We start from the raw sequence: 121896 nt of genomic DNA, 5'->3' as shown, positions 1-121896 counted from the left end.
ATAGCGTTAGTGTTAGGAAACTTAACCTAACATTATGTTACAACTAAATAGCGTTAGTGTTAGGAAACTTAACCTACCATTATGATAAACGTAAATAACATTAGTGTTAGGAAACTTAACCTACCATTATGATTCAACTAAATAACGCTAGTGTTAGGAAACTTAACCTAACATACAACTAAATAGCTTTAGTGTTAGGAAACTCAACCTACCATTATGATAAACGTAAATAACGTTCGTGTTAGGAAACTTAACCTACCATTATGATACAACTAAATAACGTTAGTGTTAGGAAACTTAACCTAACATTATGTTACAACTAAATAGCGTTAGTGTTAGGAAACTTAACCTACCATTATGATACAACTAAATAATGTTAGTGTTAAGAAACGTAACCTAACATTCAACTAAATAGCTTTAGTGTTAGGAAACTCAACCTACCATTATGATAAAAGTAAATAACGTTAGTGTTAGGAAACTTAACCTGACATTATGATATAACTAAATAACGTTAGTGTTAGGAAACTTAACCTGACGTTATGATTCAACTAAATAGCGTTGTGTTAGGAAACTTAACCTACCATTATGATACAACTAAATAATGTTAGTGTTAGGAAACTTAACCTAACATTCAACTAAATAGCTTTAGTGTTAGGAAACTCAACCCACCGTTATGATAAAAGTAAATAACGTCAGTGTTAGGAAACTTAACCTACCATTATGATTCAACTAAATAACGCTAGTGTTAGGACCTAACATACAACTAAATAGCTTTAGTGTTAAGAAACTTAACCTACCTTTATGGTTCAACTAAATAACGCTAGTGTTAGGAAATTTAACCTAACATACAACTAAATAGCTTTAGTGTTAGGAAACTCAACCTACCATTATGATAAATGTAAATAACATTAGTGTTGGGAAACTTAACCTACCATTATGATACAACTAAATAACGTTAGTGTTAGGAAACTTAACCTAACATTATGTTACAACTAAATAGCGTTAGTGTTAGGAAACTTAACCTACCATTATGATTAAAGTAAATAACGTTAGTGTTAGGAAACTTAACCTACCATTATGATAAAAGTAAATAACGTTGATGTTAGGAATCTTAACCTACCATTATGATACAACTAAATAATGTTAGTGTTAGGAAACTTAACCTACTATTATGATAAATATAAAATGCAGTTAGTCAAGTAAATTCTTTATGACACACTACAAGTCTGTTTCATGCCATCTTGCTTATGGCATAAAACAGGCTTGTACTGTCTCATAAAGAATTTACTTGAATCACTGCATTATTTTGCTCCTTATTTGTTGAGGACTTTCCCTACCGTTGAATGTTTCTTTAAACAAAGTTATATATTTATATAGGCAGATGTAGGAAAAAAACTTCAATTCATAGCAGTACAAGCCTGTTTCATGCGTCAGGCACTCATCATCTGCCAAGTTGGGTATACCACAAAGGAAAAAAAAACAGCGAATAAATGCAGTGTTGCCTCGCACCACGCCCCTAGTTATGGTGCACAACAACCAATGGGAGCGTAGGAAACATTTGAAAAGTAACACCAGGAACATTACAACCAATGAGGGAGGGGCTGGGGTTCATTTTGAAAAAGTAAGGGCTTAAAGGGCTGGGACACTGTTGGAATAGCATAGACTTAAAATATAACAAAATAAAATAACATCCAATGGGGTACTTTACGTACGTCATCTGGTGGAGTGGGTCTGGTGCACAGCCGCAAGAGCAGACAGGCAAAACATAAAAATACAATATCCAGTAATGGTCACCACATATATATCATCCATGGAAGGGGGTGGGGGGGGTGAAAAAATAACGGTCACCACATGTATATCATCCAGTGGGGGATGGGGGGGAATAATAAAGACAATGACTTATTTGTAATTGCAAAGCAGATGTTTTTTTTGTGTCTACAGATAGTGGCCAATTCATTTCTACTGTTCAAGGTGGACATATCAGGCTTGTAAATAACAAAATATTTCTCCACTAAGCATAGGTTATATATATATATTAATTATGATAGATGTAGGAAAAAAACTTTTATACATAGCAATACAATCTTGTTTTGTGCGTCGCGCACTCATCAGCTGACAATGTGATTCAACCAAGAACGTCCGAGTGGTAGGAGTTTGGTGTTTGAAACGTAGGATAACTCCTCAGAAGTTCTCCTTGTAGAAGTTGAAGCCAAAGTGCTCACACTGTGCTTTTATGATTTTAGCCAGAGCAGGAGAGCCACAGTAAAACACATGGACCTTTCCTTTCTTCTCTTCAGATACTTTCTGGAACACCTGGTATTGAAGACATTTTAAATTAGATTGCAGCCATGTGAAAGAAATGCACCAAGAGTATATCTAAATATATTTTGATGATAATTTCACCTACATGTGTGTAAAGAAGTGGAAACCAGAGGGTCAATACATGACTGGCCCTTGTAGCCATGACTCCTGTAAATGCTTCATTATGTAGTATCTATGCACCAAAGCAAGCTGTACATACTACTTTCTTTTAGATTTTTATGTTAAGAGATTTTCTTTCTTTTCATTGCCAGAATAACACAATGTCCAATCCTTAATCCAAACACATTTAATAATGCCCCCAGGAAAAGTAGTATTGAAAGCAACTTTGGTTTTTGAAAATATTCTATTTTAAATTGATTTTTATGGCTGTCAATATAAGAAACAAGAAAACACCTCAACTAAAAAAACTATATGTAGCTTTTGCATATTTGTAGTGAAATAATTACACCTACAATTCAACAATACAAGTGGACAAGCGAAGGACATTCAAAATTCTGCCCTGTGCTATCTTCTCACCTTGGCCCACTCTGGCCGCCCAGGCTGGGTTCGGGTCCGCAGGCCAGTAATAGAATCTCTCTTCTCCTTCTTAGCTAGCAGGTCCAGAGCCATTTGTAGGCCAATGGCCTTCATGTCATTCTTACTGAGAGCTGAGGTCATGTACATGTGCATCTCAAGGAACCGACCTAAGGAGAAAAATCAGGAGAACACAAGGAAGGTCCACAAACTTTCTCACCGTAGTTAGATTTCCTTCAAAATGTGCAAATTTTAAGGACATTGTGAAAAGTTGACAAAATAAAATGGGAATCAGTGTATTTCCCTCAACTGGTGTTATGTGCTCTAACAGCTTCCCTGTGTGCAGGAGTATTATTAAAGAGTAACCAAACCCTAGACCGTTTTACTGAGTTTGCTGACATCTACAGGTTAAAAACCATGTAAAGGTTAAAAACATGCTACACCGGTCTTGGCAGTCTGTGATGTTAGCTTAACAGGACGAATATAGCTCTAGCCAATAACTTGGCTCTGTTTGTTTTAGGTGTACCAAAGAACCAGCATTGACAGTACTATTGACAGTTATTATTAATTATCTATCTATAGTCTATCAATGCTGATAAGTGAACTGGCACAGCTCAATCAAATGGACCCATCATATATTTGTATTTTATTAACTGATGCAACAACGTTGGCAGCTACTGGGCATGAAAGCCAACATCCAAATCAGCCAGCACCTTCTGTACTCTTAGCCCCCCCCCCCCCCCCCAGTGATGGTCGTTCCCTGGCCAAGAGGATGGCACAAACAGAAGAGCTAATGCGTCAGGCCAGGACCTCACAGTTTACACCCATCTACAGGCCAGTGGCCACTCTTTCAAGGATGAGGATGCACACATCCTTGATAGTGAGGAATGCTGGTTTGAACGGGGAGTCAAAGAGGCCATCTATGTGAAGAGGGAGCGACTATCCCTGAACTGAGGGTGGGGTGTGGGGGGGGGTTAAGAGTACATATGTCGCCATCTTATGTATATATGCAGATCATAAATCAGATTTCCATACCAGATTGGTTGAGGCCCGGGGTTACCAACGACTGCCAACATTACTGTTGGCCAGCAGGGTGCCGATGGAAACTATGCTACTGTTGGGTGAAGGAGAAGGAGAGAGGGAAGGCATGTCCAGAGGCGGCAGGAGAGGAGGAAGGGTCGGAGTGTGGAGGAGTCAAAACTTTGAATGTTGACACTATGACTGGTAGAGGGAGAGAGGTGGCTGATATGATAGAGAGAAGGAAGGTATATATACTGTGTGTTCAAGAGACCAGGTGGAAGGAGAGTAAGGCCAGGAGTATCGGAGGTGGGTTCAAACTCTTCTACCATGGTGAGGATGAGTGGAGAAATGGGGTAGGGGTAATTCTGAAGGAAGAGTATGTCAAATGTGTGTTGGAGTTGAGGTGTTGGAGGTGAAGTATTGGACAGAGTGAGGAGTATGAAGCTGGCAATCGAAGGTGTGATGATGAATGTTATCAGCACATATGCCTGCAAGTTGGGTGTGAGATGGACGAAAAAGAAGAATTCTGGAGTGAGTTAGATGAAGTGGTGGAGAGTAACCAAGGAGGAGAGAGTGGTGATTGTAGCGGACTTCAGTGGGCATGTTGGTGAAGGGAACAGAGGTGATGAGGAGGTGATGGGTAGGTATGGTGTCAAGGAGAGAAATGTGGAAGGACAGATGGTGATGGATTTTGCGAAAAGGATGGAAATGTCTGTGGTGAATACATATTTCAAGAAGAGGGAGGAACACAGGGTGACGTACAAGAGTGGAGGATGATGTACACAGGTGGACTATATCTTATGCAGGAGGCTTGAACTGAAAGGGATTGGAGACTGCAAGGTGGTGACAGGGAAGAATGTAGCTAGGCAGCGTCGGATGGTGGTCTGTAGAATGACTTTTGGAGCAGACTTGATGGTGGAATGAGGAAGTACAGCAAAGTATACAGAAGAAGTTGGCAAAGAAGAAGTGAGATAGGGAGATGAAGAAAGTAGACAGGGGTACAAGGAGATGTGGTGTAAAGCAAAGAGAAAGATGGTGAAGGCAAAGGAAAAGGCGTATATTGAGTTTTTTGAGAGGTTAGACACTAAGGAAGGAGAAAGGGACTTGCACTGATTGGCTAGACAGAGGGACCGAGCTGTGAAGGATGTGCAGCAAGTTAGGGCGATCAAGGATAGAGATGGAAATGTGCTGACAAAGGGGGAGAGTGTTGAGAAGGTGGAAGGAGTACTTTGAGGGGCTGATGAGTGAAGAAAATGAGAGACAGAGAGAAGGCTGGGTAATGTAGGGATAGTGAATCAGGAAGTGTGGTGGATTAGCAAGGAGGAAGTGAGGGCAGCTATGAAGAGGATGAAAAATAGAAAAGCAGTTGGCCCAGATGACATACCTGTTGAGGCATGGAGATGTTTAGGAGAGATGCCAGTAGGGTTTTTAACTAGCTTGTTTAACACAATCTTGGACAGTGAGGGGATGCCTGACAAGTGGAGAAGAGGTACACTGGTACCTATTTTCAAGAATAAGGGTGATGTGCAGAGCTGTAGCAACTACAGAGGTGCACAGAGCTAGAGGTTGATCAGCCACAGCATGAAGATATGGGAAAGAGCAATAGAAGCTAGGTCAAGAGGAGATGTGATGATTAGCGAGCAGCAGTATGGTTTCATGCCACAAAAGAGAACTACAGATGCGATGTTTGTGTTGAGAATGTTGATGGAGAAGTATAGAGAAGGCCATCCAAAGGAGTTGAATCAAGGGCAACTGGACTGGGTATATATCTGTGAAGACGTTTCGCCTCTCATCCAAGAGGCTTCCTCAGTTCGTGCCTTTCTGACTAGACCAAGCTAGTCTGACGGGCTGGTGATGAGACTCAGTATTTATCCTCTAGGAGTCGTTGTCAGAGCTATAGATGTGCGTGGCTCTTTGTGATCAGATGTTTACCAACGCCCGTCGCTAACAGAGCCATAGATATGCGTGGCTCTTTTGTGTACCGATGTTATGGCCGCGCCCGTCGTTATCGGAGCTATTGATTTGCAGTTGTTTAGCCGCGACGGTCGTCGGGGGTGTTGATTTCGACTTCATTGTTCAGTGGTCATGAGAGTCGTAGCTCTGACAACGACTCCTATGGGATAAATATCTGAGTCTCATCAGCAGCCAGTCAGACTAGCTTGGTCTAGTCAGAAAGGCACGAACTGATGAAGCCTGTTGGATGAGAGGCGAAATGTCTTCACGGATATATACCAAGTCCAGTTGCACTTGATTCAACTCCTTTGGATAACCATGACCTGGATGAATGAGACCATTCACAGACATATAGAGAAGGTCAGACGCCATCATTTGGTGCCGCAGATGGTGGCCTTGGTTCCGCATTCTTGTACTTTTTCTGTTTTTATTTGTTTAGTTTCCAGAGCCCACTCACTGATCACATACAGCAGGGAAGAACTTTTAAGCTTCCAAGTATCCACTGGACAAACTGATCAGACTTTTTTTTTTACCAACTTTAATTACATTTTTTTAACTTTATTGCCAGTCATGTAAGTTAACAGGCAATTAACAATGCAGAACATAATCACCTATAAATTGGGCTTCACTTGACATACATGCACATATATATGACATAACACCATACATGGATAGAACACACACATACACATACCTACATAAATTATATCTCAAAACAATACTGTACAGTACAATACAAGTTTCCTAGCTAAGGTAGCTAATAACTGGTGTCCATCTCCTTACTAAAAAAGGCAGTTTAAGTTGTAGCTGGGCAGTCATGCATTCCATCATGTAGACATGTTTGACTTTTTGCAACCATTGTGGTTTTTGCAACCATTAAGTCATTGTGGGGGGGGGTTAGGCTTCATCCAATTTATCATAATTATTTTTTTATTTTTTTATTTTTTTTTGCAGCCATCAACAAAATATGCAGTATATAGCACTGGCCTGTGGTAAACAAGTGCTTATGTGATATGTCCAATAGAAACAATAGTGGGTCTAGGGGAACGTCCGTTTCCATGATTTTCTCCATTTCTTCTTTGACATTTTCCCAGAATGTCTGTATTTTTTGGCAGTCCCAGAATATGTGAGTATGGTCTCCGACCATACCACAGTCTCTCCAGCATTTGTTGGTAGGGCTCTGTCAGACCATAATCTCATCCAGTTCACTATTCCATCCCCAACTCCTCGGCCACACTTCCTCAGAGAAATAACATTCCGCAATACTAAGTCTATTGACCCCCTCCAACTCTCTGATCTCTCCACTGCTCTCCCCCTGGAACCAGCCTCTACCTCACATGATGATCTCACTAATCACCTCAACGCCACTCTGTCTGCCTCCCTCAACACACTGGCCCCTCTCAAAACAAAAACAGTCTCCTTCAACACCTCTGCACCCTGGTTTGCACCTGAGCTCCGCACAATGAAACAGACTGCCCGCCAACTGGAACAACTCATCAAGAACACATCTCTCACTGTACATCAAGAAGCTCACAACCTCCACCTCTCTGCCTACAAAGATGCCCTCACCGCCGCCAAGTCTGCCTATTTTTCCACCCTCATGAATGATTCCAACCGTAACCTCCGCGCCCTCACCTCCACTGGAAACAACCTCCTCAAGCCCCGTGCCGATGCCCTCTCCAACTCTACTCCTGAACAATGCAACTCATTTCTCCATTTTTTTGCAGACAAAATCGCTGCTATCAACAAATCACTGTCCCCTGCATCTGACTTGGCAGCACCTACTCCGGCCCCTCTTCCCCCCATTCCTCTTGACCTCCCTACCCCTCCCCCGATCGCCGCCTCTCCTGGTTTGTTCCAGTTGCCCCTACCACTATCTCTGAACTTATCAGCTCATCAAAATCTACATCCTGCTCCCTTGATCCCCTCCCCACCCCCCCTCCTGAAGAAATGCCTTCCTGCCCTATGCCCCTACCTCACCAACCTTTTCAGTTCTTCACTGTCCCATGGAATTGTCCCCTCTGCCTACAAAACTGCCGCTGTCACCCCAATTCTCAAGAAACCTGGTCTTGATCCATCCTGCCTCAACCAATACCGGCCAATTTCCATCCTCCCCTTCCTCTCAAAAATCCTGGAATGCATTGTCACCACACAACTCCAAACCTACCTACACTCCAACAACCTACTCGAACCCCTCCAGTCCAGTTTTTGCCCACTCCACAGCACTGAAACTGCACTCCTTAAAGTACTTAATGACCTCCTCACCTCTGCTGATACTGGAGCCCTTAACATCCTCATCCTCCTCAACCTGAGTGCAGCCTTTGATACTGTGAGCCACAACATCCTGCTCACCAGATTGAAAGACCCTAACCCTAGATAATTGAAAGATGTATTGAAGGCACCATACTTAGCTGGCTCCAGTCCTACCTCCAACAGGTCACACTTCATCTCACTTCACAACCACTCCTCTGTTCCATCCACAGTCACACAAAGTGTTCCTCAAGGTTCTGTACTCAGCCCACTCCTTTTCATCATCTCCCTCTTGGTCAGATTCTCCGCCATTTCAACTTGGACTTCCACTATTATGCTGATGACACCCAGATATATCTCAGCACCAAATCCCCTCACAATCCACCCCTCTCTCACATCGACTCCTGTCTGTCTGCAATTAAGTCTGGATGCAGCAAAACCTTCTTAAACTCAACAGTGACTAAACTGCACTCCTCTCATTGGCTCCAAGTCCACTCTCAGCCAAATCAACAACCTTGCACTCACCGTCAATGGCACTATTGTCTCTCCTTCCTCCCAGGCACGCAATCTTAGTGTGATCCTTGATCCCACCCTCTCCCTTGAGCCACATATCCGCCAAATGGTCAAATCCTCCTTCTACCACCTTCGCAACATTGCGAAAATAAGATCCTCTCTCACACGCCCTGCTGCTGAGATACTGATCCATTCCTTCATCTCCTCCTGCCTTGATTACTGCAACTCACTGCTCTATGGCATCAGTGCCAGCTCTATCAAGAGACTCCAATAGGTTCAGAACGCATCCTCCCGACTTTTAACTTTCACCAAATCCTGACACCACATCACCCCAGTCCTATAAGACTTCTACTGGCTACCCATCTCCCACCAGATCAATTACAAAATCCTGGTTCTTACTTATAAAGCCCTTCACAAACTGGCTCCCCCATACCTCACCAACCTCCTGTCCCGCTACCAACCCTCTCTGTCCCTCAGATCCACCTCAGCCTCCCTTCTCTCTACCCCCAGGTCCAACCTCCGCGGCTTTGGTGACCGAGCCTTCTCCAGAGCAGCTCCCAGGCTCTGGAACTCACTTTCCCAAATCATTAGAGACTCAGAATCCCTCCCACTCTTCCAGTCCCGTCCCAAGATACACCTTTACTCCATTGCCTTCTTGTGCCCCCTGTCCTCTCGTCCACCGCTGGTCTGGGGTTAGACTGGGAACTGAGCGCTCAATCTGCCCCCTCCCTCAACTCCCTCCCCAAGCGCATCGGACACTGCTGTGGGCTTCCCACATTCAGGTAATTGGTCGGGACTCACCTCTTCAGACTTCATCTGTGATTTATGTGATTTATGATGTTTTTTCTTCTTTCCCTTTTGTATCTGTCCAAGTCAGAGAGTACTGCTGGTGGCGTGTGTGGCTGCCACTTCTCCCTCTCATAGCTCCCCTCCCCATCCACCCTTGTATGTTTGTGTTATGTTTATCTGTCGTCTTGTTTCACCCTGTTTATTGTAAGGTGACTTTGAGTATTAGAAAAGCGCTATATAAATTTAATTTATTATTATTAATTGTTTTTAAAAACACAAGCGGTCAGTGGGGTCCTAAAGAATCATATTTTAACCTTCCAGTCAAATTCTTTTCATAATTGGCTCCCAATCCCCTTATGACAACTTGAGCATATGTCTTCCCAATTGTCATCGTCCACTATTGTATTCAACTCCAGTTCCCATTGTCCTTTGATATGTACAGTGGTATCTGATGTGTCTAACAGTAGTTTTTTTGTATATATGGAATATATGTATTTTTTTTGTTTTTTGTTAATACAGGGTGTTCAAACAACTGTATGAAGTGGGTTTCTATATTCATTGGTTCTCTTTTAATAACATCCAGGTCTGTATTTCTGTATTTTCTGTGATATAGTGTCTAATTTGTAAATATCTATATAGGTCACTTGAGGGTAGAGCAAACTTGTCTTGGAGTTATGGAAAAGATTTAAATGTATTCCCATCAAACAGTTGATTAATTGCCTTCAACCCACTTTCAGCCCATCTTTTATAAGCATTATCCTACATAGATGGGAGAAACTCTATATTTCCTATTACGGGCATGGCCCTTGACAAAGCTGCAGCTCCCTTTAGTTGCTTTTGGATTGAAGTCCAGACCTTCAGTGTATGTTTAATCCATACGTAATTTATTTTGATCTTTTTCTGAGACTGTTGGCTAAGGAATGGAAGAGTAGATAATGATGCTCCTGGTAATGAGTTTTGTTCAGTAGAAACCCATCCAGTCTCTAGATCCTTGAAGTGATAGTGACATCAAAATCTGAAAATTCCTATTTATAGGCTATGTTCCGAGTTGGAATGTGACCACGGAGAAATTCAGTGGCCAAAACAGCACGTCTGTGGCCACTCGAGAGAGATCTGTGATTGATTGTAGATGGTGTCCAATGACAAATTGTGCTGGTGGATACATAGACATCAGTCAATTTTCATATAGGGTTACACAGCCCTCTTTTCTATGTATGAGAGCTGTGCAACTGGATCCATGTTAAATGTCACTGCACTACCGCTCATGTTTAAAACCCTAAAGTAAAAACTTTATATCCACGTACCTGTGTGTTATTGTTGTTTGTAACAGATTTTGAGTTATGAAGTCAAAATACTCACCGAATTGGGATATTAATCGACGTTTATTGGTCAGTTACCATGTCAGCAGACATGAGCGGTATTAGCGGTAGTGGGTGACATTTGATATGGAGTAGCCAATAGCTTTGAATTCATAAAACCACACCTATTTCTGGTTATGATTCAAACTCCCAATGTTAAAAAATGTGTTCAGAAAGGGCATGTCAGTCTCTCTTTAACAACCCCAGGCCACTACTGCTCTGAGCTGGGCTGCCCAATAGTAAAGTTTTAGGTTGTGTAAACCCAGACCTCCTTTCTCTTTTGTTGACATCAGTATTTTTAATCTGACTCTTGGTTTTGCCAAATTTTGATATTCGCTTTTTCTAACAGCTTAAATGTGGATTCTGGTACTAATACAGGGAGGGATTGAAATAAGAAAAGTAATATTGGTAGAATATTAATTCTCACTGATTCTATCCTTCCAAAAACATGACAGAGGCAGTATATCCCATCTATTTAAGTCTTTATTAATTTCTTTAATCAGTTTGTCATAGTTTGAGGAGAATAATTGTGCAATTTTAGGTGTGATAACTACACCAAGATATCTGAATCCCTATTTCGATCTTCTGAAAGAGACCAGGTCATCTAATTGGGAAGGCCATTCCCCAGCTATCATCATGGCTTCGGATTTGTTCGTATTGACCTTATACCTTGACACTGCACTATGCTCATTAAGGCTATGTAAGAGGGCGGGAACAGAGGTAACGGGGTTTTCTACGAATAATGATATATCATCTGAGAATAGTGCTACTTTGTGTTGATCATTTCCTTCATCAGATAGTCGCTGTATGTGGGGATTAGTTCTTATTAATTCAGCCAGTGGTTCGAAGCTGAGTGCAAACAAGGACGGAGATAGAGCGTCCCCCTGGCGGGTGCTACGTCCCAGAGGAAAAAATTCAGAGCAATGTGCATTTAACCTAACTCTAGATCTAGGGTTTTTATAAAATATTTTAATCCACTTAACAACTGTATCATTAAAGCCCATATAGCTAAGAGTCTGTTCTAGGAAGGTCCAGTCAACCCTATCAAATCCTTTCTCAGCATCTAAGCTGAGAAGCATTGACGGGGTGTTCGTCTTGGCTGCAGCTGATTGTAAGTTCAAGGCTCTTCTGACATTATTAATTCCCTGTTGGTTATTAATAAAACCTGTCTGATCTGGCTTTACATGTTTATTGATGTGTTTTTGTATTCCATTTGCTATAATGGAAGTTAAAACTTTTAAATCCACACAGAGGAGGCTGATTGGCCTGTACGACATGCATTGAGTCGGGTCTTTATTGTCCTTATGAATGACACCGTGTCTGACTATGACCCAGGCGGATTCCCCTCTGTTAGGGCATAGTTATAGACTCTACATAGAACTGGGGTTAACTCGTTTACAAATGTTTTGTAGTATTCTCCAGGAAAGTCGTCTACCCCTGGAGTTTTATTATTTCTAAGTTTGAGAATACTCTCTTTGATTTCTTCTTCTTTAATAGGAGATGTCATCATATTGGCTTCATCTGCTCTTAATCTAGTCAGGTTGATTGAATTAAAAAAGGATTCAATCTTTTCTCTTTTATGAGGCTCATCTTCTTTATACAACTTTCTGTAGTAAGTAGTGAATGCCTCGGCAATATCTTTTGGTTGGGTTAGCATCTGGTCACTGTTTGGGCATTTTACCTTGTGCACTACTCTGTTGGATTGGGCTTTACGTAACTGGAAAGCCAGTAGGTGGCTTGCTCTGTTACCCATTTCATAGTATTTCCTATTTATGAATCGTAGTGCCCCCTCTGCTTTATAGGTTAACAGATTGTTCAGTTTTTGTCTATTTTCTTTTAATAAGTCCGGTATTTTCTGGTTCTTTGATAGTTGATGCTCTGTCACTAGTTTCTTAATTTCCTTCTCCAACTCAACTTGTTGGGCTAGCCTTTGCTTTTTTAATCTTGAAGAAATAGCAATCATATTACCCTCATCACTACTTTGGCCCCTTCCCAGAGAATAGAGGGAGAGACAGTGTCATTATCATTAGAGGTAAGATATTCTGTGAAGTCTTTACATATTTCTTCTTGAATTGCTTCATCATTTAATAATGAGACATAAAGTCTCCAGTCTCTAAATTGTTTATTTGGTCCCATCTTTATTTTTAAGGTGACAGGGACATGGTCTTATATGGTAATTGGTTCTATATAAAAGTCACTAGTCCTGTAGATGTCTGTTCCAGATATCAACAACATATCTAGCCTAGAGTAACTGCCATGCTGTTAGGGTTTGTGGAAGACCCCAAGCGCACGACACCAGACAGAGATGGGGTTAGCCGAAAACTGGCGTACTTTATTCCTTACGCGTACAACTAGTCAAACATAGGAAGGCAATGAGCGGCAAGGAAAAAAAACTGAAAGTCCAAGGGGAAAAAGGCTCGTGGGTAATCCAAACGGGAACACTGCAGGATACTTCCACGGGGAAACTTTGCAAGGGAAAAACATGAACCAAGGGCTGGGATGAGTTCATAGAGAAAAGGACCGTGAGAGGAGAGTGGCCGCTACTGCGGGTGCGGGGAGGTTACAACACGAACTGACAACGGGCACGTGGGAGGCCACCAAACTTAAGCCCAGCCCTGATGACTAAGCCTGGCCCTGACGAGCCGATTGGCTGCCGGCGCGGGGTGGGCGGGCCACGGCGCGGGGTGAGCGAGCCATAACACATGCACCTGTGACATGACGGTGAATTCTTTTTCTCTGGGGTGTAAGTGGCACCAGATATCCACCAAGCCCAGTTCACCCATCATTGCTAACAGAGTAGTAGATTTTTTGGACAATGAGCCTACTTCTGCTGGGAGCCTATCCATAGTTTGTCTCAGAATGCAGTTGAAGTCTCCACCTATCAAAATAGTACCGTGTGATTTGTCTGCTAATAAAGATGCTATGTTTTTAAAGAAATCCATACAGTCATCATTTGGGGCATATACATTGGGCATTGTTATTTTAGTACCTCCAATAATCCCTATTACCATCACATTTCTACCCTCTTTGTCATTAATTGTTTGTTCATGGTTGAAGTAGACTGATTTATTGAATAGGATGGTGACTCCCCCTTTCCTCCCATTTTTAAAAGAAGCACTATATAATTGATCCACCCATTCTCTTTTTAGTTTGAAATGTTCCTTTTCTGACAAATGGGTCTCCTGGATCATTGCTATAGAGCAATGTAGTTTTTTAAGTTGACTGAATATTTTTTTCTCTTAATTGGACTGCTTATACCGTTAACATTATAGCTAATACAATTCAGACTATCCATGTATTGTTGGTTTACATTTGTTAGAATACTCCCCTCTTAGTTTTATCCAAAGGCATAAAGTCAAGTAAGGTAGAAGTGTGACAACATGACAGTGGCCCAATGTAAATCTCAAGGTAGAATAAACAGAACAAATAATATCGAGTAATATAAGTAAAGTAAAACAAACAAAGTAAAGTGAACTTCCACAAACCCAACTGGTTTTTCAGTATTACTTTTTGTTGTTCAATTGCATTATAACTTAAGCACAAACCAGTTCCCGGTGTAGCCTGGGCAGAGGAGTGTGACTGTTCCTCCGTGGGGATCACACACAGTGACGGTGCTGCTGTCGTCTGGCTCGTGGAGCGGTCGCTGCTCAAAATGTGGGTATTATACTCGCGGCTCATATTTAAGTTCCGTCCGTTGCATTAAGACTTGGAGTTGTCGTCCCGGTCCTATCGTTGGCTGTTTTGAGTTCCACAAGTAAAACTGGGCGTGCGCTGAGATCACTCAGCTCCGTTGAAGAAAGCCTTGACATCCGTGGCCGGTAGTACCGCTGGGTCTTTCCCTCGTCTCCCTCCTGTGTTGCTCCACTTGCAGCGGGATAGCTCCGTCTCCATCTGTTCCCGTTCGTCCACCCGGACCTGGATATTGAACTCCTGAAGTTTCTGGAGAGCATCGTTAGCGTCGGGTAGGTCTTCTCACCAGACTCTGTGAACATTTTGAGCTGTGCCGGATACATGCGTTTGGCTTTGATGTTTTGCTGCTTTAGTTGTTTGATTACGTCCCGTACCTTTGCTCTCTTCTTTTGTAACTCTGGGGAGTAGTCGTGGTCAAAATATATCAGTTTAGCTTTGTAGAGGATCTACTTTTGACTCCATGCTTGTCTTAGGATCGCGTCTTTCACCGAATAGTCCACAAACTAAACAATTATGGACCTCGGGGGAGCTGTGTGGTTTCTTGGTTTGGTTGTTAGAGAGAATGCACTTCGGGCATTCCTTGAACCAATGCCCGATTACTCGATTCTAGATGCTGGGTCATCTAGAATAGAGTAAGTGTATGTGTGTGTTTGTGTGTGTGTGTGTGTGTGTGTGTGTTTGTGCGCGTGGCCGTCCGTCTCACGGTCATCCATGCATATGCATTCCATACGCTTCTTCTTCTTCTTCTTCTTCTTCTTCTTCTTCTTCTTCTTCTTCTTCTTCTTCTTATTATTATTATTATTATTATTGGTCACTCTTATTATTCTAATAAACATGTTGAAACAGATACAGTGATGTTCGTAATCTGGTTTATTTAAAATAAAAATCTCTGGCTAGAGAAAATTCTGATTGACTTGTAGCTTTAAAATTTAGTAGCCATATTGGCCACTGATCCAAAAAGTTCATGTCAAGCCCTGTACATACGTGTTTAGTTTTCCTACTTTGTAAAGTATATAAACCGAAGGTGTAACCCTTATTATTATTATTATTATTATTATTATTATTGTTGTTGTTGTTGTTGTTGTTCCTCTTTTACATCCTGTAGAGCCGGGTCCAAACTATGGACCTGAGGCACTATAGGGCAGATGTCACTTGATTGACAGTACTCGTAATATGTGGGCTGTTCTGAGGAGGCCGATCTTGTGGACTGCACTGATGTTGATGTTGCCTGGGATACAGTTGGTGAACTTTTCCATTCCCTTCTTCATGAGTCCTAGAGCTCCAATGACCACTGGTGTTGTTACGGTCTTCATTCCCCACATCCTATTGATTTCAATCTCCAGGTCTTTGTACTTGGTCAGCTTCTCTGTGACTTTCACTGGGGTGGATTTTTTTTATTATTGTTATTATTATTATTATTATTGTCTTTATTATTATTAGGCTGTTTTCCCCTGCTTCATTCATCACATAAGTATTGTACATCTGATGTGGTGCTGGTTCTATGTGCATTCAGGTGGATATGTATGCTGGGGATATAATATGTTAGCAGAAAAATAAAGTCCTGCGTTAATTACTCATAAAATCTGATCTTCATCTAAATCACAACAGACAAAAACGATTTACTTAAACTAATGATTACATTTTGCTGATATAGCGAACATATCATCTAAACATTAGAACAAGTTGAAAAAAGCAAGTGAACCATTTTCAGTTCCTTGATATTTTTTGCATGAACAGCCGTCTTCAGGTAATGACACAGCATTTCATTTAGCTGAGGTCTGGACTCTGCCAGTCCAGGTCTGCTCATGGCATTCTGTTGCTGATCTACTCCTGTGTTTCAGGTCATGGTCTTGTTGCACCACCACATTTCTGTTGGGCTTCAGGTGTCTGACTGCTACTGTCCTGTTATTCTTCTCTAAAATGTCTTGATACAACTTTGAATTCATTGTTCCCTCCATGACTGCAAACTGTCCAGGCCCTAGGGCAGAACCATGATGCTCCCTCCATGTTTCACAGTTTGGATGAGATTTTTGGTGTTGGTATGCAGTGCTCTTTTACCTCAGACTATTAATTTGTGTGGGCGGCACGGTGGCACAGGGGTTAGCGCGGTCGCCTGTGGCGGAGCCAGAGCAGGGGCATGGGGGCGGTCGCCCCAGGGCCCACAAGGTCGGGGGGCCCCGTTTGGTGCTCTGTTGCCGAGTTTACGAGCGTCCGTGAACGCACCAGGTCTCGGGACTCTGACGCATTCAGTGACACACTCGTAAAGTCAGCTAATGATAAAAAATACAGTGCAGTACGGGGCCCCTATACATAGATATTAACGGCCCCTATAAAGGCTATAGCCTTTTTTACGACTATTCATGAATGCATCGGAGCTGTGATCCAGCTGTGATTGGTTGTGAGGTATAACTGCATCACACTGCCAGAAGGGGGAGTGAGTAAGCATTTTTACACTTGACAGAACTGGACAGTTTTATGAATGAATTTGAAGGAACTTCAAAATGGAGAAGAAAAAACATGAATCAGGCTCATTCAAACGCAAGAAGCAAGAAAGTAAGAAGAAGCTAATTGCATCGTGTTGTCCTCTTACAAATTATTTTTCATCTCAGTCAGCCGCGACCTGTCAGGACAACTGCGAAGATCGGGGGGATCTGACAACTGACGACGAGGCTAGCAACAGCAGTAATGTTAGCATTAGCAGCACTGTCATGAAAGACCAGAGGACCAGCAACGACCCCGCCCAAACACAACACCAACGTTGTCGTTACAGCCCGGAGAGCCGCCAGCATCAGAGGACAGTAACGTTAGTGCTTCCAGTAGCAGCGATGGCAGCAATAGTTGATACATACAATCCAATTTGGATTGTAGGTATCAACTATTTTACAGCTGTGAATTTTAAAATGACGTCATCAGAAGGGCCCCTCGAGAATGCTCGGCACCCTCCGTGCTGAGAGTCTAGCTCCGCCCCTGGCGGTCGCCTCACAGCAAGAAGGCCCTGGGTTCGAACCCCGTGGTAGTCCAACCTTGGGGCCCATCCCATGTCATCCTCTATGTGGTGTTTGCATGTTCTCCCCGTGTCTGTGTGGGTTTCCTTCGGGTGCCCCGGTTTCCTCCCACAGTCCAAAGACATGTAAGTCAGATGACTCGGCCGTACTAAAATGGACTGGTGGCTTGTCCAGGGTGTCGCCCCGCCTGCTTCCGAGTGACTGCTAGGATAGGCTCCAGCACCCCTGTGACTCGACTTCAGATAAGCGGCTTGAATAATTGATGGATGGATGGATTGCTTGGTGTGTTTCTGACAAAAAGGTCAACTTTTGTGTCATTTGACCACTGACCACTGCCCAAGAAGGATTGCAGAACATCTAAACTTGAGATGTGCAGCAATATTATTTTGAGAGCACTGGTTTCCTCCTTGGTGTCCTCCCATGAAGACCATTCTTGAACCGTTTTTTTTTAATTTATTTTTTTATAGTACACACATAAGTCCCCTTTCATATACACATGAACAGCAACTTTGGCAAGATCAAGAGATTTTTGGAGGTCTACTGGTGTTGCCCTAGGCTTCTTTCACCTTCTCTCAAGTCCTTCAACATTGCACGCTGTGCTCTTGCCGTGCTCTTTGCAGGACGTCCTCTCCTAGGGAGAGTAGCAACAGTACTTCATGTTCTCCATTTTAGACAATTAGTCTCACTGTTGATTGATGAACACCCAGGCCTTTAGGCAAGCCAAGGCAAGTTGATTTATATAGCACATTTCATATAGAAAGGGAGTTCAAAGTGCTTTATGAACTGAATAAAAGTAGAAGGTAAAGAGTTAAAAAAATTATAGAATGATAAAAATATAGCAGAGTTAAAGTGATTATTTAGTGAAATGCAGAGGTGCAAATGAAAGCTTTTAACCTGGATTTAAATGAACTCACGTTTGGGGCAAATGTAATCCCTTCAGGTAGTTCGTTCCAAATGTGAGCTGCATTATGACTGAATGCTGCCTCACCATGTTTGGTTTTTACTCTGGGAACTACAAGAAGATCAGCCTCAGAGGACCTGAGAGGTCTAGAAGGTTCATATTCTAAAAGTGATGAGCCATCCCAAGATTTATAAGCAACAGCAGTATTTTGAAATGGATTCTCTGATTCACTGGAAGCCAGTGTGAAGGGATCTGGGAACTGAAGTTCGGTCTTCTTAGTCCTTGTCATAACTCCAGCAGCAGCGTTCTGTATGAGTTGTGAGCATTTCATAGCTTTTTGGGAGACCAAAACAAGACCATTACAATAGTCTAATATACTAGAAACAAAGGCATTGATCATTTTTTTCTTTTCAGATATGTTTCCTCTTGTTATTATTATTGCTTTGTTTTTAAGAAGGTGATAAGCAGACATTTTTACTGTCTCTATATGGTTGTTAAAATTTTGTTCCAAGTCTATAACTGCAACCAGATTTCTGGCTTGTAATCTTGATTGACAAGGATTTGGGGTGAGCAATAACTTTCAACCTCCCTTTCTTAGGGCCAAAGGACAATGGTCTTTAGAAATGCTTTTCTAGCCTTTCCAGCTTGTTGCATCTCTACAATTCTTCTATGGTCCTCTTTTGTTTTGTTTTTTTAATTTTCCCCCTTTTGCTCCCCAATTGTATCTGGCCAATTACCCCACTCTTCCGAGCTGTCCTGGTCACTGCTCCACCCCCTCTGCTGATCCGGGGAGGGCTGCAGACTAGCACATGTCTCCTCTGATACATGTGGAGTCACCAGCCGCTTCTTTTCACCTGACAGTGAGGAGTTTCACCAGGGGGATGTACCGCATGGGAGGATCACACTATTCTCCCCAGTTCCCCCGAACAGGTGCTCCAATCAACCAGAGGAGGCGCTAGTGCAGTGACCAGGACACATACCCACCATCCGGCTTCCCGCCCGCAGATATGGCCATTTATGTCAGTAGGGATGCCCGACCAAGCCAGAGGTAACACAGGGATTTGAACTGGCGATCCCCATGTTGGTAGGCAACAGAATAGACCGCCACGCTACATGGATGCCCCCTCTTGATTCTCTTTTGATTGGGGCATGGTTCACATGAACAGATTTTTCTTGAAAAGGGAAAACTGACAGTAATCACACTTTGTGTTCCTGTTTTACAGGGCGGGGATCCTCCAGCCCACACCTCCAGTCCCATCCCACTGGCTGGAGTAACTGACTCCAGTTAGCTTGTGGAAGTCATTCACCTAGACATTCACCTACCTTTTGCGTCCTGTGTTTAAATGATGTATTCAGTATTGACAAGAAGAGGTACCAATTGTTGTTTTGTATTATTCCACACAGATTGTGATATTGTGATAAGAGCACACCACATTTTATGAATATCTAATGCAGAAACCAAGGTAACTCCAAACGGTTCACACACATCTTCTTGCAAATGTATGTGACTAAATACGGGTAAATGGGTAAATGCACTTAATAAGAAATGTGTATGCAAGCAAAATGTAAACAAAAACTTGATCACAGAAAACATTTTGTGATATATAGGATTTTATATTTAAATGTGACATTTCTGTTCAGTGTCTCTTAATTGCAGTTCAGGAATATGCATATGCACTTATTGATGGAGATATAGCTTGTGTCACTCTCTTACCCTCTGGCTCTTCATCAGCCTGGTCCATTTCCAGTTTGGTTAGAAGACTGACAAACCATTCAAAGGACTTCTGGTCTCTATTGATCCAGATGAAGTCCACCTGCAGAATCCAACACAGCATCAAAGTAGGACAGCATAGTGTTCACAGAAAAAAAAATCCTGTGATCTCCCATTTTTTAGAGAAAACCAGATTTTTAGCAACACCCTACTTTTAACCCCACTTAAACCATCTCAGTGCCATTAGTATATCGGAATTAATTTCTGGTGTCATGCAACTGAAAACAAGGTGTGTATTCTTACTTTACGTAACTTCATCTCACTGTCTTTAATGTTTTCACACCAGGAGTAGTGGCAGTTGGGGCAATTTTGCTTCCTTCTGCGATACCTGTGCAAGAAGGAAGAGTCATCACAGTTTTACACTTTCTCAGAAAAGCTGACTGATTGTTTTTGCTGGGGTCTGTATGTTATTGTATCCTACCGGTACATGATGCTCTGAAGAATGGAGGCAAACGGTGTGATCCCAATGCCTGCCCCTATCAGCACAGCATGCTCGGAAGCAAAGATCTGTCTTGTTGGGGTGCCATATGGTCCATCTACATAGCACTGACATAACACAAATTCTCATTTATCATTACTGTCCTTCCACAACATGGGAGGACAACAACCCTAACCTTACCATAACCCTACTGAAGGACAACAACCCTAACCTTACCATAACCTTACTGAAGGACAACAACCCTAACCTTACCATAACCCTACTGAAGGACAACAGCCCTAAACTTACCATAACCCTACTGAAGGACAACAGCCCTAACCTTATCATAACCTTACTGAAGGACAACAGCCTTAACCTTACCATAACCCTACTGAAGGACAACAGTCCTAACCTTACCATAACCCTACTGAAGGACAACAGCCCTAACCTTACCATAACCTTACTGAAGGACAACAGCCTTAACCTTACCATAACCCTACTGAAGGACAACAGCCTTAACCTTACCATAACCCTACTGAAGGACAACAGTCCTAACCTTACCATAACCCTACTGAAGGACAACATCCCTAACTGTACCATAACCTTACTGAAGGACAACAACCCTAACCTCACTGTAACCTTACTGAAGGACAACAACCCTACCCTTACCATAACCTTACTGAAGGACAACCCTAACCTTACCATAACCATACCGAAGAACAACAACCCTAACCATACCATAACTTTACTGAAGGACAACAACCCTAACCTTACCATAACCTTACTGAAGGAAAACAACCCTGACCTTACCGAAGGACAATAACCCTAACCTTACCATAAACTTACTGAAGGACAACAACCCTACACTTACCACAACCTTACTATAATGTTACTGAAGGAAAACAACCCTAACCTTACCATAACCTTACTGAAGGAAAACAACCCTAAACTTACCATAACCTTACCGAAGGACAATAACCCTAACCTTACCATAACCTTACCGAAGGACAGCAACCCTAACCTTACCATAAACTTACTGAAGGACAACAACCCTACACTTACCACAACGTTACTGAAGGAAAACAACCCTAACCTTACCATAACCTTACTGAAGGAAAACAACCCTAACCTTACCATAACCTGACTGAAGGACAACAACCCTACCCTTACCATAAATTTACTGAAGGACAACAACCCTAACCTTACCATAAACTTATTGAACGACAACAACCGTACGGAGCGTGTCACGCTTGATAGGCTTAAACCAGCGCACAGGGTGGCAGGCGAAGTTGTGTTTCCAGCCCAGGTTCCCCATCGGGGTCGCCCTCCTTCCAGGACCCTGGCAGTGTCTTTTACAGGTTCAGCATTCTGCTTCTCAGCCGGCATTGGACTGTGTTTCACCTACTGTTTCTGCTGAGGGACGGTGCAGCCATTATGGCACGCTGCTTAAGCCTCCAGTGAGACACTGATTTTCTTTCCAGGAGGCCCTTCTGGGTGTTCGGGGGGGGGGGGGGCTGTGTGGCAGACACTAGAGGCTATGCCTCTCAGCCAGCAGGGCTGTGAGCTGGGGGCGTGGTTTACATTCCCGGGCTCTCTGGTTCAAGGTTGTTCCTGTTGTAGTTTGGTTTTTGGAGCTGAGGAATAAAGTTCAAACTCGCCTTCGTCTCCTGTGTTTTTCCTCATCCTGCCATAACCTTACTGAACGACAACAACCCTAACTTTACCATAACCTTACTGAAGGAAAACAACCCTAACCTTACCGAAGGACAATAACCCTAACCTTACCATAACCTTACTGAAGGACAACAACCCTAACATTACCATATCCTTACTGAAGGACAACAACCCTAACCATACCATAACCTTACTAAAGGACAACAACCCTAACCTTACCATAACCTTACCGAAGGACAGCAACCCTAACCTTTCCATAACCTTACTGAAGGACAACAACCCTAACCTTACTATAACCTTACCGAAGGACAGCAACCCTAACCTTACCATAACCTTACCGAAGGACAGCTACCCTAACCTTACCATAACCTTACTGAAGGACAACAACCCTAACCTTAACAAAGCCTTACTGAAGGACAACAACCCTAACTGTACCATAACCTTACTGAAGGACAACAACCCTAACCATACCATAACCTTACTGAAGGACCATAACCTTACCATAACCTTACTGACGGAGAACAGCCTTACTGAAGGAGAACAACCCTAACCTTACCATAACCTTACTGAAGGAGAAAAACCCTAACCTTACCATAACCTTACTGAAGGACAACAACCCTAACCTAACCATAACCTTACCGAAGGAAAAAAACCTAGCCCTAAACAAACGCACAGTCCAGATGTCTTAATCATTACACTTTGTTTTTCCTACTTGTAATCAACCTGTGTTGTGATTAATATATTTTTCTGAAAAAAACAAGCAAACATCAACTTACCTTAATGTTACAGAACTTGGGGTTCTCACCCAACCTGGTGGAAATCTGCGATTTAAAAAGGCATCAGTTCAAAAAGACAGTAAGAGCTGTGGAGTAGTTGCATTTTGTTTTATCTATTTAGTAGAGTCAAGATACATTTGGCTGAAAGGTTAATGTACTGAATATGTACTGTATATGTATATGTACTGTATATGTATAGGTACTGTATATGTATATTTACTGTATATGTAGTGTATATGTACTGTATGCGTACTATATATGCACTGTATATGTACAGTATATGTACGGTGTATGTAAACTTGGCACAAAAAGTAAGGAAATTTGTGTTTGGTAGATTATTTCCTTGTTGTAACAATGCTTCTTGGCAATAAATCTTACATCAGGCACCTGATTGTCAGCACCTGGGGTACCAGAAGCTGAAAACAAGAGTCAATAGCAACAGCAAAATAAGCTGTTTGGCATTGGCAGAGAAGATTTGGCAAATTTTTCATGGGCACAACCCACATACTCAGCTCTGCTGCTCATCCCACAAATGCATGTTCCTTACAAATGTGGCACCATTTAAAAGGGAAATAAACAGGCTTTCCAATGGTATATGATTTATCTCAAAGAAGCATTGTTACAACAAAGAAATAATCTACCAAACAAAAATGTCCTTACTTTTTGTGCTAAGTATATATGGATAAGTACTGTATATGTATATGTACTTTAATTGAGGGGCCGATGAATGAAGAAAACGAGAGAGAGAGAGAGAGAGAGAGAGAGAGAGAGAGAGAGAGAGAGAGAGAGAGAGAGAGAGAGAGAGAGAGAGAGAGAAGGTTGGATGATGTGGGGATAGTGAATCAGGAAGTGCAGTGGATTAGCAAGGAGGAAGTGAGGGCAGCTATGAAGAGGATGAAGAGTGGAAAGGCAGTTGGTCCTGATGACATACCTGTGGAGGCATGGAGATGTTTAGGAGAGATGGCAGTGGGGTTTTTAACTAGATTGTTTAACATAATCTTGGAAAGTGAGAGGATGCCTGAGGAGTGAAGAAGAAGCATACTGATACCGGTTTTCAAGAATAAGGGTGATGTGCAGAACTGTAGCAACTCACTCACTCACTCACTCACTCACTCATCCAGCGTCGTCCTTGTGGGCGTTAGCTGCTCACGCTGCCTGCCTGATGATGTTGCCCCAGCTGTCCCTGTCTCTTGTGCTGAAAGTTTCAGCCATAGGGTGTCCTGTCCATTCTTTTAGATTGTCCATATACTTCATCCTGGGGCGGCCACGTCCTTGTTTACTCTCCATTTTCCCTTGTATGATGTCTCTTGTGAGAGAGCATTTTTTGTTACGGCTAGAATGCCCAAAGAAGCTCATCTTTCTTTTAACAATGGCACCATATAGTTCTCGTTTGACACCAAGCTTTTGTAGGATGCTTGGTTCTTTTCTCTCGCCAGTTGATGTTTAAGAGTCTTTGGTAGAACCACGTTTCAGCAGATTGTATTCTATCTTTATCTTTTTGTCTCAATGTCCAGTCTTCTGCCCCATATGTCACAGTAGGCCATATTATTGCCTTTAGAGATTTTATTTTTAGTTGGATAGGTCTTTGTCTTTCCAGATATTTTTCAGTTCGATCATTTTTGTTTTTGCAATGGCAATACGTGTTTGGATACCTGAACAGTAGTCATCATGAGATTTTAAGGAACCAGGTATTTGAAGTGTTCAACTCTTTCAAGTTCTTCGCCTTCTATTTTGATGGGTTGGTATGTGCCTTTCCCAATGTGCATTACTTTGGTGTTTTTTGCATTTAATTTCATATTCTTTAGCTTGCCTTTGTTGTTTATGTTGTCGAGGAGGTTTGTTATTTCTTGATGGTTGTTTCCACAGAGAGCTGTGTCGTCTGCGTGTCTCGGGCTTGATATTTTCCTGCCTCCAACTTTGATTCCTGAATTCTCAGCTTCTGCTTCTCTCATGATCTATTCAGTGTCGATACTGAAGAGATGAGGAGAGAGGATGCATCCTTGATGAACGCCTTTTTGAATTTTGAAGGGGCTTGTGTGGTTGTTGTTCCAACGGATAACAGTTTCTTGGTCTTTGTATAGCGATGCTATGAGTGATATGAGGTGAGGTGGAAAGCCCATATTCTCCACTGTGTCAAAGAGTTTTGCATGACTTACATTATCAAAAGTCTTACTGTAGTCTATGAAAACTATGTACCCCTCTTTTTCATTGTATTTGTTAATCTTCTCAATGAGGACTTGTAATGCACATATCATGTCAGCTGTTCCTCTTCCGGCTCTGAAACCAGCTTGTTCTTCTGCAATTTCAGTCTCTATTTTGCTCTTCAGTCTGTTTAAAATGGTGTAAAGCAAAATTTTGCATGTGTGGCTAATAAGAGCTATGGTCCGGTAATTAGAGCATTCCTTTGGGTCGCCGGATTTGTAGAGCATGATAAATTCTTGCTTTTTCCATTCTTGTGGCCACTCTGGTTTTTGCCAAATCTTGGTGCATAGCAGGTGGATGGCCTGTTTTCCTAAGTTTCCAGAATGTATAATTAGTTCAGCAGGTATGTTGTCTAAACCTGGTGATTTGCCTGCTTTAAGGTGTTTTATAGCATCCTCAATTTCATTCATAAGTGGCGGAGGTTCAAGATCTATTTTTACTTCTGCTATGATTGGGCTAACTTCATTTTGCAGGAGGCAAAAAGCTCTTCTCCATATTCTTTCCATTTATTCATGACTTTTTCATTTTCATTTATAGTGTAGCAACTACAGAGGTATAAAGTTGATCAGCCACAGCATGAAGATATGGGAAAGAGAAGTAGAAGCTAGGTTCAGAGGAGAGGTGATGATCAGCGAGCAGCAGTATGGTTTCATGCCATGAAAGAGCACCACAGATGTGATGTTTGCTTTGAGAATGTTGATGGAGAAGTATAGAGAAGGCCAGAAGGAGTTACATTGTGTCTTTGTAGATTTAGAGAAAGCATATGACAGGGTGCCAAGAGAGGAGGTGTGGTATTGTATGAGGAAGTCGGGAGTTATAGAGAAGTACATAGGAGTGGTGCAGGATATGTATGAGGGAAGTGTGAAATGATGAGGTGTGTGGTTGGAATGACAGATGGGTTCAAGGTGGAGGTGGGATTACATCAAGGATCGGCTCTGAGCCCTTTCTTGTTTGCAATGGTGATGGACAGGTTGACAGACAAGATCAGGCAGGAGTCTCCATGGACGATGATGTTTGCGGATGACATTGTGTTTTGTAGCGAGAGTAGGGTGCAGGTTGAGGAGAGCCTGGAGAGGTGGAGGTATGCACTGGAGAGAAGAGGAATGAAAGTCAGTAGGAGCAAGACAGAATACCTATGCATGAGTGAGAGGGAGGACAGTGGAATGGTGAGGATGCAAGAGTAGAGGTGACGAAGGCATATGAGTTTAAATACTTGGGGTTAACTGTCCAAAGTAATGGGGAGTGCAGAAGAGAAGTGAAGAAGAGAGTGCAGGCAGGATGGAGTGGGTGAAGAAGAGAGTCTGGAGTGATTTGTGACAGAAGGGTACCAGCAAGAGTTAAAGGGAAGGATTACAAGATGGTTGTGAGATCAGCTATGTTATATGGTTTGGAGACAGTGGCACTGATGAAAAGACAGGAGGTGGAGCTGGAGGTGGCAGAGATGAAGATGCTAAGATTTTCAATGGGAGTGATGAAGAAGGACATGATTAGGAACGAGTATATTAGAGGGACCGCTCAGGTTGGACAGTTTGGAGACAAAGCAAGAGAGACAAGATGGAGATGGCTTGGACATGTGTGGAGGAGAGATGCTGGGTATATTGGGAGAAGAATGCTGAATATGGAGGTGCCAGGGAAGAGGAGAAGAGGAAGGTTTATGGATGTGGTGAGGGAGGACATGCAGATGGCTGGTGTGACAGAGGAAGATGCAGAGGACAGGAAGAAATAGAAATGGATGATCCGCTGTGGCGCCCCCTAACAGGAGCAGCCAAAAGTAGTAGTAGTAGATGTATATGTAGTGTATATGTAGTGTATGTGTAGCATATATATACTGTATATTTACTTTATATGTATATGTACTGTATATACACCATGTGTACTGTACATGCACTGTATAGTCACTGTATGTATACGTACTGTATATGTACTGTACATGGAGATTGCAGTGAAATAGCTAGGAAAACAAAACAAAACAAATCATAATATTAATTTGACTGCAGCATCCCATGAGTTACCTCTCGGATGGGAGGCCCGTCTCCTCTCTCTGCTTGTCCCAGTGGGTCTGGGAGGGGCTCCTGGGCTTCTACTCCTAAGGAAGGAGGAGGTCTGGAGCCATTGTGGCGGTACATTGTTAGTTCAATGGCCTTGTCTTCATTGGATGCCACTGTTCCGTTACAGTTTGTTGACCTAAACAAGTCCTCCTGACAGAAATGTACATAGATGACTTATTAGGCAGATATAAAATTATACAGTATTGATATTTACAATTTTACTTTCTCATAGCACATACTTTTATCCACAGCACCTTACAAGAGAGTCAGCACATACAGTGGGGAGAACAAGTATTTGATACACTGCCAATTCTGCAGGTTTTCCCACTTACAAAGCATGTAGAGGCCTGTAATTTTTATCATAGGTACACTTCAACTGTGAGAGACGGAATCTAAAACAAAAATCCAGAAAATCACATTGTATGATTTTTAAGTAATTACTTTGCTTTTTATTGCATGACATAAGTATTTGATACATCAGAAAAACAGAACTTAATATTTGGTAAAGAAACCTTTGTTTGCAATTACAGAGATCAGACATTTCCTGTAGTTCTTGACCAGGATTGCACACACTGCAGCAGGGATTTTGGCCCACTCCTCCATACAGATCTTCTCCAGATCCTTCAGATTTCGGGGCTGGCGCTGGGCAACACGGACTTTCATCTCCCTCCAAAGATTTTCTATTGGGTTCAGGTCTGGAGACTGGCTAGGCCACTCCAGGACCTTGAGATGCTTCTTACGGAGCCACTCCTTAGTTGCCCTGGCTGTGTGTTTCGGGTCGTTGTCATGCTGGAAGACCCAGCCACGACCCATCTTCAATGCTCTTATTGAGGGAAGGAGGTTGTTGGCCAAGATCTTGCGATATATGGCCCCATCCATCCTCCCCTCAATACGGTGCAGTCGACCTGTCCCCTTTGCAGAAAAGCATCCCCAAAGAATGATGTTGCCACCTCCATGCTTCACGGTTGGGATAGTGTTCTTGGGGTTGTACTCATCCTTCTTCTTCCTCCAAACACGGCGAGTGGAGTTTATACCAAAAAGCTCTATTTTGGTCTCATCAGACCACATGACCTTCTCTCATTCCTCCTCTGGGTTTTGGATTTTAATCCATGACGGCGTCATGTGTTACTAATGGTTTTCTTTGAGACTGTGGTCCCAGCTCTCTTCAGGTCATTGACCAGGTCCTGCTGTGTAGTTCTGGGCTGATCCCTCACCTTTCTCATGATCATTGATGCCCCACGAGGTGAGATCTTGCATGGAGCCCCAGACCGAGGGAGATTGGCCGTCATCTTGAACTTCTTCCATTTTCTAATAATTGCGCCAACAGTTGTTGCCTTCTCACCAAGCTGCTTGCCTATTGTCCTGTAGCCCATCCCAGCCTTGAGCAGGTCTACAATTTTGTCCCTGATGTCCTTAGACAGCTCTCTGGTCTTGGCCATTGTGGAGAGGTTGGAGTCTGATTGATTGAGTGTGTGGACAGGTGTCTTTTATACAGGTAACGAGTTAAAACAGGTGCAGTTAATACAGGTAATGAGTGGAGAACAGGAGGGCTTCTTAAAGAAAAACTTACAGGTCTGTGAGAGCCGGAATTCTTACTGGTTGGTAGGTGATCAAATACTTATTTCATGCAATAAAATGCAAATTAAATATTTAAAAATCATACAATGTGATTTTCTGGATTTTTGTTTTAGATTCTGTCTCTCACAGTTGAACTGTACCTATGATAAAAATTACAGACCTCTACATGCTTTGTAAGTGGGAAAACCTGCAAAATTGTCAGTGTATCAAATACTTGTTCTCCCCACTGTAGCAGACAGCTCAGAGCACTAAATACTCGTCATATCAGAGCCAAGACTACATTTCATGTCAACTGCATTAGTGTAAGTGTGTAACAGCTAGATCATGCACAGTGATGAAATAACAGGGATTCCAGTTACACATTAGCTGGACAATGCCATACATCAATGTCATAGTCACATATTCAACAGCGCATGTTATGTCTGTGCTCGTAGCTATGATACCTAACTTTGTTTCACTCATGAACTCAAGGCACTTTCTGTCAAACCTCACCTTCTCTTGCTACTGTACAACAGTATAACTCCACCCATACTACTTTACTGCTCCACCTTCTCTTGATACTGTACAACAGTATAACTCCGCCCATGCTACTTTACTGCTCCACCTTCTCATGATACTGTACAACAGTATAACTCCGCCCATACTACTTTACTGCTCCACCTTCTCTTGCTACTGTACAACAGTATAACTCCGCCCATACTACTTTACTGCTCCACCTTCTCTTGATACTGTACAATAGTATAATTCCGCCCATGCTACTTTACTGCTCCACCTTCTCTTGATACTGTACAACAGTATAACTCCACCCATGCTACTTTACTGCTCCACCTTCTCTTGCTACTGTACAACAGTATAACTCCACCCATGCTACTTTACTACTCCACCTGTTTCTTCACCATTTTAACATTCACCAATAGGAACCGGCTCATCCACATCTTGCACAGTGCATCCAAAATCCTTGGTTTTCCCACCCCCCCAACCTATGTAGCAGACCTCAGTAGCAAAGCCATGATACACAGAGCACTAACCATACCTCAGGATCCCACTCACCCCCCAACCTACGTAACAGACCTCAGTAGCAAAGCCATGATACACAGAGCACTAACCATACCTCAGGATCCCACTCACCCCCCAACCTACGTAGCAGACCTCAGTAGCAAAGCCATGATACACAGAGCACTAACCATACCTCAGGATCCCACTCACCCCTCAACCTACGTAGCAGACCTCAGTAGCAAAGCCATGATACGCAGAGCACTAACCATACCTCGGGATCCCACTCACTCCACAATCTACGTAGCAGACCTCAGTAGCAAAGCCATGATATGCAGAGCACTAAGTAATATGTTTGAAGGATCACACCTTGACACAGTATCAGCATCAACGCCACGTCTGTTTACCCTGCATTTCAAAAAACTCTTACATTAGACTCAACCAATCAATTCAAGAACAACCATATAGGCATCACATAACGACTGCAGCACAATAGAACAGTGCTAACCCAAATGCAGCACTGATGACCCAATGTGCAGACATAACACTAACCATACCTCAGGATCCCACTCACCCACCCCCACCCCCAACCTACGTAGCAGACCTCAGTAGCAAAGCTATGATAGGTAGAGCACTAACCATACCTCAGGATCCCACTCACCCCCAAACCCATTCTTCACATAGCTTCCATGTGGTGGCAGTTACAGGTCCCTCACCTGGAGATGGGCCCACTTTAAATGGAGCCTTGTTCCTTTTGCCATGGAAGTTCTAAACTCACTGGACTTCTAAACTCTTGTATTAATGTCTTGTTGTCTCCCTGTTTCTATGTATGTTGTGTATGTCTGTGTTCATGATGATACAATATGTAGTACAATGAGCAAACACAGTATTAACTACATGTTACTAATGTGCTACAAACCATGTTGTGTATGTCTGTGTTCATGATGATACAATATGTAGTACAATGAGCAAACACAATATTAACTACATGTTACTAATGTACTATATACCATGTTGTGTATGTCTGTGTTCATGATGATACAATATGTAATACAATGAGCAAACACAATATTAACTACATGTTACTAATGTGCTATATACCATGTTGCGTATGTCTGTGTACATGATGATACAATATGTAGTACAATGAGCAAACAGTATTAACTACATGTTACTAATGTGGTATATACCATGTTGTGTATGTCTGTGTTCATGATGATACAATATGTAGTACAATGAGCAAACACAGTATAAACTACATGTTACTAATGTGCTATATACCATGTTGTGTATGTCTGTGTTCATGATGATACAATATGTAGTACAATGAGCAAACACAGTATAAACTACATGTTACTAATGTGCTATATACCATGTTGTGTATGTCTGTGTTCATGATGATACAATATGCAGTACAATGAGCAAACACAGTATTAACTACATGTTACTAATGTACTATATACCATGTTGTGTATGTCTGTGTTCATGATGATACAATATGTAGTACAATGAGCAAACACAGTATTAACTACATGTTACTAATGTACTATATACCATGTTGTGTATGTCTGTGTTCATGATGATACAATATGCAGTACAATGAGCAAACACAGTATTAACTACATGTTACTAACGTACTATATACCATGTTGTGTATGTCTGTGTTCATGATGATACAATATGTAGTACAATGAGCAAACACAGTATTAACTACATGTTACTAATGTACTATATACCATGTTGTGTATGTCTGTGTTCATGATGATACAATATGTAGTACAATGAGCAAACACAGTATTAACTACATGTTACTAATGTACTATATACCATGTTGTGTATGTCTGTGTTCATGATGATACAATATGTAGTACAATGAGCAAACACAGTATTAACTACATGTTACTAATGTACTATATACCATGTTGTGTATGTCTGTGTTCATGATGATACAATATGTAGTACAATGAGCAAACACAGTATTAACTACATGTTACTAATGTACTATATACCATGTTGTGTATGTCTGTGTTCATGATGATACAATATGTAGTACAATGAGCAAACACAGTATTAACTACATGTTACTAATGTACTATATACCATGTTGTGTATGTCTGTGTTCATGATGATACAATATGTAGTACAATGAGCAAACACAGTATTAACTACATGTTACTAATGTACTATATACCATGTTGTGTATGTCTGTGTTCATGATGATACAATATGTAGTACAATGAGCAAACACAGTATTAACTACATGTTACTAATGTACTATATACCATGTTGTGTATGTCTGTGTTCATGATGATACAATATGTAGTACAATGAGCAAACACAGTATTAACTACATGTTACTAATGTACTATGTACCATGTTGTGTATGTCTGTGTTCATGATGATACAATATGTAGTACAATGAGCAAACACAGTATTAACTACATGTTACTAATGTACTATATACCATGTTGTGTATGTCTGTGTTCATGATGATACAATATGTAGTACAATGAGCAAACACAGTATTAACTACATGTTACTAACGTACTATATACCATGTTGTGTATGTCTGTGTTCATGATGATACAATATGTAGTACAATGAGCAAACACAGTATTAACTACATGTTACTAACGTACTGTATACCATGTTGTGTATGTCTGTGTTCATGATGATACAATATGTAGTACAATGAGCAAACACAGTATTAACTACATGTTACTAACGTACTATATACCATGTTGTGTATGTCTGTGTTCATGATGATACAATATGTAGTACAATGAGCAAACACAGTATTAACTACATGTTACTAACGTACTATATACCATGTTGTGTATGTCTGTGTTCATGATGATACAATATGTAGTACAATGAGCAAACACAGTATTAACTACATGTTACTAATGTACTATATACCATGTTGTGTATGTCTGTGTTCATGATGATACAATATGTAGTACAATGAGCAAACACAGTATTAACTACATGTTACTAATGTACTATATACCATGTTGTGTATGTCTGTGTTCATGATGATACAATATGTAGTACAATGAGCAAACACAGTATTAACTACATGTTACTAATGTACTATATACCATGTTGTGTATGTCTGTGTTCATGATGATACAATATGTAGTACAATGAGCAAACACAGTATTAACTACATGTTACTAATGTACTATATACCATGTTGTGTATGTCTGTGTTCATGATGATACAATATGTAGTACAATGAGCAAACACAGTATTAACTACATGTTACTAATGTACTATATACCATGATGTGTATGTCTGTGTTCATGATGGTACAATATGTAGTACAATGAGCAAACACAGTATTAACTACATGTTACTAATGTACTATATACCATGTTGTGTATGTCTGTGTTCATGATGATACAATATGTAGTACAATGAGCAAACACAGTATTAACTACATGTTACTAATGTACTATATACCATGTTGTGTATGTCTGTGTTCATGATGGTACAATATGTAGTACAATGAGCAAACACAGTATTAACTACATGTTACTAATGTACTATATACCATGTTGTGTATGTCTGTGTTCATGATGATACAATATGTAGTACAATGAGCAAACACAGTATTAACTACATGTTACTAATGTACTATATACCATGTTGTGTATGTCTGTGTTCATGATGATACAATATGTAGTACAATGAGCAAACACAGTATTAACTACATGTTACTAATGTACTATATACCATGTTGTGTATGTCTGTGTTCATGATGATACAATATGTAGTACAATGAGCAAACACAGTATTAACTACATGTTACTAATGTACTATATACCATGTTGTGTATGTCTGTGTTCATGATGATACAATATGTAGTACAATGAGCAAACACAGTATTAACTACATGTTACTAACGTACTATATACCATGTTGTGTATGTCTGTGTTCATGATGATACAATATGTAGTACAATGAGCAAACACAGTATTAACTACATGTTACTAATGTACTATATACCATGTTGTGTATGTCTGTGTTCATGATGATACAATATGTAGTACAATGAGCAAACACAGTATTAACTACATGTTACTAATGTACTATATACCATGTTGTGTATGTCTGTGTTCATGATGATACAATATGTAGTACAATGAGCAAACACAGTATTAACTACATGTTACTAATGTACTATATACCATGTTGTGTATGTCTGTGTTCATGATGATACAATATGTAGTACAATGAGCAAACACAGTATTAACTACATGCAGCTGGTTTATATGGCTGGGAAGTGGCTAGCAGGACGTGTGTGTTTGTTGACCTGGGCTTTCATCAGTTGTCTTCTGGCCCTGAGGCTGGTGGCCAGTCTCTTTGGGCTTGTTGCCCGGCTCTCCGGCTGTCTGAAGTACTCATAGAGGCGATTAGTCCACTGGCCCATGGAGCGGATGTGTAGCCACAGAGTGTCTGGAGAGGAAAGCAGAACTGGGTTGAGAGGTGGATCCGTTTGGTCGGAACCCGTACTGGCTGTCGGTCAGCAGATTGCACTTTTCATTGAACCTGTCTAGTAGCAAATAGTTTTCCAGTATTTTGGAGAATTGTGACAATAATGAAATGGGTCTGCAGTTTTTAAATCGGTGTCTTTCTACGGGTTTACATGAGAGTCTGACTTCTGGGATTTTCACATTGCCTGGAACCTTTCCAGACTGAAGGGACGTGTTGTAGATGTGGGTTAGCGGTTTTGCAATACTTTCGATTTCTTTAATTTCACCCCCTTTTCTCCTCAATTGTACTTGGCCAATTACCCCACTCTGCCGAACCATCCCGGTCTCTACTCCACCCCCTCTGCCGATCCGGGGAGGGCTGCAGACTACCACATGTCTCCTCTGATACATGTAGCGTCGCCAGCCGCTTCTTTTCACCTGACTGAGGAGTTTCGCCAGGGCGACATAGTGCGTGGGAGGATCACGCTATTCCCCCAGTTCCCCCTCCGCCCCGAGCAGGCGACCAGAGGAGGCGCTAGTGCAGTGACCAGGACATATACCCTCATCCAGCTTCTCACCTGCAGACACAGTCAATTATGTCTGTAGGGACGCCCAACCAAGCCAGAGGTAACACGGGGATTTGAACCAGCGATCCCTGTGTTGGTAGCATTGGCTGCGCCAGCGGATTTTTATTTGGGGTGGTCAGTCGGAGTTTGACTGTTAATTGGGGGAGGGGGGGCTATGGAACTGTGGATATACCAGAATATGCACACATGTCCAAACGCAATCACACGTGTTAAGAGTGGCTAATACACACACAGCAATACAGAAGTACAACACAATCAGACTCGAGCTCAAAACAGCGAATGTGCAAACACACACACACACACACACACACACACACACACACACACACACACACACACACACACACACACACACACACACACCCAGAGCGGATCAGCGACAGAAATACCATGCACCACTGTTGGTCTAAAAACAGCGTATCAGACCTCAATCCAGATCAAAACCAAAACTGCACAAACGTGATATGACAACAATATAACACAACGATATGACACAATGATAAAAACGCATTTTTAGGTCTTTTTGGATATGTCTAAGTTTCAATAAAGACATTTTTAATTACTCGGAGTGCCTTGGTCAGAGAGATTTGTTCTCTTTTTCTCATCTGAAACTACTAACGAGGTCACGTCATAGGATACCATGGTTTCATCTGGTTCCAGTTTTATGCCTTGGACCTTGTCCACAAAGTCAATGGAGTTTTGGATATGGTGAGGTGTTTCGCCCACTAAAGGGGTCAAGATGTTGGCTATATGTTTGGCAATGTTGTACGTGACCGAGTTTATGCTGCTGACGATGGGCCTGAGGGGGGTTCCATCTTTATGGATCATAGGGAGTCCATATATGCATGGAATGTTATCTTGATGGTAGAGACGGTGGTATTGTATCCGATCAATGGTTCCTCCTTTCTGTAGTTTCTGTAGGTACTCTATTATTCTCCTCTTGTAACCACTAGTAGGATCGCGTCTCAGAGGTTCATAGGTGTCGGTGTCGCTGAGTAATGACGTGATCTTGGCGTGGTAGTCTGTGGTGTTGAGGATCACCGTGCATCTCCCCTTATCTGCTGGAAGGATAGTGATGTTTTCGTCCTTGCTCAGGGCTGTCATGGCTTTCCTTTCCTCCATGGTTAGGTTGGAAGGAGGGAGTTTCGCATTGGACAGAGCTGCTGATACCTTTAACCTAAGCTGTTCCGCCTCGGTTTCCGTTAGCTTGTTTTTCCTTATGGCTGATTCTGTAGATGTGATGAGGTCAACTATAGGTAGTTGTTTGGGTGTCATGGCGAAGTTCAGTCCTTTGGCTAAGACCTCCTTCTCTGATTGGGTAAGTACCTTGTCCGACAGATTTTTGATCCATCTGTTCGACTGCCGTTGCTAAACATCGGAACACAAAAGAGCCATTGACATCAATAGCTCTGATAACGACTCCAAAGAGGCTAAATATCTGAGTTTCATCACCAGCCAGTCAGACTAGCTTGGTCTAGTCAGAAAGGCACGAACTGAGGAAGCCTCTTGGATGAGAGGTGAAACGTCTTCATGGATATATAACCAAGTCCAGTTGCACTTGATTCAATTCCTTTGGATAACTATGACCTGGATGAATGAGAACATTCACAGACATTTCTTTGAATCTTCATCAATGTGAAAATGGTCAGGATGCACGATGGAATTACTGTCCCCTTTTCAGATCCAGTCTACCTCAAAGCAGATGTCTTGGATCCAGCCTTTTCTCTGTCTTGTGAGGACAAGGTGGAGGTGGCACAAAGAGTGAAAAGTAAATATTATTGAGTTTAGTGTAACTTCTTCTTTTCTCATAATTTGAACTAATTGACTACAACAATAATATTTTCAGTTTAACCCACTGCATCACCAACACTCTAATAGTAATAAGGGCCCTTTTGTTTTTGCTATACTTTTACATGTTTTGCCAGAACTGATCCTGCAAGATGCTGCAGAGACTGAGCAACCTGTACCTCTTGTTGATGAGGAAGAGCGAGAGGACTCTACCTTTGGGCAAGAGAGAAAGGGCTGTTTGCCGCATACCATAAGAGGCAAAAGAAGGATGTTGGGACCACTCCAGCACTACAGCTAAGTCACTACCTTGACATATCTGAAGGACAAAATGCCCTCTTGTTCTGGGCAATGAACATGAGGGCTCTTCCGTCACTGTTCCGAGTGGCCATCAGGGTCTTGGCAGTGCCTGCCTCCAGTGCTCCGGTGGAGTGGGTTTTCAGCCATGGTGGCATCATAATGCAGCCCCATCGTGCACAAATGACTGACAGACTTTTGGCCAATTTTGTCCTTTGCAAGTGCAATGCATCATAGGGCCCTGAGATAACAGAGAAAGCACAAACCTGTCGATAAATTAAACTGTTTATGCATTTCACATGTTCTATCTCTCACTCACTCACTCACTCACTCACTCACTCACTCACACATACATACACAATACACCATCGTCATCATCGGTAGTCACTCGGGGTCGAGTATGACTGTCCTCCTTCTTGGTCCTTGTGGGTCTTCAGGTGGGTGACTAGGCCGATCCTGGAGCCGCATATTTTGGTGCAGTGTGGGCAGGGGTGGGCAGTGGTAGTCGTAGGATTGGTTTGGGCCTTTTTGGTGGAAACTCCCTCCTTTCTGAGTCTGTGCTTGTCTTCTGCAGCACGTTGGAGATCATTATTATATAGTGCACCTCCTTCCCAGACAACTTTTCTCCAGGTTGCCCTGTTGGTTGCTGTGTCCTCCCAGGTCTTAGGGTCTATGTGGCATTTTGTGATGTTCGCTTGAATGTTATCCTTATACCTTTTCTTTTGACCTCCCAGGGCGCGTTATCCAGTGAGAAGCTGGGAGTATAGGACTTGTTTTGGAAGGCGAGAGTCAGGCATACGGATGACATAGCCAGTCCATCTGAGCTGGTGTTGGGCAATGGTGGCAGTGATAGCGGGAATGTTAGCCTCCTCCACGATGCTGGTGTTGGTGCATCTATCTTCCCAGGTGATCTTGAGGATTTTTTGGAGGCACCTCTGATGATGTGCCTCTAGTGCCTTCAGGTGCCTGCTGTATGTGCTCCAGGATTCTGATCCATACAGTAGGGTGGGCAACACTACTGTTCTGTAGACCAGAATTTTCGTCCTGGGCTGGAGGTCACGGTTTTCAAAGACCGTTTTCCTCAGTCTTGAGAAAACCCCACTGGCACAACTGAAGCGGTGATTTATTTCCTCATCAATATTAGCTTTAGAGGATAGGAGGCTTCTGGGGTATGTAAAGTGGTCCACATTTTCCAGTCTGGTTTTGTCAACATAGATAGTTGGGGGTGGAGCAGGGTTATTTGTGTTGGGTGGTGGCTGGTAGAGGATCTGGGTCTTTCTTATGTTAACCAAGCTGCTTGTATGCCTTGGCAAAAGCATCCAGAATGCACTGTAGGTCCTTTTCTGAGTGGGCCACAATCACATTGTCATCGGCATACTGCAGCTCCGTGATGGATATGGTGGTGGTTCTGCTTTTAGCCCTGAATCTGTTGATGTTCAGGAGTTGTCCGTCAGTTCTGTACATGATTCTGACTCCTTGTTGCAGGTGTTTACCCATAAGATGGAGGATAGCAGAAATGAAAATGGAGAATAGGGTAGGAGCAATGTCATTTCTCCTGCACACACACACACTCTCTCTCTCTCTCTCTCTCTCTCTCTCTCTCTCTCTCTCTCTCTCTCTCTCTCTCTCTCTCTCTCTCTCTCTCTCTCTCTCTCTCTCTCTCTCTCTCTCTCTCTCTCTCTCTCTCTCTCTCTCTCTCTCTCTCTCTCTCTCTCTCTCTCTCTCTCTCTCTCTCTCTCTCTCTCTCTCTCTCTCTCTCTCTCTCTCTCTCTCCATGAATCAGGTTTTGTCTCCCATCTTTGGGATCTGCATGGTATTCCTCAGACATTCAGGCCAGTGTGCAAATTGTAGGCTTACTCGAAGGTCAGTAGCAGTTGTTTTGATGTGCCTTATAATGAACGATTATAACTTTAAGGAAGGATTTTTTTTTTAGGTATCTAGAGTGTATCAGTAGAGAGAGAAGGACAGAGAAAATATGAATTGGTTAGTGGGGAGGGATGCATTGTTTGCACTACTTTTTTATTATTAAGTTCAGTCGCACTTGTTTAACATGCTTTTGACATGTCTTTTGAAGGGTCTCGGCAGTGCCTGCCTCTCGCACTCTGTCTCAGTCAGTCTTACACTCTCTATGAATCAGATTTTGTCTCCCATCTCTGGGATTTTCATGGTTTTTCTCCGACGTTCAGGCCAGTTATGCATTTACAAACTACGTGAATCATTCTGTAATCGTTATCGCTCTCTCTCTCTCTCTTTCTGTTTCTCGCTCTCTGTCAAATTCAAATTCAAATTTGCTTTATTGGCATTACAAGCATTCTCATATTGCCAAAGCATTAATAACATATGATACTACTACTACTACTTTCGGCTGCTCCCGTTAGGGGTCGCCACAGCGGATCATCCATTTCCATTTCTTCCTGTCTTCTGCGTCTTCCTTTGTCACACCAGCCGTCTGCATGTCCTCCCTCACCACATCCATAAACCTCCTCTTTGGCCTTCCTCTTCCCCTCTTCCCTGCCAGCTCCATATTCAGCATCCTTCTCCCAATATACCCAGCATCTCTCCTACACACATGTCCAAACCATCTCAATCTTGCCTCTCTTGCTTTGTTTTCAAACTCTCCAACCTGAGCGGTCCCTCTAATATAATTGTTCTTAATCCTGTCCTTCTTCATCACTCCCAGTGAAAATCTTAGCATCTTCAACTCTGCCACCTCCAGCTCCGCCTCCTGTCTTTTCGTCAGTGCCACTGTCTCCAAACCATATAACATAGCTGGTCTTACAACCATCTTGTAAACCTTCCCTTTAACTCTTGCTGGTACCCTTCTGTCACAAATCACGCCTGACACTCTTCTCCACCCACTCCACCTGCCTACACTCTCTTCTTCACCTCTCTACTGCACTCCCCGTTACTTTGGACAGTTGACCCCAAGTATTTAAACTCATATGCCTTCGTCACCTCCACTCCTTGCATCCTGACCATTCCACTGTCCTCCCTCTCATTCACGCATAGGTATTCCGTCTTGCTCCTACTGCCTTTCATTCCTCTTCTCTCCAGTGCATACCTCCACCTCTCCAGGCTCTCCTCAACCTGCACCCTACTCTTGCTACAGATCACATGTCATCTGTGAACATCATCGTCTGCCTGATCTTGTCCGTCAACCTGTTCATCACCATTTTAAACAAGAAAGGGCTCAGAGCCGATCCTTGATGTAATCCCACCTCCACCTTGAGCCCCTCTGTCATTCCAACTGCATACCTCACCACTGTCACACTGCCCTCATACATCCTCATACAATACCACACCTCCTCTCTCGGCACCCTGTCGTATGCTTTCTCTAAATCTACAAAGACACAACGTAACTCCTTCTGACCTCTTCTATACTTCTCAATCAACATTCTCAAAGCAAACATCACATCTGTGGTGCTCTTTCATGGCATGAACCCATACTGCTGCTGCTGATCATCACCTCTCCTCTTAACCTAGCTTCTATTACTCTTTCCCATATCTTCATGCTGTGGCTGATCAACTTTGTACCTCTGTAGTTGCTACAGTTCTGCACATCACCCTTGTTCTTGAAAATCGGTACCAGTATGCTTCTTCTCCACTCCTCAGGCATCCTCTCACTTTCCAAGATTGTGTTAAACAATCTAGTTAATTCCGGTATGGCGACCGAGTGAAGCAGACGTACAGAGAACAGCTCCTGAGCGATTTCGTAAATCCTTACTATTCACATCAACAGTAAATCTCGAATTTATTCAGTGTTGCAGGAACGGGCTACAATATAAATTTTAACAATGTCTGGCAAAAATAAGACCTGCGCCCAGAGAGGAAAAACTACGACCACAGGCCCTACCGTACCTCCAGAGCCTAAGCTAACAATGGCTACCGCAGGAGTAGCTAACTCCACTCTCACTATCACCGACCTGATAGTTGAACTGGAGAAGAATAGAGCAGTGATTTCTGCCCAAATACAAGCTTCACTGTCTCCTATTCAAGCGACCTTAAATGCGGTTCGAATCAAGATGGAGGATTTGGGCTCTCATATGATTACAATGGATACTGCCTCTCCGACCATAGCGACAGGCTAGCCAGCATTGAAACACAGCTGAAACAACTCCAAACTGAAAACCTTCATCTTAAGCACAAGACAGAAGACCTCGAAAATTGCTCTCGTCAGAACCACGTCAGAGTAGTTGGACTACCTGAAGGTTACGAGGGATGTTCGGCCACAGATTTTTTTGTCTACATTTTTCGTTGACATATTGCAAGACGAGTCGTTCAGCTGACCACCGGAGCTTGAAATGGCACACCGCACGTTGAGAGTGAAACCAGGGGAAGGAGAATGGTCCCGACCCATGATCATTCGCTTTCTACGCTACCAACAGAGGGACCAGGTACTAGCCATGGCGAGAAAACGAGGGCAACTTGTATATCAGGGTCAAAGGATCTTTATTTTTCCAGACATGAGCAGCGAGCGGGCCAAGAAGCACACCACATTTCTCACTATTAAGTTCACACTCCGCCATCCAGCTGTACTTACACTAGCACACCAGGGCGTGGCGCACAAGTTTCACACCGCAGAAGAGGCTGAAATGTTCTACAACCAACACCTGGCGAACTGATCTGAGTAAACAAGCTGGCAACGTACACGGCTCCTGAAATACTGCTGAGGCTTTGCTATTCGGTCCGGGCCAGGCTCAGTTATATAAACAATTAAATAATTCAAGGGGTCATGGTGGGCGGCTGATATGGCTACCGTGCACCTCGGCCCTTTTTTGAAATGTGATTATTTCAACCAGACGAAAGTTCCTCGTTGTAACACTAACGTTTGATTTTGGATTGTGGACCTTGTCGAGTTTGTAAAGAAGATATGCACGTAAGACAAACCGTATCTGAATCTGCAACTCTCTTTATTGCTTCTCCAGCTCTCTCCAACATGTCCAACAATCCCCTCATGCACCCAGCAGCGCCCCCACTACTAAGTCCTCCCACCAGTCAAAGACATGTCAATCAATCATCTTATGAACTAACATACAATAACACCACATCTCCCCTTTCTACAGAACAAAGGGTAGACTGCCTTTGTCTCATCAGACTTCAGAGGATTATTCTGCCTCTTTTGTTGAAAGGTCCGTTCCTATCTAAAACCTGTGTGGAAGAACAGTGTTAACATAGGCACTTTAGTGATTATTCAATCTAATGTAGTTTAGCAATAGCTGTCTCTTAAATTCTCACAGTGTTACTTAAAGTGCTCAAAACTACACCCCATAAACCTTAACATAGTCTTACCATAACATAACATAACACATGGTTTCTTTTTTTTTTCAGTCGAAGGTTAAGCCTACTAGGTTTAATGATGGCTCTCCCAGACCTGGTTCTGGGAGCAGGAGTCTCTGCAGGTGAGACTTGGGGCACCACAGCATGTGACATGGGCACCTGCATAGGAGTTAGCTCTGGTGTTTGTTGCTGTGGTGGAGAACCTCTGTCTTGTGCAGACGTGTGTAGAGGTATCAAGTGCTAGCGGCTGCGTCTCACCACCCTCTGAGGTAGATCCATCAAGTAAGACCTCAGAGTGGGGTGGTTCTGGAACATAGTTTCAGACATCTTTGCGTTGGTTTCCCATATCTGTTCTCCTGGTGACAAGTCACTGAGAGCTTTGGCCCAGTGTTGCCTGTTGTAGTTTTCAGCATCTGACATCCTCTTCTCCTTTTCTAACTGCGCCAAAGTGATGCTGTCAGGCAGAGCAGGGTCCAGCTGAGATGGAAGAGTCGGCACCGTGGTGCGAAGACGTCGGCCCATGAGGAGCTGAGCTGGGCTGTAACCACTCTGGAGAGGTGTAGCTCTATAGGCGAGTAGAGCCAGGTAGGGGTCTCCTGCCTTTTTCAGGAGGTTTTTCATGGTCTGGACTGCCCGTTTTGCTTCACCGTTACTCTGTGGAAACCTCAGGCTGCTGGTGATGTGTTTAAACCCATACGAAGCCGCAAAGGAAGTGAAGGCTTGTCCAGAAAACTGTGGCCCATTATCCGACATCAGGACCTCCGGGATGCCATGGCGGGCAAAAATCGACTTTAAATGCACAATGACGTCAGTGGACCTGGTGTGAGATAATTGTGCAATCTCAACATACCTGGAGAAGTAATCAACAACAAGCAGCTAAGTTTTACTTCCCAGGACAAACAGGTCCGCTCCCAACTTTTGCCGTGGTCTTTCAGGGCGTTCTGATGGCACGAGTGGCTCTTTGTGATTGTGTCGCTCTTGTATGCATGTCCTGCAGTTGAGTACCATTTCGTTTACTTGCTGGCTGAGTCCTGGCCACCACACAGACTGACGAGCACGTGCTCTACACTTTACCACACCTAGGTGTCCTTCACGTAGTTTGACTAGCACGTCGTTCCGCATTGCTGAAGGTATTACGAGCCGTGTGTCTTTCAGCAGTAAGCCGTCTTTCACTGTGAGTGTAGCTCGCTCTGGCCAGTAGTTTTTCATCACCGGTTTTTGTCTTGCATGTGCTGGCCATCCTTCTGTGCACAGTGTCATGACGCGTGAGCAGACACTGTCAGCTTTCAGTTGCTCTTTCAGATTTTCCATGTATGAAGGGCTGACAGGTAGGCTTTCCATGACACAGTCCACATAGATGTTGGTGCTCTCCATCAGCTCCTGTTCTGCTGTGGACATGCGTGATCTCACAGGTGAGCGTGACAGTGTGTGAAAGTGACTTTCCTGGCACGTGCATGATGGAGTATGAGTAGCGCATCAGCCTCATCCTGAAGTGCTGGATTCTTGGTGGCAAAAGATCCAGTGCTTGGGCTCCAAGTAGGCTGAGAAGGGGTTTATGGTCCGTTTCCAGACAGAAATGTTTTCCAATGAGAAAATCACGGAACCGTTCGCAGGCCCATGTGAGGCCCAGGGCCTCCTTCTCTACCTGCGCGTACCGTTGTTTGGTTGGAGTGAGCGACCGCGATGCATAAGCCACAGGCTTCCATTCTTCCTCCCATCTCTGGAGAAGAATGCCCCCCAAGCCATACGATGATGCATCGGCTGACACTTTGGTGTCTCTGTGTGGGTCGTACATGGCCAGTACAGAAGGAGAAGACAGTGCTTTCTTCAGCGTTTCAAACGCCATCACCTGGACCACGTCCCAGACCCAGCAGTTTTTCTTTGAGAGGAGGTCCCGAAGTGGCTTATCTTTTTCCACCAGCTGGCTGACCATCCCAAGAAAACTCCTCAACTCGCCCACATTTGTAGGCTCCTTCATCTCTGTGATGGCCTCTGTCTTTCTTGGGTCGGGGCAGATGCCCGCGGCTGTGATAATATGGCCCAGGAAGACCACCTCGCTCTTGGAGAATTCACACTTGTCCACATTCAGGGTGATGCCTGCTTTTTCCACTCTTTGTAGCACAGCCTGGAGTCGAGTGTCATGCTCTCCCTGGTCCCACCCCCACACCAACAGGTCATCGATGTGGCAGACCACACCTTCGAGCCCCTCTATGACCTCAGCCATCCTGCACTGGAAATGTTCAGGTGCTGAGGCGATGCCAAATGGAAGATGGTTAAATTGGAGCCGCCCAAAGGGTGTAATGAATGTAGTGTACTTGACCGATTCCTCTGTAAGTGGAATCTGCCAGAACCCCATGTTGCATCCAATTTGCTGAACAGTTTTGCTCCAGAAAGCGTTCCGAGGCTCTGTTCTACTGACGGCAGAATGTATTTTTCACAGCACACATACTCATTCAAGCCGGTCAGATCCACACATAACCGCACGTTTTTACGGTCCTTCTTGGGCACGACCACCATGGGAGCACACCAGTCAGTCGGCTCCTCCACCCTGCTGATGACGCCCAGGGCTTCCATGCGCTGGAGCTCTTCCTTGACTTGGCCCACCAGTGGTAGTGGAATCCTCCTGGGGGTTTTCACAGAATATGGCACGGCCCCTGGTTTAAGCTTGATGGCGTACGGTTGTTGTAACATGCCTAGCCCACTGCACAGCTTGGGGTAACCTGTCTTGACGGTCTCCATGTCCATGCTGTCGACACAGATGAGCAAGCCAAGGGCTTTAATGGCTGGCAACCCGAGCAAGGGCGCGCTCAGGTTTTTGACCACATAAACCTTCTCCATGGTCTGCTTGGCTCCTCTCCTCAGCTGCAGTCTGGCGAACCCCGACACATCCAGAGATATCCGTCCTGGACCCAACACTGGTTTCTCTGCTTTGCGGAGAACAGGCTGCTGTGCATTTGAAAAAATGTTTTTAAACTCAGTCTGTGACACAGCAGTGACATATGCTCCAGTGTCCAGTTTGAAAATGATGTTTTTGTCCATTATGCTTATGTCAGCAGTCCATGTTTCATCATCAAATGTCATAGAGCCGAGAAAGAAGCATTCCTCCTCTTCCTCTACACCATGCACAGCTTTGCCTGCACGGCACACACGCTGGTAGTGGCCCTTTTCCCCACAGGAATGACACGTGGCATCATTGGCAGGGCACTCGTGCGTTGGGTGCGGTGTGCCACCACATTCGTAGCACTGGGAGCCCTTTTCATTTTTGCTCTGACTGCTGTGTGGCTTTGCTCCATTGCTTTTAAATTTGTTGCATTTCGGCTTTTGCTGTCTGCCTTTAAACACCTGTCCACAGAGCTAAGATCCATCTGCTTTACACCACTGGCGTCACTCCTCCGTGTGTTTTGCTGCTGTTTGATCTCCTCTGATTGGCTTGCCATGTTAACAGCTTTGTCCAGGTCTGAGTTTTTTTCCATTTGCATGCGTTCTGAGAGCCGTGTGTCAGCCAGTCCAACCACTATCCTGTCCCTGATAAGTTCGTCTTGCAATGTCCCATAATGGCAGTGCTCTGCTAATGCATACAGAGCAGTGATGAATGTGTCGACAGTCTCGTTTGCTTCCTGTTTGCTTGCGCATATTGAATCGTGCGCGTTCGTAAACAATGTTCTTCTTCACTACAAGGGATGACTGAAAGCCATCCCTTACTTTGGTGTATTGGCGCTGGTCTGCATCGCTGAGCTCCAAGCCTGTCAAAACATCATCAGCTTCGTCTCCCATACAATAAATCAACGTATTTACCTGGTTCTCTTCGGCGCTTGCTGTTAAGTTGCTTGCCTGACGGAATCTCTCAAATCTCCAAATCCATTTTGTCCACTCATGCGGCTTGGAAAAATCAAAGGGCTCCGGTGGCTGAATGCTAAACGTAGCGCTGGGTCTGTTAGCCACCCTGCTAACTCCTTCCCCACCCTGCTCGTCTTCGCTGTTACTCATTTAACTTGCTCACCAATCTCTTCTTTTTCCTTTTCAGGCGGCGCACCTTTTCCGTCCGATTCAGTTTCACGGCACTTCTGACACCATGTCGCGTTTGTAAAGAAGATATGCACGTGAGACAAACCTTATCTGACTTGCTTCTGCAGCTCTCTCCAACATGTCCAACAATCCCCTCACGCACCCAGCAGTGCCCCCACTACTAAGTCCTCCCACCAGTCAAAGACATGTCAATCAATCATCTTATGAACTAACATACAATAACGCCACAGACCTCTGCCATTGGAATATGGACATGTGGACTAAACATTACTTCCGGACACTACAACTGGACTTTTTCCACCACTGCTGCGATCGCCATGATATCGGCTTCCTCAAATCAAGTACACGAAAAACTGAGTCTCTTCGGACAACTACGCCACCCACTGAACATAGAAGTCTATTTCGGACTTTTCTTTTTTCAAACTGCAGTCATCTCAAAATCAGAACCCGCTTCTTTAATGGCTTTGACCCTTCAAGGTAATGTTGTGGAGTTTGTGTGTGTTTGCGTGTGCGATTAAGCATGTGCATACGTGTATATGTGCGTGTGTGTGTATATAGTTGCATGTGCATATGTATGTATGGGTATGTAGATGTGGACGTGCACACATATACATATACTAGGTTATTTTTTCCTGGCATTTTTGTGCTACTCTGCTCTGTTCCTGTTTTATTTCTAAATCTGTTGATGTGTGTTTACAGTACATACATACGTATGCAAGCTCGGTAGTGCTCTCTGTTTTAAGGATAGAGGGATAAGAAGGATAGTGCTTTCATTTAGTTATTCCGGAAGTTAATAAATAGTTTTGCCTGCTGCTCATCACATTTGGGAAGATGAGCATAGGAACAGGGGGGGAGGGCGGGCTGGTATGGGGGGGGGTATGTTTTTGTTTTGCTTAGTCTTTTTTTTGTTTTGTTTTTTTTTGTTTGTTTTGCCCATCACCTGTTTTTTGAATTCGGATTGGCACGTGTCTGTCACTCTTCTTGCTGCAATATCTTACTGGGTTTGTACGTATGCCTGACGACTTTTCAACTGAACCAAGTCACCGTATCCCATTCTCATTTGACTTTCAGAGATTGTTATGACAAATAACCCAAGCAGTTCAGTGAGAGTGAGAGGCTCCATCAAAATTATCTCGTGGAACGTAGGGGGCCTGAATGGACCTGACGCATGCTAGAGTATTTTCTCACTTGAAACATTTCAACACAGACATCACATTCTTACAAGAAACACACTTGTGTACGATAGACCACCAACGACTTAGCAGACCCTTAGCAGACCCCTTAGCAGGATAGGTCATATTTTTCACTCTACATTCAACCTTAAAACGAGAGGCGCAGCCATCTTGATTAATAAAAAAGTACATTTTATTCCCCCTTGAACCCAGCCACTGAGGATGCACAAGCCAGTGCATCCTTAGTGCCGGTCCCAAGCCCGGACAAATGGGGAGGGTTGCGTCAGGAAGGGCATCCGGCGTAAAATCTTTGCCAAATCAAATATGCGGATCATAAATAAGACTTACATACCGGATCGGTCGAGGCCCGGGTTACCAACGACCACCACCGGTACTGTTAACCAGCAGGGTGTCGGTGGAAACTATGCTACTGTTGGGCGAAGGAGAAGGAGAGGGGGAAAGCATGTCCAGAGGCAGCTAGAGAGGAGGAAGGGTAGGCATGTGGAGGTGAGAGTTGGAACTTTGAATGTTGGCACTATGACTGGTAAAGGGAGAGAGCTGGCTGACATGATGGAAAGAAGAAAGGTAGGCATACTGTGTGTGCAAGAGACCAGGTGGAAGGGGAGTAAGGCCAGGAATATCGGAGGTGGGTTCAAACTCTTCTACCATGGTGTGAATGGGAGGAGTAATGGGATAGGGGTAATTCTGAAGGAAGAGTATGTCAAGAGCGTGCTGGAGGTAAAGAGAGTGTCAGACAGAGTGATGAGTATGAAGCTGGAAATTGAAGGTTTATTGCTGAATGTTATCAGCGCATATGCCCCACAAGTTGGGTGTGAGATGGATGAAAATGAAGAATTCTGGAGTGAGTTGGACGACATGGTGGAGAGGGTACCCAAGGAGGAGAGAGTGGTGATTGGAGCCGACTTAAATGGACATGTTGGTGAAGGGAACAGAGGTGATGAGGAGGTGATGGGAAGGTATGGAGTCAAGAAGAGAAATGTGGAAGGACAGATGGTGGTCGATTTTGCGAAAAGGATGGACATGGCTGTGGTGAATACATATTTCAAGAAGAGGGAGGAACACAGGGTGACGTACAAGAGTGGAGGAAAGTGCACACAGGTGGACTATATCTTATGTAGAAGGCGCCATCTAAAAGGGATTGGAGACTGCAAGGTGGTGACAGGGGAGAACGTAGCAAGACAGCATCAGATGGTGGTCTGTAGGATGACTTTGGAGACCAAGAAGAGGAAGCGAGTGAAGACACAGCCGAAGATCAAATGGTGGAAGTTGAAGAAGGAAGACTGTTGTGTGGAGTTCAGGCAGGAGTTAAGACAGGCACTGGGTGGTAGTGAAGAGTTGCCAGATGGCTGGACAACCACTGCAGAAATAGTGAGGGAGACAGCTAGGAAGGTACTTGGTGTGTCATCAGGACAGAGGAAGGAAGACAAGGAGACTTGGTGGTGGAATGAGGAAGTACAGCAAATTATACAGAGGAAAAGGTTGGCAAAGAAGAAGTGGGATAGTAAGAGAGATGAAGAAAGTAGACAGGAGTACAAGGAGATGCAGCGTAAAGCAAAGAGAGAGGTGGCAAAGGCAAAGGAAAAGGCGTATGGTGAGTTGTATGACAGATTAGACACTAAGGAAGGAGAAAAGGACTTGTACCGATTGGCTAGACAGAGGGACCGAGCTGCAAAGGATGTGCAGCAAGTTAGGGCGATCAAGGATAGAGATGGAAATGTGCTGACAAGCGAGGAGAGTGTGCTAAGAAGGTGGAAGGAATACTTTGAGGGGCTGATGAATGAAGAAAATGAGAGAGAGAGAAGGTTGGATTATGTAGGGATAGTGAATCAGGAAGTTCAGCGGATTAGCAAGGAGGAAGTGAGGGCAGCTATGAAGAGGATGAAGAGTGGAAAGGCAGTTGGTCCTGATGACCTACTGTGGAGGCATGGAGATGTTTAGGAGAGATGGCAGTGGAGTTTTTAACTAGATTGTTTAACACAATCCTGGAAAGTGAGAGGATGCCTGAGGAGTGGAGAAGAAGCATACTGGTACCGATTTTCAAGAACAAGGGCGATGTGCAGAACTGTAACAACTACAGAGGTATAAAGTTGATCAGCCACAGCATGAAGATTTGGGAAAGAGTAATAGAAGCTAGGTTAAGAGGAGAGGTGACGATCAGCGAGCAGCAGTATGGTTTCATGCCACGAAAGAGCACCACAGATGCGATGTTTGCTTTGAGAATGTTGATTGAGAAGTATAGAGAAGGCCAGAAAGAGTTGCATTGTGTCTTTTTAGATTTAGAGAAAGCTTATGACAGAGTGCCGAGAGAGGAGGTGTGGTATTGTATGAGGAAGTCAGGAGTTGCAGAGAAGTATGTAGGATTGGTGCAGGATACGTATGAGGGAAGTGTGACAATGGTGAGGTGTGCGGTTGGAATGACAGATGGGTTCAAGGTGGAGGTGGGATTACATCAAGGATCGGCTCTTAGCCCTTTCTTGTTTGCAATGGTGATGGACAGGTTGACGGACAAGATCAGGCAGGAGTCTCCATGGACAATGATGTTCGCGGATGACATTGTGATCTGTAGCGAGAGTAGGGTGCAGGTTGAGGAGAGCCTGGAGAGGTGGAGGTATGCACTGGAGAGAAGAGGAATGAAAGTCAGTAGGAGCAAGACGGAATACCTATGCGTGAATGAGAGAGAGGACAGTGGAATGGTCAGGATGCAAGGAGTGGAGGTGACAAAGGCATTTGAGTTTAAATACTTGGGGTCAACTGTCCAAAGTAACGGGGAGTGCAGTAGAGAGGTGAAGAAGAGAGTGTAGGCAGGTGGAGTGGGTGGAGAAGAGTGTCAGGCGTGATTTGTGACAGAAGGGTACCAGCAAGAGTTAAAGGGAAGGTTTACAAGATGGTTGTAAGACCAGCTATGTGATATGGTTTGGAGACAGTGGCACTGACGAAAAGACAGGAGGTGGAGCTGGAGGTGGCAGAGTTGAAGATGCTAAGATTTTCACTGGGAGTAACGAAGAAGGACAGGATTAGGAACGATTATATGAGAGGGACCGCTCAGGTTGGAGGGTTTGAAAACAAAGCAAGAGAGGCAAGATTGAGATGGCTTGGACATGTGTGGAGGAGAGATGCTGAGTATATTGGGAGAAGGATGCTGAATATGGAGCTGCCAGGGAAGAGGAGAAGAGGAAGGCCAAAGAGGAGGTTTATGGATGTGGTGAGGGAAGTCATGCAGGTGGCTGGTGTGAATGGCTCTTTTTTCAATGTGAATTATTCGAGGGTGTTAGCCTAATTTTACTCTGCATGCATTGTAGGGAGACTTCCTCTGGACCTGGAGGATTTGCTTACAAAATTCTGCATGCAGGCTTTCGATTGGATGTTTTTCCCATTTTCCGAATTCGTGTTTTGTGAGAGGACTCCAAACCTCGCTGCCATATAGTGCATCTGGCTCAATCACTGATTTGAATATTTTGAGCCGGGTCCTAACTGGGATGTCAGCATGTGTTGACTTTTTGATGACATAGAAAGCCCTTCTTGCCTTCTCTTTCAGTTCATTAAGGACAAGTTAAAATGTCAGTGGACCTGATCTTCAACGCTAGGTGTGTGTAGTTAGTCTATTGTTGGATTTTAGTTGTTCCTAGGGTGAAGTTGTACTTTGTTCCCTGACATCTGGACCTTTTATGGAATATAACTATTTTAGTTTTTCAGGGTTAATGGCCAGGGCCCAGGTCTGACAGAACTTTTCCAGCAGAGCCAGGTCTTGCTGTAGACCCTCTTGTGTTGGTAACAGCAGAAGAGGTGTGCCCAGCTGCACTCGGGCCAACGGGAAGAACACAAACACCTGAGGGGAGCTTTAAAAACCTGCGGCTACCCCAGTTGGACCTTTGTGAAAACTGCAACACGTTCCAAAAAGACCAACCAGGTGAGCGATGAGGAGAAAAGGAACAGAAGGAATAGCACAGTCATCCCGTATGTTTCTGGGGTCTCCAAGAAACTCAGGAGAATTTTTAAAAAACACCACATCCCGGTATACTTCAAACCCAGCAACACACTCCAACAAAGACTGGTTCATCCCAAAGACCGTGTACCACACACCCAAAAAAGCAATCTGGTGTATGCTGTACAATGCAATGAGGATTGCACTGACCTATACATAGGAGAAACCAAACAACCACTACACAAACGGATGGCCCAACACAGAAGGCCACACTCCTCAGGACAAGACTCAGCAGTCTATGTACACCTAAAGGAGAAGACACACTCCTTCGAGGACAGCAACGTACACATTTTGGACAGGGAAGATAGGTGGTTAGAAAGAGGGGTGAAGGAAGCCATCTATGTGAAACTGGAAAAATCATCCCTCAACAGAGGAGGAGGTCTGCGACACCACCTATCTCCACTTACAATGCCGTCCTTTCATCTCTACCCAGGAGACTCAAGAAGCCTAGCCTCCAAGAACAACAGTTGGTCACTAACGGCTCCAACCACTCTCATGACCACTGAACAATGAAGTCGAAACCAACACCCCCAACCACCGTCGCTGCTAAACATCAGACCACAAAGAGCCACGCATATCAATACCTCTGATAACAACGGGCGTTGCTAAACATCGGAACACAAAGAGCCATGGACATCGTTAGCTCTGATAACGACTCCAAAGAGGATAAATATCTGAGTTTCATCACCAGCCAGTCAGACTAGCTTGGTCTAGTCAGAAAGGCACGAACTGATGAAGCCTCTTGAATGAGAGGCGAAACGTCCTCACGGATATATACCAAGTCCAGTTGCACTCGATTCAATTCCTTTGGGTAACAGCAGAACCAGGTCATGTGCATAAAGCAGGAACTTGATTTCGGAGTCATGTAAAGTGAGACCAGGAGCAGTAGATTGTTCTAGTACCGTTGCCAGTTCATTAATATAAATGTTGAAGAGGGTTGGGGAGATTGGGTTGCCCTGGGTCACTCCACGCCCTTGAGTGAAGTTTGCAGTTTGTTTGTTTCCAGTTTTAGTAGCACATTTATTGTTTGTATACATTGATTTAATGATGTCGTATGTTTTCCCCCTACACAACTTTCCAGTATATAAAATAGGCCCTCATGCCAAATTGAATCAAAAGCTTTTTTAAAATCAACAAAGCAGGCAAAGAGTTTCTGTTTGTTTTGATTTACATGTTTGTCAGTTAAGGTGTGGAGGGTAAAAATATGGTCTGATGCCCTGTAGTTTGGTAAGAATCCAGTCTGGGCTTTACTCAAGACCTTGTGCTCCATAAGGAAGTCTATGAGCCTTGTGTTCAAAAAACTACAAAACACCTTCCCCAGATGACTGTTCACACAAATGCCTGGGTAGTTATTAGGGTGGAGTTTGTCTCCACTCTTGAATATGGGCGTGATGAGTCCTTCGGTCCACATGTCAGGGACATGTCCCACACTCAGAATCAAGTTGAACAGTTTTACTATGGCCAGTCTTCATTTGGTGTCAGTGTTTTTTAACATTTCATTTAGTGTTCTGTCTGCTCCGCATGCAGAGCGTGTAACTTTTCTTTCAGTTCTTTTTCAGTCATTTGGTAGTCTAATGGGTTTTGATATGTTTTAATAGCTGATCGTAGGTATGCATTTTTTCATATATTTCACTTTGCTCTGGGTTCATTGTTATTTTACTATATAATATCTTGAAATGGTCTTTCTATGCAGCTCCATGGTGTTTTTTTATGTAGTGGATTCCAGTTGTCTCAGAAGTGATTTGTTTTAATTGATACTTCAATTGTTTTTAATCGCTTTTGTGTAAACTATCCTCTCTTCATTCTGAGTGTGTTTTTGTACTGTTTCAATGCTTCACAATAACAAAGGTGTAAGTGCTGCTTCTCTGGCTGTCTGTGTTTCACATTTGATAACTTTCTGAGGTTTTCCTCATGTTTTTGCATTCGAAGTCAAACCATTTTTCTATGTGTAGATTTTTAGATTTTGATCGGGAGCTCTTCAAATTGGATATAGATGCCAGTTGGTCAAATATTTCATTTATATTTTGTACAGCCAGACTTACTCCTTCTTTATTGTGAAGGTAGGTTTGAACAAGATAACTATCTATAAGTGATTGAATTTTAGGTTCTGGAATTGCTTTCTGATATTCTTCTGTACTGTTTTGGGCCCATCTGTATTGTTTGTTGATATTGTACAGCTTACTGGGTTTAGTTTTTGTGTTAGATGTTTCTGCCTTGTTAAGATACGCAGTAATTTGGCTGTGATCTGACAGAGGTGTTATTGGCTTGACTGTAAATGCCCTGAAAGAAAATGGATCCGAGTCTGTGATTACATAATCACAATACTGCAGCCCAGAGATGAACTGTAGGTGTACTGTCCAAGATAGTCCCCTCTCATTTTACGATTAACAATATACAGACCCAGACTCTGACAGAGATCTATTAGAGGTGACCTGTAGCTGTACTGTCCAAGGGAGCCCCCTCTCATTCTACCATTAACAATGTACACACCCAGACTCTGACAGAGATCTATTAGAGGTGAACTGTAGGGTTACTGTCCAAGAGAGTCCCCTCTCATTCTACCATTAACAATGTACACACCCAGACTCTGACAGAGATCTATTAGAGGTGACCTGTAGGTGTACTGTCCAAGAGAGTCCCCTCTCATTCTACCATTAACAATGTACACACCCAGACTCTTGACAGAGCTCTATTAGAGGTGAACTGTAGGTGTACTGTCCAAGGGAGCCCCCTCTCATTCTACCATTAACAATGTACACACCCAGACTCTGACAGAGATCTATTAGAGGTGAACTGTAGGTGTACTGTGCAAGAGAGTCCCCTCTCATTCTACCATTAACAATCTACACATCCAGACTCTGACAGAGATCTATTAGAGGTGAACTGTAGGGTTACTGTCCAAGAGAGTCCCCTCTCATTCTACCATTAACAATGTACACACCCAGACTCTGACAGAGATCTATTAGAGGTGAACTGTAGGGTTACTGTCCAAGAGAGTCCCCTCTCATTCTACCATTAACAATGTACAGACCCAGACTCTGACAGAGATCTATTAGAGGTGACCTGTAGGTGTACTGTCCAAGAGAGTCCCCTCTCATTCTACCATTAACAATGTACACACCCAGACTCTGACAGAGCTCTATTAGGCATTCCCGCTTTCTGTTGACCTGCATGTCAAAGCTTTTTCTTGGGTAGTGAACTATATTCTTGAGATAATTGTGACCAAATATGTGACTATTACCCTTGTCTGTAGTAAAGTCAGGCATATGGCCTATTCTTGCACTTGGGTCTCCACAAATCAACACCTTCCCCTGGGCCTGGAAGTGGTTGATTTCATTGTGGAGACAGGGAAAAATCTCCTCATTGAAGCAGGGAGACTTAGAGGCGGGATGTGTAGGGCACATAGATAGGTATCTTGGCTGGAGTCAGTGGTCTTTTTTAATTTTAAGCCAGATATGGGTAGTTTCTCCTTTTACTTGTAAGATGTAGTTTTCCAAATCAGATTTATACCAAATGGTGATACCCCCTGAGTCTCTTCCCTTGTTAATTGTGGGATTTTTTATAGAAGAAATTATAATTTTATGGTAGCCTGAGGGGCAATGGATGAGTGCATCTGATCTACACCAGGTTTCTTCAAGAATAATTATGTCGATGTTTTTAATGTTTTGTTGGAATTCCAGGGTTTTACTTTTTAAACCAAACAAAAATGAACTCAGGCCCTGGATATTCCACATCGAGACTGTAAGGGACGCCATGTTTAAGAATTTCGACTAATGCAACTGAATTAATAGTACAGATCTTTTCGGTTTTCAACAAGATAAACAAATTGTTTATATAACACTTATATTTTCAGTATATCAAATTACAATTTATAATGTTAAACAATTAAAATAAAGTACTGTTGATGTGTATATATGGATTATTATGTACACATACATATAAACACACACACACATTTATATATACACACACACACACACACACACACACATACATACATACATACATACATACATACATACATACATATACTACATAGTACATGTTATATATAATTTATTATATAATATTATATAACACATAATAATACTATGTATTATTTTTTCTCTCTCATTGTGCCACTTAGCTGAAGAGTTTAGCTGATATGAGGCTGAGAAGATACCTTATCTCCCCGAGGTTAGGATTGCTGCTGGCGGGGCCTTTAAGTGCTGCGGCATAGCTCTGCTGCTGCTGTGGGCTGGGGCTGTACATGTGTTGCGCTGGGCTGTAGGCCTGTGGGGTGGTGTCCAGTCTGTGTTGGCTGGGTCCCAGGTCAGGGTGTTGCGGTGCAGGTCTAGGCTGGTGGTGGGGATAATGTGCTTTGGGTTGTCTCGGTAGTGTAGTGGAGTAGGGTCCGCTGTGGGTCATCTCGGTGGTGGAGAAGGGTAGGGTCCACTGGCATGGTGAGCTGGGGGTCATCTCGGTGGTGGAGAAGGGTAGGGCCTGCTGGCATGGGGTCCATAAGGTCCTCTGCTGTTCCTGGGGGGACTGCTGCTGAGGCTGCGACTGAGGGCCACATCTTTCAGGGTTTTTGCAAATATGCCAACTATTTCCTTGCGAAGGTGGACATGGTCATAAAGCTCATAGACTCCTAGAGTGGGGTGATGAGCCAGGTGGACATTTGGCATGTGATAGCATTGGCGAGAGATTCTCCATTGATCCACTGAATGGTCATGGGGTGGAAGTCTGTCCTCGGCAGGAGGGTTGACAATGTCATTCTGCTGTTAGGGAAGGTGTTCGAGGCTTTTTGGGCCACCCTCCTAACCAACTCGGCCACTCTCTCTTGCTGTGCCTTCAGGTCATTGGTTCCAGTACGTATGATGATGTTACTGGGATCACCTAGACTGGATTCGGTCAGCAGCTGCAGGGCATCGTCTGTCTTAGCACACCAGACCTTAGCAACTCTGTGGCCAGGAAATTGTTTCTGCTCATTAATAAATTTGCCGTTAGAGTCGATGAGGATGACTATGTCAACGTCTGTGCATTTGTCTGTCTTGGCTTTTTGTTTTTTCTGGGGCCTGGGCATGTCAGTCTCTGTGGGCAGTGGTGATGATGGACCAGTGGTATGTGTTTGAGTGCTGGAGGGGCCTGGCATGGAGTGAGGGGTGGGTAGGATTACCTGGGCTGTAGTGGAGGTGGTAGCGGTGGACATGCTTGGCTGTGGGGTCGGGAGTTGGGCGTGGTTGCTGTGTACATCCTCTCTCAGGCTGTGGACAGTCCTTTCACTGAGGAGCAGCTCCTCTCTGACAGTTGCCAGCTCCCTCCTCAAGGTCTCTCTGTCCTCCTGTAGTCCCTGCACCTCTCCTCTCAGCTCCTTCAGGGAGGCACTGAACTCCTCTTTCAGTTGGCCAAGTTGCTCTTTCAGCTGTTGTGTGAGTTCAGGTGTTATGGTGTGGGACCATTCCTTAAGCTCCACAAGCTCTACCTCCTGTGAACACACACTCTGCTTCAATAGGGACACTGCACTCTCCAGCTCATTGATGGGGTCTGTGTTCTCTTCTGTGTCTCTCTGCTCCGTGTGCCCCTTCCCTGTCTCTCTGCCTTTGGCCATTACAGAGTGATGCTGTGGGGCTTTCTCAGTCTGTGCCAGGGCTTTGATAGTGTTAAAGTCCACCTGGACAGATGTGAGGACAGCCTCGCTGCCTTGAAACATTATAATACCAAGGATTGTGTTGTTACTGTCTCCATTCTCATGTATGGTGATCTGCCTGCCACTACAGATACCTCTATTTTTAGAAAATGTGTAATGCTTGCACATTGCTGTGTGCCAGCTATTAGTGCACTCCGTGTACAGCAGCAGGTTGGTCATGACTTACCTGTCTTGGATCTGAACATAGTCTGCTGTTAGAGACTCAGGATTAGTCATTAAAAGTTTATGTTTGTGTGCCTTTTTGGCTGCCGCACTCTTCAGCTCTTTGGGATAGGAGAGGAGGAAGAGGGGGAAGGGCTGCTCCGCCCCCCCCCCCTGCTGCTGTTGCTGGCTCAGAAAATGGATACATTCTGTCAACTGTCACTTTCCCACTGTCACGCTGTCACTCTGCTAGTCAGTTAGCTTAGCAATGGATCTTAGCTCTTGCAGATTAAAAAAAACAGGATTACATTTTTTGTAAAGTAAAATTCAACTTGTTCCTGAGTGGAGTAGGAGCCTACCTTTGTAACCGTTGTTGTTTTGTTGTTGTTGTTGTTGTTGCTGTTTTGTTACATTTCTTTCTGTCTTAGGTTTCCTGCTCTCCTGTTAGCCTGATCCTGATAGTTGCAATAGCTGGCTAGCAGTGGCTCCCAGTTGCTAGCCAGCTGATCTGCCCCTTTCTTTGGAAAAGAAAAAGGCTGTTTTAGCAAAGGAAATATAGTGTAAAAAAATATATATATATATATAAAAACTTCAGGTTCCTCTCTGGGTTTGTTGAGTTGTTTTCAGAAGATTTTGGAAGTCTTTCTCATTTAAAAACAGATAGATTTGACTTTAAATTTCAGGAGCTCAAGTAGTGCATGACTGCTCACGATCAGACATCTTATCTCTCTTAACACCTTAGTATGTCCCCATGTGGACAAGAAACTCTTCAAAAAAACAGCTGGAACACTCGAACAGGAAAACAACAATGTCAAGGAGATGGCAACACATGCAAACTTGCCTGGGCAACAGTAAAATTTACACAAAGATCTTCTCAGCACACCTCTTCTTCTTAGAGTGAGTGATAGCAGTCCAACCAGCATCTCTGATCCTTTTCATTGTGGTCAACTTTAATGAACTCCCAGGTGATTTAGGAAAGGCAGGACTCGACTTATAGACATTCAGTGTGCGCCGTTCAGTAGGGAAACTGGGTTCAGGTGCATCTGCAAAGATTAAGAGATCATTGTGCTTGGAGCTGTCAGATTTGTGATCAAGCTCCAGGGTGTTTTTCTGCCAAGGAACAGACTTCTCAACAGAAAGAGGAGTTCTAACTCTGTAGGTCTTGATCTTTGATGTTGCTCCATTTATGCTTATGCACCAATATAGAGTTTTAGGGTTCCATTGTGAATTCCACTCATTTTTGGAGTTGCTGTTGTTGCAGGAGTGTTGCTGTTCTGTGTTTTGGTATTGGTTTCATCAAATAAGTCCCTCATTGTAGTTATTTCTTTGGGAGGGTCCAAACAAAACACCCCCTTTGAGTTTGTCTTTATGTACCCTGTTTCTGCTTTTTAAAACATGTTCAGAGTTTGAAAATCTTCCTTCAGTCTGTTCAACCCCTGTAAGTTTTCCTTCTTTGTCATCTCTTTGGTCAACTCTTTTCTGAGATGTTCATTTTCATTCTTCTTTTGTGAGAGCTCCAATTCCATAGAAGTTGTTCTACTGAGGGCCGCCTCCTCATTCCTCTTGGTTTCATTAAGCTCTGCATCCTTCTCTTCAATCATCTGGTCATACTGACTCTTGTGTTTTTCCATCAACACAACCATTTTTGCTATCCTGTGTCGACAATTGAGTTTTGCATCTTCCATATTCTTGACAGCCTCTGCAGTTTTAAGTTTCAACTTTTGGACCTCATTTTGAAGCTCTGTAGCAAAGGATGATTTGGCCCTCAGATTTGCAAGCAGTAGTTGATGCTCTTCATCATTCTGTTTTTTAAGCTCATTGGACTCCTCTTTGAGGTTGTTGATCTCCTGTTCAAGTTTACTGGATCGTTCAGTCTCCTTTGCCATTTGTTTCTTAAGCGTTTTATTCTCTTTCAAGCATTCCTCTTGGGCCTTAGATTTAGTACCAAATCTTGTTTTAAGTCTGGACAGCTTTGACTCCACTGTTTTTATCTGCTTTTCTTTTCTTTTCATCTCTTCTTGCAAATGTTCACAATTTCCTGCAATGTTTTTCTGTAAGTTCTCCATTTCTTGACATTGCTCCTGGATTCTGGTGTTTAGGGAATGGGTTTGTTCTCATAAATGTTGGTTTTCCTCTTCAAGTTTCTGAATCTCCCTTGTGATCACAATTATTTCTTCTTTACCTGCCTTCAGGTCTTCCTCAAGTGCTTTCACATTAGAAGAGCCCTTTGCAATCTCGTGAATTGCATTCTTCTCAGATTGCACCTTGCTGAAGCTTGACAGCAATTCTTGGCACTTAACTTCATACTGCTCAATGTCCGTTTTCAGTTGTTCCATCTGAAAATCACATTATTTTTTTCCCCAGCTCGACTGATAACTGGCTCTCGATCTCCTTCACTATAATCTCTGCCATTCCCTCTCTCTCACTCTCTCTCTCTCTCTCTCTCTCTCTCTCTCTCTCTCTCTCTCTCTCTCTCTCTCTCTCTCTCTCTCTCTCTCTCTCTCTCTCTCACACACACACACACACAGACATACACACACAGTCACCATAAATCAGGTTTTGTCTCCCATCTCTGGGATCTATATGTTTTTTTCTCAGACATTCAGACCAGTTTATGCATTATTCTCACTCTCTCGCTCTCTCGCTCTCTCTCTCTCTGTCTCTCTCTGTCTCTCTCTTGGTCTCTCTATCTCTCTCTGGTTTTGTCACCCATCTCTGGGGTCTGCATGATATTTCTCAGACCTTCAGGCCGGTGTTCAAACTGTAGGCCTGCTCGGAGGTCAGTAGCAGTTGTTTTGATGTGCTTGATAATAAATGGGTGTAACTTGTGTAGAGATGACAAAAATATGATTTGGTTAGTGTGGGGAGGGGTGCTGCTTCTTTGTTTGCACTACTTTTTTTAATGAAGTAAAGTCACACTTGTTTTAATGTGCTTTTGACACGTCTTTTTAACGCGTCTATATGACGTGTATTTCCATGGAACTTTATTTTAAAAGTCATAAATACACATTTTAAAAGTGTTCATGGTGTGTAAATGTAACATATGATTATTCAGTTGTTAAGATGGCATTACATTTGGTGAAGAGCGCATTATGACTTGTTTAGGACTTGAAATTCAATGTTTCGGACTTGGGACTTGACTCGGGACTTGCCTGTCTTGACTTGGGACTTGACTCGGGACTTGAGTACCAAGACTTGAACTTACTTGTGACTTGCAAAACAATGACTTGGTCCCACCTCTGCAATGATACAACACAATATGACACAACTATATGACACAATATAACAACAATATGACAAAATGATGTAATACGATGATATGATGCGATATAACACAAGGACATAACAAAACCATATGACACAACGATATGACACAATATAAAACAACAATATAGCACAACGATATGACATCATATAACACAACGATATAACACAAAAATATAACATAACGGTATAACGCAACGTGACTGCCATTTCTCTCCAACATCCCAAAAACCTTAACAAACTGTTAGCATAACACACATCTCCAGGTATATAACTGTTAGACACCTAGCATAACACACATCTCCAGGTATATAACTGTTAGACACCTAGCATAACACACATCTCCAGGTATCTAACTGTTAGACACCTAGCATAACAAAAATCCCCAGGTATATAACTGTTAGACACCTAGCATAACACAACTCTCCAGGTATATAACTGTTACACACCTAGCATAACACACATCTCCAGGTATTTAACTGTTAGACACCTAGCATAACACGCATCTCCAGGTATATACTAACTGTTAGACACCTAGCATAACACACATCTCCAGGTATATAACTGTTAGACACCTAGCATAACACACATCTCCAGGTATATAACTGTTACACACCTAGCATAACACACATCTCCAGGTATATACTAACTGTTAGACACCTAGCGTAACACACATCTCCAGGTATATACTAACTGTTAGACGCCTAGCATAACATACATCTCCAGGTATATAACTGTTAGACACCTAGCATAACACACATCTCCAGGTATATACTAACTGTTAGACACCTAGCATAACACACATCTCCAGGTATATAACTGTTAGACACCTAGCATAACACACATCTCCAGGTATATACTAACTGTTAGACACCTAGCATAACACACATCTCCAGGTATATAACTGTTACACACCTAGCATAACACACATCTCCAGGTATATAACTGTTAGACACCTAGCATAACACAACTCTCCAGGTATATAACTGTTAGACACCTAGCATAACATACATCTCCAGGTATATACTAACTGTTAGACACCTAGCATAACACACATCTCCAGGTATATAACTGTTAGACACCTAGCATAACACACATCTCCAGGTATATACTAACTGTTAGACACCTAGCTTAACACATATCTCCAGGTATATAACTGTTAGACACCTAGCATAACACACTTCACCAGGTATATACTAACTGTTAGACGCCTAGCATAACACACATCTCCAGGTATATACTAACTGTTAGACACCTAGCATAACACACATCTCCAGGTATATAACTGTTAGACACCTAGCATAACATACATCTCCAGGTATATACTAACTGTTAGACACCTAGCATAACACACATCTCCAGGTATATACTAACTGTTAGACACCTAGCATAACACACATCTCCAGGTATATAACTGTTAGATGCCTAGCATAACACACATCTCCAGGTATATAACTGTTACACACCTAGCATAACACACATCTCCAGGTATATAACTGTTAGACACCTAGCATAACACAACTCTCCAGGTATATAACTGTTAGACACCTAGCATAACACACATCTCCAGGTATATACTAACTGTTAGACACCTAGCATAACACACATCTCCAGGTATATAACTGTTAGACGCCTAGCATAACACACATCTCCAGGTATATACTAACTGTTAGACACCTAGCTTAACACACATCTCCAGGTATATAACTGTTAGACACCTAGCATGACACACATCTCCAGGTATATAACTGTTTGACACCTAGCATAACACACATCTCCAGGTATATAACTGTTAGACACGTAGCATAACACACATCTCCAGGTATATAACTGTTAGACACCTAGCATAACACACATCTCCAGGTATATACTAACTGTTAGACACCTAGCATAACACACATCTCCAGGTATATAAACCACAAAACAATACGCTGCATCTTTGGTGATGCTATATTCCAGCCATTCAGCTTCTACTGAAACTCCTTTGCTGAGTCCCAAACGTCTGTGACCGGTATTGTTCTGCCCATGCCAAGGTAGCTTATGTGTTTAAATTGTTTAGCTTGTGTAGTAGCGCCCCCTGTGGTAGTTCATGTACAAGTTCGTTTCTTGCTTGTTTACTTGCTGTGTGAGGCCTCTATGCTATCTGCCTAGATCCTTACCGTAACCTGTTACGTTTATCCGGTTATTATGTTTATCACTTAATACTGTTTCATAATTCTGATACCCTGTCTGTATCATGCTTGCAGTGTCACAAGATTCTCAGTAAACTTCAAGAAAATCAATAGCCTTGCTGTGGAGTTTTTTTGTTGTTTTTGGAGTGTTTATCTGGTTGGACAGTTAGCGTCATCGGCTAACGAGGCCTACACAGTGAAAAGACAGCAACATGGCCAGCGGTGGACACGAAGACAGTCATCCTGTGGAGCTACGCGACTCTTACAGCTAAGTGGCTAGCACAAAGACATTCACACAGCTAGCTTTACTCTCTTGCTGATATTAAAGACACAAAGTCATAATGGATAATTACAACCAGTATATGCTCTGGAATGTTTGCAGATAGTCCCAAATTGCCAAATGTAGTCCTCCTGATGTACAGCAATTCCTCACGGTTGTATTTCCATAGACACGATGCTTTTCTGACATAAACCATAGACAAATGTGCAAGACACAGCAGCAGAGCAGGAACTGGGGCAAGCCTCACGGTGGCCATCTTGAATATTAGATGATGTTGATGAACGAAGAAAATGAGAGAGAGAAGGTTGGATGATGTGGGGATAGTGAATCGGGAAGTGCGGTGGATTAGCAAGGAGGGAGTGAGGTCAGCTGTGAGGAGGATGAATATTGGAAAGGCAGTTGGTCCTGATGAAATACCTATGGAGGCATGGAGATGTTTAGGAGAGATGGCAGTGGAGTTTTTACCTAGATTGTTTAACACAATTTTGGAAAGAGAGAGGATGCCTGAGGAGTGGAGAAGAAGCATACCGGTACCGATTTTCAAGAATAAGGGTGATGTGCAGAACTGCAGCAACTACAGAGGTATAAAGTTGATCAGCCACAGCATGAAGATATGGGAAAGAGTAATAGAAGCTAGGTTAAGAGGAGAGGTGATGATCAGTGAGCAGCAGTATGGTTTCATGCCATGAAAGAGCACCACAGATGTGATGTTTGTTTTGAGAATGTTGATGGAGAAGTATAGAGAAGGCCAGAAAGAGTTACATTGTGTCTTTGTAGATTTAGAGGAAGCATACGATAGGGTGCCGAGAGAGGAGGTGTGGTATTGTGTGAGGAAGTCAGGAGTTGCAGAGAAGTATGTAGGAGTGGTGCAGGATATGTATGAGGGAAGTGTGACAGTGGTGAAGTGTGTGGTTGGAATGACAGATGGGTTCAAGGTGGAGGTGGGATTACATCAAGGATCGGCTCTGAGCCCTTTCTTGTTTGCAATGGTGATGGACAGGTTGACGGACAAGATCAGGCAGGAGTCTCCATGGATGGTGATGTTTGCGGATGACATTGTGATCTGTATCAAAAGTAGTGTGCAGGTTGAGGAGAGCCTGGAGAGGTGGAGGTATGCACTGGAGAGAAGAGGAATGAAATTCAGTAGGAGCAAGATGGAATACCTATGCACGAATGAGAGGGAGGACAGGATGCAAGGAGTAGAGGTGACGAAGGCATTTGAGTTTAAATACTTGGGGTCAACTATACAAAGTAACTGGGAGTGCAGAAGAGAGGTGAAGAAGAGAGTGCAGGCAGGGTGGAGTGGGTGGAGAAGAGTGTCAGGAGTGATTTGTGACAGAAGGGTACCAGCAAGAGTTAAAGGGAAGGTTTATAAGATGGTTGTGAGACCAGCTATGTTGTATGGTTTGGAGACAGTGGCACTGATGAAAAGACAGGAGGTGGAGGTGGCAGAGTTGAAGACGATAAGATTTTCACTGGGAGTGATGAAGAAGGACAGGATTAGGAAGGAGTGTATTAGAGGAGCAGCTCAGGTTGGACGGTTTGGACACAAAGCAAGAGAGACAAGATTGTTATGGTTTGGATGTGTGGAGGAGAGATGCTGGGTATATTGGGTGAAGGATGCTGAGTATGGAGCTGCCAGGGACGAGGAAAAGAGGAAGACCAAAGAGGAGGTTTATGGATGTGGTGAGGGAGGATATGCAGGTCGCTGGTGTGACAGAGGAAGATGCAGAGGACAGGAAGAGATGGGAATGGATAATCCACTGTGGTGACCCCTAACGGGAGCAGTCGAAAGTAGTAGTAGCAGTACCTGTGATGATGCGAAAGGAAAAGTATAATAGAGCAAAGTAGAGAGTAAATTTAAACTCTAACAGAACATTCAAATGTTTATTTTCTTGCAACATTCCAGATAAAACTGTTGATGAGAAAACATTGCTGGTATCACAACTGTGATTTTTCTCCCCCTTTCAGGGTACAACATAGACTAGTCATTCTTGCCAGTTGAATTACGATGTAGCTCAGCGATATCATCCACCATTGATAATATTGGACATTTTGGGTAACTTTTAACTTGAATTTTTGTTTTAAATTCCAAAGAAATGGTATAATTGGGTTAAATTTGACTTGGTGAAACATGTCTGACACTGATGTTCAGTTGTACCATATTTTCTATTGTAAAGCTGAGCCCAGCAATGGCATATGGGTTTTGGCATAAATGGCATATATCCACAAAATCGACATTGAAGCTGGTAAAATGATATAACCAGTAAGTACAATGGCACAAACTATACCGTTAAGCTCCAGGCTGTAAAAAAATGAAATTATCCTTGAAGAAAAAACTGTACCTGACTGCTCTGGGGCACTGCTGATTGTGAAAGGGTGCCACTCATACTTGGCAATGTCTGGGATGTTGATGTAGACATAATCCCCAGGTTTAAAATGAAAGAACTGGGGCCGTTTGATCACCAGATGAGTCACCTGCAAATAGCCAGTCAGACGTTTTTTTAATATATAAAATCAGATATTCATAAACAGCATTGACTGAAAACAAATGTTTTGAATATGAGGAAATCTTATACCGCTACTAGTCTGCCACAGAAAAGACAGCATATTGATATTTGTGGTTCAAAGGATGAATCATTTGAGTTAGAATTTAAATCACAGTGAAGAAAATCCAAAATACTATCTGATCCATAAAAACGTTTGAATCCAATTCAAACAGAAATAACACACATAATTCCATTTTCTGAGTCCAAATTATGTCGAAAGCCAGAGATGCTAGTTAAAAAGCCATTTTATTTGACGTTGTATTCTGACAACAAATTGTATTCTAACAATGAAATTAGTTCTCTGCATTTAACCCATCCTATTGTACAGGAGCAGTGGGCAGCTGCAGCATCCGGGGACCACCTCCAGTTCTTCTTTCCATTGCCTTGCTCAGGGGCACAGACAGGAGTATTAACCTTAACATGCATGTCTTTTTGTCAGTGGGAGGAAACCGGAGCACCCAGAGGAAGCCTACGCAGACACGGGGAGAACATGCAAACTCCACACAGAAAGGACTTGGGACGGGCTGGGGTTCGAACCCAGGACCATGTGGGGCAACAGTGCTAACCACCATGCTGCTCACCGCCTAGTTAGGTTAAATAGAATAGTTGTCAGCGATTTTAGGTTAGGTGCCAGTGAGGGTGAGTTAATTTTGCTTGAACGTACCTTGGATGGCAGTAGGTTGACTTCTACAATATAAAGCCCGCCTATGTGAGAGACAGCAATTCCCACCATCTTCTCCAGGAGGAAGACCAGTCCAGGTACGACAAACCACTTCCAGAAGTTGGCACAGTGCACCACCAGCAGAGACCACACCCACACATAGGACAAATGTGACCAGTAGAAGACCTGGATTCAAGTCATCAATTCATTATATCATCAATTCACTGTACAGATGACTGAGATTGCATTTAATAAAAATGTCAATTGTAGTATGTAATCAAATATTCTTGCTGTGAAAAGAACTTTAAGGTTATAACCCATACAAACTGACAAACAATTTAACAAACAATCTCAGGTTTGGACCCGGGGGAATCTATACAAGTGTGAGGATGACTTAAAGTTGTCTGCCATTGCTGGTTTGGTGTTTGTGTAGCACTGCACATCATCAATCACTGAAAATAATTTATTGCCACGGTCCGCTGATGCTAACAGTACATCACAAACATGAAAAAAAAAAGTTTTATCTCTGGAGTTCCTTGGGTGCCACTACCAAAATATTGAACACAATGAATTAAGGTTTCACCTGGGTGCTTAATGTATTCCTGCTGCACCATTTTCATGGGAGGCATGCTGCTCAAAGGAGACATGTATATATAGGCAGTGGTGCTGCTATACTTGCAGTTTATTTGTATACAATGTCAAGGTAAACCCACAACCACAACTGTCCCTTGCTGCTCATTTTGGGGGAAATGGTGAGTGTGTAACAGCCCTGTGAAGTATGTTTAGTCAACAGCAGTTCACTTCCTTCATGTTGACTGAACTGCGCTCATACCAAATGCTACCTGTACTGCAGTTAATATGAAGAAGACATCAGATTTTTTCTGAACAGACTCAAGACTGCTTTTTGATGTGAGCCCAAGTTTGAAAGTAACTGTCAGGGTAAATGAGCTGAACTCTGCCCGGATTCCAGATGCAGCCAGCCAGCCAGCCCACGTGTGAAAGCCAGTTTAACGTCTTGTCAGTCCACTTTCTTCCCTGCTCTTCTTAAAGTCAGTCTGTGTTTTTTAGGATTATGTCTAGATTAAACGTAGGTTGTATGAATGGTATTGCTAAATAACAACATGCTACTCTGAACAGGTAACAGTAATGAAAAACGTACATCACGTGATCTATGTTAATGGTAAATCTTTGTTGAAGAGGCATCATTCAATAATACAATAAGTACGAGGTCAGTGCTTATTGCCAATATCAATTAGAGGCACAATATTATTGCAGCATGATTCTGTATGATTCTGCATGGTTCTGTATGATGCAGCATGATTCTGTATGATGCAGCATGATTCTGTTATGCAGCATGATTCTTTATGATGCAGCATAATTCTGTATGATGCAGCGTAATTCTTTTATGCAGGATGATTCTGTATGATGCAGTATAGTTCTGTGTGATGCAGCATGATTCTATATTATGTTGCATGATTGCGTATTATGTAGCATGATTCTGTTATGCAGCATGATTCTGTATCATGTAGCATGATTCTGTATTATGTAGCATGATTCTGTATTGTGCAGCATGATTCTGTATGATGCAGCATGATTCTATATGATGCAGCATAATTCTGTTATGCAGCATGATTCTGTATGATGCAGCATGATTCTGTATGATGCAGCATGATTCTGTTATGCAGCATGATTCTGTTATGCAGCATGATTCTATATGATGCAGCATGATTCTGTATGATGCAGCATGATTCTGTATGATGCAGCATGATTCTGTATGATGCAGCATAATTCTGTTATGCAGCATGCTTCTGTATGATGCAGCATGATTCTGTAAGATGCAAAATGAGATTCTGTATTATGCAGCATGATTCTGTATGATGCAGCATGATTCTGTATGATGCAACATGATTCTGTATTATATAGCATTATTCTGTATGATGCAGCATGATTCTTTATTATGTTGCACAATTCTGTATTATGTAGTATGATTCTGTTATGCAACATGGTTCTTTACGCAGCTTGATTCTGTATGAAGCAGCATGATTCTGTATTATGTAGCATGATTCTGTATGATGCAGCATGATTCTGTATTATGTTGCATGATTCTGTATTATGTAGTATGATTCTGTTATGCGGCATGGTTCTTTCACACAGCATGATTCTGTATTATGCAGCATGATTCTGTATTATCTAGCATGATTTTGTTTTATGCAACATGATTCTGTATGATGCAGCATGATTCTGTATTATGTAGCATGACTCTATGATGCAGCATTATTTTGTATAATGCAGCATGATACTGTATGATGCAGCATGATTCTGTATGATACAGCATAATTCTTTTATGCAGCATGATTCTGTATGATGCAGCATGATTCTGTATGATGCTGTATAATTCTTTTATGCAGTATGATTCTGTATGATGCAGTATAATTCTGTATGATGCAGCATGATTCTGCATTATGTTGCATGATTGTATATTATGTAGCTGGATTCTGTTATGCAGCATGATTCTGTATCATGTAGCATGATTCTGTATTGTGCAGCATGATTCTGTATTGTGCAGCATGATTCTGTATGATACAGCTCGATTCTGTATGATGCAGCATAATTCTGTTATGCAGCATGATTCTGTATTACGTTGCACGAATCTGTATGATGCAGCATGATTCTGTATGATGCAGCACAATTCTGTTATGCAGCATGATTCTGTATGATGCAGCATGATTCTGTATTACATAGCATTATTCTGTATGATGCAGCATGATTCTTTATTATGTAGCACGATTCTGTATGATGCAGTATAATTCTGTATGATGTTGCACGGTTGTGTATTATATAGCATGATTGTATGATGTAGCCTGATTCTGTATTGTGCAGCATGATTCTGTATGATGCAGCATGATTCTGTATTATGCAGCATGATTTTGTATTATGCAGCATGCTGCTGTATTATGCAGTATGATTCTGTTATGCAGCATGATTCTGCATTATGTAGCATGATTCTGCTATGCAGCTTGATTCTGTATTATTTAGCATGATTCTGTATTGTGCAGCGTGATTCTGTATTATGTAGCATGATTCTGTATTATGCAGCTTTATTCTGTATTATGTAGCATGATTCTGTAGTATGCAGCATGATTCTGTATTATGCAGCATGATTCTGTTATGCAGCATGATTCTGTGACATTCCACATCTCAAGGACCAATCCGCGATGCCAGAAGTCGGCACGCCCCGTCCCTGCCTTTGCCTGCCGCCCGGCCTGCCTGGCACCCTACCCCAGTGCTCATCCCTGTATGTGGTGGGTCCACGGGGTGCTGGCTCCATGTTATTTTTTTGGGGCTGGGCCCGACCGGGCCCCATGGGCCAAGGTCTGGCCACCAGTTGCTTGCCGGCGAGTTCCATTCTCAGGTCTGGCTCCAGGAAAGAACCCCGGTTTCCCTTTTCCGGGCGAGGTGCTGTAACTCTGCTAGTGTAAATTCAATGGTTTTTTTGGGAATCACTCTTAGTATGGCCCCTCCCCTGGGACCAATTTGCCTTGGGAGACCCTACCAGGGGCTATTGCCCCCGACAACACAGCTCCCAGGATCACCGGGACACACGAACCCCTCCACCATGTTAAGGTGAAGATTCTCGGAGGAGTATGTTTTGGACACTCGGGTGAAGAGAGGAGCAGAGTTGTCAACTGGTCACCACCTGGTGGTGAGTTAGATCAGATGGCGGGAAAGAATGCCAGACAGACCTGGCAAACCCAAATGTGTAGTGAGGGTGAACTGGGAATGTCTGGCGGAGGCCCCTGTCCGTGAGGTCTTCAACTCCCACCTCTGGAAGAAGTTCTCATGTATCCCGAGAGAGGCTGGGGACATGGATTTTGAGTGGGCCATGTTCAATGCCTGTATTGTAGATGTTGCAGGCAAGAGCTGTGGTGAAAAGGTCATCGGTGCCTGTCGACGCAGCAACCCAAGAACCCGCTGGTGGACACCGGTGGTAAGGGAAGCCATCAGGCTGAAAAAGGAGACCTTTTGGACTTGGTTGGTCCAAGGATCTCCTGAAGCAGCAGACAGGTACTGGGAGGCCAGAAGGGCTGCTGCTTTGGTAGTCGCGAAAGCAAAAACTCGGGTGGGGTGGGGGGGGGGGTTTGGCGAGGCTATGGAAGAGGATTTTCGGTTGACTTCAAGGAAGTTCTGGCAAACCATCCGGTGACTCAGGAAGGGGAAGCAGGGCGGGCTTGACTCAGGCTGTGTTCAGCCAGGGAGGGGAACTGTTGACCCAGACTGGGGATGTTGTCGAGCAGTGGAAAAAACACTTTGATAAGCTCCTGAACCCGACTAACATGTCCTCAGGGGAAGTCCCACCCATATCCCTGGCAGAGGTCTCTAATGTAGTAAAAAAGCTCCTCGGTGGCAAGGCGCCGGGTGTGGATGAGATTCGCCCTGAGATGCTGAAGGCTCTGGACATTTTTGGGCTGTCTTGGTCGACATGCCTCTTCAGTGTCGCGCGGAGGTCGGGGACAGTACCTGTGGAGTGGAAAACTGGAGTGGTGGTTCCCATATTCAAAAAAGGGGACCGGAGAGTGTGCTCCAATTATCGGGGCATCACATTGCTCAGCCTCCCTGGGAAAGTCTACTCTAGGGTGCGCGAAAGGAGACTTCAACCGATTGTCAAACCTCAGATCCAGGAGGAACAATGCGGATTCCGTCCTGGCTGTGGAACAACAGACCAACTCTTTACCCTTGCGGAAGTGCTGGGGGGGGGCATGGGAGTTTGATCAGCCAGTCTACATGTGTTTTGTGGACTTGGAGAAGGACTACGACAGTGTACCCCGGGCACTCTGTGGGGGGTACTGCGGGAGTATTGGGTACCGGGGCAGTTGCTACAAGCCATCCGGTCCTTGTATAACCAAAGTGAGAGCTGTGTCCGCATTCTTGGCACAAAGTCAAACATGTTTTCGGTGGGTGTCGGACTCCGCCAAGGTTGTCCCTTGTCTCTGACTCTGTTTGTGATATTCATGGACAGGATCTCAAGGTGCAGCCAAGGGTGAGGAGTGTGTCCGTTTTGGGAACTTCAGAATTGCATCTCTGCTCTTCGCAGATGATGTGGTTTCGTTGGCTTCATCAGAACGTGACCTCGGGCATGCACTGGGGCGGTTTGCAGCTGAGTGTGAAATGGCCGGGATGAGAGTCAGCACCTCCAAGTCTGAGGCCATGGTTCTCTACCAGAAAATGGTGGATTGCTCCCTCCGGGTTGGGGATGAATTGTTGCCTCTGGTGAAGGAGTTCAAGTATCTCGGGGTCTTGTTCACGAGTGAGGGTAGGATGGAGCGGGAGATTGACAGGCGGATTGGTGCAGCATCAGCAGTAATGCGGACGTTGTACTGGACTGTTGTGGTGAAGAAGGAGCTGAGCCGGGAGGCAAAGCTCTCAATTTACCAGTCAGTCTTCGTTCCAGTCCTTACCTATGGTCATGAGCTTTGGGTAGTAACCGAGAGGGTGAGATTGCGGATACAAGAGGCTGAAATGAGTTTCCTCCATAGGGTGTCTGGGCTCAGCTTGGAGATAGGGTGAGGAGCTCGGACATCCGGAGGGACCTTGTAGTAGAGCCGCTGCTCCTTCGCATCGAAAGGAGCCAGTTGAGATGGTTCAGGCATCTGATTAGGATACCTCCTGGGTGCCTTCCTTTGGAGGTTTACCGGGCAGAACGCACTGGAGGGACTACATGTCCAATCTGGCCTGGGAATGCCTTTGGATCCCCCAGGAGGAGCTGGAGGGCATTGCTGGGGAGAGGGACGTCTGGCGTGCCCTACTTAGCTTGCTGCCTCCGTGACCCGACCCCAGAGAAGCGGCTGAAGATGAGATGAGATGAGCATGATTCTGTATGATGCAGCATGATTCTGTATTATGCAGCATTATTCTTAGTAGTTTTTAAAAAAATTTATTTCTGATTTTTCCCTTTTTCTCCCAATTTAGTGGCCAATCGATCCCTATTTTAATTCAAACACCCACCCTCGTATTGCATGCATTCGCCAACTGCATCTCTCCGGCCGGCAGTCTCGAAGGAGACGCCTCGCCACTTTCGTGACAAGGCGACTCCAGGCCGAACCACTGTTTTTTCCGACACACCCAGAGACGCATTCATGTGACGAACACAAGCCGACTCCGCCCCCCTACCGAAGACAGCGTTGCCAATATTGCCGCTTCATCGAGTCCGGCCATAGTCGGATCTGACGAGACCGGGGCGCGAACCCCGGTCCCCAGTGGGCAACTGCATCGACACAAAGCCGATGCTTAGACCGCTACACCACCGCGGACTTATTCTTAGTAGTTTGACAGTAGCAACACATTAGAAACATTGTTAATCAAATACTGATAGAGCTCAGTCTACATAATCACAAGAAAACTCCAACTACTCAACTGCCCTACAAACGCACATGCACCCACACACACACACAAGCAATACATGCAAATACAAACACATACATAATCCCCATGGCCCCTACTTCAAAGTGTCCACTGCGTCGTACAACTGTGCTGGAGCAAAGCACCATCAGCCAAATGATACCCTGCAGGACCACTCCAGTCACTGAAGCTGTGCCCTTCACCCAGCCGATGCCAGGCTGCGTGGTCAGCAAGTAGTCACACAAGCTGTAGTTAGTGTGCTCTGTGAGGTGGACTGGGAGAGAAGCAGAGTCAGCTCACTGAGCTAGAGTACGTGATATCGTTGTTTAAACATGGTTCACTGGCTAGTAGTGATGCATGCGTCAGCTCCGGAGCGACCCGAACCCACTCGCAGCTTTAATGGACCCACCCAGAATTGAACCCGCAATATTAGATTAGATTCACCAGCTTTGGTTCACTCTTTTCCCGGGGCCAGAGTCTCAGAAATAGAGAATAATCTTGGGGTGCTGGCATCACGGAGGGAGAGTCAGGGAACCCAGACACACAGCACCACTGCTTTCAGCAACATTGTTATTCATGTCGGCATCAATAATGCTAGGATGAAGCAATCAGAGATCACAAAAGTCAGCCTAGTCAGAATGCTTGAGTTTACCAGAGAGACGTGTCGGCATCGATTAATTGTCTCTGGTCCCTTACCTGTGAGGAGTAATGATGAGATGTACAGTAGGCTTACCTCAATGAACCGCTGGCTGGCTCGTTACTGTAATGAGCAGGGATTCGGCTTTGTTGATAATTGGCCTTCTTTCTGGGGCCGCCCTTACCGGCTGAAAGCGGGTGGCATTCACCCCACTGGGGACGACGCCGCTCTTTGGTCTAGCAATATAGATAGCTGTTCACGTTTAGTTTGACACAAGGGACTTATCATTCAGCAAGTTGCAGGTGATTAGGGAGCCTGCTAGGTCTAAATCTAGTGCGGATGGGGGGGCTCAACTAGTTTAAACTGCTAACATGTAACATTGTAACATTTTAACATCTATTTCAGCTTCTCTGGTATATCCTCTGCACCATTGCACTTTACTGCCTCTAATTTTGCCTCTATAAGTCAATCCTTGTGAATATATGTGAAGATTGTTGTGTTGTAGTGTTGTTATTCTATGTTAAGTACACAGAGAGCCACAAAACCGGAGTGAAATTCCATGTAGGTGCAAACCTACATGGCCAGTAAACTTGATTGTGAGTCTAATTCTGATTCTGATTAGTAAATAAGTTCAGTCAGGAAATTTCTCATAGTATCAGACTGACAGGTTGGTCTATTACATTGAGACCGTCTCCCTACCCTGCTGTATTGCTCCCTAGATCTCCTCTCCTAAGTGTGTGAATCACAATAATGTAATAATCATTCCTACCACTGGTAGTTGTGAAATGTGCAACGAAGTACCTAATCTACAGAACCAAACATGTTACCTCTATCCTCCCTACGCCTGAATCTTTCTCTCTCCTACCCCCTGACACTGCTACTGATCTTCTTCTCTCTACCCTCTCCTCTTCTCTGGACAATCTCTGTCCCCTCACCTCCAGACCTGCACGCCCAACTTCACCTGCCCCTTGGCTGTCCGACTCAATACGTACTGACAGACGGAGCCTAAAGGCCCAAACATACTCGGGCGGAACATACGCGGAGCGGACTCCGCCGGACTAAAAGCGGACGTCCGCAAGCCCTGTGCGCGCAAAACTCAGATTTTACGACCGCGATGATTCCGCGCCGCGCACAAGTGTCACGCAAAAGACTGCTCGGCATGTATTTTTCACATCGACCTCCAATAAATGTGACACCGATCTGCATTTTGGATTTGCCTCCATCGCGTGGTGGAACAAAGAAAGCTGGAGCGTCTGATGATGGAGGCGAGCTTTGAGGAGAGACTGGCAGACGAGGTGCGAAAGTATCCACACCACCGTCTTTTCAGTTTATTTTCTTGTAGAGCCAGCAGGCAGAGCATCTCTTCCTTGTCGTCAGTGTCGGACGTCATGACAGAAGAGTGTAAACAACGCGCAAGAATTGTGGTTAATGTAGTGTTTCACGGACAGTTTTACAGGAAACTACAACACGGAAGTGCGCTCGACTATGGAAGCCCAAATGACTGCGGACATTCCTCGCGGAGTCCGCTCCGCGTACGTTCCGCCCGAGTATATTTGGGCCTTGAGAGTGGCAGAGCGCAAATGGAGAAAAGGCAAACTCCCAGAGGACCTTCTCAACTTCCGATCTCTTCTTTCCACTTTCTCCTCCTCCCTTTCTGCTGCTAAGGCGGCCTTCTATTGCTCTAAAATCCTGTCCTCTGCCTCTAATCCTAAGAAACTCTTTTGAAACCTTCTCTACACTTCTTCAACCTCCTTCTCCTAATTTCTCCCTGATAACTTCACTAACTTCTTTGATAAGAAGGTAAACGACATCAGATCCTCCTTTTCTCACCACCCGGTTAGCGCTCCTTGCACTAGCCCACCCTCTGCACTCTCTCTCACCTCTCCACGTCCCATCCTATCCCACCTCGCTCCCCTCTCTTCCGATGAGGTCCTGAACCTTATCACATCCAGTCACCCCACTACATGCTCCCTTGACCCGGTCCCCTCCCCTTCTTCAGTCTATAGCACCTGAACTCCTTCCCTTTCTAACCCACCTCATCAACACCTCCCTCCAGGCAGGATGCTTTCCATCTGCCTTCAAGACTGCTAGAGTCACTCCTTTCTCAAGAAACCATCACTTAACCCCTCTGATGTCAAAAACTACAGACCAGTTTCCCTTCTACCCTTTCTATCCAAAACTCTCGAACGTGCTGTCTTTAACCAACTTTCTTTGTACCTCCACCAGAACAACCTCCTGGACCCCAATCAGTCTGGGTTCAAGGTGGATCACTCGACAGCAACGGCCCTCCTTGCAGTGACAGAATCGCTGCACGCTGTGAGAGCAAACTCTTTCTCCTCTGTCCTGATACTCCTGGACCTGTCAGCTGGGTTCGACACAGTGAACCACCAGATCCTCCTCTCTACCCCGGAGGGGCTGGGGGTCACAGGCTCTGCACTCTCAATGTTTGCATCCTACCTGACGGGTCGCTCCTACCAGGTGACATGGAGGGGATCTGTGTAGGAGCCTCGTAGACCGACTACAGGCATTACACAAGGTTCGGTTCTGGGTCCTCTCCTTTTCTCCCTGTACACGACATCTTTGGGTTCTATTATTCGCTTGCATGACTTCTCTTACTATTGTTATGCCGATGACACCCAGCTGATCTTGTCCTTTCCTCTCTCTGACACACAAGTAGAGACAAGCATTGCTGCGTGCTTGACTGACATCTTGGAGTGGATGGTGACACACCACCTGAAGCTCAGTCTGGACAAGAAAGAGCGGATGGTTCCCGGGGAAAGGTTGCCCACACCGAGACTTTGCCATCACCATTTACAACACCGTGGTGATGCCAACCCGGACTGCGAGGAATCTGGGTGTGATCCTGGACGACCAACTGTCGGTTGCTGCAAACGTTGCATCGGTTGCTTGCTCCTGCAGATTTCTCCTCTATAACATCAGGAGGATTCGCCCATTCCTCACCGATGAGATGGCACACGTGCTCATCCAGGCTCTGGTCATCTCCCGGCTGGACTACGGCAACTCCCTCCTTGCTGGCACCCCGGCATTGGCCATCAGACCTCTGGAGCTTGTTCAGAGAGCAGCAGCTTGTCTGGTGTTCAACAGCCCTAAGTTTTCCCACACAAGTCCCCTTCTCATATCCCTACACTGGCTCCCAGTAGCTGCTTGCATCCAGTTTAAGACTCTGGTGCTAGTCTACAGGGCAGTGAAAGGAACAGCTCCTTCCTAACTTCAGGCCATGGTCAAGCCCTACACCCCCACCCGACCACGTCACTCTGCTGCCTCGGGACACCTGGTTGCCTTGTCGCTTAGGGGCCCCTGCTGCTGATCGACCCGGTCACTGCTCTTTTCTGTCCTGGCCCCACAGTGGTGGAATGAACTCCCCATTGATGTCAGGACAGCGGAGTTGCTGCCCATCTTTCGGTGCAGGTTGAAATCTCACCTCTTCCAGAACTACTATCCTGTTACTTGTTCTTAGCATTTATTGTATTCACTCATTAAAAAAAAAACTCTTTCTTGCGCTTTTACTTTAGCACTGGTTTTACTCTTAAATGCTTGTTTAGAGAGAAAATGCACTTATGGCCTGTGATAACTAGTAGGTCTCCTGATTTCCTACGTTAAATGCACTTATGTAAGTCACTTTGGATAAAAACGTCGGCTAAATGACTGTAATGTAATCTAATGTTATCAAAAGTGTGACCACATATCGTCCAAAGCATAGGTCATCAAATTTGTCAACAACGTGTCTAATTCCAATTAATATTTCATTTATTGGTAGCTCTTAAGTTCTGCGCCTACTACTGATCACTTCCACAAGATCCTTAAAATTGGTTTCATAAATATCAGTTCATTGTCTACAAAAGCCTTACTAATAAATGATCTGATTCTTGAACATAGTTTCGATATGATTGGGTTATGTGAAACATGGCTGAAACCAAATGTTTTCCTTCCCTTAAATGAAGCTTCCCCCCCTGACTATACTTATGCCCATGTAGCTCGGGCAAATAAACAAGGTGGGGTGTTGCCTTAATATATAAATCTATTTTCAATCTGGCTTCTAGACTTGAATCTATGTTCCAGTCATTCGAGGATCTTGTTCTGGGTCCATCTCCCTCAGCCATGAAGAGACTCGGCTCAGTCCAAACTGTGATACTTTATCGGCCTCCTGGCTCTTACTTACTATTTCTTGAAGAATTTGGAGAATTTGTCTCAGCCCTTGTTATTCATTCTGATGAAATCCTACTTCTTGGTGATTTTAATATTCATCTGAATAAGGCTGCTGATCTTCTAAGTAAAGCCTTTCTGGCACTAGTTGATACTTTTGAGTTCGATCAGTTTGTTCAAGAGTCGACTCATTGCAGTGGTAACACCCTTGATTTGGTTTTATCTAAAGGAATAGCTGTTTTTGATCTGAATGTCTTGCCAACCACATCTGCCGTGTCAGATCATTTTCTCATCAAATTTGAAGCATTATTGGCCTGTCCAGTTAATGTCAGCACAGCTGCCTGAAGTCTTGGCTCCTTCCACTGTAGTGACTGACTCTGTTGAAAATGTCACTAGTGACTTAAATGTGGCCTTCTCTAGTCTCCTCGATTCAGTCTCACCTCTCACTACCAGAGCTAGGTGACTAAAGAGGCATACACCCTGGTTTAATGATGAGACACTTGCTCTTAAGCAGGCCTGCAGGAGACTGGAACGTAAATGGTGAAACTCAAAATGGGAAGTTTTTTACCTATCGTGGTATGAGTGTCTATTGAAATACAAACGTGCTTTATCTGCTGCAAAAACAGCGTGTCTCTCTCTCACTTAATCAGTATTAATAAACATAACCCCAGACTTCTCTTTGACACTGTATCTAAACTTACTGAAAAGCAGCCATCTATTAGCTGCTCACCATTCACGGCCCATGAATTTCTAGATTTTTTTCTGCAATAAGGATGATGAGATCTTAAACAAAATTAGATCTTCAACTCCAGCTACTCCTGTCACAACCCCTCTCCCTTGACGCCTGCTCACTCCTCCTCCTCCTTCACTCTGGCACACCTGTCCATGGTTTCAATCAACACACCTGCTGGCCATCAAGCAATCACCCTCACCTTTAAGAAGCCTCCACTGTGGACCAGTCTTTGCTGCAACGTAGCCATTCATGGGTTGTTGCCTAAAGGTTATTGCACATCCAGTCCTAGCCTGCATTCTCTGATGTTCATAGTTTTGCATTTTTGCCTGCCTGTCTGATTTTTTGCTCTCTGCTCTCCGGGACTTCAGCCTGCCAGTCTCCCTGCCACTGAGCCAACTCCTTCTCTACTCCTGGGATCTGTCACTTCTATAAAGACTTGATTTCTTCCTTACCTGGTTGTCCCGTCTGCTTTTGGGTCTTTCCAGATACGTGACAACTCCTGCAGATCCTGTCTTACCAAATTCATATCTATACAATGAGTTATTGACAGCCCTAGTTATTACAACTTTTGACACTATCTCTGTTGATACACTGACTAAGTTTGTGTCAGCTTCTAAACCAACTACTTGCCTACTTCACCCCTTACCAGCAAAACTTTATAAAGACCCCTGGCCTTTCCTGGGATCTACAATGCTAGACATTGTTAATTTATCACTTACTACTGGCACTGTCCCCAGCAGTTTTAAGACAGCTGTGGTTAAACCTCTACTTAAAAAACCGCACCTCAATCCAGGGTCTCTTAATAACTATCGGTCAATCTCTAGTCTTCCATTTTTTTCTAAAGTATTTAGAGAGATTTGTGTATCAACAACTTAAGATCCATATAAAAGAAAACCATCTATATGAACCTTTTCAGTCGGCTTTCAGGCCCTGTCACTCCACTGAAACTGTTCTGATCAGAGTGGTGAACGATCTTTTACTATGGACTCTGATTCCACTTCTGTGCTTATACTAATGGACCTCAATGCAGCCTTTGACACCATTGAGCACTGTATGCTATTAGACAGATTAAATTGTAATTTTGATGTCTCTGGTTTAGATCTCTCTTGGCTTACATCCTACTTATCTGGAAGAACACATTGTGCCTGCTATAGTAATATTACATCAAAATTCTCTGACTTTAAATATGTTGTACCTCAGGGCTCAGTTCTTGGCCCTCTACTTTTCTCTCTTTATATTTCATCTCTTATCTTTCACCTCAAATTATACAAGGTTATGGAATAAATTTCCATTGCTATGCTGATGATCCTCAGCTGTATGTGCCTATAAGGGTTGACGATCATGCTACTATTACTACTAATACTTTCGGCTGCTCCCGTTAGGGGTCATCACAGTGGATCATCCGTTTCCATTTCTTCCTGTCCTCTGCATCATCCTCTACTTTGCTGTACTTCTTCATTCCACAACCAAGTCTCCTTGTCTTCCTTCCTCTGTCCTGATGACACACCAAGTACCTTCCTAGCTGTCTCCCTCATTATTTCTGCAGTGGTTGCCCAGCCATCCGGCAACTCTTCACTACCACCCAGTGCCTGTCTTAACTCCTCCCTAAACTCCACAGAGCAGTTTTCCTTCTTCAACTTCCATCATTTGATCCTTGACTTTGCCTTCACTCTCTTCTTCTTGGTCTCCAAAGTCATCCTACAGAGCACCATCTGATGCTGCCTAGCTACAATCTCCCCTGTCACCACCTTGCAGTCACCAATCCCTTTCAGATTGCGCTTTCCACATAAGATACAGTCCACCTGTGTGCACTTTCCTCCACTGTTATATGTCACCCTGTATCCCTTCCTCTTCTTGAAATACATATTTCCCATAGCCATTTCCATCCTTTTCACAGAATCCACCAGCATCTGTCCTTCCACATTTCTCTCCTTGACACCATACCTCTCCATCACCTCTTCATCACCTCTGTTCCCTTCACCAACATGGCCATTGAAGTCCACTCCAATCACCACTCTCTCCTCCTTGGGTACAGTCTCCACCACGTCATCCAACTCACTCCAGAATTCTTCTTTCTCTTACATCTCACACCCAACTTGTGGGGCATATGCACTGATAACATTCAGCAATACACCTTCGATTTCCAGCTTCATACTCAGCATTTTGTCCAGCACTCTTCACCTCCAACACACTTTTGACATACTCTTCCTTCAGAATTACCCCTACCCAATTTCTCCTCCCAGTCAACCCATGGTTGAAGAGTTTGACCCCACCTCTGATGCTCCTGGCCTCACTCCCCTTTCATCTTGTCTCTTGCACACACAGTATATCTACCTTCCTTCTCTCCATCATATCAGCCAGCTCTCTCCCTTTATCTGTTAGTGCCAACAAAGTTTAGACATTCACCTCAACACTCTTACCCGTCCTACTCTCCTGATGCCTCTGGACATGCCTCCTCCTTCACCCAACAGTAGAATAGTTTGCACCGCCACCCTGCTGGCCAACAGTACCAAGGGTGGTAGTTTATAACCCAGGCCTTGACTGATGTGGTATGCCCTTCCTGACGCAACCCTCCCCATTTATCTGGGTTTGGGAACAGCACTAAGAATGCACTGGCTTGTGAATCCTCAGTGGCTGGGGACCACTGCTTCATAACATTGTTGAGAAAAGTGCTATTTAATTACTACATTACCCTTGTCACCTTTTCTTCATCTTATTGTTTTTGTGATAGGTCTAGAACAGGGGCCGCAAAGCTCAGTGTTGCTTGGGGCCCGAAAATAGATAAACCCACCCCTATCAACATGTGATGTGATTTAATTGAAATAAATCATTGTGTCCGATCAGCTCATCTGAAGCATTTGACTCATTTCATCGATTGTAAAGTGTGTCTGAAAGCCTGAACGTATTGTGATACTGTGCATTATTGACTGACTATCCACTGTGCATGTGTTGTGTGTGCATGCTAAAACAGGTATCTACAGGTCAGGATAAATCATCCAAATGATAGCAGCTTAAGTAGTTTAGGGATATTGATTGCAGCTTCTTTTTTGTTGTTGATAGAAATTATCTACAATTTCTATATTTTGTCTTTGCATAAGCTTGACTCGCCTGCAACCGCTTGAACTTCAACAAGATTTTTTTTTTTTTATTTTTATTTTTTTACCCAAACCCATGGATGCCATGGGTAAATCTGCAGGTCCTGGAACCTTTGAGCCAACCCACGCATCACTGCATGGCAATAAATGTACACAACATGTGTGTGGATGTCTGTGTACCAAAGTTGATGACATGAGCCGTGGTGTGCAGCAGTGTGTAGCAGAGGATAGCGTAGCCCACTATCTGATGTAGCAAGATGTTTTGGTCAAGAGGTAAGACCCTCACCACCCAAGTTGCCCTCAGCCATGTTAAACAGCGACGCAGCATTAGGACCTGCACATACACAAACACAAACACACGTTCAACAAATCCAAAAGACTTTTCAGCAGCGTTATAGTGATGTCACAGAAAGTTGAATCAGACCGTCTGGACGCAATGTTTATTGAGCGAGTGTGTTGCCATTAAAGCATTTGATTGTTTTCTCAAATTCCTAATTAAAATAATCCGTTGGTACCTCTTTCTAGTTGAAAATGAGAAGTTGATAATTATTTTAAAGTTTATTAAATTCGTTGTAATATTGTTATTTTTCCATTTGCGGCATTCTGTGACGTCACTTTCGGTTTCGTCACTTCCTGTTAAGCGTCTAGCTGGTCTGCGGAGAGTGAGACAAACGTGCATTCTCTAAAGATAATACAATGCGCTTTGTCATTTGTACTTTTACGGATGTGTTGGGGTCTTTCTTTCCCCTTCCGTTCTGTCTTTTGTGCAGAGCTGATTGGAAACATGAGATGCCACAGCTATGCTTGTTTTGTGTTGTACGCCGTGTGACGCCTGGGAGATTAAAAAAAAAGAAAAGGGAAGAAACTACAAGTCCCAGTGCAGCAGATCTCCTGAGTGTGACGCCACGTCCGGTCCATTCGTTTGGCGGGAAGGGCTGATTGGTCGCCGCCGGCGGGACAAGACAAGACGTTAGGGAACTAACTGTGTGGCACGCGCTCAGCGGAAGCCGCACACCTCTCTCTCTCCACCCAAAGCAAGGGACTGGAACATCATCCACACGAGCAGCACTGCCCGCTCATGGGAGCTGGGATGCATTATTCGGACCACTGAGAGGAGACGTCCTCATCGGGGTCCCGAACCGGCTCACGGCTGCAGTGACGTAAGCATAGCTGCCAGTTTACTTGCCTCTGTTTTCATATCAGCTCTGAGTTTGGGCTTCTCTCTTCTTTCCTCGTCGCGCCACGGCAGTGGCAAGTTCCGGTTGTTGGCTTGTCGCGGCTGGACCAGAACCACAGGGGGCTCGTCCGGGATCTGACAGACAGCGTAGTCAGGCTATACGGAAGCTAACGTGATTAGCATGACTTACTAGCCGACCAGTTAGTTAGCTACTCTTAAGCAGAAGCGTTGTCGGGGCTCAGGTGGGGTTGCCTTTATGTGGGCCTGGCAGGAGGAAGCTTTGGTTTCCACCTGCAACGATAACGCCGTATAACATTCTGCTCGTGTGAATAATTAGCCATAGCGATACATGTTGTGCTTTTCACCCAGATGATCTGTTGCCTGGCTTGTTCGACCCTCACCATGACAAAAGTGCAGTTGAAGTTCAGGCACTGGCCACAGCCTTTGGCCACCATGTACCAGACCCCCCCATGCCGGTGCTGCAGCATGGCTCCGGTGAACAGCAGCAGGCTCAGGCAGGCGTAGGCGCAAAGGAAGAGCAACTTGCGGCTGTTGTTGTGCCAGTAGGCTGGGGTGAGATAGCGGGGTGTCTGTCTTCTCCTCTGCTCCACATCAGGAGGCTTCAACCAGTTAGCAGCACTGCAGATCAGGATGAAGAAAGAGGGTGGATTTTTGAGAGGGGGAGAAAGAGAGAGACGGACAGCAGTGATGAGTAGACCCCAACACGTGATTTAACCAGTGCCAGTGTGGAGCTGTAATGTAGCCCACTAAGTGATTTAACCAGCGCCAGTGTGGAGTTGTAATGTAGCCCACTAAGTGATTTAACCAGTGCCAGTATGGAGCTATAATGTAGCCCAGTAAGTGATTTAACCAGTGCCAGTGTGTGGCGCTATAATGTAGCCCAGTAAGTGATTTAACCAGTGCCAGTGTGTGGCGCTGTAATGTAGCCCAGTGGGTGATTTAACCAGCACCAGTGTGGAGCTGTAATGTAGCCCAGTAGGTGATTTAACCAGCGCCAGTGTGGAGCTGTAATATAGCCCACTAAGTGATTTAACCAGCACCAGTGTGGAGCTGTAATGTAGCCCACTAAGGGATTTAACCAGCACCAGTGTGGAGCTGTAATATAGCCCAACAAGTGATTTAACCAGCACCAGTGTGGAGCTGTAATGTAGCCCATTAAGTGATTTAACCAGCACCAGTGTGGAGCTGTAATGTAGCCCAGTAAGTGATTTAACCAGCGCCAGTGTGGAGCTGTAATGTAGCCCACTAAGTGATTTAACCAGCGCCAGTGTGGAGCTGTAATGTAGTCCAGTAAGTGATTTAACCAGTGCCAGTGTGGAGCTGTAATGTAGCCCAGTAAGTGATTTAACCAGCACCAGTGTGGAGCTGTAATGTAGCCCAGTAAGTGATTTAACCAGTGCCAGTGTGGAGCTGTAATGTAGCCCAGTAAGTGATTTAACCAGCACCAGTGTTGAGCTGTAATGTAGCCCACTAAGTGATTTAACCAGTGCCAGTGTGGAGCTGTAATATAGCCCAGTAAGTGATTTAACCAGTGCTAGTGTGGAGCTGTAATGTAGCCCAGTAAGTGATTTAACCAGTACCAGTGTGGAGCTGTAATGTAGCCCAGTAAGTGATTTAACCAGTGCCAGTGTGGAGCTGTAATGTAGCCCAGTAAGTGATTTAACCAGCACCAGTGTTGAGCTGTAATGTAGCCCACTAAGTGATTTAACCAGTGCCAGTGTGGAGCTGTAATATAGCCCAGTAAGTGATTTAACCAGTGCTAGTGTGGAGCTGTAATGTAGCCCAGTAAGTGATTTAACCAGTACCAGTGTGGAGCTGTAATGTAGCCCAGTAAGTGATTTAACCAGTGCCAGTGTGGAGCTGTAATGTAGCCCAGTAAGTGATTTAACCAGTGCCAGTGTGGAGCTGTAATGTAGCCCACTAAGTGATTTAACCAGCACCAGTGTGGAGCTGTAATGTAGCCCACTAATTGATTTAACCAGCACCAGTGTGGAGCTGTAATGTAGCCCACTAAGTGATTTAACCAGCACCAGTGTGGAGCTGTAATGTAGCCCAGTGGGTGATTTAACCAGGACCAGTGTGGAGCTGTAATGTAGCCCAGTAGGTGATTTAACCAGCGCCAGTGTGGAACTGTAATATAGCCCAACAAGTGATTTAACCAGCACCAGTGTGGAGCTGTAATATAGCCCAACAAGTGATTTAACCAGCACCAGTGTGGAGCTGTAATGTAGCCCAGTAAGTGATTTAACCAGCACCAGTGTGGAGCTGTAATGTAGCCCACTAAGTGATTTAACCAGCGCCAGTGTGGAGCTGTAATGTAGTCCAGTAAGTGATTTAACCAGTGCCAGTGTGGAGCTGTAATGTAGCCCAGTAAGTGATTTAACCAGCACCAGTGTGGAGCTGTAATGTAGCCCACTAAGTGATTTAACCAGCACCAGTGTGGAGCTGTAATGTAGCCCAGTAAGTGATTTAACCAGTGCCAGTGTGGAGCTGTAATGTAGCCCAGTAAGTGATTTAACCAGCACCAGTGTGGAGCTGTAATGTAGCCCACTAAGTGATTTAACCAGCACCAGTGTGGAGCTGTAATGTAGCCCACTAAGTGATTTAACCAGCACCAGTGTGGAGCTGTAATGTAGCCCAGTAAGTGATTTAACCAGTGCCAGTGTGGAGCTGTAATGTAGCCCAGTAAGTGATTTAACCAGTGCTAGTGTGGAGCTGTAATGTAGCCCACTAAGTGATTTAACCAGCACCAGTGTGGAGCTGTAATGTAGCCCAGTAAGTGATTTAACCAGCACCAGTGTGGAGCTGTAATGTAGCCCACTAGGGTCTCTCTCTAGCAACCCTAGTGTTCTCTGCCTTCAGAGCCATATACGACTTTTCAAGCTCTGTGACTCTCCCGTCCACGTTTGTCAGAGAGCTTTCAATGTCCGCCATTTTTCTGACATGTGTAGAGACAGTAGTTTGGAGGACTGATACAGAAGAAGGTAACTCTGCTAATATTTCCTCCTCCACTGCCGCCACGTCAGCTCTGATACCCTCTCTCAAGTCCTTCAGTATCTGTGCCAGGTCTAAGCTAGCCATGTCAGCCGTTAGCCCGCTCGCACATGGTTTAGGTGGTGAGGTCTGTTGGTATTTGTAACCCTGCCGCTTTTGGTAGACACTGTTCCAGGTCAAACAATAATCGTAACGATAATGACACTGATAGTTATGAAACGGTGCAGGTTCAAGTAAAAAAAAAAAAGCGTGTGTTAAAGGAATTAATTATACAGAAGATGGGGAGAACTTTGGAAAGACGTCCTTACTCCGCCATGACCCCAGACATTTACACCTTGTATTCTGCCAGAACTTCTAACCCGCAACCAAGATCCTGCTCTTCAAAAAGTTAGACATTCAATGTGATGGATGAGGTATTTGAAGATGTAAGTATAGTATGTAACAGCTAAAGCCATTGTTATTCTTAAGTATACGACTCCTGTATATTCTCTGGAATACAGTAACATTTCAAAGTAAGAGGTGGCTATTTGCTATAAATAAAAATAACAGACACTGTAATTAGATTTTAGACGTTTATTTATTTGATGATTCTTTCTATGTTTGTAAATTCTAATCACAATCACATTTCCTTTCTCAAAATGAGCAGAGTAGAAAAGCTGAGTTCATTGTTTTACACACACACACACACACACACACACACATTTTAGGCTATTTCATACATACTCTTCATTTCCTAGGCACTACAGATTGACAGAGATTGGTAAGAGCACCACACACAATCACTATATCACCCAAGAGGTTAACTTGTGAAATAGGAATAACAGAATGCAACATTTTGAAACTCTTCCATCTGCTTATAACTCTCTCTCTACGTGTATTCTCACACGAGACAGTTGTCTTGACAAATCTACTTCAGAAGCAGGTAACTGACGCTTTCCTTTAGTGAAACTTGGTATACACAAGGTGGCACCATATGCAGCAAGCTCATCCCTGATCAAAAATCCCCTGTCTGCTAAGACTTCATCTTTTGGTTCTAATAGGTGCAAAAACCCTGATTCAACTGTTATTTGCTTATCTGACACTGCCACCCCAGCCTGGGGACAGGAATGAAACTGCCCCCGCAGGCGTTATTCCCACCAGGTACTTAACTGTGTTATTATGTTTGTAATTGGACCAGGTTTGAGCTCTAGCAGTCAAGTTAGTAGGTTTCACCACGAAAATCTCTGTACAGTCAATTATACACCGGCATCTCTTGAAATGTTGCCTGAAACTTTTTGGCATAATTTTAAGGACAGCACCCCTAGAAGGCCACTTGATAAGAGATTTCAATGCATTTGCCATTACAGGCAACCATGATCTTAGAATGTTTGATATTGTGCCTTCTGAAACTTTGAACCTACATGCTATAGCTCTGTTACTGAGCCCCAATCTCAGTTTCACGAGGACCACTAATAAATGATATTCCAGCATGAGACCTACAGTACACTTCTGCACACTATCTTTTATTTTAGTTATTAACCAAATGAAAATGACTGAAGTTAGCCCAGTGAGAACCCGAAAGTGTGCAGCATTGTTTCTGACCATGGAGAATGAGAAGCGTGATTTCTGAAGCTCCTCTTTCAATCCTGCATTCTCCTCTTTGAGTTTGTTAGTCTTTTCCTCAAGTTGCCATATTCAGTACTAAGTTGGTCATACTTTTGACTGAGACTGTTGTATGCTTCTTGTGGGACCATAGCCTCAGCTTCTTCGTCCTTTTCCTTTCCAGCCTTAGAAAATACAGGGCAAAACAGAGACAAAACGTAGACTATTAGTGAAGAAGCCTGCACACAGGAATTACACAGCCTATGGTAGTATTCACAGCCACAGTTAGAAACCTCAGTTCAACTTAGCTAACGTTATCTCTCCAGCTTCTCCACAGGCCTGCCACACTGTCGTCCATAGGAAAACACAGAGGGGACGAAACCTGGGCTGTGTTTATCCAAAGAAGCCTCTCCTACAAAACAAGATGGAGCTGAAGCTTGCTATCAGAGTGTCAGCCTGATTACAACACGTTACTGGTAGCTTAAGCTAACGCAGAGAGCGTTCACATTGGGAGAGAAATCACCCAGCGTTATTCCTCCTCGTCCCCACTTTCTGATTAATGTGAAATGGGCATGACGAACATGTAGACACATGTCCATACCTACAACAGAGAAAAGTGTAGTTTAACGTTACCTTACTTGGCTGATATGAAGGGTGCGCTACAACACCAGCATTTCTGATGATATCCTCAGTCCAGTCCTTTCGTCTTATGGCGTTTAACCACAGTTGTCGCCGAGCTTGATGACTGGGAGTGGCAGCTGGTATGCGATACAACTTAAAGTGTAGTTTATTACTCCTTCGATTCTGGCCCCCAGAAACACAGCATGGAGCCGTGCTGGCTACCACTCGCTAGATGATGTGCGCTTGCCTGCGGATGTGATTCGTATTTAACGTTACCGCTTCTGGTTTTGTTTTGCCTCCAGCTGGCGCCCTGACGTCATCGTTACCTAGGCTCTAAAGGGTCTATACTTGACGCCTTTAGTCAAGCTTAAGGAATGTCGACCTTCTTCACAGTTTAAAGTATAGTTATGGCAATAAGATAAGCAGGATAACAGATTGGGCAATACTTAAATGGTTGTTATATAACAGTTAAAAATATAAATCGTGACCTAGTAAGACTATTTTTGTACTTGCATTCTTGTTGCTGAGTTATGCACCATATTTACATTTTTATTCTAGTTAAGAGAATAACTAGTTTTCTATTTTGTCTAGTATAGGATTTTGTTCTGTGTTTAAATTTCTTAGTTTTATATGTCTTTGTCTCTATCCGTCAATGCCAGGGGTCTTAAAAATAATGTCAAACGTAAAGCTTTGTTCCTGTTTGCAAAAAAAAACAAAAACAAAACACACAAACATGATTTTTGCTTTTTTTCAAGAATGCCACTAAACTGATAAAGATACTAACTTGGAGATCGCAATGGGCAAATGATGTGTGGTTAGTCCAGGGATCAGGGTATTCAGCTGGGGTATCAGCTATATTAAAGAATAGATTTGCTAGGGATATTTTAGATTGTGAAAAGGACACTTTGGGTCACTTTTACTTAATGGTATTCTCTCTACGCCAGATAACAATCTTCATAATCAACATATATGGATACAACTCATCTAGAGAAAATAACATGTTTTTTGAAAACCTGGAAGAGAAAATTAATGTTTGGTTAAAAAAGTACCCTAGGGCATTACTTATATTAGGAGGGGATTTAAATGGAACTATTGGCAATACGATGGACAGATGGCCACCTAGGAATTCTGGATCTTCTAACTCATATTTAAAATGTTTTATGGAAAAAAATTTCATAGTAGATATTTGAAGAGAAAATTTTCCTCAAAACTGTCAATACACCTGGTGTAATAAAGACCCCTCGCGACAGTCAAGGATAGATTTTTGGCTAATTTCTAGACGCCTGGTTGATTGGGATTTGTCTGTTACTATTAGCTCCACTCCATTAACTGATCACAAAAGATGCCAAAGATGCCAGGGAAGCAGTAATATACACTATTTTTTACTGTTTCCCTTACTTCTAACTCCTTTTCACCTCATATGAAAGCCTTTCTATGGAAACTCAACAACTCTACTCTTATGTTTGATCAGGTGCAGTGTAAAATAAGGGAACTTATTAGTGCTTATTGGAATGAAGCTCGTGGTAAAAACTCCTATGGCTGTTATTGGGAACTGCTTAAATTTGAGATGGGGAAATTTCTCAGAAAATTTGGAAGTGATCTGACTAAGAAGAGAAGGACTGCAGAAGAAAAAGTTATCTACCAGTTGGCATGTTTTTCTCAACAAGAGAATTTATCTGATGATGAGCAAAAAGAATATTTCCATCCATCCATCTATTATCTGAACCGCTTCCTTACTCAGGGTTGCGGGGATGCTGGAGCCTATCCCAGCAGTCACCGGGCAGCAGACGGGGAGACACTCTGGACAGACCGCCAGGCCATCACAGATAAAGAATATTTACAATTGCAAAATAAATTAGATGATTTATTTTGCAATTGATAAGACAGAGCTGATGTTCCTCCTGGGGAAAGGTTGCCCACACCGAGACCTGGCCATCACCATTGACAACACCGTGGTGACACCAACTGGGACTGTGAGGAGTCTGGGTATGATCCTGGACGACTAACTGGCGTTTGCTGCAAACGTTGCATCGGTTGCTTGCTCCTGCAGATTTCTCCTCTATAGCATCAGGAGGATTCGCCCATTCCTCACCGACGAGACGGCACAGGTGCTCATCCAGGCTCTGGTCATCTCCCGGCTGGATTACGTCAACTCCCTCCTTGCTGGTGCCCCGGCGTCGGCCATCAGACCTCTGGAGCTTGTTCAGAGAGCTGCAGCTCGTCTGGTGTTCAACCGCCGTAAGTTCTCCCACACAACTCCCCTTCTCATGTCCCTACACTGGCTCCCAGTAGCTGCTCGCATCCAGTGTAAGACTCTAGTGCTAGCCTACAGGGCAGTGAAAGGAACAGCTCCTTCCTATCACCAGGCCATGGTCAAGCCCTACACCCCTGCCTGACCACTTTGCTCTGCTGCCTCGGGACACCTGGTTGCCCCTTCGCTCAGATGCCCTTGCTGCTGATCAACCCGGTCACGGCTCTTTTCTGTCCTGGCCCCACAGTGGTGGAATGAACTCCCCACTGATGTCAGGACAGCGGAGTCGCTGCCCATCTTTCGCCGCAGGTTGAAAACCAGACATCATGGACTGATCAGTAAATTGAAACTAATGGGGCTCCTGCCATAGTGGTCAGTTATCATTGACTGATCAATAACTTGTAACTGAAGGGGCCCCTGCCATGGAGGCCAGACATCATGGACTGATTAGTAACTGATGGGACTCCTGCCATGGTGGCCAGACATCATGGGCTGATCAGTAACTAGAAACTGATGGGCTTCTGCCATGATGGCCAGATATCATGGACTGATTAGTAACTGATGGGGCTCCTGCCATGGTGGCCAGACATCATGGACTGATCAGTAACTAATGGGGCTTCTGCCATGGTGGCCAGACATCAGGGACTCATTAGTAACTTGAAACTGATGGGGCTTCAGCCATGGTGGCCAGACATCATGAACTGATCAGTAACTTGAAACTGATGGGGCTCCTGCCATGGTGGCCAGACATCATGGACCGATTAGTAACTGATTGGGCTCCTGCCATGGTGGTCAGAAATCATGGACTGATTATTAACTGTTAGGACTCCTGCAATGGTGGCCAGACATGGACTGATCAGTAACTTGAAAGTGATGGGGCTCCTGCCATGGTGGCCAGACATCATGGACTGATCAGTAAATTGAAACTAATGGGGCTCCTGCCATGGTGGCCAGATATCATGGACTAATCAGTAACTTGAAACTGATGGGGCTCCTGCCATGGTGGCCAGATATCATGGACTGATCAGTAACTTGAAACTGATGGGGCTCCTGCCATGGTGGCCAGACATCATGGACTGATCAGTAACTGATGGAGCTCCTGGCACGGTGGACAGACAGCATGGACTGATTAGTAACTTGAAACTGATGGGGCTCCTGCCATGTTGGCCAAACATCATGGACTGATCAGTAAGTTGAACCTGATAGAGCTCCTGGCATGGTGGCCAGACATCATGGACTGATTAGTAACTTGAAACTGATGGGGCTCCTACCTTTGTAGCCAGACATCATGGACTGATTAGTATATTGAAACTGATGGGGCTCCTGCAATGGTGGCCAAACATCATGGACTGATTAGTAACTTGAATTTGATGGGGCTCATGGACTGATTAGGAACTGATGAGGCTCCTGCCATGGTGGCCAGACATCAGGGACTCATCAATAACTTGAAACTGATGGGGCTCCTGCAATGGTGGCCAGCCATCATGGACTAATTAGTAACTGATGGGGCTCCTGCCATGGTGGCCAGACATCATGGGCTGATCAGTAATTGATGGGGTTTTCTGCCATGGTGGCCAGACATCATGGACTGATTAGTAACTGATAGAGCTCCTGGCATGGTGGCCAGACATCATGGACTGATCAGTAACTTGAAACTGATGGGGCTCCTACCATGGTGGCCAGATATCTTGGACTGATCAGTAAATTGAAACTAATGGGGCTCCTGCCATAGTGATCAGACATCATGGACTGATCAGTAATTGAAACTGAAGGGGCTCTTGCCATGGCGGCGAGACATTACTGGCTGATTAGTAACTTGAAACTGATGGGGCTCCTGCCATGGTGGCCAGACATCATGGACTGATCAGTAACTGATGGGGCTCCTGGCATGGTGGCCAGACAGCATGGACTGATTAGTAACTTGAAACTTATGGGGCTCCTGCCATATTGGCCAGACATCATGGACTTATTAGTAACTTGAAACTGATGGGGCTCCTACCTTTGTGGCCAGACATCATGGACTGATTCGTAACTTGAAACTGATGGGGCTCCTACCATGGTGGCCAGACATCATGGACTGATTAGTAACTTGAAACTGATGGGGCTCCTGCCATGGTGGCTAGACACCATGAAGTGATCAGTAACTGATGGGGCTCCTGCCATGGTGGCCGGACATCATGGACTGATCAGTAACTTGAAATTGATGGGGCTCATGGACTGATTGGGAACTGATGGGGCTCCTGCCATGGTGTCCAGACATCGTGGACTGATCAATAACTTGAAACTGATGGGGCTCCTGCCTTGGTGGCCAGCCATCATGGACTGATTAGTAACTGATGGGACTCCTGCCATGGTGTCCAGACATCATGGACTGATCAATAACTTGAAACTTATGGGGCTCCTGCCATGGTGGCCAGCCATCATTGACTAATTAGTAACTGATGGGGCTCCTGGCATGGTGGCCAGACAGCATGGACTGATTAGTAACTTGAAACTGATGGGGCGCCTGCCATGTTGGCCAGCCATCATGGACTGATCAGTAACTTGAACCTGATAGAGCTCCTGGCATGTTGGCCAGACATCACTGACTGATTAGTAACTTGAAACTGATGGGGCTCCTAGCTTTGTGGCCAGCCATCATGGACTGATTAGTATATTGAAACTGATGGGGCTCCTGCAATGGTGGCTAGACATCATGGGCTGATTAGTAACTTGAAACTGATGGGGCTCCTGCCATATTGGCCAGACATCATGGACTTATTAGTAACTTGAAACTGATGGGGCTCCTACCTTTGTGGCCAGACATCATGGACTGATTCGTAACTTGAAACTGATGGGGCTCCTACCATGATGGCCAGACATCATGGACTGATTAGTAACTTGGAACTGATGGGGCTCCTGCCATGGTGGCTAGACACCATGAAGTGATCAGTAACTGATGGGGCTCCTGCCATGGTGGCCGGACATCATGGACTGATCAGTAACTTGAAATTGATGGGGCTCATGGACTGATTGGGAACTGATGGGGCTCCTGCCATGGTGGCCAGACATCATGGACTGATTAGTAACTGATGGGACTCCTGCCATGGTGTCCAGACATCGTGGACTGATCAATAACTTGAAACTGATGGGGCTCCTGCCATGGTGGCCAGCCATCAGGGACTGATTAGTAACTGATGGGACTCCTGCCATGGTGTCCAGACATCATGGACTGATCAATAACTTGAAACTTATGGAGCTCCTGCCATGGTGGCCAGCCATCATTGACTAATTAGTAACTGATGGGGCGCCTGCCATGGTGGCCAGACATCATGGGCTGATCAGTAACTGATGGCGTTGCTGCCATGGTGGCCAGACATCATGGACTAATTAGTAACTGACAGAGCTCCTGGCATGGTGGCCAGATATCATGGACTGATCAGTAACTTGAAACTTATGGGGCTCCTACCATGGTGGCCAGACATCATGGACTGATCAGTAAATTGAAACTAATGGGGCTCCTGCCATAGTGGTCAGACATAATGGACTGATCAGTAACTTGAAACTGAAGGGGCTCCTGCCATGGCGGCGAGACATCACGGGCTGATTAGTAACTGATTGGGCTCTTGCCATGGTGGCCAGGCATCATGGACTGATCAGTAACTTGAAAGTGATGGGGCTCCTGCAATGGTGGCCAGATATCATGGACTAATCAGTAACTTGAAAGTGATGGGGCTCGTACCTTGGTGGCCAGATATCATGGACTGATCAGTAACTTGAAACTGTCGGGGCTCCTGCCATGGTGGTCAGACATCATGGAATGATCAGTAACTTGAAAGAATTTGCCCCTCAAATCAATGGATTGAATGGTCTCATCCATCAGGTTGTGCTTTGTAAAAACATTGTTTTCTCTCTGTCTCACTCTCTCCCTCTTCCCCTCTGTCTCTCGCTCTCTCTCTCTCACTCTCTCTCGCTCTCACACACAAACATACACATGAAGCTGGGTTGTGCACACCGTCAAGGTTCCATCAGCACAAACTAATGTAGACATAAACACTGAAGAATGGCATGGAGAAGCTCAAAAAGAACATCCAGTGTAAATTGAGCAGCTATTTCCTCAACAACTTGGACATCTGCAGTGCATGTGGCTATGAATACAAGTCGTTATAGACAATAAGAACATGAACATTATTACCCCAACCGGTGAGGCCTCCCTCCTGGACAACCTTAACCAATTTTAAACTGGCTTTGGTCTCAAAGCAGAGCCAACTTTCAGTTGCTTTATAATAATGTCCTTACTAACTTCTCTGCATTTCCACTTCAAGTGAGGGTAAAATTTGTGTGATATTTATGTTATCAATCAATTATCCACAAATTCCACCTTTGCTTAAAATAGCCTAATGATAACTCAGCTACAGTTAAGTGCCAGAGGAAGTTGTGTCACCACAGACTGTTGATTGACTTGTGACCCATGTTTCTTTAATTTTGTGCATTGCAATCTTACAGATGCACATTGTACATTGAACAAGGCCCAGTCTGGAATGAACAAGATGCCTTCAGAAAGGTTTGCATGGGGAAAACATCTTATGCATCGCCCATTATATCCCAACTTCTCTGAAGAACCAGTACCTTTCCATCACATACCCATCACTTCAGTGGAAACGTTACAAGATGCTTTTAAAGAATCCTCACAGCATCTTGCACTTGTATCTGCATACATTTAGAAACAGGCTGCTCGGGCACTTAAGTTCCAAGTTGCTCCAGTGGTTGATATGTACTTTGACTGGTTCTATCCCCTCGTGTGAAAGTGTGTGCTTCATGAACAAATGTAAAATGTAGTGTAAAAGGAATATTTTGAACTTCATCTTTCTATTACATCTCAGAAAATAACTGTACTTATATTCTTTTAAACTATTCTGCAGGTAATAGAAGAAAATGCACTGGTTGTGAAAAGTTATAATCAGTGGTCAGACGTAGGGTTATGGTTTGTATCATCAGACCTGATAGTGAGGTTTTCCATGACTTCAGGGAAGTTCTCTAGTTCAGCTTTCAGCTCCTCAAAGGTGATGGATCCACTGCTGTCTTTATCAGCTGACTCAAACAGTGCCAGAGTCAGGTCATCCAGTTTTTCCTCTGGCAGAGAGATGGCGCTCTCACGTAGGCATGACTTGAGAACTGTACGCAGTTCATCTGGATCAATAGAGCCACTTCCTGCAAAACAAAAACAACCTCCTCTGTCCAGTCCAAAACAAGCTTTGAGAGGTGTTTCGTAAAATGTAAGTGCCAAGAATTTGTTAATGTTTAGACTGGATCCTCAACTTCAAGTAGGACTGATCTAGTTCAGTGGTGCTCTATTTTATTATACAGCTGTCCCTGTGTGTGTGTGTGTGTGTGTGTGTGTGTGTGTGTTGGTAGACTAACCATCCACATCATAGACCTGGAAGAGGAACTTGAGCTTGTCTGTCTCACTGCCGTGGATGAGTAGGTCCAGGGCTTTCAGCAGCTCATCCAGACTGATGGAGCTGCTGCCGTCTGAGTCAAACAGCGCAAAGAAGCGCTCGGCAAAGAAGGACTGTACAACACACCGGACATCATTTCTCGTGACACAACATTAGTGAAATGACTGAATACATATCATGGAGCACCATTTTAGATACATCCAGTTTAACAAGGTAAAAGGCTCGGCTTGTACAGAGCTGCTGTTAGTTCACCAGATTATTAAAGCATGTATGGTTGGACAGCATCAACCTTCAGGTGAGTCTCAATAAAAACTGCTACTTCACCAGATTATTAAAGCATGTATGGTTGGACAGCATCAGCCTTCAGGTAAATCTCAAAGTAAAAGCAAGTCTTCTTGGATTAAAAGACTTATTTACAAAATGTAAGAGTGGGTTAAAGCCCACACCAATATACATTGTCCTGAAAGTCTTAAATAGGAAAATTGTAGTTTATCACTCACCTCTTTTACCTTGAGAGCTGTTTTAAACTCTTCCAGGTCGATCTCTTTGTCCTCTCCTGCAATGCTCTCAAACTGCTTGGTAACCCACTCTAGCCAGCGAGCATCCTCATCCAGAGACATGCTGACGTGCACTACAGTTGCCAAAACTGGTTACCATAGAAACTAATTTTGTTTACCTTTGACATTATATTATAATACAATCATAATATTAAGAACACTACTATAATTACACAGTTCAAGTATAATTTGTAAGTATAATTTTTTTTAACTGTGTTCTGTAAGGTGTTCTTGAGTGCTCTGAAAGGCACCGACAAATAAAATGTATTATTATTATAACATGTGAATCTATACCCCGGAGTCCTGTGCTCTACAGACGTCAACTGGTTTTAAGCTTGGACTCTACAAAGAGCATTGGGGGGGTGGGATGTCACAGAAAGCTCTATAATTTAACTGTTTGCATTCCATACTGCTGTGGAGTTCAGTCTCATTAGAATGGCTAGCCTTTATCAGTCTCATTAGAATGGCTAGCCTTCCTCAAGCTCATTAAAATGGCTAGCCTTCCTCAGTTGCATTAGAATGGCTAGTCTTCATCAGTCTCATTACAATGGCCAGCCTTCATCAGTCTCATTAGAATGGCCGGCCTTCATCAATCTCATTAGAATGCCTAGCCTTCATCAGTCTCATCAGAATGACTTGCCTTCATCAGTCTCATTAGAATGGCCAGCCCTCATCATTCTCATCAGAATGGCGAGCCTTCATCAATCTCATTAGAATGGCTAGCCTTCATCAGTCTCATTAGAATGATGGGCCTTCATCAGTCTCATCCGCATGGCGACCCTTCATCAGTCTCATTAGAATGGCCATCCTTCATCAGTCTCATTAGAATGGCTAGCCTTCATCAGTCTCACTAGAATGGCCAGCCTTCATCAGTCTCATTAGAATGGCTAGCCTTCATCAGTCTCGTTAGAATGGCCAGCCTTCATCAGTCTCATTAGAATGGATAGCCTTCATCATTCTCATTAGAATGACCAGCCTTCATCAGTCTCATTAGAATGACCAGCCTTCATAAGTCTCATTAGAATGGCCAGCCTTCGTCAGTCTCATTAGAATGGCCAGCCTTCATCAGTCTCATTAGAATGGCTAGCCTTCATCAGTCTCATTAGAATAGCTAGCCTTCATCAGTCTTAGCAGATTGGCTAGCCTTCGTCAGTCTCATCATAATGGCGAGCCTTTATCAGTCTCATTAGAATGGCCAGCCTTAATCAGTCTCATCAGAAAGGCGAGCCTTCATCAATCTCATTAGAATGGCGAGCCTTCATCAGTCTCATTAGAATAGCAAGCCTTCATCCGTCTCATCTGAATTGTCAGCCTTCATCAGTCTCATTAGAATAGCCAGCCTTCATCAGTCTCATTAGAATGGCCAGCCTACATCAGTCTCATTAGAATGACAAGCCTTCATCAGTCTCATTAGAAGGCCAGCCTTCACCAACAGCTGAAATGTGGTCGACCCCTGCTGAATCACTGCATGACAGGAACTATTGATAGAACCTACAGATGCAGCATCTAGGATGTTGCCATGGAGACGTCAGCTCCAGAGAAATACGTGCATGAACAATAGCTACATATTGTTTGAGACATACTCATGGAAGAAAAAAAACTAACTAACTTTGAGAGAATCCAAAATAGGCCCTTCTCTTTGTTTTTAGAGTGTTAATGATAATACTAATAATTAATGAGGATGTAGAAGCTTGCTGGTTTAAACGGCAGATAAAAGACACTTATTCATTATTCATTATAATAATTATATAGAAAACAAACATTGTTGCATATGTGCTTGATGATACTTCAGATTGTCTATAAACTTTAAATTTTTCAAACAATTTTTCTATTTATGAAAGCATTTATGCCTCTTATTGTAACGTATTGTATTATTGTAACAAAACTCATAGTATCACAACCTAATCCAGTGTCAAAAAGCGTTGAGGGAGAAAATTATTTGTGTAGATATAATAGTTAATACAAACTCTATAGCACAAGTTCACCCAGTCATATACCATGACAAGCCATGTGTATGTGTTTCTGTCCAACCCAACAGTATACCAGAACTGTTCCCTTGTTTGCACACTTTCCCCCACACAGCTAACCCTAACCCTAACCCAACCCAACAGTATACCAGAACCATTCCCTTGTCAGCACACTTTCCCCCACACAGCTAACCCTAACCCAACCCAATGTATACCAGAACTGTTCCCTTGTTAGCACACCATCCTCCACACAGCTAACCCTAACCCAACCCAACAGTATACCAGAACTGTTCCCTTGTTTGCACACTTTGCCCCACACAGCTAACCCAACCCAACAGTACACCAGAGCTGTTCCCTTGTTAGCACACATTCTCCCACACAGCTAGCCCTAACCCTAAATCAACCCAACAGTATACCAGAACTGTTCCCTTGTTTGCACACTTTACCCCACACAGCTAACCCAACCCAACAGTACACCAGAGCTGTTCCCTTGTTAGCACACATTCTCCCACACAGCTAGCCCTAACCCTAAATCAACCCAACAGTATACCAGAACTGTTCTCTTGTTTGCACACTTTACCCCACACAGCTAACCCAACCCAACAGTACACCAGAGCTGTTCCCTTGTTAGCACACCTTCCCCCACACAGCTAGCCCTAACCCTAAATCAACCCAACAGTATACCAGAACTGTTCCCTTGTTAGCACACCTTCCCCCACACAGGTTTCTGTCCAACCCAACAGTATACCAAACGTGTTCCCTTGTTAGCACACCTTCCTCCATACAGCTGACCCTAACCCAACCCAACAGTATACCAGACATGTTCACTTGTTAGCACACCTTCCCCCACACAGGGAAATTATTACTATATAGCCTTACTAGTATTACTATGTAGTGAAATCAGCTGGTGGAGTGTTGGGTTGAAAAGAAGACTTGGGATAACTGAGAAAATAGTGTGCAAATCCAACCTAAGCTGGGCACAGGTGCAGGACAAATAGAACAACTAATTAATCCAAAGGGGAAATGGTGACCGCACACAGATTTAAATGTCCCAATATATAAATGTAGTAATTAGACTTGGGAGCTTTTAAATCGGTGTGGGGATATATTTTCCTTTTTGAAAATAAAAGCCCCACACACGAGTACAAGCCATAGTACATCTATTCTCCTAAGTCAAACGCCTTACCTATAGCTGTGGAATTGGTTCAGTCTTCAGCTGCTGGTTGCTCAGGTCTTTGTAGCTGGAGTTACAATATGTTGTATAATCCTTTATGGCTGTGTCTCTCTTAATCAGTGGCCCTGCCTGTCAGCTGGATCTGACATCTCTCTGCCCTCTCCCAACACATGGAGACTGGTTTTCACACCCAGTATTCAGGGATCCATAAATGACATAATGCAGGTTTCCTATTTTGCCAGGTCGTTAATTACATTTGCCTGTTGTTTTGGGTATTTCAGTCGTCTAATCAAGGGGGTTTTAATCCTACACTAACCTGACAAAATGGAAAAACTGCAGTGCTACAACTCCATGTGAATATGTTTAAAAAGTACTGCATTAGGATAAAATAATGACACGAGGAGTTATATATCAGGTCTTTGCAGGACAGGATATAGGTAAAGCATGAAATAGAACAGATGGATAAATCAACAAAAATTAACATATTCCTAAAAATCAAATTACCAAGAGAAATTAGTTAAAGCTGTGAGCTTTTTTGGCTCCAGCTTCTTATCAAAAAGCAGTCAAAGTAGAAACTGATGAAAGTTGGGTTAATTAGAAAGCTGATATTGTAAAAGTATTTATTTTGTCTACCAGATATGTGGTACATAACTATAAGTGGGTGATACATAATCATCAACGTTTTTGAGAATAAACAGAATAGAATGGAATATTTGTCTAAAATGTATTACGATCACTTTAACATTCAGACATCTAACGTAACTGAACATTTTGAAGTTTAAATTCTTATGCAGAGAATATTTACCATGGTAAGTATTCTTTTATTTTTCTTCTCTTTGGGTTAGGATTAGGAAAGAGAAATTGAGCCCCATCCCCAAATGAATGGGAATAGGGAGGTGCATGGCCCGTCCCTCCCGTCCCTCCATTTTGCCCCCATGTCCTTGGGGGCAAAATGGAGGTTGGTTTGGTGGGAGGAGGCATTGTCGTTAGTCCTGTCTTTTTTTGTAAGTGACCTCGGCCCACTCGAAGAGATTAACCGGTGGGGTCATTTTGAAAAGGCCCGTGTTTGTGGATGGAGACAAAAATTGAAAAAGAAAAAAAAATTGGAAAAAAGAAGAAAAGTTTATATTGTATTAATTGAATACCTGTACCTGTCATGGCGTTTTGAGGATTAATGGATTAAAAGGATTTTTTTTTTTGTCTGCTTTGTGTACATTTGTAGATGTTGACTCTTCGAATGTTGGGAGCAGAGGATATGGTGTGGCTCCTATTTATATGCTCTGAGAAGTTGTTTTTGTAATGTTGTAGCGTTTTCAAGTTAAATTGTGTCATGGCAATTCTATACCAGCTGTCTCATTTGTCTAAACACAGGATTCAGAGACAAAGTTCTTCATAGTATTATCACAATTTAGTAATGCTTAAGCATGGCACACATAAGTCAAGTCAATTTCATTTGTATAGCTCATTATCACAAATTTGCCTCAGTGGGCTTTACAGCAACACAACATCCTGTCCTTAGACCCTCTCATCGGATAAGGAACAACTCCTTAAAAAAAACATTTAATGGAAAAAAAATAGAAAGAAACCTCAGGGAGAGCAACAGAGGAGGGATCTCCCTCCCAAGACGGACAGATGAACAATGGATGTTGTGTTTACACAATTTACAAAATACAAATTGAAAGAGGATAGCAGAATTATAATGGAATTATAACATAAATGAAGAACATAATGAGGAAGATGCCAAGCAGTGTCCAGATGCCATCGGAACAGCCTAGGACCTGAAACAAGTGACCAAACCGAGTGAACTTTGGGTACCCAAAATTAAAACTTAAAAATACCGGTTTTACAAAATGAGGCTAATCCTCAAAATACAGTATGTTGAGAGTGGAGCGCTTGAGATGGAATGTACGGTTTAAGGAGATCAGACAGGTGAGATGGGGCAAGCCCATTTAGGATTTTGTAAGTCAGCAGAAGCACCAAGTCTGATCTAACATGGATAGGAAGCCAATGAAGAGAGTCAAGAATTGGTGTAATATGGTCAAATTTCCTTGCTTTAGTTAGGATTCTAGCAGCAGCATCCTGAACCATCTGAAGACTTTTAGTACTAGCATGTGGCAGACCTGAAAACAGAACATTACAGCAATTAAGTCCAATCGAAACAAATGCATGTATTAGCAGGGGTGGTCAAACTACGGCCCGCGGGCCACATACGGCCCGTTGGGCTCTTTAATCCGGCCCGTCGGACTGCTATTCACTATTTTTTTTCTTGCAATACTTTACCGTTGGTTCCACTAGATGGCGCACTGCAAATACAACCAGCCTTTTCTAATGTAGAGGCCAAGAGTCATTCATCTCTTCACCTGACCTGACCTTCACTTTTGCCTCTTGCATTGAGCATCAGAGCATGTAGCAATCGCCTACTTTCACAAAATGAGCAGACCAAAGAAGCGAAAAGTCGACAGCGAGAGCCAGGTTTGTAAGAAAGAGTGGACAGCAAAATATTTTTTCACTGAAGTCCAATCAAAGCCAATATGTCTGATTTGTCAAGAAAACTCTGGTCATCTCCCGGCTGGACTACGGCAACTCCCTTCTTGCTGGCGCTCCGGTGTCGACCATTAGACCTCTGGAGCTTGTTCAGAAAGTTATCCCACACAACTCCCCTTCTCATATCTCTACACTGGCTCCCAGTAGCTGCTCGCATCCAGTTTAAGACTCTGGTGCTAGCCTACAGGGCAGTGAAAGGAACAGCTCCTTCTTATCTCCAGGCCATGGTCAAGCCCTACGCCCCCGCCCGACCACTTCGCTCTGCTGCCTCGGCACGCCTGGTTGCCCCATCGCTCAGAGGCCCTTGCTGCCGATGGACCTGGTCATGGCTCTTTTCTGTCCTGGCCCCACAGTGGTGGAATGAACTCTCCACTGATGTCAGGACAGCGGAGTCTCTGCCCATCTTTTAGCGCAGGTTGAAAACTCACCTCTTTAAGAACTACTACCCTTTTACTTGTTCTTAGCACTTATTGTATTCACTCATTTAAAAAAAATCTCTTTCTTTCACTTTTACTTTAGCACTGGTTTTGCTCTTAGATGCTTGTTTAGATGCACTTATGACCTCTGATGACTAGTAGTTCTCCTGATTTCCTACGTTAAATGCGCTTATTGTAAGTCACTTTAGATAAAATATTTTTACCCAACAGTCTGCAATTCAGCAGTCCAGCACAAAGGCAAGTTATCTACTGGCATAAAAATTAGCGAAAGCGAGCAAGCCTTTCTCTGAAGGAGAGTTTTTGAAGGAATGCATGGTGGAGACAACAAGTCTTCTGTGTCCAGAGGGCAAAGCAAATTTGAAAACATAGGCTTATCGCGCTGAACAGTGGCTCGCCATATAGAACAAATTGACAAAGACTTGGCTTGTGGGTTAATCAAGAAAGCAGAGTCCTTTAAATTTTATTCGTTGGCACTGGATGAAAGCAGTGACATAAAGGACACTGCACACCTCTTACTTTTTTGTCAGAGGAATTAATGACAATTTTGAAATCACAGAGGAGTTTTTATCCATGGAGTCCATGAAAGTCACAACGAGAGGATCGGATTTATACGACAGGGGTGCATTTGAGAGGCTGAAGCTACTTTGGTGTAAACTGGCAAATGTCACCACAGATGGAACGCCAGATTTAACAGGAACAAACGCCGGACTGCTGAAAAGAATCCAGGGCAAGGTGAAAGAAGAGGACCCTGAGTTGGAGGCAATTTCCCTACATTGTATTATCCACTAGGATTTGGAAGCCTTGTGCAAGACTGCACAGTTGCTTGATCACATAGGGAAGCCAGTCACAAAACGTGTGAACTTCATACGGGCGAGGGGTTTTAGTCATCGTCAATTCATTAAATTCCTTGAAGAAAGTGATGCTGACCATCATGACTTACTTTACCACTCCAATGTCCGTTGGCTAAATTTGGGGAAAGTGCGGCAGCAGGAGATCGGCTCGTTTTTGGAGTCAATGGGGAAAGCCGAAGATTTTGCTGAGCTGAGCGACGCAGACTGGCTTTGCGATTTTGCGTTTGCTGTGGACATTTTGGCACACATGAACGAGCTGAACGTGAAGCTACAAGGGAAGGATGTATTTGTGCCTGAACTGTATTTGAACGTGAAATCTTTCAAAGCCAAGTTAACTTTGTTCTCAAGGCAAGTAATGAACAAATCCTTCGCTCATGTCCCGACACTAGCGATGCTGAAAGAGGCGCCTCAGCATGCAAAGAAACACAGCAAACCACTGAACGATCTTGACGGAGAATTCTGTCATCGATTCTCTGATTTTGAAAAGATTGAGTAGTCACTGCAGCTGGTGTCATGCCCCCTGTCATTCGACTATGAGACAGCACCACAGCAACTGCAGTTGGAGCTGACTGATCTCCAATGCGACTCTGTCTTGAAGAAGTTCAACTCCGTCAAACTGGATGAGTTTTATCACTGAACGAGACCAAGTTTCCAAACATCCGACAGATGGCACAGAAGATGCTGGGGTTATTTGGCTCCACCTATGTATGTGAGCAAACGTTCAGTGTGATGAACATCAACAAAGCACGTCACAGAGCCCAGCTTACTGATGAACACTTGAGCTCTGTCCTGTAAATTGCCACAGCTAAATTCACACCGGACTTTGATGCGCTCGCAAAAAAGTGTGACCAGCAACACTGTTCCCATTAAATCAAGCACTCGGGGGTGAGTTTATTTTCATTACTTTTTGGGAAGCAGAGTTCTCATTCATGTAATCTATGCTAGTTAATCCCTCCCCCCATCAACTAGTATTAGTGGCCCGTCTTTCAATTTCTAAAACCCAATGTGGGCCTTGAGCCAAAAAGTTTGCCCACCCCTCTATTAGAGTGTCTGTGTCAGCCATGGACAGGAAAGACCTAATATTAGCTATGTTACGTAAGTGAAAAAAAGTAGTCTCAGTGATTTCTTTAATGTGCTTATCAAGGAAAGGCTGGGATCAAATGTAATCTATCAAAGTTACCAGATCCTAACTTCCTATTCATTCCTTAGTCACTTCCCCACTACCAATGGCAATTGGCCCACCACACAAAAATTTGGTTACAGCTCATACAGTCGGAGTAAGGACTCAAGTTAGGAAAATATTTGGTCTGCAAAAAGCCTCCTTAATGACACCCATTATGTCAAACCACCTCTTTACCCCTGGCAAGTTAGATATGGTTTTTCGAGCATGGCATGGGAATGGAATTTGATTTATAAAGGATTTATATTTTGGTGGGATATTTGCTTCATTCAATCAATCGGTAGAACATTTTAACCTGCCCCACTCCCACGTCTACCGCTATTTACAGATTAGGCATTTTGTTTAGAAGGGTTTCCATCCTTTCCTTGAGATACCTCTGACAACATTAGTTGATAGACTTGTAGCCACAGAGGCTACTCTCAAGGGCGCCATCACAAGCATCTATAATAAACTAGCCACTATAAATCCTCAGGCAATGGCTAGCCTTAGAAACCTCTAGGAGCAGGATCTTGGTACTCCTCTCCCTGATGATCTTGGGGATGCAGTTTTGGAACAGGTACTCTCTTCCTCTTCATGAAGTGGATTTGGGCTTATTCAGTTTAAGATTGTTCACCGTGTCTACCTTACCAAAGCTAAATTGGCCAAAATTTACCCCAGCATCGACCCCACTCTTGACAAGATGTAAACATGCACCAGCTACCGTGTTGCATATGTTCTGGACATGCCCTGAGCTACATACATTTTTGTCAGCAATATTTAAGTCCAAAGGAGTTGAATCAAGTGCAACTGGACTTGGTATATATCCGTGAAGACGTTTCGCCTCTCATCCAAGAGGCTTCATCAGTTCGTGCCTTTCTGACTAGACCAAGCTAGTCTTACTGGCTGGTGATGAAACTCAGATATTTATCCTCTTTGGAGTCGTTATCAGAGCTAACGATGTCCATGGCTCTTTGTGTTCCGATGTTTAGCGACGCCCGTCGTTATCAGAGGTATTGATATGCATTGCCCTTTTGTGTTCCGGTGTTAAGCAGCGACGGTCATTGGGGGTGTTAGTTTCGACTTCATTGTTCAGTGGCCATGAGAGTGGTTGGAGCCGTTAGTGAGCGACTGTTGTTCTTGGACCCTAGGCTTCTTGAGTCTCCTGGGTAGAGATGAAAGGACGGCATTGTAAGTGGGAGATAGGTGGTGTCGCAGACCTCCTCCTCTGTTGAGGGATGTTTTTTCCAGTTTCACATAGATGGCTTCCTTCACCCCTCTTTCTAACCACCTATCTTCCCTGTCCAAAATGTGTACGTTGCTGTCCTCGAAGGAGTGTGTCTTCTCCTTTAGGTGTACATAGACTGCTGAGTCTTGTCCTGAGGAGTGTGGCCTTCTGTGTTGGGCCATCCGTTTGTGTAGTGGTTGTTTGGTTTCTCTTATGTATAGGTCAGTGCAATCCTCATTGCATTGTACAGCATACACCAGATTGCTTTTCTGGGTGTGTGGTACACGGTCTTTGGGATGAACCAGTCTTTGTCGGAGTGTGTTGCTGGGTTTGAAGTATACTGGGATGCGGTGTTTGTTAAAAATTCTCCTGAGTTTCTTGGAGACCCCAGAAACATACGGGATGACTATGTTATTACTTCTGTTCCTTTTCTCTTCATCGCTCACCTGGTTGGTCTTTCTGGAACGTGTTGCAGTTTTCACAAATGTCCAACTGGGGTAGCCGCAGGTTTTTAAAGCTCCCCTCAGGTGTTTGTGTTCTTCCCGTTGGGCCTGAATGCTGCTGGGCACATTGTCAGCTCTGTGTTGCAGAGTTCTGATGACGCTCAGTTTATGTTCCAGAGGGTGGTGTGAGTCGAAAAGTAGATATTGGTCTGTTTGTGTAGGTTTCCTGTAAACCCCAATCTGGATTTATGAGTGCTTAAAACAAAAGGGCCCCCACCATAGCAGTTATGAGCCACTCCTCCAGGTCTGCAGGAGGCTGGGTTGCACTTTTTTTGATGGACTGAAAGTAAGTTGGCAATATTTTTTTTTGTAAATATATTTTATTAATTTTCAATGTTTTATCCCGCAAGAATTACAAAACATGTATAACATCAAATCAGCTACTCATCCCCAGATACAAATGTAAGGACCTCTAAAATCTATTGTACATACGTTGTGGTACTTCATTTACCAGCATGCTTTGTGTCTTGGATATTTCCTATGTTCGTGTGGTTTCTAAACATGTGGACCAATGGAATGTATTTGTTCTTTGCATTTTTATTTGAATTTTGTTATTAGCCAATGATGTGGTGTGGAGTTGTTATGCCCGCGAAATCGCGAGGTTCGCAACGGTCGATCTCCTCACGGAAAGGGAGGAGTTTGGGGATTCGAAGCAAGACTCCGAGGAGAGACGTCCATTTGTTTCTCTACTGCTCTGTCTGAGTACCCGCTTCGCGGAGACTTTATACACAGCTGTGTACTAGGCCCGCATTTGAGGACAGGAGTGTTGCGATTGGCCCGCGGTCGTATGCTTGCTGGTGGGGTTTGTTTTAGTATGCCGATTATTTTGTTTCTGCCCCATAGCCAGTGTCGCCGCTAGCTAGCTAAGTGGATTTAGCATCCAGTGCTAGTGTGTTAGCTAGCCGACTAGAGTTGTGGAGGCTAGCCAGAAGTCATCGGGCTGCGCTGGATGGTGATCTAACTAGGGGAGCCGCTCTGCTCCATTCCTGGGACCTGTCTGCTGTCCAAAGAGGACTCGCTTCATCTGCTCTCCGGTGCTGGGCCCACCGGAGGACCACCGTCTTCGCCAGGGTTCTCTGAACATTGCAACCTGTGGCCATCTTGCGGGTGGAGGCCGCTACCGGGGAACTGACACCTGCCAGCTGCTAAGCTAGCACTACGCCTTCCATCCTCTGGACTGCACACAGCCTCCCGGTCGAGGGAGCGATGGGTTGTGAGTAACCCTAAAATTTTATTTACACTCACACACACACACACACACACACACACACACACACACACACACACACACACACACACACACACACACACACTTTTATCTCGTCGCCTGGGCATCGTAGCGGTGGCTGCCTTGCCCTCCGCTCAGAGAGCTGCTTTAATGTGCACCAACGGGCCCCAACGGAAAGCGCTGGGTATTTGTGTGTTCTTTTGATACTTTTTTCCTGTTTATTGTGACCGCTTGTCCCACCCTGTGTAATTTTAATTAATGTTTATTTAATCAGCAATACTACACTCGTGTGGTACTCTCTCTCTCTCTCTCTCTCTCTCTCTCTCTCTCTCTCTCTCTCTCTCTCTCTCTCTCTCTCTCTCTCTCTCTCTCTCTCACTCTCTCATTATTATCAAATAAATCCTATTATTATTAATTATATTTCGGGTGTATTGGCAGCTCATTTTCCGCATATGCAAAGCCTAGGTTACTTATAGAGTGCTGGTAATCAGCTTGTACAGTAATTCAGTACACAGCAGAGTTCTAAGATCTGCATTAACCACATGTTTGTTTCGTTCTGGGAAGATATACCATTCACTAGCCTTAGGTAAGTGTAGTATTTTCACAGTGGAGGCACCGCGCTACTAAATTTATTATTATCTTGGTTAATTATTTCCATTATCAATTATCACTATTGCGCTATTGATTTGTATTGTAACACTTTAGTAATTGGTAGCATTAGGCTTTTGTCTTGTTTAAATGTGCTTGGCGTTGCCCGCCAGTGAAAAAGGGGTTACACAAAGTATTATTCATCACACGTATTAACAAATTGAAAACCCCATTCCCATCACTACCAACCCACCCACCCACTCACTCAATCATAGGATCACAGGTTACAGAATACATTTAGGTAAAGAAGAGAGAACATAAGATAATCAAATGATTGTATTAATTATTCAAACAAAAGGAAGAAAAGATGAAGGGGAGAAAGGAAATTAAAAAAACAAACATAAAAAAAAATCCGTGGTGGGGGGGGTTGCTCATTACTGTAATAGGACATTTATGGTTTCTACCCTACTCTTTCAGTGGGTTCCTGTAAAGAGTCACAGAAATCCAGAAAGGGCCTCCATATCCTAGCAAAGGTTCCAGATGACCGTTTGAGTGTGTATTTAATTTTCTCTAAATTTAAGAAACGCATAATATCTTTGACCCAATGAGAAAAGGATGAGGAGTGTGTTGTTTCCATTTTAAGAGGACCAAACGTCTCGCAAGCAGTGTGGTGAAAGCTATGATCACATGGGCTTTATTTGGTAAGACAGGACGACATTGCTATGATGTTAAACCAAAGAGAGCACAGATTGGGTCAGGGTCAAATTGGATGTCAAACATCTAACTAAAAGCTTTGAAAATTCTTATCCAAAAGCTGGAGAGATTTGGACACAGCCAAAACATGTGCATTAAATCTGCCGGCTGGCCTCTACATCGAGGGCATAAAGGCTGAATGTTTGGATAAAGCTTTGCCAATCTAGCATTATCCGTATTTTCAGACCCAAATTAATAACCCATCTGAATCGTGGAGATCCGTAAAAAAAAAAACTCCGGGGGTGGTGGGGGGGGGGTGGACAGGTGTATCGATGGTAGCTTTTTTTCAATACTCTGTGGTAATAATTTAAATATTTATCGTGTCATCACCAAGAAAGTCCACCCTCTTGTGATCCCGTTGTAGTTGCTAATCGGTTTAGATTTAGAATGTCAAGCCGCGAGTGAACCCTTTCAAGTTCAGTCTAACTCATCGTCTAGCGGCTCGCAAAACTCAACAGAATTTTGACATCAGCTGTGGTAATGTTGACCTCAGGTAAGAAAGAAACTTTAATTTGATCCATTGCTAGCTAACGTTAACGTTGTTGTATAAATTATGAAATCACTGTTTGAAAGGTCATGACCATGTTACTAATATAATTAGTTTGATAACTAATGTAAATTTTACCTAGCTAGCTAGCTAGCTAACGTTATTAGAATGCTAGTTAACAATACACTGGGGGGGGGGGGCTGTTAACTTAATGCTACCTCTCCGGTCCCAAAAACAGAACATGTTGGCCAAATATAGACGTAGCGTTATATTGTATTAAGCCAGTAGCCTATAGCTTTCTGAAAATGTTCCCAACGCTTTTCCGAACTTGGTTTTGCTACGTTGGCTAAGTTCAAGCTTGCTTTTTCTAATATTAGCTAGCTATCATTAGCTAGCTGGCTAACGTTATCGTTATCTCATTTATGAGAGCGGGGGTAACGTTAGCTGGAGCTAACCACCCGAAAATGTAGGATTATGATCTGTAATGCTTCTTTTTTGCTTCATAATGTGTGTCAATGTCAGGAACAGTTACCGATTATTCTGAACTAATTGCCTCAATTCATCTTCCACAGATGGCAAAAATACTACCAGCCAACGACCCTGCTGCTGAAGAGCTGGACAAGGATCTCAAAAATAAATTTAGATGGAGCTGGCTGGGGGAAAGTGCAGACAACATTTAATTTGATTGCTTTGTTAAAATAGCAGTCCCAGTGAAGGTCTTGTGCGCACTGTGCGATGACCAAATTTCATATAGTAGCAATGGCAAAAGGGCACTTGCCAGACATGTTATGCATCCAAAACATCTTAAAGTTCATAAAGCAAGACAAGACAACATGCAGCTTGTGATTTCCCCAGCTGGCCATGTTATTGCCACTGTTCCACCACCACAGAACACACCAAGACCTGTGCCACTTTGTGATCGTATTGCCCAAGATCAAGTATGTATTTCCAATTGTTAATTCTCCATTTGTTTTTCATTAAACTTTTATATAATAGGTTATATGGGTGTTGCTGTAAATGCAGAGGCCAGTGGTGAATCTGCAGGTGTCACTCTTTGGAAGCTACTATTTCCTTCATAATGTGCGGATGGACATTTTAATTATGGTTTTAAACACCCAGTAGGCTATACTACAACACAGTATCTAAACAGGTAATTTAAAAAATACTAGACTTCTGCATTTGGCTTGTATGTGAACAAGTATTGATCATGTCCCCCAGTGTTTTAGCTGCATAACTGACAGCGTACATGCATTACTGGAAAAGGCAGTTTTGTTTATTTATAGCTATTGTAATTGTAGTTGTTTTTAATTATATCTAACTATGTGGATCAATTTTTGATCCAACATAAGATGTAACATTAAGTTTGTCTTGATAGGGGGTCCGTGGTGGTGTAGCGGTCTAAGCATCGGCTTTGTGTCGATGCAGTTGCCCACTGGGGACCGGGGTTCGTGCCTCGGTCTCGTCAGATCCGACTATGGCTGGACTCGATGAAGCTGTGCTAATTGGCAACGCTGTCTTCGGGGGGGGGGGGAGTCGGCTTGTGTTTATCACATGAATGCGTCTCTGTGTGTGTCAGAGAAAGCAGTGGTTCAGCCTGGATTCGCCTTGTCACGAAAGTGGCGAAGCGTCTCCTTCGAGACTGCCGGCCGGAGAGATGCAGTTGGCGAACGCATGCAGCACGAGGGTGGGTGATTGGACTAAAATAGGGATCGATTGGCCACTAAATTGGGAGAAATCAGAAAGAAATTTGTAAAAAAAAAAAAAAAGTTGTCCTGATAAAGCTGTGTTTTAAACATACCATTTAATGCAAATTGCCTCAAAGTATTAATTAAGCTATATGCTGCATATTGCAGTATGCAGGGCTGGATTTGTTATGACAGTGTATGGGGACAACAGAGTAACAGAGCCACTTTTTACATTATGCATTGTCATGGCCAGAAAAATACAACTTTCAATCCAATAATGATAATGTTTTGCGATTCATTGAAACAATGGATGGCTCAGCTTAACCACTGGCTCTATTCACCCCGTTCTCCCCTAACTTTATTAAAATGATGGTGTTATTCTAAACCTTTTTTTGTCATCTCCCCAGGCACTTGTACTTGCTTTCAAAGCAGAGCACACTGTGCCACTATCGGTCACTCCAGCTCTGATTGATTTGGCAAAGCAGCGCGCAAAAGACCCCAAAGCTTGGACAAACTGACCTATGGGTTGAAAAAGACGGTGCTTGATGGGATCCTGGAAGAGATCAGAGAAACACCATTTTCTTTGACCATTGATGAAGCAACCAGCAAAACCCATGCAAGGGTCCTTGGTGTTCTAGTGAGCTATTGGTCAGAGGGTGTGAAGACAATGTCTGTCAAACACCTGGCTGCCATTGAGCCAACAACGGTCAATTCCCTGACTCTTTTCAATGCCTGGATGACCTCTTCAGGAGAATAGAACTGCCCTGGAAACACCTCGTGTCCATTCTAATGGAGTCCTGCGCTGTTATGAGGGGTTCCAAAACTGGCCTGGAAAAAAGAATTCATGATCTCCGAGCTCCTCAACTCCTTGATTTCGACGGTGATGCATGCCATCACATCCAAAATGCCAGCAAGGTGTTGTGTGCCCCCTTTGAGCGTTGGGTTGAAGGACTATTGTCAGATATTCACACTGACCATAAGTGGTCTGTCGACATGAAGGAGTGCTTGAGGGAAATATGTGGCATCATCGGGATCAAATTCTCTAGACCAGAGTGCTATGGCTGTCGGCATATGATGTCAGTGTTGACACAATCCAAATGTGGGATGCTTTTGTCCTGTTTTATTTGTCATTCTTGAAGACTGAAGACAAGACCATCTACAGAGATGTTGGAGATGCCATTCTTCAAAAGAAGGAAGTTCCCCAGCCTGGCAAGAATCAAATTCAAGAGCTCTGGAAGGAGCTTGAGAGGAAGTTCAAGGACTTCACAGAGGAAGAAAGGCAAGAGGAGGAAGACTTGTATCTGTACCAAGGTAAGTTATTGCAAAGATAACAGTACCTATCACATTCTGGAAATAACATCGGGTTGAGCTCAATTTGAAATGAACATGATTGTTGAGTGTGTATGAGCTGTCATAATCACAATATTTTACATTTCATGTGATTAACTGTCATAAAAATAATTCTAATTAATGATTTAATTCAGTCCTTTTTTTGGTCATTATATGTCACTGTTATAGAATAGGCCTACTAATACTAATGTAATAATACACAAATAATTGCAATTGATGATTTAATTTAGTCTTTTTTGGTCATTATATGTCACTGTTTTAGTATAAGCCTACTAATACTAGTGTAATAATACACACACCTTATGGACCATTTATTTGTGGACATCTAACTTTTACAAATATAAATAAATGAGATGTATGTTTGCCTTTTAGGCTTTGGAAACAAATTTTGCACAGGGCAGATCGGTCATAAATAATAACTCAACATATACAAAGGCTATTAATGACCAATACAAGAATTTACTGAAAATGGCGGGTACCAGGTCTCGCCAAATAGTCTAGATAGCAGTCTAGATAGTGTTTCATCTATTGCTCTGCTACACATAGATTTAGTTTCAATATCTTGCCCTAAAACTATTGTGTAGTCCAGATAGCCTTAGCCCCGGGCCTGACAGCAGACCTGCTATTGTTAGCACTAGCTCAGCTTTGTTTGCAGATGCGGCGGAGTTTGTCTCTGTTTACCGGTGTGGGAAGGCTCGAAAGAGCAAGCCATCGGTCGTGTGGCCTGGTCTGCAGTCACCCCTCCTGACTGCAAACCGGTTTTCACCACTCACCAGCCCTGTTGGTAGTCCTACGGGCCATCGTGCGTCTCCCCCTTCTGTCGACAGAGTAAAGCAATGCACGCTACTGATAGGAGACTCCATTACCCGCAATGTTAGATTAGCTTCGCCAGCCTTGGTTAACTGTTTACCCAGGGCCAGAGTCTCCGACATAGAGGATAATCTTAGGGTGCTGGCATCACGGAGGGAGAGTCGGGAAACCCAGGCACACAGCACCACTACTTTCAGCAACATTGTTATTCATGTCGGCACCAATAATGCTAGGATGAAGCAATCAGAGATCACAAAAGCCAGCCTAGTCAGAATGCTTGAGTTTGCTAGAAAGATGTCGGCATCGATTAATTGTCTCTGGTCCCTTACCTGCGAGGGGTAATGATGAGATGTACAGTAGGCTCACCTCAATGAACCGCTGGCTGGCTCGTTACTATAATGAGCAGGGATTCGGCTTCGTTGATAACTGGCCTTCTTTCTGGGGCCGCCCTTACCTGCTGAAAGCGGATGGCATTCACCCTACTGGGGACGGCGCCGCTCTTTTGTCTAGCAATATAGATAGCTGTTTACGTTTAGTTTGACACTAGGGACTTATCATTCAGCAGGTTGCAGGTGATTAGAGAGTCTGCTAGGTTTAAATCTAGTGCGGATGTGGAGTCAAGTAGTTTAATTAATATGATTAGTCAGGGAATTTATCATAGTGTAGATTATCAGCCTGATAGCTTGGTCTATAACATTGAGACTGTCTCCCTGCCCTGCTGTATTGCTCCCAAGCTCTCCTCTCCTGAATGTGTGAATCACAATAATCTAGTAATTATTCCTACCACTGGTAGTGGTGAGATGTGCGCCAAAGTACCTAATAATCTACAAAACCAAACAGCTAATGTTATCAAGAATGTGACCACATATCGTCCAAAGCGTTGGTGGCCAAAACTCTCAACAAGGTGTCTAATTCCAATTAATCTTTCATCTATTGGTAGCTCTAAAACTCTGCCTACTACTGATCACTTCCACAAGACGCTTAAATTTTGTTTCGTAAATATCAGATCACTGTCTACCAAAGCCTTACTAATAAATGATCTGATTCTTGAACATAGTTTTGATATGATTGGGTTATGTGAAACATGGCTGAAACCAAATGTTTTCCTTCCCTTAAATGAAGCTTCCCCACCTGACTATACTTATGCCCATGTAGCTTGGGCAAATAAACAAGGTGGGGGTGTTGCCTTAATATATAAATCTATTTTCAATCTGACTTCTAGACTTGAATCTAAATTCCAGTCTTTTGAGTCTATTGTTCTTGGTCCATCTCCCTCAGCCATGAATAGACTCGGCTCAGTCCAAATTGTGATACTCTATCGGCCTCCTGGCTGTTACTCGTTATTTCTTGAAGAATTTGGAGAATTTGTCTCAGGTCTTGTTACTCACTCTGATGAGATTCTATTTCTAGGTGATTTTAATATTCATCTGAATAAGGCTGCTGATCCTCTAAGTAAAGCCTTTCTGGTACTAGTTGATACTTTTGGGTTCACTCAGTTTGTTCAAGAGTCGACTCATTGCCATGGTAACACCTTTGATTTGGTTTTATCTAAAGGAATAGCTGTTTCTGATCTGAATGTCTTGCCAATCACATCTGCTGTCAGATCATTTTCTCATCAAATTTGAAGCATTATTGGCCTGTCCAGTTAATGTCAGCACAGATGTAATTGCCACTCGCCACATTGGTCCCTCCACTGTAGCTGCATTTGGCCAGCAGCTGCCTGAAGTCTTGGCTCCTTTCACTGTGGTTAAATGACTCTGTTGAAAATTTCACTAGTGACTTAAATGTGGGCCTCTCTAGTCTCCTCGATTCAGTTGCACCTCACACTACCAGAGCTAGGCAACTAAAGAGGCCTACACCCTGGTTCAAATGATGAGACACATGCTCTTAGGCAGACCTGCAGTAGACTTGAATGTAAATAGTGAAAATCAAAATGGGAAGTTTTTTACCTATCGTGGCACAAGTGTTTATTGAAATACAAGTGTGCTTTATCTACTGCAAAAACATCGTATCCCTCTCACTTAATAGGTATTAATAAACATAACACCAGATTTATATTTGACACTATCTAAATTTACTAAAAGCAACCGTCTATTAGCTGCTCACCATTCACAGCCCACGAATTTCTAGATTTTTTCTGCAATAAGGTTGATGAGATCTTGGACAAAATTAGTTCTTCAAGTCCATCTACTCCTGCAGATCCTGTCTTACTATTTTCATATCTACACAATGAGTCACTGACAGTTCCAGTTATTACAGCTTTTGAGACCATCTCTCTTGATACTTTGACTAAGTTTGTGTCAGCTTCTAAACCAACTGCTTGCCTACTTGATCCCTTACCAGCAAAACTTTTTAAAGACCTCTGGCCTTTTCTTGGACCTACAATGCTAGACATTGTTAATTTATCTCTTACTGCTGGCATTGTTCCCGGCAGTTTTAAGACAGCTGTGGTTAAACCTCTACTTAAAAAACCGCACCTTGATCCAGGGTCTCCTAATAACTATCAACCAGTCTCTTAATCTTCCATTCTTCTCTAAAGTACTAGAGAGAGTTGTTTATCAACAAGTTTGGACCCATATAAAAGAAAACCATCTATATGAACCTTTTCAGTCAGCTTTCAGGCCCTGTCTGTTATGCTCGCGCACCAGAACCTGACCCGTGTGGCGAAACCCAAGACAGACAGACACGAGATGACTTCAAAATCTACAAAGGGGGGTTTTATTGTGGGAGGGAAATGTATGGTGAAAAAAGGCGTTCCGTTAGTGGGATGTGTGAATAAACTATGTGTGGTGTCCCGTGGTTTGCGTGTCTAACTATGTGCGAGTGTTTTTAGCCTATGTGTGGTGCGGTATGTAAATGACCAGGAGGTGTTGAAAAAATGTGCGTGCACCTGGCAAGAAAGTCCAGTCCGTGATCCAAGAGGGGTTGCCCGAGAAAGTCCAGGTCCGAGATCCGGGAAGTCGAGTCCGAAAGGAGGGGTCCAGATAGAGGGACAAGGGGGGAGATCGCAGGAGAGGTCCGGGGAGAAAACGTGAAGGTCGCTGGGAACGAGGGAGACGCGGGGAGCCGTAGAAATCGCGGAGGGAGAGTCTTGGGAGGAAACAGAGACACGAAGATAAGACACTGGGGAATAAACAGAATGCAAGGAACGCTGGAGGGCTTGTCAGAACTTTACCACAGGGTTCAGTACGTCGAAGCACAGAGAGACGTTCTGGGAGGCTTCTTGTAGAAGGCTGCCTGATTGCCACAGGTGCGCCTGATGGATGATGGCAAACACCTGGTGCAGTGCAGCGCTCGTCTCCTCAGAGCGCGAGCCGAGCGCTCGGATGTTTCCGGCACGTCCGAGCTGGGGGAGTGGCTTGAACGTGCCGGGGAGGCAGCTCGGGGTGGTGTAACCACAACACTGTCATTCCACTGAAACTGCTCTGACCAGAGTGGTAAATGCTCTTCTACTGGCGATGGACTCTGATTCCGCTTCTGTGCTTCTACTACTGGACCTCAGTGCAGCCTTTGACACCATTGATCACTGTATACTTTTAGATAGATTAAATTGTAATTTTGGTGTCTCTGGCTTAGCTCTCTCTTGGCTTAAGTCCTACTTATCTGGAAGAACACATTGTGTCTGCTATAATAATATTATATCAAAATTTTCTGACTTAAAATATGGTTTGCCTCAGGGCTCAGTTCTTGGCCCTCTACTTTTCTCTCTTTACATGACACCTCTTGGCCAAATTATACGCAGTTATGGAATACATTTCCATTGCTATGCTGATGATACTCAGCTGTATGTGCCTATAAGGGCTGATGATCATACTCAAATCACTAACTTAGAGGCCTGCTTGGCTACTGTGAAAAACTGGATGTCACTTAACTTTCTGCTTTTAAATTCAGATAAAACTGAGATGCTGGTCATTGGCCCTGCTAGACAGGCACACATTTGGTCAAGTAACAATAACAATCGACAACTCTGTGGTTTGGCAGCTAAAAATCTTGGTGTTACGTTTGATCCCAGCCTTTCCTTTGATAAGCACACTAAAGAAATCACCAAGACTGCCTTTTTTCACTTACGTAACACAGCTAAAATTCGGTCTTTTCTCTCCATGGCTGACGCAGAGACTCTAATACATGCATTTGTTTCATCCAGACTTGATTCCTGTAATGTTGTGTTCTCAGGTATGCCTCATTCTAGTACTAAAAGTCTTTAGATGGTTCAGAATGCCGCTGCTAGAATCCTGACTAAAACTAGGAAATTTGACCATATTACACCAATTCTTGCCTCCCTTCATTGGCTTCCTATCCATGTTATATCAGAATACAAGGTGCTTCTGCTGACTTGTAAAATCCTAAATGGTCTTGCCCCATCTTACCTGTCTGATCTCCTTAAACCTTACATGCCATCTCGAGCTCTTCGTTCTCAAAATACAGGGCTCCTGTCTGTACCCAACGTTAAAAAGAAGTCAGCTGGTGGCAGGGCCTTTTCCTATCGGGCTCCATTGTTGTGGAATAACCTGGCTTCTGCCATCAGACAATCAGAGACTGTTGAGTCCTTTAAATCCAAACTTAAAACTCATCTTTTTGCCTTAGCTTACAATTAGTTGCCTTTAAGTTGAGTGCTTCACAACCTGTACTGGATGGTGGGTTGGTTTTCTGTCTCAATGAATTTACCAACCACTGTTCTGCCGACGAGATTATCGAATATAGATTACAGAGTATAGATTATGACTAGTTGATGATTTAATTGATTATGACTAATGACTATTGCAAACTGTTCTCTTCTCTAACATGTCTTTTCTCTCTCTCTGAATTATGTCTTCTCCTTTCTCTTTCTCTGTGTTTGAATGGTTTCATGTGAGTCTCTCTTGCGTGCACGTGCAGTCGGTTCTCCTCCCAGGTCTCTGTGGTGATGGTGGTCGCCATTTGGATGCTGCCTGCCCTTCCTCTCCTCACATAAGTTTTTTTTTATTTTAACTGATGATGGTGGTCGCGTGGCTTGGGTCCTGGACTGTTCCGTTGGCATCTGGACACTGCTTGGCATCCTGTGCATCATGTTCTTCATAAATTTTATGTCCATTATAATTCTGTTATCCTCTTTCAATGTTGTATTATGTAAGTTGCGTGAACACAACATCCATTGCATGCTGTCAGTCTTGGGAGAGAGATCCCTCCTCTGTTGCTCTCCCTGAGGTTTCGTCCTATTTTTCTCCCTGTTAAAGGGTTTTTTTAGGGAGTTTTTCCTTTTCTGATGAGAGGGTCTAAGGACAGGATGTTGTGTTGCTGTTAAGCCCACTGAGGCAAATTTGTAATTTGTGATATTGGGCTATACAAATAAAATTGATTTGATTTGATTTGAATCTGAGATGAAGACTCTGTGCCCTTGCCAAATAGGCACCCAAGAACAAAGTGGCTCAACACCCGCAGAAGGCTCACCACCTGGGGAAGGATCAGCCAGATAAAGAGAGCATCTTGAGGATCGCCTCAAAAGTATGTTTGAGGGGCTGTTGGAGAAACTGAGACAGGATGAAACATTTCCTAACCCTAACCCTATATATATATATATATATATATCAGTTATGAAAAAATGAATTGACAGGTCCTGTAAATATTAATTAAGATGACAAAACGCACACACAGGTTTCCCGGTTAAATAAATATTTACGTAAATTATGTGTTAGCATGTTTATTTATTTTAAACTTGCAGCAACTTTGCTAGAAATTTGACACAAGTGTTTGCCTGAAGGCAGTTTTTGTAAGGGAATGCATTGTAATGTTTATGTTACACATATTTCACAATTATTGTAGGACAGAGGAAGAGTCAGAAGACGGGAAGAAATGGAAACGGATGATGCGCTGTGGTGACCCCTAACGGGAGCAGCCGTAAGTAGTCGTAGTAGTAGTAGTAGTGGTAGTAGTAGTAGTGGTAGTAGTAGTAGTAGTAGTAGTGGTAGGTAGAACCCTCTTAAGGGTCAGATCCTCAAAATGCTGCTACTTCCATTCTCTCCCCCCAGAATAACGTTACTGAAGCTGATGATGCATCATCTTTCTAACCAGTACTAGTCTGCTGTACATTATTACGCCTATGAAAATAATAAAAATATGTTTTCAGTATATCTGTGGTGGTGATAGGATTACACTAATATATAGAGATAGGACAAGTAGTTGTTTTGATACATATGTATAATAGTGTAACGTACAGGATCGGACCCTTTAGTCGACTGGTTAACATTGTCGCCCGCGATGCGGGAGATACGGGTTCACGTCCCGGCTGTAAACGGATCCCACTTCTGACACCAATGCCGCGGGGTTCCGCTACAGCTTGGACGTGAAGGATCCGCTACAGCCGGAACGCGAACCCGTATGTCCCGCACCGCGGGCGACAATGTTAACCAGTCGACTAAAGGGTCCGACCCGTTATCCAAGGGCTAACGTGTCTACTTACTCGTGTACGTTACAATATATTGATGTAATGGCGAAGATCGGTTATAACTTATGCTAGCTAACGTAGCTCACTAGCCAAGCATTGTCAGAGCAAGGAAGGAATCACGTGCTTTGAGGGGAGCAACGCGAACGTCAGATCGTTGACTTTTCAGCGGCCAATCAGGTAGCGCTTTTATGAATATTAATTAGCCTTCCCCTGCCACCCTGCACTTCGGAAATTCGCACGCGTCGCAGCAGTTAGCGGAAGATAACGTTAACATAACGCGGCGCAGCAGTTAGCGGAAGATAACGTTAACATAACGCGGCGCAGCAGTTAGCGGAAGTGGAGACGTAACAAGCGCATTTGATTTACACCACTGGTGCATTACCTGTTTTACAGCATCGCATTATAAATCCAAAGTTATCAAGCAGTACATGATCATTGTGGTCTACAACTGTCACAACACATCCAAAGCAACATTTCAGACTGTCATGACCCGCTCCACATCCTAGCTCATGTTTTATGAGTTTTTCATATTTCCCAGTGTTTCCTGTTTTATTGTGGTATTCACGTGTGTCTCGTTTTCAGATGCCACTTCCTGTCAAGTTTCCCTCCTGTGTGATTACCGGCCCCGCCCTAATGTGCTGCACCTGTGTGTCATCATCTCCCCCATGTGTGTATTTAAGCCACGCGTTTCCCCCTCGTGCTGCCAGTTCGTCTTTATCCCGGTGAAGAGCCTGACGTCTCTGCCTGAGCTGACTGGTTGCTGCGTACCGACCTTTTGCCCGGTTAAACCTTTTTGGAGCGTTTGCTGCTTGTGTCAGTCTGCTTTGTGGGTCCTTCGTCATTGTGAGCCTGCGAACTGGCCACAATATGGGCTCCGCAAACCACCGGTTCGTACTGCTCTGCAAGCTAGGACCAGCGAACGCAATGCTAGAAGTGATGCATAAATCGGACGCTACATCGCCGTGTGACCCTGGTAAGTTTTCTTTTCCTGTCAAACACGTTTGGTAGTTAATGCTGTACAACAGAAACAATGTCACTTGCTGTTTTATTGCTTGTGCAGTAGGAGTGTGAGTAGACTCGCTAGCCGGTGGTCGTATATAAAAGTCTCCCACTAATACCTGCACATATTGCCTTCTACCACACAGCGAATAACCACCACTCCCAAGAGAGGCAGCCGGGTCTTCTGTGGTGTTTAAAGTCTGTGGTCACGGGGGGAAAAAATATTATTTAAGTGGTGTCAGTCAGGGCCGGAGTTTGTGTCCATATTTTATGATTAACTCCCGGGTTCGCCGCGAAATATCCCATGAAGTGAGGTCTGCCGGGCCGGTTAGGGGTTAAACTTGTCACGAACGGCCGGCCCCGAAGTTGCCACCGAGGCAATTACCACCGAGACACGTGTGGCGTCGTACAGCGCGTCTGGTGAGAGTTGGCATGCTATACTAGCACCGTGTCATGAGCAGGCGAGCCGCCGGGTCGAGTAGCCGCTGGTCTCGGCGCTCGTATTTGACGGAGGTGCCAAGAATTTTGAACCGTGGGAGACGAACACTTTAGGCGATCTTCGGCTGCAAGTTCTAAAAGACACCGTTTTAACCGAGCCAGCCGACTATGAGGAAGCGGAACCGGCAGGAGACGAGGAGAGACATGCCGCGGAGTATGCAGAGCTAATTCAGTTTGTGGATGATGAAAGCTTGTCGCTGGTCCTGCGAGAAGCAGTGGACAACGGTGATTCATTAACACCAACAAAAGCTAAATGAGGCCTCCATCGCAATTATTTACATGGTCTCGAGAAAACGACAAAACATGTTTTTAAACAAAACATGAAAAATGCTTTCAATAAACAGTCAAGTTTGTTAGGCGAATAAGAATTTAATTTCTTGGAACATTTTAGAAAACAACTTTATGCGCAATCGATATACTTTTTTATTTTAAATGTAAATCCAACAGACTGTGGGGGGGTGGCAAGGTGTGCAGAGCCTGTGGCACGGCTAACCATTTTGCAAGTGTGCATCAAACCCAATAGCCGGGGGCAGGAGTTCATTCCGTGGACAATTCCAGGACAGCGGAATCTGCGTTATTCTGTTTGCTACCTAACCCTGGTTAATTAAGACAGCGTCTTAAGTTGATCTTTTGTTGCATATATTTGCTTATGGTTAGTATTTGTTTTCTTAAGAAACTTGTTTGTTTTTAACCTTGGTTCTGCCTACCACCTTTCTTATTCCCCCGGGATACTTTTTCTTTCTTACTTCCCCTGGACCTTTTGACGGGCAATGTAACGGGGAGGAAAGGGAACAGTGGTTTGTCACTCTTCAACTAGAAGCAGCAATGTCAACTCGATTCAGGAGCCACATGTGTAGTGTCATGAGTTTCAAGCACAAAATGCGGATTGCTCCCAGACCATCTCACGCCAAGTAGCACCAGACTCTACTCAGACCAGTTGATGCCCTCCATAGGCCTGTTGGTGACGGTGTGTTGTGCGCTCTAGATTTCGAGGTAGTTGAGGCCAGACCCCTAGAAAGAGTTACGTCAATGAGGGGTTAGAACGCGAGAGGATCACGTGGTTCATGTAGCCGCCTAATAGTTCCAAACGAAGCTTGGCGGGTCATTTAAATGAACTGCTTGGCCGCGATGATTTTTTTTATATATAGCTATATTCCGACGTGAATTTATTCTATGCGCACTGTTTGGAACTATCCGGGGCTCCCATGATCCGCCATTGCTGTTAAATAATTGGCCCATTGACGTCTACGGAGTTAACGTAACTCTCTTTCTAGGGCTCTGGTTGAGGCCAGCCAGCAGCCATTGCTTTGACGGTCCATATGTGAGTGCGTTGGGCTCATGCGTTTCACCATTCCATCTGACAGAACACGCTGGTTAGCAAATACCAAGGTGTTTTCA

General features: G+C 43.8%; 1 protein-coding gene across 1 annotated transcript; it reads right to left on the bottom strand.

Moving 5' to 3' along the window:
• Positions 1-2181: 2181 nt before the first annotated feature.
• On the bottom strand, positions 2182-95882 carry nox5 (NADPH oxidase, EF-hand calcium binding domain 5). Its single transcript, XM_056282232.1, has 17 exons — positions 95763-95882; positions 95225-95375; positions 94804-95014; positions 82758-82995; positions 81360-81513; positions 78719-78738; positions 72652-72810; positions 66158-66340; positions 65290-65422; positions 34093-34235; positions 26077-26097; positions 22954-22977; positions 20507-20631; positions 20329-20413; positions 20029-20128; positions 2839-3005; positions 2182-2313 (listed from the first exon to the last, which is right to left on the bottom strand). The coding sequence occupies exons 1-17, from the start codon at positions 95880-95882 to the stop codon at positions 2182-2184; spliced, it is 2166 nt and encodes a 721-aa protein (XP_056138207.1).
• Between the last annotated feature and the right edge of the window lie 26014 nt (positions 95883-121896).

Source organism: Lampris incognitus, chromosome 6, assembly GCF_029633865.1.
Source record: "Lampris incognitus isolate fLamInc1 chromosome 6, fLamInc1.hap2, whole genome shotgun sequence".
NCBI classification, from domain to species: Eukaryota; Metazoa; Chordata; class Actinopteri; order Lampriformes; family Lampridae; genus Lampris; species Lampris incognitus.
The sequence above is the reverse complement of the archived record's forward strand: the minus strand, read 5'-3'. Positions and strand labels throughout refer to the sequence as shown.

What these genes read in the sequence shown, in the direction of transcription:
- nox5 (XM_056282232.1), bottom strand. Translation starts at nt 95,882, where the DNA reads ATGTCTCTGGATGAGGATGCTCGCTGGCTAGAGTGGGTTACCAAGCAG. An exon ending in CTTCAGAGCATCATGTACCG is followed by an intron (nt 20,414 to 20,506) that starts GTAGGATACAAT and finishes CTTCTTGCACAG; the next exon opens with GTATCGCAGAAGGAAGCAAA. An exon ending in GGCTGATGAAGAGCCAGAGG is followed by an intron (nt 3,006 to 20,028) that starts GTAAGAGAGTGA and finishes TTTTCTCCTTAG; the next exon opens with GTCGGTTCCTTGAGATGCAC.